Raw genomic sequence first — 112,896 nt, 5'->3', positions numbered from 1 at the left:
AGTAAAGGGATGACTCTCTACCAGCTGCAGCAGGCAGCGAATGGGTTGAAGACGTCCATTGGATGCTCATATGGTTACATATTGGATTCCATAGTTCCCTGGACGTCATTTGATGTTTGAGCCAAAATGTTTACAAGCAGATACGAGAATATGTGCCATACGTTTTATTTGTGGTTATAGACGATTAAGGGCTACGTGTAAACCGTTGCACTGATTTTGTCTTCAAACACAAGTAAGAATGACAATTTAGTGAGTCTGTGCCAATGTATAAAACCAATTGCTGTGTGAGCCAACTTCTTTTTCACAAATAAAGAGATGATGCTAGAAGGTGGAGTTAAAAGAGTAGTTACGATGTTGTGTGGGGCACATATATGTAAATGATATGTAATAATAAACTATGCATGTGACGTGTCAAAATTGTCCTTCAAGTTTTTCTTGATTTAGATGGAAAAAAAATCTTAGTATATCCATGTGTATGAACAAAGTCGCTCTGTTGTTGCTTCATTAGTGAGCAATTTCTGGAACTGATGAACTGCATTTGATAAGTGGTAAGATAGGATAATGGTAAAAGGAAAATATAATATCTACTCGTACTTTTTATTTGGGGTTTCATTAAGACATGCCACATATTTATGTACAAAGTAGTGGATTTGCCATTAGCATTAACCCAGGCCTCGGGTGGCAGAATTTGGGGATGGCAGATTTCCCTGCATCCTGATGTCACAGTCCTCGGGCTCGCCGCCTCCGCCGAGCCTGAATTGGAGGAGATGTCTGAATGGACGGGTGTCACGGGAGAGCAAAACAAGTTAATTAAATAAATTGTACATTTATTCACAGGAAAAGGCAAACGTACAATGTTACACAGACTACATAAGATTAACACACATATTCCCAGATAGCTCAAACTCCTACATCCACATCATGAATATATATTTATGCCAAAATGAGTGCTACTGAGCGTGGAAATGTATACAACAGAAGACAGGGGTGCCCAATGCTACATCAAATTGACAAAACATATATGGTAATGAGTATAAAGTTTAAATACTTGAATAATAATAGTAATTACTTGTTTTTTTAGTTAAACCCTTTGGCCAAAGCGTCGTAAGCCTGCATACCAACATCAAGGCTTACGACGCTTTGGCCAAAGGGTTTAACTAAAAAAACAAGTAATTACTATTATTATTCAAGTATTTAAACTTTATACTCATTACCATATATGTTTTGTCAATTTGATGTAGCATTGGGCACCCATCTTATACAGACTACATAAGAAAAGACACACTTACTTGGGAACTGGGGTATGAAAACGACACTTTCCTATGTCCTGGAACTGAAATCGGCGTGCAATTCCAGACGCCACCACTCCCTTCTCTCCAGATCTGGAATTGAACTCACCGGACTTGGTGCTCAGAATCTAAAAAACTGATTGGCTCAGGGGTTTATAATACTTCCGAATTTCATTCACACATCCCTGCAGCCAATCCGGGCGTGGGAGTTTGCTAACTAGCCAATCAGATCAGGACTCATCTGGCTGATGATGTCTGAGGCAGGGGGCGTGTTGAGCTGGCTCGGGACGGCCCGTGGGTGGGACATATGTTCCAATAGGAAAAGTGCCTACGATCGCCATCTTTTCCTTAGCCAGTCCATTGCCTCCCGCTGGGCAGGAGCGACTAAAGCTACGGCCCCACTGCCCCAGACAGCGCACCCGCATTGCAAACAGGCGGCGGGTGAAAGTCACTGCACCGCGATCTGCGGTCTGCAGCTGACTTTTCTTGGCGCGGGGGGGGCGTGGCCAAAGCGGGTCGGGAGGGGGCGCGGCTATGACGTGGGGTTGGGGGGAGGAAACGTGTTGGCAAACCCTCCCACCCCTCTCCTTCAACCAACGAGGAACCGGGGGCAGGAGGGGGAGGCGGCGCCATGCGGGAACCCCGCGCGCCCCCATCTGGCCCCTTCACAGCTCCCCCGGGGGGATCGGGGGCTGGGGGACACCTCCCCGCGCCACCCACTGAACCACCAATGCCAGCCTCTCCCCGTGCGCGCCAGTCTCTCCCCAGTTTCCCCCCCACACTCAATCTGCCCAGAGCGGGCAAGAATGGGGTCAGCCACGCTCCCGCTTATCCACCCCCCATCACCCCCCCACTTACCTCCGGCCTGGGCAGCAGCCACAAGGATCGGAGGCAGAGGGGGGGGAGCCCAAACAACTTACTGACACTGCTCCCACTTCCCGGCCCGAGCGGGCAGCAGCCGCGGGGATCGGGGGTACCCGGGCAGCAAAAAGTTTAAATAAATGAGAGACGTAGAGAGGGGCTGTAAACACACAACACAATATATATATACATCCATACACACACACATCCATACACACACACTTCCCCGCCCCCCACGAAGCTGACAGCTCCAGACCCAGCTCTGATTGGCTCACAGCCGCACCACGTGACGCATCACCGCTCGGGATCTCAATTCTCTTGCATCCCCTGGCGGCTGACGGTCACAGCGTGTAGTGAGCCGTGCACGGAGGAGGGACTGAGACCTGATCGGGAGGATACGAGGGGATGGTAACGCGCACGCGGCCGCGCGCGACGCCAGACGCAGCGGGACCAAAGCCTTAGTCTAGCAGACCAAAGGGTCCCCGTTCTCCAGACCAAGTACTCTGCCCTGTCCACTTAGCACCCCGACACCTCTCAACATCCCGTCTCCTCTTTCATCCTATGGATTCTATGCAGACTAGCTGGCATCTTAAACATATGCCCAGGCTGAATAACTGAGGTACCACCCTTAACCTAGGGATTCCCTCCACTACAGGGATACTTTTCACTCTGTGCCTCATTTTACTGTGCACAAAGCATATATGAACTTACCACACTTTGTTAATAAAATATACACTTTAAAAACCTAAGTCTTTCTGGTATTGGAAATAGAATGAAAAGTTGCACTTTATTTTCCCCACGCCATATTCCACACACACTATTGCATAGACTTAGTATGGATTCTAAGAATCCCCTCACAACCTTATATGTATGGTTGGAGCACCTCAGAACCCCTATACCGGTCCTGGGTGACCTGGGCATTTACTGGGTATCCCCATTAACTTAGGGACCCCTTGACTGTTTCAGGGACACCTCCCATCCCTATGCCCATTTTACCTTTCTGGCTGTGCTGAAGCAGGGAACCAACCCAGGAACCCCTATATAGGTTCTGGGTGACCTGGGCATTTACTGGGCATCCCCATTACCCTGGGGACCCCTTGACTGTTTCAGGGACACCTCCCATCCCTATGCCCCTTTTACCTTTGTGGTCTGTGTTGAAGCAGGGAACCCCTAGTGGTGAGTCTCGAAAGCATTTAAGTGGAGGTATTGCCAGAACCATTTGCCTACATGTATCCAGGAATCGCTCCTGGCTACTAATCACAATTTTCCTGTCTGCAGGAAAACGCACAGCACGGCGGCCGCCCCTCGCAGCGGGCCCCGCCCCTTTGAGGGGCGGCTCTTGTCCCCGCAGTAGCCAGCAGGGACCAAGCCTTATAGTGCTGGCGACGCGACGTCAGGCTGCGGTCGCTGAAAAAATCAAATTGGAATGACTTCCAGCGATCGCGACCAAGCCGCCGCGCTTATTAGGCTGCGCTTATAGTGCCGGCGACGTGACTTCTCCGTTGCTTATAGTGCACGCGACAGAGTGACAGCGCTACCAGAAATCTGGTAAGTCACTGATATTTGATTTTTTTCGGCGACGGTCTCCCCTTGCGGCCAATCGGGAGCTTCTCTGTGCCTCTGCCCTCCCCTTTTATGACGCAATCCAGCGACGTCGCCTAAACTTCAAAATACAACTTGTCGCGATAGCGACGGGTGACATCATTGGTTGCGTTGCCGTCACCGGCTGTATAAGCGCAGCCTTATAAGCGCACGCGATGGTGGCAATGCATTTATTGTGACGCCATGTCGCAGTCCCCAGCGTTGACACAAGCGCAGCCTAAGAACAACCGGAAGGAAAGTTGTTTGGGGGCGGTGCTCACAGTGAGTGACACCTCACGGCAGCCAATAGCAGCCCCTGTCCTCACTGCCGGCAGTAAATGTAGCTTCGGCGGGGCGGGTGTCTACGTTTCCATAGAGACAGGTTTTCACCTACCGATCTGACCAATGAGCGCGGGCCGGGTTTAGCAGGCTACAGATCTGATCAATGAGCGCGGGCCGGGGTTAGCAGGCTACAGATCTGACCAATGAGCGCGGGCCGGGGTTAGCAGGCTACAGATCTGACCAATGAGCGCGGGCCGGGGTTAGCAGGCTACAGATCTGACCAATGAGCGCGGGCCGGGGTTAGAAGGCGGGGCTGTCCCGGTTGGCGGGGAGATTGAGCCTCTTTCAGGGGACTGTTGGCGCCGGTTACTCGGACTCTGCTCCCTCGGTAGTAACACGGTTAGTAGCGGCCTAGCGCCTTGTGCCCCAATAGAACTTCGGGGGGGTGGGGTTTTTATTCAGATCGCTTGTATTTTACGTTCTTCTGTGTGGAGCTTCCGCTTTGTTTTTGACCCCTCCCCCTTTATGCTGCCTCTGTAGTCTAGCTCTGCCAGTTAGTTTGCTTAGGTTGGACTGTCCCATCAGTATTTATGGGGGGATGTGGGGGGGATTGTTGTGGTTCCCCTCTTTCATGAGATGAGCCCGCCCTTCCTCTGTTTCCTGCCTGGTCGGCCGGTCACGGAGCGTACCATTCTGTTGTTGCGGGGGAGACACGTGTTGTGTATTGGGTTTTCCTTTGCAGTTGTACGAGGAGGAGGGTCTGTTATCGCGCAGAGCTGCACTTACTGCCTCGTGTACACACCATGCAATGCTCAGACCTCATGTACACACCATGCAATGCTCAGACCTCATGTACACACCATGCAATGCTCAGACCTCATGTACACACCATGCAATGCTCAGACCTCATGTACACACCATGCAATGCTCAGACCTCATGTACACACCATGCAATGCTCTGGCCTCAACAATACCGATCCCCTTGGAGTCTGTGGTTCTTGGTATAAATGTGTGGGACTGCATGCAGTGAGTGAGACTCATTACATTGGGACCACCTTCTACTGAAGGCCCACCCGGAGAAAATAAAAAATCCCTTACTTGGTGCGTCGGCGTCTCACGTCATCCTGCTGCAATTCCCCCTCCAATTGCAGTGAACATAGCTGTGAAATGACGCCGTGTAGCCATGACAACTGGATGCTACATGTCGTCATAATGTCACATTACCGTGGTGCCGCGTTGCGTCTTGACATAAGTCACGTAGCGTCCTATTGTCGTGACAAGCCGGCATCATTTGATGCCTTGCAGCTACGTTCACTGCAGGAGAATGCCGGAGACGCCACCGCACCACGCTGCCACCCGGAGATTGACAGGCTAAACCCGCAGCTCGGAGGTAAGTGCCCGAATCCCGGAGTTTCCGGGTCAAACCCAGAGAGGTGGCAACCCTGGTGACAGTGTGTGTGTAAGATAATTTAGTACTGTAATTATGCATGCATCACTCATTTGGACATCGTGCTCAAAAATTCCTTTGATCAACACTCGTAAGTGGAGTATACAGCACTTAGATTGTAAGCTCCATGGGGCAGGAGCTTCTTTTCTTACTGTTTTACTTTTGTGCTTGAAACGCGTATTCACATTGTTTATTGTGAAGCGCTGTGTACATGGATGGAGCTGTACAAATAAAGATATACAGTACATACAAATGTAGCATTGGGGGGGATTAATATAATAAGAGTATAAATGAAATGGCAGTGGTGTGTTTTTTATTTTATTATTGACATGCCCTGTTTTATCTATGACATTGCAATATCACCCACAGGCTCCTATTGAATATGCCGTGAAGCCTTTCTCATCTCCAGTCAAATGAATGGGACTGAAATCTTCTCCAACCTGGACAAGACCACTTCACGGCATAATAAATAGATGGTATAGGGTTGTTGGGTATTGACGGCTTGTGATCTCCCACTTAAGTGTATATGGGAAATGACGTCTGTTGTATGCGGGTGTATATCAGAGGGTTCCAGGCCAACTCCCTTTGTGTCCACTGGTGTTTTGGTGACAAGTAGACTATATAAAAGCTGCATGGTGTGCCAGTAACGTCATATTTCATTCTATGCAGAAGCGTATGTTAACATGAGGATAAGTCTGGGGACCTGATTGATGTGTAAAACAAAGGAAACGTGAAAGCATTCATGCCAAGTTTGATATACGTTGTGTATGTCATGTAACTCTTCTCCCGACTTCCCTGTTATTGTGTGTGTGTGTGTGTGTGATGTAACCAAAGCTAATGCGGATTCTCCTACCTCCGGGGAGTCCCATGTTAACGAGATATTTGGAGGTTTTTGTCTCCATGTTTTAACACACGTGAAATATATCGACGGGGGTCACCAGCAGAAAGTTGCAACATAGTCTTTTAATGGCGTCACAGCTTTCTATTGGCTGTCTCCGGCCATGATATTGTGGCTACCGGGAATGTATTCTTGACTGTTGAGAACTCCTTGGTATCCAATTAAGAATATATCTATATCCCTGCCCCCCCAAAATGTGACACTTTCTGGGGTGCAATGGAGTGTGTGTAGTGTATCCTGTAGGAATGGATGGTTCTGCTGTACTGGGCAATATACCAATATGATGGTAATATCGTGATAATAAATTGATATTCAAATCTTTGTCCCCTTCCTCATGATGGGTTTTTTATTAAAAGAAATAAAAATAATTAATAATTTAAAAACACCTTTAACTTGTTAGGCATGCTAAAAATATTTAATTTAGTTTAACATTTTATTATGGAAAAATGTTTTCAGATTAGTTAAAACTGTTAATGATGGCTTTTTTTTTTTTTAATAACAGATTGCAGTGAATATTCTTACGATAAAAACAATTCCCACAACTATATTAATATATTTTAAGTTAATGCCCAGCAGTCCTCTGTATTATAGGAGCTGGGATACAGACACACTTTAGACGGTTTCATATGATGGGCATAGGAATGTAGGTTATTCATATAACTGTGATGGTGCCGTTTTGGGTCACTTTTGCACGGAAACTCGTATCAGTCAATGGGAGTGTTGTGCTGTGCATTAGTTTCACGATCAGCACCATCACACTAATGAATAACTCCAATAGAGCTATTATGGCAACGGTATTGTTTACAACAGCAGAGATTGTGAACCTTCTTGTGGACCACTTGAATGGGCAGTAAGTTGTCTTACAGAATAGTACTGATTTAGTAATGATGGCACTCTCTATTTTGTGTCCTAGCCTTGGACATGGCGCAGGAAGAGATGGAAGTGGACATGCCTAACCTGCGGAGTGCCGTGGATGACACTGTGGAAGTGATCATATCAGAGCAGCTTCCTGGCAGTGGACCGTTACTTCTCTTGCCTGGACCCCTCATTGACTTGGGGGACACTGGGGATCTTTTCCAGGAACCTGCAGAGCAGGAGAACGAGGTGATCGTACTGGACTCGGCAGAGGACCCCCCTGCCCAGGCTCCAACCACAGCCCACGCCCTCCGAAGGCTCCGGGGGGCTTTGGAGCAGCTGAGACAGGCTGCAGATCAGCGCACAGCAGCACATCAACCGCGGACACAGAGGAGAAACGCCAGGCGGCAGCAAAGAGGTGGAGGATCCCAACGCACAACTGGTACAAGGTAACCAGGGAGAGCCAGTCCATCCTACCTCTTGCTGATCCCCTAATACAATCTCGTTCTTATTACCTCTCTAATTACAAGTCTCCTTGCACACACATCTCATCTTTGCTAAACACTGTTTCTCCTTTTATCTATGCAGCATTGAGGCTGCACTGACCCTTCTCAACTTCTCCCCCTCTAAAATCATTTCAATTATTATTTTTACTGAACTGGGGAACCCCTACCCTGGTTTCTTAGATATTTATGTTTTTACGTGTCGGTGTAAGACACATCTACAAATGTTGGGGTGCAGGTTCTCGTATAGACCGTTGCAACGTCCTCCCCTGATAATGTTGCAACATTCTATTGGCTGCCGGAGTGAGCCTGACCCCGCAGACAGTTTGGGCGCATTGGGCAAGTATTCTTACCCAGTGGACACAACTGATAATCGATGGGGAACTGGGGGTTACCCAAAGTTTGAGGTGCCATGTATCCGCTTCCGTGGATCCTTCTTTACTTTTCAAAACACGCTCGTGCCATCGCACTCCGCACGCACACTAGGGGCAGCCGCATAGAGATTATGCCATTTGTGCTTGTCGCGAGCACCATCGCGCTCAGTATAATCTCCGTTTTAGGGGCAAAGAAGCTGCTACTCTCACCCCCTCTTCCCCCCACCCCGTGCTGAAGAATATTGTAGGCAAATTCATTCAAATGCACCTGATCTCTTCTCCAGTACTGGGATGCGCCCAATCTCTACTCCACTGTCATGGCCTTGGTCATCAGGATAATGAGATTTCTCAGGCACGGCTTACCTTTTTCCCTTTTCTATATGTTCTTCTGATATTCAGCATTTAAAAATAGCCAGAGGATGTAATGTGCCAAGTACAGCTGTGGGCGTCATATAAATAAAGCTATACATACACGTATAGCTAGGAAACTGTACAAAATGAACCCCTTTGCTGCCAGAGTGGCTGGCACCTGTGTTTTTGGGTAAGGGGTAAATATTTGGGTGTGGGTAGATTGATGTTTTTATGGACTCCTGTTTTCTGTGTATTCTCTGCTCTCAAAGTAAGAAGCCAGGAAAGCTAGCGCACACGTGTACATCTGCAAGAGTTTATTTAGTGGATCAACCTCTATCTGCACCTTGCTCCATCAATGGTCGTGATATGGGGCTGGGACGTCGATCCACTAAATGTCCATGCGAATGCTATCTTTCCGTGCTTCTCCTTCAGACCTAGTCGCATCTTGGCATCTCCAAGCACACGTGGCAGGATTACTAAATAATCAGGGGTGCTCCTTTTCCTGTGTTCTGTTCTCAGCTCCCGGACAGGGCTAGTTAACTACTTCCAAGCAAGCAGAACCCAAGGGCTGGCAACATCTAGAGCGCCAGGAGGTGGCGCTGCCGGTCTGCCGGCAGAAACCCTGAGAATCTTTCAAGGAAACGGAGGCGACAGCTCGGATGAGACGGTGGAGCTGAGCGAGGTGGAAGGAGGCAGCTCCACCGAACTGGATGAAGAGGAGACTGACGAAAGAGCTGCTCCACTTGCTACTCCACTTGCTGCTCCACTTGCTGCTCCAGGTGAGTCAGGATGATAGCATGCAAACTTTAATACTAGCGCTGCCAAGATTGTGTTGAAGTTTAGGGATTGGAACATCCTTTTCTGCTTTATTGTTCGCAAAGTATCGCTGTACACTGTCGTTTTAAAAGGAAGGAGGCATCCTTCTAAATCTTTGCAGAATAAATGTTGAGTGCAAGTCTGTTGCAGACCGTTGAAGGCTTGATCTAATACAAGTAATTGCTTTAGCATGCTGTATACGAGCAAGCGGTCTGACCTATAAAGCTTATACATCAAGCTGTGATTATATACTTTCCCTCTCTCCCACACAGTGACCCACATCTCATAGCATGTGACTGTGCTTATAGGTTTAAAGCATACATACTTTATTCATATATGCGATTAAGAGCAATTTAAAACTATCAAAAACAAGAAGTAAAATTCCCTTGGCATTATGAAGGAAAAATTGTGAGTGCACAAGTTCCTTAGACACACACACACACACACACACACACACACACACACACACACCACCTGTTTGTCAGTCACAGACACTTACCATTACATTTGTTTGCTTTCCATAAATATATTTATCACACGGCCACTCATAATATCTACAGGCAACTTTACCTAATTAGCAGGCACTGTGCACTAACCTAAGGAAACTCCTACATCATATTGATGGGCAATGTTGTACTTGCATTTTGATTAACAGTGTGAAAACATGACTTATTCTTCCTTGTCTGTTACATTTTAACTGGATGATTTTTATGCCTCCCTTCCCCCCTCTTTCACTCCTAAATAAATTTGAGCGGAGGACTGAACTAAAAAGAGGTTAATTTACTCTAAATATTTTTTAGCCCCTGCAGAGCCCCCTCCAAACCCTGTGGAGGTCAGAACCGAGACCCCCAGGAGCTCGGAGCCCTTAGCTGTTCGTGAGAGTGGCGCCATCCAGCAGCTGCCCCAAACCAAACAGGTAAAGAGAACTCTGCAATGGGGTGAAAGAGAATCCAACATAACGTGCGCCCCTGCTGGGCGGCTTAATGACTCCAGGTCAAATATCAAAAAGATCCTGTACAAACAAAAACTAAATAATTTGCTGTAGTCTGGGTGCCTTTGGATAAGGCAATATTCAGTGTCACACAGCCACAGAGCAGCACATTAAGAGGTATCGTTCTGCACCTATGTAGTTATAATTCAGAGTTACAAAAAAATAAATAATTGTGTGGCGAGCACGCACGTTTTAAGTGAAACTTCTCTGTTGTGTCACAGAAATTGAATGAAAAACTTTTAAGAGTATAATTACAATCAAAACCAAAAAACAATTTGTGACAAAACACAAAACTTTCATTTAGAATGCGCACACACACACACCCTTTTTTTGGTTGTTGGATGGGTCGCCAATGGGTTGATAGTTCAGCCTGATATGACTAATCCTGATTACTGTGTGTGTGTGTGTGTGTGTGTCTTCCCTTCTGATTGCCTGTGGATGCTTGGCATCCACCCCCGAACTACAACTCCCAGCAGGAAGCCAACAAACAACAATGACATCACTTCCGGTTACGCGCAGTCACGCACTTCCGTTTATATTTTCGTGACCATTTTCAGTTTTTTTTCCCTATGAGATTTTTGTGGGTGGCACTGCCACGAAAGAAGGTTCACTTCAAAAAACTCACTGCGTATGATTAAAGAGCATTTAATTGCCTCTTCCCTCAGTGCTCAAAAAATGTAGTTGTTGACTTTTTGTTTACCTCTACTTCAATATCTAGCCCATTTAGCGGGTAACTTTTTATATAGTCCGTGGCAGGAGGTTTTCTGCTGAGAACGGCCGCTTTGGACAATTTAGAATAAGACTTGGTCTGCTTCACCCACTGCAAGCCAAGGATCATCTTGCCCACCTAGTCTGCTCCTTTCCGCCACTCACTATAACACTTGTGACTTGCTTGATATCTGCCATGTATTGCTAGTTTCCAGTGTCTTTGTTTCCTTGTGCTCCGGAAACCTTTTTGAATTCCTTTACTGTACTTTCCTTCATAACCTCGGCTCTGAGGGCTATTCACCCACCAAGAAGGCTTTTCTTTCCTGTCAACGGTGACCAACTTTCACAGCTGAGACCTGCATCTTCTCTCTCCCCCCCACGCCCTCCCATGACCACCGCCCTAGTAACAGACAGAAGTCACCTATTGCCCAATGCGCCACACTGCTTGATACCAAGGGATTTATAGCTCTTCCTTTGCTCTTCAGCGATGACTGAAATCCCTTTTTTAGTTTTTGTACGCACTGTGATGTCCCCGCACATACATCCGTGTTTATCCTGTGTCCTCTCCCTTTACGTTGTCCTCCTGCAGAGAACACCAGTGAAGCCGCCATCCGCTGCAGCCCCACAAGACGAAGATGAAGGGGACACCTGTGCTATTTGCTTCGAGTCCTGGACCAATGCTGGGCAGCACCGCCTCTCCGCCCTGCGCTGTGGCCATCTCTTTGGCTACACCTGCATTGACCGGTGGCTGAAGGGGGGTGCCAGCAAGTGCCCCCAGGTTAGCAAACCCCAACGATGTCCCACGTGGGCTCTCTTAGAGGAATGTCGGTAGAATTGGTATTTGCACACAAGTTAGAGTACAAACGTTATACGTGGTGCTGCTACTGCCAGTGTGTACTCAACTTTACGCCGTATAAAACTTGTGATCAAGTTGGGCTTCACCGAATCAGAAACCCAAATCTAAAATGTTTCAATGTGGTTTTTAAAATGGGTCAGCAACGCATTGCAACAAGCCCCTCCGGCAGCCGATGGGTTAAGGTTTGCGTGGCTGAGGATGCACACAATCCGTGAAGTGAGGCGAAGCGCAGACCTTTTTAAAATAATATAATGACAACAAAGTTCCTCTTTCTAATTAAAAACAATTTAAATTTGCACCGCCGGAACATATCTGCAAATGCAGTGTTCCGAAATGTGCAGAAAGTAGACGGTGGTCTATGGAAACTCAAACCACTCCCCAGGAACCCCTCTCGGTTGTTAGAAAAGCGGAATGCGTTTACAGAAAATGTTCCCGAGATGTCTGAATCGTCTTCTGGCTCGGGGTTCAGGGGAGATGTTTGAGATCGGCCGCTGCAGACACCGTGCAATGGTTCCCAATCTTAAAAACGACTTAAATCAAGCGTGTTAATGTATTTAATGTTGTCTTAACTTAAATTAACTAAAGAATATAGAAGTTAGTCCTTTTATCCCAAAGTCAGAAAAATAGAAGAATAGCCTCGCTTAAACGGATTGCATACATGACCTAAAAAAAACCTTGCTGACACAGACTTAAAAAAAGAACGCCAATCCATAATTGTATACATATAATAGCAATAAATATTAAAGAAGTATAAATACTTAATATTTCCAGGTCGTCAGGGAGGAGTATCATGAAGCCTTGGGCTTTCTGAAATGGTTCTCTTAATGTGACTTTATTTTGCAGGTATTTTTGCTGTTAGACCACATAGGCGCTTTGAAGAAATTCTTCCTGTTCACCGTGTTCTAATAGTGTTTTTCAACCACGGTTCCTAGGAACCCTTGGGTTCTCCGGGCATTCCTAAAGGGTTCCCTGTAATTTTAAAATTGTACCAAATACAGAAGAATTTACAATGCATCAGACGCGCTATTAGAGAGGGTTGGGGTTCCCTTCAATGCATCTAATCTCTGACACACTATTAGAGAGGGTTGGGGTTCCACAGAATTTCACATAGGGTTTCTAAACCAAAAAAAAAGGTTGGAAACAACTGTTCTAATAACTTGTTTTCCAGAAGTTTTTTCTGAATATGGTATTAACTTGAGGAAAATCACGCCTGCTCATGTTTTTTGTTTAACGTAGTGTTGTTTTCACTGATTTGATGGTGCCTGGTAGCTTTGTTCCCTTCTAGAAGAATATAGCAGAATAAGATTAAGGCTCAGTTACATGGTTAAAAACCTGGCAAGTACAATTAGATAACAAAAAAACAAAGAAGCCCCAAATTACATCCAATGTGACAAAAATATACAGTGAAATACCTATATATCTCTTGAAAAAGTGTCATTTAGTTAAACCCTTTGGCCAAAGCATTTTATGCCTGCAAGCCCCCACAAGGCATGACCAAATATTGCAGGTAATTTTGGGGGGGTTTAGAGCTTGCTGGGTATCTTGTGTGTTTATTAACCAAGTGCAATTAGAACCAGAACATTACCATGAACGTTCAGCGGTCAATGTGTCACGGCAATTTGGGGGCAAAACCAGAACCTTTTCACCTTGCATTTATTGATCAAAGTATTTTGCACGGTCGGCCCTAACTTGCACCTTGGAGAATGTCAGTAGGGGGAGTTGGGAAGACAGCCATGGTTTTGGCCATGTGTGGTGTGGTTTTTATTTTTTGTTACGAAAATGTGCCATAAATGCAAAATTGGGCACTGGGCGTAAGAAACTGTTCCTGCTTATGCGGCAGGTCCGCTATTAAAAGCGGAGCAGTGCGTCAAACATTCATTTCCCATGTTGATGCCTAGACTCCTGAGGATGCACTGCCTCCACTCCTAATAACATGCTGTCTGTGGAAATGACTGCGCCTATGTTTCTTCCAGTGCAATAAGAAAGCCAAGCGCTCTGATATCGTGGTGCTATACGCTCGCACGTTGAAAGCGCTGGATACCAGTGAGCAGGAGCGCATGAAAAGGTAACTACATTTTAATTTTATTACTGTGCCTCTCGTATTGGCAAAACGTTCCCGGATTGTTTCCATGTTTTCTTGCAAAATATTTTTATTTCAGAATATATTCTCTTATGAAAATGTAGTAATGCGTCAATGTTCTTTTCATGGGGGTCTCTGAAAGTGGGGTGAGTGGGATGCTTGTTAATAGTGTTTACTCAACCTCTAGCCCAACTTTTCACAGAGATGGCAAATAAAGAAGGGTGTGGGGGGTATTGTCTGGGAAAACTCCTGTTCAGCGGATACTGGTATCACACACAAGTGAGGGGTTTGATTTTTCTATAGCTACTCCCAGGTTTACGCTCACCATGTTTACAAATAAACTCTAAAAAGAAAAAATTATATATACAAATACTTATAGGTGCCTAATTTCTATAAAGAAAGGGATAATCCCCTAGAATGTAATTCCTTATACATGTCACTGCCTATGGTACATTTTGATCCTGGGTGCTACTGCACCTTTAGGTGCCGTCTTCATTGAGCATTGTTTGTTCCTTGGGTGCGTCTTAATGGATGGTCTCCTAGGATCAGAAAGAAATAATGGTAGTGACCTTTTATTTATAAATAACTTGGAGTTTGTGCATGTATTGTATGTGAACCTTTGTATCTTCAGGCAAGTTTATAATCTACACGTTGTAGTTATTGTAATGTAATTATAATGCCATCGTTGGCAAAATCGTTTAAGCTGCAGGGCAGTAGTGAGTATGTGACAAATTCATTTCCCAGGACCCAGGGCAAGTAGTGGCATTTATTTTCCCACTGGACTCCTATAAGTAACATTTGAACTTGAAGGATGACTGAAACGTCCTAGACTGTCCCACTGCGTACCCAGGGAAATATCTGATGGGCCCTTAAGGTCCACACCGCTTACTGCAAGTGTCCCAGAATGACTGGGAGACTTGCAAATACTTGGGATACTGTCAGAATCGCGTGTGCATGTGTAAAGGCGGTGCTCTCTGTCAGGGTATGTGTGCATGTGTAGAGGCGGTGCTCTCTGTCAGGGTATGTGTGCATGTGTAGAGGCAGTGCTCTCTGACAGGGTATGTGTAGAGGCGGTGCTCTCTGTCAGGGTATGTGTGTATGTGTAGAGGCGGTGCTCTCTGTCAGGGTATGTGTGTATGTGTAGAGGCGGTGCTCTCTGTCAGGGTATGTGTGCATGTGTAGAGGCGGTGCTCTCTGTCAGGGTATGTGTGCATGTGTAGAGGCGGTGCTCTCTGTCAGGGTATGTGTGCATGTGTAGAGGCGGTGCTCTCTGTCAGGGTATGTGTGCATGTATCCGAGGCGGTGCTCTCTGTCAGGGTATGTGTGCATGTGTAGAGGCGGTGCTCTCTGTCAGGGTATGTGTGTATGTGTAGAGGCGGTGCTCTCTGTCAGGGTGCGTGTGCATGTGTAGAGGCGGTGCTCTCTGTCAGGGTGCGTGTGCATGTGTAGAGGCGGTGCTCTCTGTCAGGGTATGTGTGCATGTGTAGAGGCGGTGCTCTCTGTCAGGGTATGTGTGCATGTGTAGAGGCGGTGCTCTCTGTCAGGGTATGTGTGCATGTGTAGAGGCGGTGCTCTGTGTCAGGGTATGTGTGTATGTGTAGAGGCGGTGCTCTCTGTCAGGGTATGTGTGCATGTGTAGAGGCGGTGCTCTGTGTCAGGGTATGTGTGCATGTGTAGAGGCGGTGCTCTCTGTCAGGGTATGTGTGTATGTGTAGAGGCGGTGCTCTCTGTCAGGGTATGTGTGCATGTGTAGAGGCGGAGCTCTCTGTCAGGGTATGTGTGCATGTGTAGAGGCGGTGCTCTCTGTCAGGGTATGTGTGTATGTGTAGAGGCGGTGCTCTCTGTCAGGGTATGTGTGCATGTGTAGAGGCGGTGCTCTCTGTCAGGGTATGTGTGCATGTGTAGAGGCGGTGCTCTCTGTCAGGGTATGTGTGCATGTGTAGAGGCGGTGCTCTCTGTCAGGGTGTGTGTGCATGTGTAGAGGCGGTGCTCTCTGTCAGGGTGCGTGTGCATGTGTAGAGGCGGTGCTCTGTGTCAGGGTATGTGTGTATGTGTAGAGGCGGTGCTCTGTGTCAGGGTATGTGTGTATGTGTAGAGGCGGTGCTCTCTGTCAGGGTGTGTGTGCATGTGTAGAGGCGGTGCTCTGTGTCAGGGTATGTGTGTATGTGTAGAGGCGGTGCTCTGTGTCAGGGTATGTGTGCATGTGTAGAGGCGGTGCTCTCTGTCAGGGTATGTGTGTATGTGTAGAGGCGGTGCTCTCTGTCAGGGTGCGTGTGCATGTGTAGAGGCGGTGCTCTCTGTCAGGGTGCGTGTGCATGTGTAGAGGCGGTGCTCTCTGTCAGGGTATGTGTGTATGTGTAGAGGCGGTGCTCTCTGTCAGGGTATGTGTGCATGTGTAGAGGCGGTGCTCTCTGTCAGGGTATGTGTGCATGTGTAGAGGTGGTGCTCTCTGTCAGGGTATGTGTGTATGTGTAGAGGCGGTGCTCTCTGTCAGGGTATGTGTGCATGTGTAGAGGCGGTGCTCTCTGTCAGGGTATGTGTGCATGTGTAGAGGCGGTGCTCTCTGTCAGGGTATGTGTGCATGTGTAGAGGCGGTGCTCTGTCAGGGTATGTGTAGAGGCGGTGCTCTCTGTCAGGGTATGTGTGTATGTGTAGAGGCGGTGCTCTCTGTCAGGGTATGTGTGCATGTGTAGAGGCGGTGCTCTCTGTCAGGGTATGTGTGCATGTGTAGAGGCGGTGCTCTGTGTCAGGGTATGTGTGTATGTGTAGAGGCGGTGCTCTGTGTCAGGGTATGTGTGTATGTGTAGAGGCGGTGCTCTCTGTCAGGGTATGTGTGCATGTGTAGAGGCGGTGCTCTCTGTCAGGGTATGTGTGCATGTGTAGAGGCGGTGCTCTCTGTCAGGGTATGTGTGCATGTGTAGAGGCGGTGCTCTCTGTCAGGGTATGTGTGCATGTGTAGAGGCGGTGCTCTCTGTCAGGGTATGTGTGCATGTGTAGAGGCGGTGCTCTGTGTCAGGGTATGTGTGTATGTGTAGAGGCGGTGCTCTGTGTCAGGGTATGTGTGTATGTGTAGAGGCGGTGCTCTCTGTCAGGGTATGTGTGCATGTGTAGAGGCGGTGCTCTCTGTCAGGGTATGTGTGCATGTGTAGAGGCGGTGCTCTCTGTCAGGGTATGTGTGTATGTGTAGAGGCGGTGCTCTCTGTCAGGGTATGTGTGTATGTGTAGAGGCGGTGCTCTCTGTCAGGGTATGTGTGCATGTGTAGAGGCGGTGCTCTGTGTCAGGGTATGTGTGCATGTGTAGAGGCGGTGCTCTCTGTCAGGGTATGTGTGCATGTGTAGAGGCGGTGCTCTCTGTCAGGGTATGTGTGTATGTGTAGAGGCGGTGCTCTCTGTCAGGGTATGTGTGTATGTGTAGAGGCGGTGCTCTCTGTCAGGGTATGTGTGTATGTGTAGAGGCGGTGCTCTCTGTCAGGGTATGTGTGTATGTGTAGAGGCGGTGCTCTCTGTCAGGGTATGTGTGCATGTGTAGAGGCGGTGCTCTCTGTCAGGGTATGTGTGTATGTGTAGAGGCGGTGCTCTCTGTCAGGGTATGTGTGTATGTGTAGAGGCGGTGCTCTCTGTCAGGGTATGTGTGCATGTGTAGAGGCGGTGCTCTCTGTCAGGGTATGTGTGCATGTGTAGAGGCGGTGCTCTCTGTCAGGGTATGTGTGTATGTGTAGAGGCGGTGCTCTCTGTCAGGGTATGTGTGCATGTGTAGAGGCGGTGCTCTCTGTCAGGGTATGTGTGCATGTGTAGAGGCGGTGCTCTCTGTCAGGGTATGTGTGCATGTGTTAGCCTATGTACCTCTCCTACTGTCTCTGTAACGTATCCCTACTAGCTCTGGGGCAGGGCCTGCTTGTCCTAATGTTTACTTTTGTCTAGCACTTATTCCCATTATGTCTTCTATTCTGTCCCGAACATTACTGCAGAGAAGTGCGACGTACATGGATGGCTCTATATACATAAAGACATACGTGCTCATGCCCTGCTACTGTTTGTTTGCCCCTTGCAATCGGTTTCCTCAGGGGGCCCTTGATAGCCCAGGATGACACTATCCCAGGGAAGCCAATGACTGTAATATACCTTGGTAATGTTTCCTTTAGAAACATGTGCTCACTCTTCACATGAAAACGACTTATTTGCTTGTGATGAATCGACATACTTTTATTATCAATTGGAACACTGATTTATTGTACTAAAACCTTATCCCTTAAAACCCAAAAGTATAAAAAAGGTACTCCCCACGGCTGTGAATTCACTGTGGCCTTATGTGGGACATCACCTGTAACTGCAAAACGGGCACACTGAGGCTTTCTGAAGCACTGTAAGCCATGCTAGTCCCACTCCGGACTGGAGAGACATAGATTTACAGGGGCGCTTGGCATATTACTCCAGGGTCTGTGACGGTGCACCGTGCACTCTTTGCCAAAGTTTTGCCGGGAAATAGTCCTCCTCACTTGGACTAGTGGTCCCACCGGAACAGCGCTGCACTCCAATCCTCTATTATTAAACGCACGCTACATTGGGATACTTGTCTGAGTGTTGACAATTTGCAACTCCCAATATTTGTAATGAATCTATTGTTTGGTGTATTCTTTACTGCATTAACATGGGTCCGTGTAGGAGGAAACTGCAGAGCTGAGCAGCTCTCAATATACACTCCGGGGCTGAGTTTAGCAGCATGGATCTGCTTTGGGGGACAAATATCAAGTCCTCTATAAAACCGTCCCCTTTATTGCTTCTCGTACATCAAGTGAGACACAGAATTTAATGGCCGATAACCACTGTGTCTGCCCATTTCCATATCTGCTGTAAAACCTCGCACCCTGTTTGATCCTTGACTTTCGCTCATATTTAGGGTAACCTTGTGCCTGTCCCAAGCATGTTTGATTTCCCTTACTGCATTGGCCCCTGCCACGTCTGTTGGGAGGCGATTCCACGCATCTCCCACCCCTTTTCCGTAATGAAGTACTTCAAGTTACACACCCTGGTGACCACACCCACACCCCTTTTCACCGCAGCTGTGTTTATCTCGTAGCTCCTTGGAGAAGGAACAGATGATGCGCAAGAAGGCGGAGCTGGAGTCTGCACAGTGCCGGCTGCAGCTCCAGGTACTGACAGATGAGTGTGGGAAGCTGCGCAAGCACATCCAGGTGAGGGGTTCACATGGCGGGCCGCACGCCTTCCCGTGCTGGGTACAGCAGTGTTGAGTTGTGACATAATTTCCAATTGATTGGAATTTTCAGGCGGAGAATCGATGTTGGCCTTTGCTGTCGAGGGGCCTGAAACGCATTGCAGTTTGTCTTGCATGCAAAATGTAATCCCTTTGGGGCATGCAACGTATTGAATTGCGCACACGCCATCACTGAAAAGACCCCAAATTACCTTTCCCATGAAGCAGCAGTGGGGGGGATAAGTAGCCTGCCCTTTGCACTAATGATGTCCTCGTCCGCCTCCTTTTTATTGTAGCCACTTGTTATAATCAGACTTCAACTTTCCCCCCCCCCCCCCCCCCTTGTCCTGCAGGAGTTGAAGATGCTGATCGCCCAGCACGGGACCAGCTCCTTCCAGCAGCCCTCATGCTCGCGAGGCGGTGTGTCCAGCGCGCTCTCCTCCAGCCAGGGCCATCACAAGTACAACTTTGAGAAAGCCATCCTGGTCTCTCAGACCGGGAACTGCCGCGTCATGTCTTACTGTGAGCCCATGAGCTGCCTCGTGGTGTCGCAGCCCTCTCCCCAGGCCACACTGATTCCCGGTAAGAAGCAGGTCTAATCCTCCCTCTTCCCAACACACACACACACACACACACACTGAGATACTTTCTTCATGTGTTAGGGCAGGTATTGTACACGTATGTATGTGTTATTTATATTATTTATCTGTGTGATTGTCACGTGTATTACTGCTGTGAAGCGCTATGTACATTAATGGCGCTATATAAAGAAAGACATACAATACAAGTGGGCTTAATACACCAGATGTGGTTTCCACCTATTTTATTTTATTTTTTTGAAGGTTGTGATATCTTTTAGGTCGTCTGCATGCAAGAGCCTCATGGATAAAATTAATGTACTTAAGTTGTTTTTTGTTTTTGTTTTTTTTATTGAACACTGTTCTGGTACGTATTTATTTTATTTACATTGAGCGTTACCTCTCGTTTTCAATTATGTCCTGGGCACAGAGTTATAACAATACACGGTTACATTAAATAAACAGAGGTTATACAGTCAACTCGCAGACATTTCATGGGCAGTTAGAGATGGAAGATTGGGTGCAGGGGATAAAAGGGCTGGTGAGTTTCAGATTGAAATACAGCAATTTTAACATCGGCAAACGGCTCGCACCCTTTGGCTGCCCTTCATGATGGTAAATGTTTGATTTGAGTTTAATTTGTGTTGAACTGTCCTGCCGTATGTTAGCCAACATATTAAGCAACTCTGCAATGAGTCTAGGCACACCGTGCCAATAGAGAATGGGTATAGTACAGAGTGTGTACGGGAGAAGTGTTCCAATGCGCCCTGCACTGCCTGGGTATAGTACAGAGTGTGCACGTGAGAAGTGTTCCAATGCGCCCTGCACTGCCTGGGTATAGTACAGTGTGTACGGGAGAAGTGTTCCAATGCGCCCTGCACTGCCTGGGTATAGTACAGTGTGTACGGGAGAAGTGTTCCAATGCGCCCTGCACTGCCTGGGTATAGTACAGTGTGTACGGGAGAAGTGTTCCAATGTGCCCTGCACTGCCTGGGTATAGTACAGAGTGTGTACGGGAGAAGTGTCCCAATGCGCCCTGCACTGCCTGGGTATAGTACAGAGTGTGTACGGGAGAAGTGTCCCAATGCGCCCTGCACTGCCTGGGTATAGTACAGAGTGTGTACGGGAGAAGTGTCCCAATGCGCCCTGCACTGCCTGGGTATAGTACAGAGTGTGTACGGGAGAAGTGTCCCAATGCGCCCTGCACTGCCTGGGTATAGTACAGAGTGTGTACGGGAGAAGTGTCCCAATGCGCCCTGCACTGCCTGCCTTGCACAAGCTGCAGCATTACAAGGACGTGCTGCCCTTTATACGCGGAACAGGAAAAGTACAGGTACAGTGCGCATTAGATCTCCTCTAGTACATAATGCCCTGCCAGTTACGTCAATTATGCAGAACATCCAGCATAGACCGCAAGTCTGTTAACACAAACTGCTTAACCTCTGCTAAATTGATGCAGAACATGCTCTTCAACATGCCATCTGCCCTGACCAGTGTCCGTTTAGAAACAGAACCGCCGTAGGAATGATTTGCATAGATGGAAGTCTCCAATGGTGACTTGCCACCCTGCCCAGGCAGTAATGGCACAAGCCTCATACACTCCCCACCAGAACAGTATCCTGTTACGGGTTTAGTGAGAAAGCAACGAAGTCTGCTTGCCCATGCGATAAACCTTTTTAAACCATACACTTCTTCACTGTGTAGTTATAACTCGGGCAGCTGCTGTACAATCCTATACCCACTTGACATACACTACAATAGGCACTGTTTATACACTGAACATATGATATGGGCAGCTGCAGTGCATGGCATCCACCTGATGAGGCCTTCCATGGCCATAGATGTTAGCATATTTTTGTTGAGACAAGCAACGATGTAGCTAAGATACCTTTTGGGAATTTTTTTGGCTTGTCAGCAAATAGTGAGTGCTACCCTTTTACTACTTTCTCATGCATTTATTTATAGTGTGGCCACACTGTTTTAAGGGTATGCATCAAGATAAACTTATTTGCACAATGTTTTTGCCCTGGTTCTGCTGTGGTACCAAGTCTTTTTTTCTTGACTGCATCCTCCGCACCCTCTGATCAGTCCCAGACCACTCTTGAGTACGCCAAGGATGTCTGTTCCTAAATCTCGTGTTCTCTCCCTGCGTCTCAGGCTGTGGTGTTAAGAAGCTCAGTGCCGCCAATATGAAAAGCAGCCAGTACGTCCCCATTCACTCGAAGCAGATCAGAGGCCTGGCGTTCAGCGACCGGACTGATGGGCTGTTGCTCTCTGCAGCTCTGGATAACACTGTGAAGCTCACTAGGTGAGTATCACTGACTTTTCAGACCCTTGAGTAAATACTCCAAAGGCTCCCGAGACCGGTAGTCCATATCTTCCCCTTTACGGCACACGAGAAGGGTTCCTAGCCTGTTCCTCCGGTGATATCCGGTTGGGAGGTGTTCTGTCGGGAAATGCTTATTCCACTGACAGGGACTATACTTGGGATCGGGTTGTCTATGTCACACATGAGTACACACATGAGTACACACATGAGTACACACATGAGTACACACATGAGTACACACATGAGTACACGCACACCAATTGGTAGTAAAGTATAGTTTATTGAAATACTTTGCCGCAGACAGTATTAGACGTCAGGAAATCACCCGCAAAAGGTTTCACCAGAGAACCACCATTGTACAGGTGCCTGGCGATTAGTTATCTGCCTATTCCTGGACACACGGCTCGGCTCGACAGTTGTCCTTGTTCACAGGCGCGGTCCCGCCCGCCCTCCCTCCCCCCAAGACAAAACTTGTATACCATCATCTCAGAGCAGGGGGGCAACGCACTCACTTAAAGATTAACCTCTAAGCGCCAGCATCCTCACTTGAAATAGAGGAAGTAAGCTGCTGCAGACAGACAGGAAATGAGCTGTGTGACGCTCACAATATACTGGAGATTTTCAGACTCTGTAAGCAGAACCACAGCAATAATAGACATTTGTAGTAAGAGACAAAAATTAACTAATTGCATGCCTTAGGCTGCGCTTACAGCGCCTTGCGACGATGATGCAACGTCGCTCCAAATCAAATACATTGACGACGTCGCGGCAAAAAAATTTGCAGCCGAGTCTATTTGATTTTTTTTTTAGAGACATGTGAACCAATACAGATCTGGGGAGAGAGGCTCTGGCAGTTCAAACTCTTCCTGATACATTGACATCCGATAAAACGGAGTGACCAAAGGAAACCCAACCCCTCAAATCTCAGCTCCACATATTTTACAGACTAACTTTTGTCAGATTTTGCTAAAAATGCATCAGCCACCCAGATGTAACTCCTGAAACATGTCACTGCCAGTGGTGCACTCTGGGCCGCGGACGGATCACCCTTTTAATGGATAGAATGATGATCCTGCGGTGTAGAACCTCCTACGTTGGTAGCCGAGTTCCCCGGATCATCTCTCTGTCCTGCCTTCCCCACAGCCTGCTGACCAACACAGTGGTGCAGACGTACAACGCTGGCCGGCCGGTCTGGAGCTGCTGCTGGTGCTCCGACAACACCAACTACGTCTACGCCGGTCTGATTAACGGCTCGGTGCTAGTGTACGACTTGAGGGACACCAGCGTGTGCGTGCAGGAGCTGGTGCCACAGGGCTCCCGGTATGTTCTCCGCTTCCTGCAGTGCGTCAATCTGTCGGAACACTGGTCCCAAAGTGGCTGGAGTCACTTTTTTTTTCGCTGTCTGTCCCTTCTCTGCAGGTGTCCCGTGGTATCCTTGTCCTATTTGCCCCGTGCTGCCTCTGCAGTTTTCCCCTGCGGAGGTGTGTTGGCTGGGACCCTGGAGGGAGCGTGTTTCTGGGAAATGAAAGATGCTCACTTCCGACCCCACCTCCTTCCTTTGGAGCCCGGCGGCTGCACAGACGTCCAGGCCGAGAGCAGCACACGCCATTGTCTTGTTACTTACCGTCCTAGTAAGTAGGCGTGTAACGTTGTAACGTTTACACACACGGACCACTGTGTAGCGGTGGCTTTGTGCAGTACAAACAACGCACAGGCTTTAGTCTGGCAATATGTTGCTGCAAAATGGTTCTAATCTCCATATTTTGGGTGTGGATGTGCAAGTGAGCATGGTACGGGTAGGGTTGCGCAAGTGAGCATGGTACGGGTAGGGTTGCGCAAGTGAGCATGGTACGGGTAGGGTTGCGCAAGTGAGCATGGTACGGGTAGGGTTGTGCAAGTGAGCATGGTACGGGTAGGGTTGTGCAAGTGAGCATGGTACGGTTAGGGTTGTGCAAGTGAGCATGGTACGGGTAGGGTTGTGCAAGTGAGCATGGTACGGGTAGGGTTGTGCAAGTGAGCATGGTACGGGTAGGGTTGTGCAAGTGAGCATGGTACGGGTAGGGTTGCGCAAGTGAGCATGGTACGGGTAGGTTTGTGCAAGTGAGCATGGTACGGGTAGGGTTGTGCAAGTGAGCATGGTACGGGTAGGGTTGTGCAAGTGAGCATGGTACGGGTAGGGTTGCGCAAGTGAGCATGGTACGGGTAGGGTTGTGCAATATCCACATTTTAAACACGATAACGATCTTAAGAAATGTATCACAATAACATATATATATATCACGATAAATGTGTTAAAATAAAAGTTTAGAACATTGTCAATCTAAATAAAATGTGTTCTCAAAATAAATACATTTTCTTTAGATTTACTAGCGCAAAGAGACCTTCATTCCCAAACCCTTTCCACGTCGGGCAACTTCACCGTTTCTCACCTACACGTCTCCCATCACTCTCATTCAGCCACCCCTCTTCCCATCCCTCACCCGCGATACTCCCTTCAGTAAAAAAAATAGTTAACATTTTACAAGTGAAAAGTATCAAGAATTGCCAATTTGTTATATAAAAAAAAAAAATATGTGTATATGTGTATAGTGAGGGATGGAAGCAGTGTAGGCGGGAGGGTTAAGGGTACTGGGAGGGAGGAAGGGGTTAAGTTTCCCGGGGGAGTGGAAGGGATTAAGGGTCCTGGGGAAGGGGAGGGGGTGGGAGGGAGGGGTTAAGCATCCCAAGTGGAGAGGTTATGTGTGCGGGGAGTGGCTAAATAAAGTGCACTGCTCTCACATGCTAGGTAATCTCCTACACTGGCACACCGGGAGATTATCGTAATATTTCGGTATACCGTCCAACCCTAGTTATGGGCCATATTTATGAAATGGTGAAGAATTTTTTGGTGCACCTTTTCTGGCCAATTCATTGGTGCTCTTAGTGTCAATTGTTATCCCTACAGAGCTTGTCATAAAGCCTTTTTCTGCATTAAGTATCCACAGTTACTTGACAGAGTAAAAGGTGCAAACCTTGATATTCTATTCTAAAAGGTTATTATTACCTTGGCTCAGTCGAGGCAGGAATAAAGGAAGGGATTTCTCTCAGATCACTGTTTGCACACTAACGTTAAAGGATGACTTGAAAAAACAATACATATAGGTGTCAAATTTTAGTAAAACAAACAAAAATATGTTTACTTGCTTGCAAGCCGTTGGTACACGTTGCTCCTAGGAGCAGAAAACTCTGGACATGCGTTGTAAGTAAACAGAACATTTAACCAGAATTTTATCCTGGGCTTAGCTTATCTGGGAATTTAAATTCTGCAATAAACAATGAGTAAGGTCTAAAAGGTAATTAGTTGATTGCTATATTATTACTTAGAGGAGAAAGGGAGATGAGTGGATATCGTTTTCATCTCTCGTTGAGTGCAGCCGCTGTACAAAAAGTGAGTGCTTTCAGCAAACGGCACCATGGACCATTTAGTTTGGAAAGCACTTTACGGTGATTGAAAGAACTATGCTTTCAAGCAGGAACCCCTAAGCAATAATAAAATACCAGTGCTCACTGTATAGTGTTCTGGGAGAATATCTCTTCTTTTGAGCTACACAGCAGCATCTAAAGCAGCAAGGGAAGAAGGTAAATATTTTACTTCTCGATCGCGATTGGACAAACGGAAGCTGGGAGAGAGCCCACTATCTAATGTAATTAACCATTTTGCTGCCCGAGGGACACCACACCATGCGTCTTTGTGAGAGGTGTCGCTTATGTATTTCCAGGTAAGACGCACAACTCCCTGCGTTGCGTGATGATGGAGTTGACCAGCAGCCGGCTGACCGACGCCGAGGACGAGTATAGCTGCTCCTGTTACCCCGTTCAAACCTTCAACGCAGGGACCACCTGCAAGCTGCTCACCAAGAACGCCATATTCCAGAGCCCTGAGAGAGACGGCAGTATCCTCGTGTGTGCAGGAGACGAGGCCTCAAACTCCGCCATGGTAAGGACGCCTACACCTACGGTGACGAGCCGTGACCTGGCACCTTCTTGGCTGGGATCCAAAGTCATATGTACAAATAAGACCCTAGAAGGGTAAAAAAAAGTCCTAAATGCACTCGCTGAGGAGATGAGTCCAAGAGATATCAGCGTCTCTTCCACTGTTTGTGGATCCAGTCTGGATAAACTACTAACTCATAACCTCCTGGAGATCCACAAAGGACCATAAAATGAAAACAATAACATTTTAATCGCATCAAGAATAACTGTAACAATAATGGTGAACTTCTATACAGTGATGTGATATTAAAATCCTCCATGGGGTGGCAGCCCAAAGCTGAGTATTTATTTATTTATTTATAAAATATTTTACCAGGAAGTAATACATTGAGAGTTACCTCTCGTTTTCAAGTATGTCCTGGGATCTAGTGGAACAATATCTAGGACACTCCTGTTGAATCTTATCAGGATGATATCCTGAGCATATACTAGTGTATACATGTGATTGTAACAGGACACCACTGATTATATGAACACAATGTGTAGGGTATAATCGCATACTGAATATAGGACGGAAGGTAAAAGGGATTGTCCCTAAGGAAATGTCGGCAAACTTATTCCTCAGGATCAAAGGACAAAAAGTACACCTGGTATGGTGAAGACCAAACTCGCAAAGTTTCTGATCTTTATATAGTATGGGGCCTTCCAAACTCACCCCTGAAGATCTACCTAATTATTTAAACACCTGATTCTAATTATCCCCTTTAATTTAGCGGATAAAACCAGGGTTTCACTTACTTTTGCGCATTCCCAGACTCTTAATTACTCATTGTTTGTCTAATTCATACATCATTTTGTTTCAAAAGACATGGAATTGGTTAATATAAACCCTATCAGATATTTTAGAAAAGACCTGGTTTTGATTCAAGAAGGTTATCATGGGAAAACTATGGAATTTCCATAATTATCATTGGGGTTCACAAACTTTTTTTTCTCAACCCTATATATACAGAGCTTTTTAAAAAATAAATTATTTGTAAGAAAATAGTTGCTGCAAATGGGGAAAGCATGGGGCCGCTTACCTTCTCCTGCTCCTCATCTCCACTAGCGCCTTTGTGACGTGTTGTCATGGCGGCGTCGTGTGACTTTTGTCATGACAAGCCGTGCCTCAGATAATTTGAGATGGTGAGAGAAAAAGGTGCTGGTACATTGTACCGTCACAAAAAAAGCCCTGTGTATATTCATGTACACTTTTTTTTTTTTTTTTTTTTTTTAAGTAACTTTTTATTTAAAAAAATAGATGTCTATTGTATTTGCCATCAGTTTCAATGAATAGTACATTACACATTTTGACTCCTTACTGTACAGAACACTTTCCTTTGCTGCTTGTGAAATATCCTTGTAGAGTGGTCTACTTCAAGCATCTATGATAACCAGCCACAAATGGTTCTACCCTGTCAATCCCACTGGGGCGTCTCTTGATGATTTGAAATTGACTAGCCAGTGTTTTGGACCCACACATGGTGCCCTCAACAGGGCAAAACGTTATTGCATGTAAAATATTATGCCCTGATGAAGAACCCTTCTTTTAATAGATATCCTTTAACTTGTAGAGGGATGCCTGAAGTTTCCACAAACCTTGACTGGACCCAGGGTTGATATACAGATTCTGTCCCTTTTCAGGGCACAAGTGCAGTGATTATAGGGCCCTTATGGCTGTTCAGTATATGGTTCTGGACCTTCTAGCTCTGTACAGTCATGTGGGTCGATGCAGACATAGAAACACTTGAATAGATATCTTGGACAAACTTGATAGTAAGCTCTTCGGGCAGGGGGGCTTCCTTTGCCTTATGTGGTAATTTACTTGTTGCTCTCATCTCCTTTGTTTGTACTTTTATTTACCTTGTATTGTCATTTTGTAACGCTCTGCGTACACTAACACTATATAAATTAAAATGATGCACACAAGCAGGGCTTAACTGAGTTTCCTCTCTCCCTTCCAGCTATGGCATGCAGGAAATGGCTCTCTTCTCCAGAAACTGCAGGCTGACCAGCCCGTGCTTGACATCTGCCCCCTGGAGGTGAATCAGAACAGCATGTTGGCGACACTGACCGAGAAAATGGTGAAAATCTACAAATGGGAGTGATTAGGACCCTCTATCAAAACACTTTTCCGTTCTTGGAAAAACCTGGAGTCTTCTGCAAGATCCTTTGACCTAGTAGCCACATGGTGTAGTGCAAAACTCAAGAAGCAATACTGATCCTAGAGAAATGTAGGTTGTGATGCCTTTTAGGTGCCCACATGAGTTGGTAATTACTGTACAGAGCTTTTCAGACTTCACAGGTCTCACTTCTTGTACTTAGAAGCTCTGTACCGTCTAATCTATAAAGATCTCATGTTGGTATCAAAAGTTGGCAACATAGCAAAATACTACACTACTTTTGATAGCATTACAACCTTAGGCCAATCATGTGGCTATTGCCTCAACATACACCGCTCAGAGATCTCCCTGCAATTCGTGGGGGACCTGTAGAGCCCCAATTAATCCCTTTTGTTCTAGAAGGGTCTATAATGATCAATAACTCAGTGCAAGCACAAATTGTTAATACTTGTACTGCTTGTGGTGGTCTGCAACATTATATCACTGTATGACTGGCTTATTTTCATGTCTGTATGTTGTCTCTTGTATAGATTTTCATTGTCCATGTAAATAACTTTCCTTTTTTTTTTTTCTTCCTTCCATACAAAATAAAGATTGAATCATTTTAGTTCTGCGTTCCATAAAGGGTACTTTCATAGTGAGGAGGAGCTCCATAGTGGGACATACTTGCTATGCAATGCGCTTAGCGAATTGGTCCCTTTACAGACCATTCTAGGTGTTTTATAGCAGCAAATACTAAATCTCACCCCCACCCCGCTTTAAAAAAAAGTCTGTATATGTAGCATGTGACAATGTCAAATTCTACATTCTTGCCTAAGCTGGCAATTGTTTGGTGCTCCTGTTATAAATCTGTCAAAATCCTGATTGTGTGCCTAACTAAATGGCTGTCTTTCAATCAATCCTTGAGTTAGTCTAATTCAGCAGCAACAATGTATTCTTATATTACTAAGGTAACATTATCTATTTGCAGTTTGCAGCTCAAATTGCTGGGAATATTGGCAACAAATTATCACACAGTAAAGTGTTGCGAAGATCTTTCACTGCTGGGGAGGTGGCTAAAACGTGCTATAGAAATCAAAGGATGCTCAGTGTATTAAAATGGCATTAAGAGTAAAAATTTAAAAAGTCACTAATACAGAACTGATTTATTAAAAAAATTAGAATAAAGATATCGCTTTTTGCTGCTTTTAGGCACTTTTAGGCCAGTAGGTGTAATGTAGATCCGACAGGAGCTGAACTTTCACATTGGCTATGTCCCTAGTGGTCCACGACGCCTTCCAAAATTCACTTCAGCCAGCCGTCCACTAACGTGTGTGCATTTTATATCAACACACACAAAAAAAAAAAATTTGGATATTTTTTTTTTTTTTTAAGTTGTGTTTGAGAGACACAAAGTATGGAGATCCTTCATATAGTTATTTCAACACAGTAGTCTGCAATATGGTCTTCAAAACTGACATTGTGATATTGTCAACTATAAAGGGGATGAGATCGCTCGTTCAATAATACAATCTAAATTCTGATTAAAGTAAGCAGGTGCTCGAAAGGGATAAAGATATCAATGTATAACAGTGTTTATCCAAGAGGGATCAAAAAAGTATCCCCATAGCACCCGGCACTCGATGCTGGATAATTTATTCTGGACGACAATATTGGTACAAGGGTTATTAATTCCCTATACATTTGTTAAACATAGGTAATTTTCCCTATTGGAATATTGTCGTCCAGAATAAATTATCCAGCATTGAGTGCCGGGTGCTATGGGGATACTTTTTGATCCCTCTTGGATAAACACTGTTATACATTGTGATATTGTCCCAGAACTGGTATCCTTCACTCAAACTTTATAGTGTGCGCACCCACGCACCCACGCACCCACGCATACATTTTTACATACACATTCAATTTGGGTGGATAATGTCTTCACAGAGGCAATGCTAAAGTGTTCTTCTGCAAAGGTAGATGAAAATGTGCTTATTGAGCCCTCTTTTCCACTTCGGGACTGCTCATTGATCTTGCCATGGCCCTTGGTGCTCTGTTTCTATATAAAAGCATAAGGGCCCATTTTTACAGAGTGGTGCTAAACCATAAGGTGTGCGTGTACGCGTTGTTGTTTTTTTAACAATCTTTTTTCTTTATTGGAGAATTGCAGCATGGTTACAGAAAGAAATAACATTATAGAATTGGCAATGAAGTCATAGGCACATGACTGCAGGTGTTACAGGTCAATCCAATAAACCATTTTTTTTTTTTTTTGAAGGTAGGTTGAGGGGAAGACAGAGGAAGGGGGATAGGTGGGAATGACAAGAAAGATGGGGGGGGGATGGGAGCTGATGGAAGAAGGTCGTTTGGGTGTCTCCAATCCCACTCACCCTGGGGGAAGGTCAATTTTGGGCCAGGACCTGTAGGAGAGAAGGGGCTCCAGCGCCAGGCCATGGTTCCCACGTGTTGTAAAATTGGGGCATCTTTTGCCTTAACATGGCTGTGAGCCTTTCCATGCTCATAACTGTTTATTCTGCTAACGACTGTTCTTTTGGAAGGTGCTTTTATTTGTTTCCAAGCCGCTGCAACTGAGCACCTAGCGGCTGTCAGGATAGCGGAGATGAGCCTGGATAGTGGGGCGGGGAGGTCTTCTAGTGGTTTTCCCAGCACATATGTCAGAGGTTCCAAGGGGACCTTTAGTCCTAGGGTCTTGTAAAGGAGTCTTTGAACTCTGGTCCAGAACTTCTGGATCTCCGACATGACCACCAAATGTGGGCCATGTCTCGCCTTTGACCACATCCTCCAGCACAAGTCTAGTGCCGGGGAAGATCTGGCTCAATCTGCTCGGGGTCAGGTACCACTGGAATAGGATTTTATAGATATTTTCTTTTGTTATGGCACAAATCGAGGTTTTGGTAGCTGATTCCCAGATATCCTCTTAGTCCTCAGTGTCCATTTGTAGGTTAAGGTCAGCGTTCCATTTTTGCATGTAGGAGTGGGATGGGGGGGAGGGACAACTCCATCGCTCTGTAAATCTCAGAAATCAATCCTCTCTGGTATTCGCCTTTGAGGCAGAGAGACTCAAATTTGGTCAGGGGGGGAAATTTAGAGTTTTGGGATAGAGCTCGAAGGAAATGCCTAATTTGTAAAAATTTAAATAGATGGAGGCCGGGCGAGGGATATTTAGCTTGGAGCTCCTGGAAGGACAGAACTTCCTCATTCTTCAGCAAGTCTGCAACCATCCTAATATCTAGGTCCTGAAAGTGACCAAATTGTTTACGGGAGCACCCAGGTGGGAATTCTGGGTTTCCGAAAATGGGGGTGAGTTGAGAGGGGGATGATGATAGGCCGTACTTCCCTTTTATTTAAGCCAGATGGACCATGTGCATCTCATTGCTCCAAGTTCGAATTTCTGGGGTCGCTTTTCTTTGTATGCTTGGGACCATAGGATGACTGGGAGGGGGTGGGGGATGTGTGGTGAGATTCATAAGTAAGATTTTTTAAATAAAAAAAGTTTAATAATTTTTTTTTTTGTGTGTGTGCACTTATTAACCCCCCCCCCCCCCCATACACACACATCCATGCATATACGCATACATACACACCAATACTTACATTTGAGCGCAGGCAGCAGTACGAAAAGATGAATTTCTTCATCTTTGCAACTGTCTGTCGGCTCCCTGCCGTGTGCGCGGACCTATAGTAAGGCTGACTGACGTCAGCCAACTGAAATTCCGCGCGCACGGCATAGCACGCGCCCGGCACTATAGAACGTGCCTAAGGCACCTTGCAAGTGAATGGGACATGAGGTGTTTTATTGCATAGTTGTGCTAAGTAATTGTGGTACTAAGTAGCATTATAACAGTTAAACACATGAATCTTCTAGAATGCAATATACCTCAAACGTTATTACTTGTCAACATGACAAAGCATTAAGCATGCGTGGCAGTAGTGTAAATTATGGTCGCTGTTGGCAGACCAAATATTAGAGTTCTATAAATGAATTTGTTTTGTACAGGTCTATTCAGATGGTTGAGGGTTGAAGAGCTCTGAACTATAATTTAATCTATGAAGAAGTGTATTGGTGGTCTGCTAAAAGGTATTGCAACCAACAAACAGGTTTAATAGGTGAAATATTACTTTATTATTACAGTCTTGTGACATCACCTATCACATGGCAATTTACTAAAACGCAAAGCTCATAGAATCTATCCTCGTCCTCGAGGATTACTGACAGTCCAGGTTTTAAGGATATCCTCATTAGCACAGGTGGCCCAATCATTTTGACAGAACCACCTATGCTCAAGCATGGGGGTATACTTAACACCTGGACTGGTACTGGTTCTTGAAGACTGGAGTTAGGAACCAGATTATCCCCATACAATTCTGGGTGCGCATTTGACATAGGGTTGAATGAGTAGCTTATGGCAACGCCACTGCCCGTGAACCTTGTTCAAATCCCAGCGTCCGCTTTGTGACCTTGGGTGACATCAACATTAAATTGTAAATTCTTCAGGTCAGAGTTGAAGTGTCTGCAAAATGTATACAGGTATTCCTTGTTATCCACCGTTTCACTTTACAACAAATGGCATATCCGACGCTTTACAATGCCACCCTATGGGCTGTTTTTCGACGCCTGAATGCGTTACCCAACTCTCACCGCCACTGGTTAACATGGGACTCCCTTTACAACGGTTTCACTATCCAATGCAATGGATAACGAGGACTGCCTGTATTCTGTTTATATTGTCAGCATTATATAAGAAACAAATATATATATACAGAATGGGATTGTATGGACATGAATATATCTGATTTCAGACTTTGGCTCCCGTTTGTGTCATTTTAAAAAAAAAAAAATATTTTTGAAGCCAGAGCCCAGGGATTTCCTATCGGTGCTTGGAGCAGGCTGGGGATGAAGGAACCACCTGTGTAGACAGGTCAGCGCCATCTTGGTGACGTTTCTCGCCTAAACGCGCGCGCGCCCAGTGCGTGCGCATGCGTCGGGCGCGTGCACGACACCAAGGCGGACTCTATCACGACGACGTGAAGCTTTCGGCAGCCATATTTAAAATGGTAAAAAAAAAACGTCTACGTCACATCCGTAATTAGCAACATCAAGCCAGGGTCTGACACACGTCCGCTACAGACGTCATCACGTGGTAGCGCGCGCGTGCTGGTCTCGCCGGGGTCCCACAGCCGCGCGCTCCAGCTCCGTGACTGGCTCTTCCCAAGATGGCGGCGTGCGGACGTGTCCCGCTGTGGTGGTGCCTGTGTGTCAGCGCGGGGCTGGCGCTGCTCGGTCCCCGAGGGGTACACGGGCAGGCCGGGCAGCAGGCGGCGGGGGCTGCCCCCGCGGGGCCGCAGATTGCGGCGGCAGTAGCGGTGCAGCCCGGGGCTGGGCAGGGCGTCTCGCAGGCCCGCAGGCTCCCCGGCTGGAAGCTGGCGGAGGAGGAGGCCTGTAAGGAGGATGTGAGCCGCATCTGCCCGAAGCACACCTGGAACAATAACCTGGCCGTGCTGGAGTGCCTGCAGGACGTGAGGGAGGTGAGAGCCGGCGGCGGGGGGCTGGAAAGGTGGACACATAATTTGACTGTGTGGGCACACATGTGCCTGTGTTATAGGGCATTATGCATGCGTGTGTGTGTGTATGTATATTATATATATTTATTTACATACACATATACACACACACCTCCTCCCTATGTATAGGGCTCTATGTATTCTCTGGTTTGTATATATATAAACGCAGCCCTTGTCAATTCATTTCTGGGTGATGACAGTGTATGTGTGTGTATATCTCTCTCTCGGTATCTATCTCTTATATATTCAATAAAAAGATCACTTGTGCGCACATTCATATGTCTTAGGTCTGCAATGTGATGCTATATATATCTGACAGGTCTCCCTCAAAGGTAAGACATGTTATTATCAACATGATTGTCATTTCGGTCCTCTTGATAAAGGTCTATGTGAGGACCGAAATGTTGATTCTGCAATGAAATGTTACATTTTGTGGAAGACCCGCACGTTCATTGTTTCACTTTGTCTGGATTGAATTTAATCCCGGAGCACTCGGGGATATCTATGGAACCGTGAGTTGCCCTTTTAACAATCTCGTATAGATATGACACTTATCATTTTTTTTATAAAGAGCCAAAATATTACACCACATGGTTCAATGGGGAAGGACATGCGCGACAAACAGAATGACACAGGATAACAAATGAACATGAACTGCTAGCTAGCCCTGCTTGTGGGAGCTCAACTGTTTCTCCAAAGGGACTGAATTGGAAAAATAGTTGTGTAGTGATCCTAAGTGTATTACATTCAAGATGCATTCTAAAAGACTATTAAACTTCATTTTGCATGGAATTCTAACATCTGTATCAGGTATTTATATTAACTTGGCTTAAAGTGTGAACATTTGCTCTTGGCTTCCTCAACAATTTCAAATAAATTATCAAGAGCTGACCGTTCAAAGGCCTCTCCAAAGCCCTTTTGTTTTACAATCTATTTCCCTACTGCCTTTTGTTGGAGGCTAGGGATTCCTCCCAAACATAGCAGGGAAAGCAGAGGTGTGGTATAATCTTGTTTTAGGAGGTCACAGGTTAAGGAAGCACAAGAATGGCAATATTTATCCTAAACAATTACTATTTTTTATTGAAGTATGTGAACTGGAATCTGAGTGTGAAGCATTGTTAATTGGCATTGTATTTTAAAGAAACATCAGTAAAAATGTTTATATTTCACAATGCTAGAAATATTTAACCACCTTTTTCTTGCAATAAGTGATTTGTAGGTATATACACTTTTATGAACATAACATTTTATTCAATAAAGGCTTTAAGAATACAGTCTCTTCACGTGTGTAGGCTGTTTTAGGGCAGTTAGCAGGGGCAGTTATGGGTTTTTGATTGTGAGTTAGGCCTTGGATTATTACTACGAGAAATGAACTATTGTGAAGGATTTCTATTGCCTCAATCAAATTGTGGTTGTAGATGTTATCGAAGTCTATAGTAGGCTGTCTTGAAGGAGGGCAGATATTGTTTCTGAAGTGTTGGGGGGAGGTGGCAAAGTGTAATTTGATGTCTTCATGAGTGTTCTGATGGTAGTTTTTAACACCAACACACCATTTATATATATATATATATATATATATATATATATATATATATATATATCTCTATATATATTTGTTTTCAGTATGTAAAAAATAGTTCAGTTGAAAAACTGTGTGCATCATGTTTTTATTGCAGTGTCACATATGGGTAAGAGGGTGTGTACTAATAGAAGACAGAGCTGAAAATGTTTGAAAGGCTTGAGTGCATTTTTAATTGTTTGCCTTTAAGTGCTCAGTTTATTTTGAAAAGGGTTGACTGTAGACACTGCAGTGGTTTTCAGCCCTCTCTCCAAGGAATCCTAGCCACGCCAGATTTGAGAAATTACGGGGTGGAACTTTGACCATAACAAGGGAGGCATTTTATATACTGGGGTCATGGCAGATATACATCCTTAAAATGGGATAATCCTGTGATGTGGCTGCATTTATAACTCCATATGTGGCCTCCATGTGGTTGTAGTAAATGTACTGTTAAAGCTTGCAATCTTATCAGATTTGCATGAAAGTGAAAACTCATACTTTTAATGTTTTTATCTACTTTTAGTAAATGGTTTTTATTCTCCGTTTGACATGTAATAGATTTTCATATTGACTCTTAAAAGCCGTAGCCCAAAAGGTACAATGATGCATTTCACACTGTGTGAAAATTACTCTGCTTTTGTTAGAAGTCTTTTACCGTTTCATACCTAATGTGAAGTAAAAATATTGAAGTGATTTAGACTGGAGGTGTAGGGCGTCTTATAAAACCCCTGAAAATGTCCATGTTGGTGTCCTATAAATATTGTTTTATTCTCTGTAGGGGAAGACCTCTTGAGGATGTGATAGTAGAGTTTGAGATGGAAACAAAGTTTTTCTGAAAAGTAATTTCATCAGGCCAAGCATTTTTGGTATACCTGTTTACTTAAAGACAAGTTGGAGTTGTTAGGAGTTTACAGCATTACGCCAAGTAAAGTCATCGGTGCTATTTAACATATGTCATCATTTAACATGTAATGGCATTGCAAACGTAAGCATAAAAGCACTGTAAGGAATATCCCTAAACGCAATAACTACTGCTGTTTCCAAGATCGGAGATTCATTCATCCCTGTTCAGTGGAACTTTGGATTCCTTGCTTTGGACAGGAAGCAAAAATAGGAGAACTGTGACGCAGCACCAAATTGACGGAGGATGACTCAATATACAATAAAGAGTTTTATGGATCATTGACAAGTAGACCGACATGTTTTGCACAAGTTGTGCTTTCTCGAGGTCTACTTGTCAAGGATCCAATAAAGCTCATTTTTGTATATAAAGTCATCCTCACTCAGTTTGGTAGTGCGTCGTCGTAGTTCTCCTGTTTTTGTTTCATCTACCATCGCGGACGGCACACGGGAGGGCAACGACCAGGCCCTGAGCGTGAGAAGGGATCATGGTACATCTGAAACCGTGCGGCAGCAGTTATATACCGAATCCGGTGAGCGTGGATGTTCAGGGGGGTCATACCAGGTGTGCAAGGATAAATAAGGCAACTGGGCGCCATTTATTCATTTTCCTGGATGCTGCGTGCTCTGATTAAGAGTGAGGCCAGGTAGGCGTTATCTTATCTCTATTTCCATCACTGGATACCCCGCATCTACTCTCCATATAATATTTATGGACCATATCATATATATATCTCATTCAAGTTTTTAAAGACCTTAACAGTCTCTTCTGTTTGAACACTTTCGAGCCCCAGATTTTCCTACTGGACGTTATACAGGAAGCTACTGAATAATTTCCCAGGGGATTATGCGATGAGTGTATTACAAGTACACAAATGCCTGTTTACCCACACATTTTATTGATGAACCACAACCTGTTTGGCATTTATTAGCTACAGGACAGTCCCATCCTGTATTGTATCTTTCCTTGTGTTTGGTCTTGTTTATAACCTTAAATGTTTTCTTATTTTTTCCTTTTTGTAACTGAAGGTCTTTGAGTCCCATTGGGAGAAAAGCTGTATATGATTTATTATTAATAAAGTAAAATGTGGTATAAAGAGTTTTTTGATTCTTTTAACTGCTTCACAGGTTCTTTTGTCAGCAGTGCAGTTAACATGAGCAGTGTTTAACTCCTTCAGCGCCAGTAGGGCTTGCAGTATATTGCAAAACACTGAAGGGTGTGAATAATATTAATGGCATAATATGTTGGAGTTTAGAAGCTGCATGGCATGTGCTCTTTTGGATAACTTGAAGCCTTTTTTTCTAGCGACAGCTTTGTCTTGAAATCTGTGTAGGAGGAGGAATAAATAATCCCCATTCATTTTAACTGTGCTCATATTTCCAAGAATCTGCCCCATCGCCTCCTTAACGTGCTGGGTGATGAGGTATTTTGTATTATACACAGCGTGATGACTAGCACTCCCCTTACATTACCAGTGCCTTAACTTTTCTTACTGTTCTTGGCATTAAAATAGTAACAGATGAATCAGACCGCTCTCCTATAAAAATAGTCCTAGAGAATGTAAGGCCGGTGCATAGGGGTATAAAGCAATAATATGATACAAATATAACCCCAAAAGAGTTGCACTCGAATGCCAAAGTTGGTTTGGGTATAAGGCAAAAGGGTGACCCATCAAATAGGGCCTCCTGGTCAATCTCAACCTAGTGATCAGCAATAAAAAAACAATAATACAATTTTATTTAATCATTTATTTACACAATAACGATAAACGAATGAATACAATTCCCTGTAGTGGAGTAGAAAGTAGAGTATGTATATAATCTTGTTAGTTAATTCTGTCCTTGTATATAGTGTTTATCAGTTTCTGATCGCAACACTCATGTAAAAAAATGGCATTCGAGTGCAACTAATTGGGGTACCTTTTTTGACTCTTTTGGGGTTAAATCTGTATCATATATGTTCTAGGCATTTAATTATGACTACTGGCAAAACAGCAGTTGTCATAAAGGTGTTCTTGTGTTGTAGCACTATGCATCCAAATGCTTTCTTGCATATTCTACATTGTGTGTGTTCCTGGTTGAGAACTGTCAATAGATAGTGCAGACAGAAGCCTCAAATTGCTATGTCCTCAATCACTTATACACATACGAGTAAACAAGTCCAGTTCAGAAACTTTATTAAAGTGAAGTCCCACCTATGAGCACAGCTGGTATAGCCATGCCTGCTAGGATATTGTAGGTGGCACAGTTTAAAAAAAAAATGGTTACAAGCATTTATATGAATGTTTAACCAAATACTCTTTTGTGTGGGTTGCCATCTGTATTTCTTTTGGGGTCAAACAATGTTTCTCTTGTAGCATACGGGTACATTGGGAGTCACATTTTTGTTCTGTGAGCTTATAGGGGTCCATTTTAAAATGGAAAAGCAAAAGCTGACACTGTGCTCATTTGCAGGTCATTACCCAGAATCCCTTGCTGCAGTGGAAGCATTGTTTGCTAAGAGATAGTGGGGAAAGGCATGGTTGCAGACCTGTCAGACATAAGAATGTGCTCACGTGATATTGTTTGCTGTACACTGGAGCGTTTTTGTCCCTTTTACTCCATTACTTTTGTCTGGTTCTTTATACTCCTATTTTAATGTACCATGATTATAATCTAAAATGGTCAATTGTTATATTGCATAAAAAAGTATGCAAAACTGAAGGATATAAATGTTTAGCGTTTTATTCTGACAATGAAATTGTGTATTATCACATTTTTCACAATTTTTTCACTGTTTGCCTAAGTTTTACTAATTCTATTCTTGTTTTCATTTTAAACCCTTTGACTACCAGAGGGTCCAGCAAGGCAGGGGTTAAATAACCATGGCGTACGTTCGATTTATACTAATCTTACATTTGTGAGCTTTTTCTGGTTCTTCTGTTATACGCGTATATCTATTTGTTTATCCAAATGTATTATGATCAGGACCGCAGCAAAAGGGAGTGGGGAGGGGTTAGTGACTTGCCCCAACCTGCACATCTTGCTTCCTCTGATCCAGCACCTGATAACAAAAAACAAATGATTATGCTGAAAACATTTTAGTGTTAGAGGGCTGTGTGGAGTTGAGTGGTCGACCGGGCCTGGCTTGCACATGTTCCTTTGATCTGAGCCTTAGGCTGTTGTATCTGTGGCTTGTAGCTTTGTCATGTGCTAAGGTCCACAGGCTGCTTCTGTGTGAATGAAACTTACAGCGATCCCATTTTTGCACAATTCTATAATTGTATACACATTCACTGTTTTTTATTGTTGAAAAAGACTAGAGTAATATACAACGCACATTACACTAGCAGTGCATGATTTCTCATACCTAACTGAATAAAGAACGGGGCAGAGTTTTCACTAGGCCAGAAATCATTCCAAACAGATATCAGAAAGTTAATTATGATGGGTATTTTTAAATGCAAATTTTTAATACCAGTATTAAAAATACAGAAGCAATTTTCAATAGTTCAGTACATAAGCAAAATAAAAATGGGTTAAAGCACATTTGCACAGCGTACGTGGAATTGGTGGTTTAAATGCTCTTGAAGGACTTGACATTGCGGATTGGATCTGCTACCGCTAATAGAAAAGTATCAAAAGGATCACTGTTTACCTCTTACAGTATTTCTTTCATGGCAGCATACAGATCCACCTTCCCTCTGTGCCTGATTTCTCGTCATCGATAAATCACAGACGCAGCTCCTTGTTTGCTGCCTTCATCAATGCTGGGAATTTTCCAGTTGATGTTGCGTTGCTGTCAGCTAGTAGAGCAGAAGCTAAAGCTGACAAAGGACTTGAAGACTTTAACACAGCAATCTTAAGGCTTCCCACCCCCCCCCCCCCCCCATGTGTTTATTTTTTTATTATTATAAATGGTTCCCTGCAGCTGAACCGTGGCACTCTAAGCTGCATGCTGCAGTTGAGCTATAGACTAGAGGACCACCTGGTTCATATAAGGCCAATAAACACTTTATTTTGGTAATTAGCATTTTTACCTTTTTAGTGACGGAAGTCCAGACCCAGTTTAGCAGATGGTGGTAAACTGGAGTGCACTGTGTGAGATTGGGGTCCCTATGCCATATCTACTAATCAGGGTTCTGCCTTAAGATGTCTTCAGGCACTGGAAGATGCCTTCCCTCCCATTTAATTAAATGGTATGTAATGGGTCATTTCGCATACCCCTGCTTGCTAAATGGGCCCAGACGTCTGGGACCATAGGACCAGCATAATAGTTATTTATAAATGTGTCACAAGCTTTCAAGAAGAAGACAGGAGCAGTCATGCTAAAATGCTGCCATGGGTGCTAGCAGGTTACACTAGAAAAGGAACAAATGCAGCACTCTCATGATCTTCGAATGTAGAACTGTTTAATCAAAGATCGATATTTCGGTTCTAAGTTGTGGACCTTTCTCAAGAAGCATTCAAAACTTTGTGTTTTTCAAATGTGAGGGCTTTTTAAATGTACGTTCACACTTGTTTAACACCTTTTTGCTGTGCAATAGAGTTGCAGGCCTGTTAGGCAGTGTAGAGGTTAAAAAATAAAATGCCAGCTGTACAGTGTAATAATAGTCTCCCAGGCCACATGATGTCAGGCTCCCTGGAAAGTAGGCGGGGAGAGGCATGATCTGGTCTGTTTTCAGGATATCAGTGTTACAGATCCGGATCTCTGTGACCTTGACAATCTGTTTATGTAACCCCTTCACTGCCAATGTGCCTGCTGGGTTCTGGAGGAATAGTGAACTTTTCAGATCCTAATGCTATAGTCGGGAACAAATGTTGTTCAGAACAGGTTTATAAGATTTTGGGGTCCTGATAAGGAACAGGAGATTCAGGTTTCCTCATCCCTATTACTATACTATTGATTAGGCCTTGGTCCCCCTAACTCTGATCTTTGCTGCCACCCATCTTCCCTCCGTGGGTACCCCTTTCCTTCCTCTGTGCTAAAGTTCGAAGGGACTAGGGAGCTGCAGATGTGAGACTTCCTCGCATCGGGCCATTCCCGTTCTGCATTCACTCCCAAATGTGGGATGAAGAACGGTCGCTGCTTTGTATCTGCGGGGCCTGTTTCTCCATGCCCACTATCACTCCGTAAGTGCAGGGGAAATTACTGTCTGTATACTGTACTTCATTACATCGATAATAAACGCCTCTTGATAATTAAATGTTAAGATTCAGAGGACAACTTTATTTTTTATGCAGCTTCATATTTCAAATCTGATTTTGGTAAAACATGGCATTTCAAGTAGAATAATTATATTGGTCTAATGAAATGTTAAAATAAGGCGATTTGATCCATGCAGTTATATAGTTGTGAAATAGAAACATAGCAATATAATTGTAAATCTGATCTATTTGGGTCGGTGCCTTTAAACACCCATAAACTGGCTATCTTTCTGGCCAGTTTGGGAGGTCATGGAAGTTTTGTACTGTCTGGAGCAGATGGATCCTTCACGCTTAATTCCCTCATTAGCAATGACAAGGGAGTACTGAGCAAGGGGGGGGTTCCCCTCACCTTCCAGTCACAGCCCAAGAGGGGGAGACGCACTGCGCCTGCTATCCTAGTGGACATTACATTCCATCTATATGTATCCGCAGACAGCTTTCCCGGGGGTCCTGGACTAGTTACGACGCGCCCCCCATGTCGACGGCCTTGCAAGCCCCTCCATTTCACACCTCGTGAGCCACATCTTCCCATGTATTCCTCCTACCCCCTCTTTCTCACTCATTTCCCCCCCCCAATCTATTACACCCCCTCCCCCCCCATCAATTACCCCACTCAAACCTTCCTCACACTTATTCCCTCTGCCCCACCCACAAAATACATACCAAAAAACCCCACCCCCAAATACAAACCCCCCCTAATACATACCAAACCCCCCACTCCTAAATAAATACTAAAATATACCCATCAAATACGTACCAAAAAAAACCCAATACTAAAAACACTACATATCTATATTGGCCATTTTTGTCTCCCCCATTGCAACTGCACACTTTTCTTTTCACCTCCAGTTTGTATATTTCAGCGCAAGGCCTCGGCTGCTTTAAGTCTTATTAGTTACGCTAACAAAAGGAACATTTATTTTTGCCATGTTGACCGGGTTGAACGACTTTTTGCAATGGCAGAATGGAACACTGCACTGGGAAAGATGTTCAAACAAATACGCGTGGGGGGGGGACGGACGAGCTTCCGTTCATAACATACAAATAATGGTTTGTTTCGTTATTCTTTGCCTAGTGTTGAAAACTGTAATCCACAAAAGTGCTTCCTCAGATTATGCAGTCACTGTTCTGCAGGGTTGGAAAATACCTTGTGTTTCTTTGGCTCCTATTTTATAGCAAGGTTTAGTATCTTTTCGAATTTAGGATTTAAAGCTTGACTGGAATTTACAATTTCAAATACCTTGCACTGCCTTTGTTGAAGACTGGTTAGGAACTTATATCTAACAGAACAAAATGATAGCAGAAATTCTAGGGTGCCAGAATTTCTCCAGAACAGAGAACTAGGTGCCTCTGTGCCTCTGTCCAATGTAAATAGTGCTGCCTGTTTGTATTATTTTTTTTTTGTTTCTTTAAACATGGGCAATTGCATTCTTCTGCAAATGTTTTGTTAAACATACAGGTAATACTTTTGGATAATCTATTCCAGTGTGGTGGTTTTTTTTTTTTTTTAAGTAAAAAATAAAAAATCTTTTTGAGTTAAGGAACCTTATTGATATAGTGAATTTGAGGAGCCCCAATGCTCTAATAGAACGTCTGAGATCAGATGCATTGTAAGGGAGCGCTGACAGTGACGTGATAGTAAGGGCGACGCGACGACTTGGTCGCGATCGCTGGAAGTCATCTCAATTTCATTTTTCCAGTGACTGCAGCCTGACGTCGCCGGCACTATAAGCGTAGCCTTAGGAACACCAACCCTCTCTAATAGCGCGTCTGAGATCAGATGCATTGTAAGGAACCCCGACCCTCTCTAATAGCGTGTCTGAGATCAGATACATTGTAAGGAACCCCAACCCTCTCTAATAGCGCGTCTGAGATCAGATGCATTGTAAGGGCTGTTTTATAGTGGGCGCGCTTGCTGCGGCGTGCGCGCCTGGCTGTTATAGTTGGCTGTAGTTAGCCTTTCTATAATAGCGCCGCGCATGACAGTGAGCGTGGAGCCGGCCGACAGGGAAGATTGGGTCAAGAAAGTTTTCACGCTGCTACCGCCACTGAGTGTATGTATGTATGTATGTATGTATGTATGTATGTATGTATGTAGTGTTTAGAAAGGTTTGATTTCTAAAGTAAAATAAATAAAATACATAGGTAAAAATAAATTTACATACACAAGTACATATGCACACACACCCAGTGACACACACAAACACACAGTACCTTCTAATACTGTTGCTCACCGCATACACACAAAGTGTGCGTCACGCGCGTTTGCACAGGCGCGCGAGCAAACTATATTACGGGCCTAAGGAACCTCAACCCTCTAACAGCGCGTCTGAGATCAGATGCATTGTAACGTCTTCAGTATTTGGTCCAATTTTCAAATGACCTGAAAATTGAGGGAAACCTTTAGGGAACCCCTGTTGAAACACACTGCTCTTTCTCACTAGTTCAAAATAAACAAATTCTACAAGGTCTCGTTATTTTAAAAATAGGGAACTGGTCGTTTCAGAAGAGATCACAAATCTGCCATTTTTCTTTAGAAGCCTGTGTGTCCAGCGGGCTACAGCACACAGGAAAACAATTATTGAAGAAAGCACACAACCATTTTGCTACCTGAGGTCGTCAGGACTTGGAACATTAGCTGCAAATCTGAAATTTCGGCTTCTGGCAGGACTAGAAAAACATTCTGCTGATTTCAAGTGCTTTCTACTCAACGTATTGCAGGCACTGAAGTTTCAATATATTTGACATTAAGTAGTCTCCCTGTTGGAGGGTTAGGCTGCGTCCATGGTGAATTGTGCTGGACGGAGGCGCGCTGAGGGAAAGCGGTCGCTTTTTCTGGCCTTAGACTGCGCGCCGTCCGGGGGTGTGTCGGGGGGGAGGGGGGGGGGGCCTGTCACGGAGCTGGGCGAACCGCCCACGTGACCGGCCCTGCGCTCCCTTGAGCGCATGAATTTAAATTTTTTCTAAGACTTAAGCTTCTGCGCGCTTGCATGCGCGAGCCCCTGCTAAAGCCGCTCTCATTGCGGCTGCAGGGGCTCAGTGCCGAGCAGCAGCACGGCTCAGCGCTTAGGCGCTGACCCCTGCTGAGGTGCGCTGCTGCTCGGCACTGAGCCCCTGCAGCCGCAATGAGAGCGGCTTTAGCAGGGGCTCGCGCACGCTTGCGGAAGCGTGTGTCTTAACAAATCTTTAGTTTTGGCCCTCATGGGAGCGCAGGGCCGGTCACGTGGGCGGTTCGCCCAATGAGGGCGAACCAGCTCCGTGATGTCACTGGCCCGCCCCCCCAGACACGCCCACGGATGGCGCGTGCTATAAGGCCAGGGAAAGCACCGCTTTCCCTCAGCCTCAGCGCGCCTCTGCACGGCTTCAGTGTCTATGGACTAAGCCTTAGAAGATATAGTGATGCTCAGCTGTACATGTCTAGAACTTGTTCCAACATGCCCTTGTGTTTTCTCAGTGACATTGCCAGGCCCCAAAGTTACCGAGTTTCTTTCAGCTGCAACTGGACTCCAAGATAAAATGGTTTTCGATTAGTATACAGAATTCATTGCTGTCGGAGGAATGAATCGTGCTGTTACGTGGCGGTTGATAGAGCAAAGTCTCCATCTTTGCTGATGACACTGCAGGTGGTCCTCGGTTAATCCGCCAGAATCTGTCCCGTAAACCGCCGTTGTATAGCGCAGGGGTGCGCAAAGTAGGGGCGTGAGACTTAGCCACTAATTAAGACAGCTGTGCTGAAGTAGGGATATCCTGAAAATCTGGCCTGTTTGCGGCCCTCGAGGACTGGAGTTGTGCAGGCCTGTCCTAGACAATGACTCTAATAAACTTATAGTGCATATAACCACGACCAGATGTGCGATGGTATCACACTGGCAGAAAAGTGAAATGCTAATCTAGGCCTTATTAAAAACAAGATCTGGTTCAATTAGATGGTGTGACCGATCTGCTTGGGGATACATGTGCTAAAATTCAAAAACATGGAGACCATGGCTAATGTACATTAGTTTGTGCAACCCCGGCGGGGGGTTCAGGCTAACTAAGGTTGCTTACCCCCATACTGTTGAGTAATGTTAATGTGAACCCCGCTTCAGCTAAGTAATATGTGGATGTATATGGATACGGTGCTTGTGGGTGACTCTAATTATTACAACTATGTTTCACCCATACTGATTAGTCTAAGTTATTTCTTAGCCTCTGGGGTCAATATGAGAATTTATACCCCATTACTTTACTTTACATCACTGCTCATTAGAATCTGTGTGTACTATATCACACAGTCTAACCAGCATGTGCACCAGTAGATTAATTTACCCTGATACTGTTGCACACTTTTTGTGATGATAAATATCATTAGTGTCTCTGAGCTGCCTCTGTTTCTCTGGTAGTGCTGTATGTGTATCTAACACTAGCACTACATAGGCAGACCTCTAGGGTGAAATTGCCAACCAATTGAAACACATCCAGGCATATATAAATCACATAATAGCACTGGGATCTTCCCCGCATACTGCAGCCTTGAGAAAGCGTTTCATCCGCGAAACGCACGCGTCGGCACCCGTCACATGCACGCGCGGTCAGTATTGACGTGGCAGCCTTCCTTCTCGCAGAGCGAGTAGCTGCCAGACCGCACGCGTGCACTTCCCCTCCAAACCGGGCAGGAGTATTCTGTGGTTACTCGGGGAGCGCAGGGTAAGGCAGGGCTTGCTTACTTAGTTTAGTGGCACGAGTGTCCCTGACGGTGGAAGCACATTCATGAATATGTGCACAGGCATACCAACAGCCACACCGTCTACAGGGACTAGGTAGCAACTATATCACCACTCTCCCTGTGTCAGCTGGCCTCTTACATTAGGACTTCCATCAGCTGTCTGTTAAGGTGTTTTTCCATAGGGACTATCAGACATATCAAGTGAGGTGTTTGAGTGTGTAGCAGTATGGACCCCCCCTCCCTTTACTTTTTCATCACCTTAGTCAGAGGGTCGCTCATCGATCTGTGGCATGCCGAGCCCAGGAGATCTGGCTAGTGCCCACGATAAACGGAGTCTGTCTGTGATACCTGATTATAAATGTTTCTGAATTACTTGTGATGTTGTAAAGCTGTGAATCGCCCCTCATCCCCCTTATGTAATTAAAAAGCAATCGGAAAATGTTCAAGGGAAAAAGATGTCCAAGAAGGGATCTGATAAATATATCAGTATATTGAGTTAATACAAGTAGCTTTTCAAAAGGGCAGTACAAATGACACGGGTCACCCCTTAAAGTTGGAGGAAACTAGATTTCACCAGCAGGAAAGGGTTCCTTACAGTAAGGGCAGTTACAATGTAGAATTCATTACCCATGGAGACTGATGGCAGAATAGTTATCTTCAAAAAAGGTTGGACATCTTTTTGGAAAGGTATACAGGAATATAACAAAAAACTAAACATGGGAAGGATGTTGATTCAGGGAGAAATCTGACTGCCATTTGGAGTCGGGAAGGAATTTATTTCCCCCCTGATGAGATCATTGGATAATGTTTTACGGGGAGGGGGGGTGTTTGCCTTCCTATGGATCAATATACTGTAAATATAGGATAAGTATCTGACGTCTAAATTTAGCATAGGTTGAACTTGATTGACATTTTTCAACCTCATCTACTATGTAACCGTGGCCCATGAAAATGTTGAAGGTTCTGTCCTGGTGTCACGGGAGACGCGCTTAATAACACATTTATATTTCGTGGATCCTGATTGAGCAGAACAGGTTGAGCAAAATAAACTGAGATTTATTCCCTTGATAGGCAAACACACGACAACTGCAGAATAAACTTAATAATTACACTTGCGGGTAGAGAAACAGAGGATAATGTCCAGAAAGTTGCAAAGCACCAGGAGATTGTCTTTTAAAATGTAGTCCATTTGCAAATTGCCAAATAAATAGCCAGTCCAATCCTTCTGTGAATGTGCAAAGTGTTTTCTGGTAGTTTTAAATGCTTGAAGAAATCAGGTAACAACGGCAACAGCAACAACAGGAACAACCCAGGAACGAGGGGTACAGGCCTTTTTAAGGACAAGGACCTGTGAAGGGTTACATTAGCCTCATCCCATTGGCAAGGAATTATCTCCCTCCTATCAGAACCTGCCATGTCACAAATCCTACAGCCAGCTCAGGTAACTCTGAGCATGCTCAGTAAGCAGCTTGGTAGCACTGCTAAGTAAAAAGGGGCCACTCATTTCTGGGGACGCAATGTCTGGAGTTTGGTCCCAAGGTGTGAAATATCTAGGACGAGTAGCAGGATTTGCTACTCAAAAACATCCTGATTAAGTGACACTTTACGAATCTGGGGTCTTTTGATATGCAACTTCTAGAGAGACTTACAGCTGTAGGCCTAGCAGGGTAGCTTTGAAGCTTGCATAGGCAAGTGACCCAGCTCATAGGTGTCAAAACATTTGTTCCTTAATGCATTACAAAGGCAGGCAGAAACAATAGCATCCTGCCTGTACATATAAAACTGCAACAGAAAGGCACTTTATCAAAAATATATGTTTCCCTTATGACAAAGTTATATTGTTAATATGTGTGTACTTGAGGGGTTACACTGAGGCTGCACACCGAAAATCAGGGTGCTGGCTCACTCCGTTCCTCAATTAGCAGTCTTAGTGGAACGGTTCCTGTTATTCAGCACTGCAGGTATAGATTATCCTGCAAAACGGGGACAGCAATGCATATAAAATTAACCCCTTCATCCCCAATGCGAAATAGGGGTAACCAGCCGAGCCCACTGCCTTTATTAATGCGCTGATTACCCCCATTTTCGCCACACCTCGGTATGGTCATATTGGTGAAATATATGTGGGATTGTAAATTTACCTCCGTTCCCTGGCTAGTAGCATGCTCGCGGCCCATGTACTATTCTTGGAACTAGTTTAGACCGGACGCAGATTGCTCCCATTTTCTCTTGACGAATTTGGGGTGCAGTCTGCAAGGAAGATATGAAGACGGGAAGAAATGTTTCCCTTAAGGCAAGTGGGGGAGGGAGTTATTGAGATCCAGGAGCCACAGAATCGCTGTACTTGTTGACAGGACAAAATTGTTTGTTGTTTTTTGTCACTAGCCCTTTTTAACATATTATGTAGAAAATGAAGATTTAAAGTGAAGCGTTGGCTGAGCTGCATGTGTTTGTCACCTATATTCAACAGAGAGATTCAGCCTTTTTACAGAATTATAGGTCCCGTTCCAATGTAATACCTGGACACTCTGGAAAGAAAATGGAGAATTAACAGTCAATTCCATATCATCTATGCAGAACCCCTTCCACCATTTAATTTGTATGATTCCTTTGTTGCTGGAGGCACTTCAACTCATTACCATGGGCTGTTCTTCACTATGTGGGTTGATGTTACATATTAGAGGTAGATTTGGGGCATATGCAATTAGTTACTTAAGGCTCCGGGCATTATTGCATTTTAATACAGGCTGAAGTCAGGGTGTGGGCCACCCCTTGATGTGCATGTGTTTATACATAACATATGGTTTTCGTTTGCCTTTTTTTATACACTAGAATGAAAATATACAAGTTTGCTGTGCAAACAAGATATTGTTTTTTTTTAATAAGGCTGAAGCTTTGGAATTTGCTTCGAACTGAAGTAGTTGTCAAATCAATAAGGAAATTCAACATTAAAGTGTGTCTCTGCTTTAGGCACTTCTGTAGATCTAGGACTCTAGGTTATGTTAATTGCTTCAATAACGTATAAAGAATATTCAGAGTAACCATAGAAACGGTGGCATTTTGTTCTAATGTTGTGCTCTCGTAGTCTGTTAATATTTGGGGGTCGAAGGCATTTCTGTTTCAGTTTATTCAGCTGCACATAGTTACTGTCATCTTATAGTTACATAGGGGCCACTCGGCTGTTTTGCATCTGAATTTGTAACTGTAATCAGTGCAGTGTTTTTCATCTTGGTTGGGTATGCATCACTATATCCTGTCCCTCACAAATAACATGCATTTTAGACCTATTTATTTTTATTTTTTGTGGGGTGGGCATTTTTGCAGTTATGCTTTAGGATCTAAATGTTCATAATGATGGTATCTGGTGAAGCATTTCAGTGGCCCCCACGTGAAGGATTACAAAATAAAGTGTATCCATCTTTACGTCACAAACCAGGGGGTCCTGTAGAACAAGACAGCTGAATTATTGTAATCGGGAAACGCCTGGTTCAGGCAGAAATAGTGCTGATTTGCCAATGTATAGGGAAATAAAAACAAATATGGAATCTAGATGTCAGTTGGTGAGATGAAATCAATATGATGCAAAGCATTCCTATTAGATTGGCTACTGTTGGCCTATGCCAGATCAGAAAATATTCTGCTAGAAGGGCCACACGCTAATAGTAGCATCATTTTAAATACTCTTTAAGACTTAAAACACAATTTTGAACATTTTGCAATCGTGTAATTGTACCATATATATTTACTTTAATAACTAACAAGTGAGTTTGTGTGTGAGCTTGCAATTGGTTGAATAAGCAACGAGTGTGAAATTAGCATGGGCAGAGGCTCCAAGGATCACAGCCAGGTCCTTGACAGGCCTCATTTTGCCTGTGGGGTGCCAGTTGAAGAGCCCTGGCCCAATAACTTGGTCAGTAGGTAGCAAGAGGGGGGGGGGGGAGGAGGGGAATCCTGCTCAGCTAAGAATAAATTACTTTCTAGAGAGGTGCTACCAGGGATAATACATATGTATCGAAGGAGAAGAGAAAGGATCCCTAAATGATGCACTCAACTCTACTAAATCAAAATAATAAATTGTTTATTGGTATAAATTCAGTAAACACAGAAAAAAGTTAAAACCTAAAGGGATGTGCTAAGGAAATCCTGTGTATGGATTTCTATTTGTAGGTAGCAAACCAGGAAGTCCCCAGTGATATCACGCATACACTTTTCTAAGATTTATACATCTGAAATTGTGAAGGGCTGATTTAAATGCAACTACAAAATACATAGTAATGGACTGTGACTTAAGTGTTTCTCTGCCTCTCCCCTCATTCTTGGTTAGTGCAGTTTTCTTAATTAGGTTAATATAACAAAGATTACACCTGGAGCGAGACTGGTCATCCTGTCTGCGCACAGTGTGGGCACATGACTGTGGCTGTATTTAGGAGCATGACACATTCTTCATGGTTTGATGTTGGGGGGAGCAGAGAGGGGCTCTGCAGTGCTTGATACAGGGAGTGGTACAGTGTTTTTATGTATGGTGATAGACTGATTAGATCTAGATCTATTTTGACCCTTAGTCAGTAGTCTTAGGTAGTACGACATCTGGTTGGCCGAGAAACCAACCGGAAAAGGTTAAGGCTCAAACTAAAATAAACTTAGGCCAGAAAACAGTGCGACTGTAAATAATAAAAACTAGTGTTGTACCGGGTGGTGATTTAAAAAGAAAACAGGTAACGGGTACCCGGCCAAAATCAATGGTTCTACCCGGCCGGGTACCCGGCTACCCGGTTACCCGGTTTGACACATCCCCACCTCCGCTCCTCCTCACCTCCGGTCCACCTCTGCGCCTCACCCGACCTCCGCTCCTCCTCCCCCCCGGTCCACCTCTGCCGCCCGACCTCCGCTCCATCCCGACCTCCGCTCCATCCCGACCTCCGCTCACCCCACCTCCGCTCCTCCTCACCTCCGGTCCACCTCTGGCAGAATTTCTCACCTCTCCTGGTGAACCGACGATGCTGTGACCCCGACATCCCCGCAGTGACCCTACATCCCCCGCTTCTGCACCTCTTCCGCTCCTCCTCCTCCACTTACAGCTTTCAGTTGACTGCTGTAAATGGTTAAATGTCTGCTTTGGGTCACCACTCACTTTGTGGGTTGTTATATAGCTTTGAGAGGACCACATGAACGTAGTGTATAGAGTAATCAAAAAGCCTTGAACTAGTGGTATTGCCACAAAACAAATTGAACAAAGGCTTAGACAATATATATGCTTACAAAAGTTATTTTTAAAATATTTCCCTTTTTATTAAAAAGAAAGTGGTACCGCAACTAAAGTAGTAGTCCTCCAGTTGTGTAATTGAAAGTGATACTCCATATCCCACTTTTACCCCTGAGTGTACAGAACTTTCAAAACCTCATGTCTCCATGCACTACTGTCCAGTTGTAATCCAGGGGGAGCATGAAGGGAAAAGAACATAAAACAGGAAAAAACAATCTAAGTGCAGACAATAAAATTCAAGTGATATAAATTCTGCGTTCTTTCTTGGCTCATATGTGATGTCTACTTACAAGATGTAAGTCAAAATCAAGCGGTTTTGACACTCAATGGTCTCTGCTGTGCAGGTATTCCCACCAGGTGATAGGGTCTCCAGCTCTCAGCTCCGCAGCAAAGTGTATGTAAAAGAAATACAGACCATAGTGCAGACCAGTATGATGTAAAAAAACTAGACTTTATGGGGTTTTAAAAATGAACACTTACAATAAAAACAAGTATTTCAGGCATGTACCACAATCATTGTGATCAAAGAGAGAAGATTAATTGGTTTACACTTCAGGCTCACCCGCCTCCTCCGGTGTGACTTGGTGTGGACCACCACTCTCAGGGACTTTGTACCTCCAGCGGTGGGCGCATTGATCCAGGTCTCTCTCCCCTCGTGGGTTCCCTCTTCTGTGGGTCGATCACCTTCCCATAGCAGCTGCCCGCAGGTACTGTGGAGTTCTTCACTGGGATACAGCCTCTCTGATGGATGTTTCAGCTTCACTTTTACAAGAGTGACACTCCTGAGGAAGCCACACACCCTTTTTTGGCGAAACGCGTAGAGTGGTAGCCGCCCAGAGAGGAGAGAGAAGAGAGGAGAAACTTACTGACAGATACTCACAGAACCGCGACCGGAAGTGACGTATCGGGACGGAGCGGAAGTGACGCATCGTTGTAAAAGTGAAGCTGAAACATCCATCAGAGAGGCTGTATCCCAGTGAAGAACTCCACAGTACCTGCGGGCAGCTGCTATGGGAAGGTGATCGACCCACAGAAGAGGGAACCCACGAGGGGAGAGAGACCTGGATCAATGCGCCCACCGCTGGAGGTACAAAGTCCCTGAGAGTGGTGGTCCACACCAAGTCACACCGGAGGAGGCGGGTGAGCCTGAAGTGTAAACCAATTAATCTTCTCTCTTTGATCACAATGATTGTGGTACATGCCTGAAATACTTGTTTTTATTGTAAGTGTTCATTTTTAAAACCCCATAAAGTCTAGTTTTTTTACATCATACTGGTCTGCACTATGGTCTGTATTTCTTTTACATACACTTTGCTGCGGAGCTGAGAGCTGGAGACCCTATCACCTGGTGGGAATACCTGCACAGCAGAGACCATTGAGTGTCAAAACCGCTTGATTTTGACTTACATCTTGTAAGTAGACATCACATATGAGCCAAGAAAGAACGCAGAATTTATATCACTTGAATTTTATTGTCTGCACTTAGATTGTTTTTTCCTGTTTTATGTTCTTTTCCCTTCATGCTCCCCCTGGATTACAACTGGAGAGTGACGATTTGTGGGACTAGCGAAACCAGTCCCCACCAGTTGGGTTTGAGCAGGGGGTTTGAACCTTTTAATAATATTATCACGTTATTTGAACACAATATCACTGTTTAACAATTAATTGATTTGGTCAAAATATTCACTGTATATTATTAGTGTACACTAATAGAGTTAGCGCCGTTTTCTTTCACCTTCACGTAGCACATATCCATGCACTACTGGACTAGTGTGCAATTTTACATAATTACGGTAACTAAACTGCTGCAGGTAATGCAGGGGTTTGAACAGTTAGTAATTATTTTATTTAAATGTCTAATGTAATAAGTTTTACAGTTGCAGTTAAAAGTAAATGGTTAACATGGCTGTTAAGACCATCGATAGTTTTTCAACCATCGAAATGAAATGTACAAACAGTTTAATCAATAGCACCTTAGAACACATGGTAGTTTTCTTTAGGAACCCTTTAAAGCACCTATGTCGTTGAAGCACCTATGCCGTTGAAGCAGGGGGTCTTCGGAGTTTGACCACGTTAATGTCAACTCCGATGACCACCTGCTCCCCAGATACTTGCATATAAGGTTGCTGCCGGTATCCCCTCTGACGTTCCCACGTCACACAGGCCAATAGGAAGCTGCATCGGATGACATCATGGCTCCCTATTGGCCCGTGGAACACTGGACCTATAAACGGCCATATTGTTTGCCCATGTGGGGCTTCTACTTGCATCACCTTCCAAGGTAAGTATCTCTGGAAGCATGGGATCCCAGCAGCTGAAACCAACGCAGTTCCGCTCCGAACACCCCCTGCTTCAAAGTTAAAAAAACAAAAGAAAAAAATAAAACGGGATAATTGTTCTTTAAATGAGTCTGAAGCATCCAAAGATTTGCTATGTTGCTGGTTGCAAACCCCTTCACTTCAAGTTTGACCAGCAACACGTTGCTTTACATGTAATGCAAGCATTTTTACATAGTAGATGTGGGTGAAAAAAGACATACATTACACCCATCAAGCAGCTCAGAGATTGAAATCTGAAGAACCTATTCCCACGGTTCTCTGTTACTTTTAGGTAGAAGCCCGTCCCTTAAAAACATTTGTTCTTTGAGCCTTCTGAGGAAGTGCGTAACAAAACAGTTTGGTAAAATAGACTTTAGATTAGCTTCTAGGAAGTGGACACTCCAGGTATAAATATCAATGAGGCAGACTGGTATATGCTGCCAGATCTTGCTATTTGAACACTGAATATTTGCCCAGAACTTGAGTGGCCAGCAACAAAGTAATCTATGGTAGATCTAGGCCAGGGGTGCTGTTTACAGTCCTCGTGCCCCCTCCCCCCTCCCCAACAGGTCAGGTTTTCAGAATAGCCCAGCTTCAGCACAGCTGGCTCTGTGCCTCTGAGCCAACATGTGCTGAAACAGATTGAGCAACCTGTGCTGAAGCAGGGATATCCTGAAAACCTGAACTGTTGGGGTGGGCTTGAGGACTGGAGTTAAGAACCCCTGATCTAGGCTATGGCTAAAGGGGCCTCAGCCTTTATTAGCATCACCTACTAACTGCTTGAGAGGGGGTGGGGTGTGGGAGTTTTGTTCAGGAACTGCTAATGTCAGCCTCAGCTGTAGAGGTCTGCCTAACTGGTGTGCTATTCCATAGCATTAATATTACAAAGTGGCATCACTGGGTAATACAAGGTCGGCGATTGCACTAATCCACTTGGGTAGGTGCGGCTTCCCCTTCCCCCTCCTGATCAGTGCCCTCTGCAATTGCCCAGTGTGACTGATCCAAGAACTGTACTTTAGCACCTTTAACAGCTGGAAGTGTTAGCCACTCATCCTTTTTAATCATTAGAGACTTGTTATCAGTGTTTCAAAACAGACTCCAATTCTTAGAAGCCTGCTGAAGAGAGAGAAAAATTGGCCTGCATCTACTTTCTCAAGGGTCCTAGTAACATAGTCAACACATGTCCAGTAACTGGTAAAATAACGGGGGGGGGGGGAGGAGAGGGGCGGGCGCTCGATACCCGACTTCTCGTAGGGTTATTTTTGTCTAATGGTTGTCCTGTATTTTAGGATTTGAATGCATTTGTTCCCTTTGAGCTAGGAATAGCAGATGGAGAGATTTCACACTTGATTCTGAACTGCATGGAAAAGTAAGCTGAAATAGATGCCACATCTATCTAGGAACTAAGGAGTGACACTGCAGGTCTCTAGAGCTGGGGGTCGCGGGAATTTTTTTGGGGGTGCACGGCAGTTGGAGGCCCCGCATTCTTCAGCGTGTGTGTATCTAGAAAAAAGGGCAGCCCAGATCGCGGCTTTACGTACACCAGGTGTTTTATTTATTTTGCTCTTTCATAGTAACACTTTGTCTAGTAATGGTCGGTTTCTAATATTCCGCTTGTTTTTATGATTTCCATTAAAAACAACATATTGTACCTATTAATTATTACTAGCCTACTACCTGTTCTTCCCACTTGTGACCAGAAGGATCCTGTGTGACGTTACAGGATCCTGGTCCATTCTGCCAACTTCTTGGTCACTTGGCATTAAGTCAGAGTAAATAGTTTTACAGAACATCCAGGTCACTCTTATCAAGTCATACATTACATTTATGGAAAACAAAGAACAATTCCTGCGCTCCTACCAATTGGGCTAAAATGTACTTGTGACCTGTTTGCATTTTAGAACCGAAGGCTGTGTAACACAGGACTCATTTGGTTGCATCTTTTGATCAAAACATGATACAAGCTTGCCAACCTCGTCACGGTAACCTCAGCTTAGCCGGTACCTACACTAAATATAAGTCATTTTTTATTGTCCTATGAACTAAACTTTGACGTATGTGAAAGTGCCCTGAAGGGGTTAAATAAATGAAGCATATGCTTGTTTGTGTATTGGTGCAGTTAAAAGCTGGCCAAAGCCAGTAACGAAGCTCCCTTATTATAAAGGCAAATGGTGAGTGAACAAATACCCTAGTGGGAAATATTAATACTTTCACATCTCTTCCTTCTGTAAGCCATAAATACTCACCTACTCTTCAGTGGAGGGTGATGAGTAGACTGACAATGAGGTGCTAGGTCCTTTATGCTAGTTAAAGAGTTGGAGATTTAGTAAGGAGTTTTATCCTGAAGGGAGGAACCATACACCTCCAAGGAACGGTTTAGTAAAACAGAAACCAGGTTAGCCAAAACCTACCTCTGACTGAATGTATCAGCAACACTATAATTAAATGCCCTTATGGATTATGCAGTATGTAGGAAAATAATTTTTAAGTCACATTTTCCTGAATAAGATATACTGTATATCGATCAGATGCCTCAATCCTAAGGGGGCTCTTGCTAATAGCAGGTAAAAAAAATGTTTAAACAACCCTTCAATGCAATTGTCTTCCTTCCAGTCAATTTCCCCTAAAGTTAAAAAAAAATATATATATATATATATATATATATACATATATATATATATATATATATATATATATATATATATATATATATATATATATATATATATATATATATATATATATATATATATATATACCTTTTGTGCAAAAATTAGTTTCTATTGTCTCCTTGTCTGCTTTGTTAAAATGTTATCTGATAGTCATTGTGTGCTACCCTTAATCTCCCTCTACCCCCCCCCTTTTTTTTATTTGTATTTAATTATTTTTTTTTAAACAAATTATGCAGCCAGCACTTGCCAAACAAAACATGACGGGCAAAGAACTCTTGTTTAACAGTCTTCCTGCTTTTGCAGCACTTCCGTGTTATCACATAACGGATCCGATGAATATTCTATAGATATACCAATGCAATTGGTTTCAATGGAAACCTTCAATGTGTATACAAATGATTTAAAGGTACTCGTTTGATTTGCATAAAAATTGTCAACCATCTGCATTTAACCCACTGACGTGGGCTCCAATAAAAACTGCCCTTTTAAAGGTGTAATCCAATATAATCAGACAGTTGATTTTTTACTGTGCCTCTGAATGTGGAAGCAAGTGTTTTTTGTCAAGCAAGTGTTTTCATTACCCTGAACTCACACAGTCCTTAATAATAATAGCATGTTCTTGTATCCTTATCAAAGAACCAATAAAGCTGTGGGGAGAGGGGCTCTGGCTGTACAAGCACTTGCTGAACGCACTGTGACCTCATAAAACCGAGTAGTCGGAGGAAATTAAATCCCTTCCTAGGGATCGCAATAAATAAAAAAATACTTGTCAGAACACCCGTTAAGCACATGAAACTCCTTCAACATGTCGGTGGAATTGGTTCTCTATGGTCTTAGGTGGGATGTTCTCTAACTGAGACGAATGGTCAAACATAAAATCCACCACATTGCAACTTGACATCTTGTGTATAGAATTGCTCATTTTTAAGGTCACTTGAGACTGCTTTTCAAAAGTTACAAGTAGGTGGTGTTCAAGCCTTTCCATTTGTTTTGCAGCCCTGTGGAATATTTGCATAAGGAGGAATAGGGGTATAAATTCCTCTTTGGGTGACAAAAGCTCATTGTTTAGAAAGGTCTGATGTAAAGGTTACGTGCCCTGGGCCACTAGTGGAAATGGCTGATAACTGGTTTTATCAGGTTGTGTGTGTGGGCAGGAGGGGTCCTGTCCTTATATAGATAGTGGAGGTGCCTACTTCCCTGGGGATTCGCCTATCAATCAACATCAAAGACTTGTTGGACTGGTTTAGGTGTGATGCGCTAGTATTCTGCCCAGCAACATTGAACAGGGAAAAAGCTAGAGAAATAGAGGTTGGCAGTCAGTGACCATTTGGCTCTCCTTGAATGAATGGCTACATCTTCATAGTTTAGTGTTAAACGTCAGACCCCCCCCATATGATCTTATCTATTAGATGCCATTTCCAACTAGTTAATCTCCAGATTCAATGGGGTAATCCTACCTTCGTGGACATGGAGTAAGGTCAGCAATCTTTAGTGACCCACGTTATCATTTTATTTCTTTGTTAAGCTTAAGTTCATTTAAAGGGAGTGGTGAGGTATTCTTAAAATAACGTGTTTAAATAAAAATGTAATCGTTTTTCGCTTTGTTTTTATTACAAATGAGTCCATTTACTTTTAAAGAAGTTCCACTAAAAAAAATATTCAGTTACAGTAAAATCAAAGCACTTACCATTCATGGTGACTGTCCCTGATTTTTGTACTTGTGGCATGTTTAAAGGGTTCCATGTGAGGGTTATTTAATCTTCCAAAATCTGTCACTTTTACGTATGTTTAAATCCTATACAGTTAGTTTGTGAACATGATGACCTGCGCCTTGGACGGTGTTTGATTTCCTTGGGCTGCTCCCACAATGTTCAACAAGTTTGCACAGGCTAAATGCCCCCTGTCTGCACTTCCCCTAATTGTCAATGGATATGAGAAGGAACGGGTGCTTGCATTGAAGGTTACAAAAAACAAGCACTTCACTGGCTTACACTCACTTAACCCTCTCCCCCATTCACTGTGACAAATTGTTGGCTGGTATTTGCAGAAGTAGAAATATTAGGATTGCAAAATGGCAATGACTTCCAGCACAAACGTGTCTGAAGCCAGCCCTGCATTTGTACACATTACGGGTAGTGTTGGTCTGGGTGAGATCTTCTGTTTCCCCTTTCGTTGTGGGGGTCCAGGAAACAGGCGCAAATCTTTTACTTGGTGGTCTGGACGCAACAGGTTTACTGCTCTTGGACGTGACACTGCAACATACCCCATAAAGCACTTATGCATCCTGTTTGTTTGCAGAACTTTGCCCTACATTAGAGCATTAACCCTTAAAGTGCACTAGTGTCCTTCCTTGAACCTTGAGAGCCATCACACCAGGAGCCTTAGGCCCCGGACATGTTTGGCGCTTGCTTGCGGAAGCTTGCATGTTTGGCGCTTGCTTGCGGACGCGCGCTCCCGCTCAGCACTGAGCCCCTACAGCCGCAATTAGAGCGGCTTTCGTAGGGGCTCACCTGCGCTTCCGCGCGCTTGCGGAAGCGCAGGTCTTAGGAGGATTTTAAATTGCCCACTCCCCATCCTGGCCCATATTCACTTCCCCTCTTTCCCCCCCCCCCCCCCCCAGGCCCATTCCTTCTGGGGGGGAGTGAGGAAGAGGGAGTGCGACAGAGGGGAGAGAGCTACAGGGGAAGCGGGGGTGAAACAGACAGGGCTCGTGAAGTGTGAAATGGTGGGGGGCTCGCAACACCCGGGGGGGGGAAGGGGGACGGCAGGCTTAACTCTAGTCCTGGGCCCTGGGAAATGTGTCTGCGGCCCTGTTCACCACACTGACACTTCCACTCACGTCACTGGCGGGCTAGTAGACCACCAGAATATGTCCACACTAAGGGTTAACCCTATATCCAAAGACTGATGAATCTGATTTATTATATTATGCATTGGCTTTGATTTATAAGTATATATTTTTGTTTTTAAATCTTTTCAAACCTGTTACGAATCAAACATTAAAGTGCCAACGTTGTTCCAAGGCTGTCCACTACTCTGCACCTTAAGAGGTTGCTACTGAATCAGTGGTGGCGACCTGTTCAAGGGTCGTTTTTATTCCCCTTGCTGAACTTGCAAACAAAAGCACAGTAAAGCTAAGAAAATTGGAGTTGGTCGTTTAATATATTTTTGTTCTAGCACGGAAGTCGGGGAGGCTGCTGTCAGAAATTCTGTGGCGGGGGTTTGCTCTTAATCGTAGGATAATTACATGATCTTGACTTCGAACAAGTAATTATCGCTTCATCCTGCACTATTTGGCACATCTGGCACTTCTGTTACTGTCACTGTGTAGCGCTCCAGATTACTAGGGAGAGTCAATATTCCAGTGATTTTATAAGCACCTTGTATCTCTTCATTTTTAGCTTATTTTTTTTTGCCAGTTTATCATGTCTTGAAAGCCCACAGTTTACATAGTGACCTTGCAACGTCCATCGGGTCAAGTTCACCTGTGAAATTGGTTAAACTGCTAGGAGGGAGATGGCATGGTTAGTACAGGTGGACAGCTCTTAACACCTGCATGATGAAATGTCTCGTTTGCTAATGATAATACTGCCAACAGTAATGTAGAAGTCCTCCTGTGGAAGGGGGTGAGACTAAGCCCCCAGGCCAGTGTGGAGAGAAAAAGATGATTTGCAGGGGGAATTAAGTTATAAAATCACATGGAAACTCTTACCGTAAAGAGGATAATTGCACGCAAGCTACAAGAATGCCCTTCATTTAATTGGTTTCTCCTGTTGAAAATAAACATGCTTCTGTATATTTGTAGAGTGATGGCTATAAAATACCCAGAATCCCTCACTGCAGTGGAAGCACTGTTTGCTAAGCGATAATGAGGAAAGACAGGGTTGCAGACCTGTCTGAAACATGCAAATGCATCGCAAGTTGTATTTTTATTCTGTCATCTTCCTTGAACAAGACTTCAATTATAACATATCAATGGGGGGTCCTCAGCACTCAAAGTAAAATTACAAAGAAAAGTACTAATAATGACAATTTAATCTGAAAAAATAGTCTTACAAAATGAACATAAAATAAACATGCAAGCTAAACCAATGGCTCAACATATTGTCTGAAATAAATTACATACATAAGAACAGACAGCACACAAATCCACAAACTGGAGGGAAAAAAACGCAGAAGATATGAACTCAAAAATAGCAACAAAAAAAGTCTGCACAGGAAATAAGAAAACCAGCGGCTAAATACTAGCTGAAGCTGGGGAGCTTGGCAACACTAGGGATAGAGCCAGGCAACGCAAGGGAGAGAGCCAGGCAACGCAAGGGAGAGAGCCAGGCAACGCAAGGGAGAGAGCCAGGCAACGCAAGGGAGAGAGCCAGGCAACGCAAGGGAGAGAGCCAGGCAACGCAAGGGAGAGAGCCAGGCAGGCAACACAGGGGCCGGGCTTTTTGCGCAAACCCTTCATTAGGCCCGTTCCCACAGCACCCTACTGGACGATGGTGCTTCCTTCAGATAGTCCTTGAAAAGCGAAGTCAACCGCATGTCACCTCAGTGCCTTCCCCAAATCAATAGAAGCTCTGCATGTTTTTTTGTTTTTAAGGTTCTTTGGTACAAAAAGTTTTTTGTTACATTTTCAATAGGGTGGGGGGGGCGGGTACAGAAAGTAAAAAGGGGGAAGGGGCAAACATTATCTATACACATCTATAACAATGTACTGGCTTATTTTTGAAGATGGATAAAACAACATATTTAAATACTTCAACTACCAGACAACATCATTGATTAATCTCTACACTTTTACAGAAAAATAGGACTTTAGAGGACCACTTTTAAACATCCTCTAGTTGGCTTTTCCAGATGGATTTATTTAGAATTAATTTCCATATGTATTCTAAATTTCAAAATCCAAAACACTAACCTAGAACTTCAGACATTTAAACATTTATCCAAGACTCCGAAATCTTAAAAAATGATCTAATTTTATGGCGCAGGAGGGCTATCAGCCTCTCCATCCTCATGACCTCGTTTGTTCTCACAACAGAGCACTGTGCAATAGCAAACGCGCCTGAGCGTGCGCTGCCTCCCTCCTCTTTCTCACCCATCTTCTCTTTTTCTCATCTCCCTTCTGTTCCTCTCACCTGGCATCGGTGCAGCAGAGGAAGACAGCGGGTAGATACAGCAGGAGAAGAGGACAATGTGAGTGGCACAGGAGAACGGCCGGCGAGGTGCTGTAGCAGCGGCAGACACCGAAAGTCGGTAAAGACTTTCGGGTCGGACCGCTGAGGTGTGCGCTTCCCCGGCCATTCTCCTGTGCCGTCCTTTTACGCTCACATGATCCTCAGTGCTCTTCTCCTGCCGGCTGCTGTCTTCCTCTTCTGCAATCGCCACCCGCCCTACTCGCCAGCGGCTAATATCAACTCGCTGCGGGAGAGCGTAATTGTTGAACCCTGGGTATAACTGTTGCATGCGTTAAGCAGGTGGGAAAGGTACCCGAGTAGAGGGAGTATTTGAAAATGTGAGTGTAGGGTTTAGAGTATCAGCGATAGGTTTGAAGGGAGGGAATGGGATCTAGAGGGCAGAAGAGAGCAGGTGCGACACATCCACCTCTGTTAGGCACGTTTTATAGTGCCGGGCGCATGCGCGGAATTTTAGTTGGCTGGCGTCAGTCAGCCTTTCTATACAAGGGCCGCGCACGGCAGGGAGAGGGGAGCCGACAGGCAGCGGCGAAGATGAGGAAAATAATCTTTTCGCGCCTGTCTGTCTGCACAAATCTAATACATTTGTTATTTTTACCAATGTTTTTTTAATAAATAATAAATTACACATAAACCAACACAGAGGTTTAGGAAGAGGTGGAGGATAAAGAGGGGATGTCTTTGCCGAACAGAATCCACGTATGTCTTGATATAGTCCTTACGTGAAATGGAGGAAGAAAAACAGATTACAGACGTAGAGTCAAAGGCACAGAGGCGGCGTGGGTTAGATTTGTGGGTGTTGATTAGTGAAGAAAAGCCGGTTTGTTTAGCCTGGGAGAGGATACATTTGTAGTGAAGGAAGTCTGGGAGAGTATGAGATTTCCTCCAGATTCGTTCAGAGGAGCGAGTGCAGGAACGGAGCATGCGTGTGTGGTAGGTTAGCCAGTTTCCGGTGTTAGAAGGGTGAGAACGACAGAGCAAAAGCAGAGCACGTAGATCAAGAGAGGCTAGGGCAGAGTTGTATTTCATTGAGGGGGAGAGGAGAAAAGCTGGACAGTTGAGCCTAAAAGGGAGGGATAGGAAGTGTTCAGTAGTGGCAGATTGAAGAGGGTGAGCCCCATGCCTCCACCCCTGGCATCAGCGGGTTACTGCTCTGCAGTGTTATTATGCTTGCCTAAGCACTTATGTCCGTGCTGGTGGTTGTACCATTAACTAAAGTAGTGGTAATGTAGTTTATCTTCCAACACGAGGATCCGTCTTGTAGAGCCACACATTTATTAATGTAATTCACTATCAATTGTACCACCCGTTATAGGTGGCTTTAGGGATTAAAATCGGGCACATTATTACACCAGATATTTTAGGATATAGATATCATACACTACTCCAAACAGTTTAATTCTACTTTAGGGTGTAATGGCTATAATCACCTTCCCGCCTGTCAGTCTCCCGTGGCACTAGCTAATAGGGGTCATTACTGTATCATCGCTAGCTAAATTAGCTTTAGGTACTTTAGGTGCTTTTCATGAACCTGCACAGTGTCCTTTATTATTATGCACAGTGGCACGCATGTCTTGATTCATCCAATTCCCACAGTCAATGTGGGCAAGCTATTAGCGGCTCTACTTTCCCCTTCCCTTCCACATCTGCAGCATTCATTTCTGCCGCACCGGTATTGTTAACACATTTCGCTGAACATTGCAGGAGCTACTTGCTTTTATCATTCTGTAGCCGTATAATTCATGCCTCTATACTCAGAAGGGTTGGGGTTGATCCTTTCAAACCTCCATTTACTAATGTACACTGTACTATAATGAGGTTTTTGACCTTGTGTAAGTGTCCCTTTTATTTTCTATTGATTTTTAAGGACCTATTTAAGTGTTTTAAGTTATAAACTATATATTTGCGTGTCAGGGACTTTCTCTATACTTATTATACCTGACTTCTGTAGTTACACTATATCACACATTTTGTATGCGGTTGGCGAGTGTTAGGGGGCTTTTTTCTCTTTGTCCACTCCCCTCTCTTTAGGGGCAGGACTTAGAGTATCTGTAACTATTTATCTGGGGATAAAATAAAATGTAAATCTATTGTTGGAGTGTGTGGAGTGATTGCTTCACTTTGGTCCTGAGCGACACTAAACCTTTTAAAGCTGCAGTTCAGGCTCCCGCGTGTTTTTTTTTTTTTTTTTTTACTTCAATAGTTTCATGTGGGCAATCTCTAATTACCTAAAAAAACTGCATAGCTGCCGGTCAATTCGTTCTCTGTCTCTTGATTGGCAAAGTTTGGCGACATCTTTAAATATGGGGAATGTAAATCGTTGCTATAGGAACAAGCATGCTTGTTAAAATAGAATACAAGAAAATTGGTCTTTCAAAGTTGTTTTTTTAAACAGAAAATGCTAAAAGTATTTTTTTCTTGCTACAGAACTGATTTATTAAAAAAAACACACATGCAGGATATTGCCTGAACTGCAGCTTTAAAACGTGAGAGCACACCAAGCTCTTTCCTCTGCTCGGATTTCTGGCTGTAATTCTGCCTGGCTTCCCACTGTTTCCCGGATCCTTTGAAATACAGTAGTGTGTGAGCGGAAGACCTGCAAGTCACCGTTTTCTGTTTCCTCAAGCAGTTGGCAGTGCTATTTTTAGTGTTCAGATTTGGGCTCCTGCCTAGACATAGCTCTGACGCGGTGTGTTGGTAATGAAACAAAATTGCTTTTGCCCCCCTTCTATACAAAGCTTCCTAAACAATCTGAGAAGAAAAGTGGTTGGCATGTAGATTAGTTTAGTTCTATTAAATCTTCTATTAACTCATGGCTATGCGGGGAAAGTTTGATATTGGGTAGCTTAGAATACCTTTTATAGTATCTGTACAATCCTTTAGGCCGTGGCCAGGGTCTAGATGCGCGCGCTTGCTCGGCGAGTTTAAATACGTTTTATCTGATGGACGCGTCCTACGTGCTTGAGGAGACACAATTTTTTTCTGCGTGATGTCGCGTCACATGACGAGGTAAGAGGCAATTACAGAACAGCAGCCCCAAACACCAATCAGATGGAGCTGAGGCTCTGACATCATGCCCCCTTCCTGTCTGCGGCACCCCCCCCCCCCCCCATGCTTGCCCCCTCCCCCCGTGAGCACGCAGTGAGCAGGACACCCAATCGCTCCTGCTCGGGCAGACGGTGACGTCATGCTTCGTGAGTGCGCGTCTCCTCAACCTGGCCGCAGCCTTAGGACCCAGAGTGTGACTCTTCATATTGAAAAGCTATTCTCCAAAAATGTATTTGCTCTGATTTTAATTAATGCCGTTTGTTGTTCTTATGCATGTAAAATACAATGCAAACATTGTTCTATCTACACAGTCTAGGTGTGTTCTACTTTAGTGATCATTTAATCTGTCTCTCATATACATTGCCCACTATATAAACATGTGGGTGTAATGCTCAATTGTTCTTTTAATATTCCTAACACTGTAATCCCAGTTTGCAAAAAAGATTGAGCGCAATTTAATGTAGTTTCCTTCAACAAATGTAATTAGAGGGACTTAAGGCTGCACACCAAGCAATATCCTACATGGTTTTTTTTTTTTAAATCGTTTTTTTTTTTTAATTGTTTTTTTTAAACAACTCTGACATTTTTAATTTATTATAATGTAACAAGCCTTTTTTGTTTCTATAGCAACCATTTACAAAGTCACATCCTCTTCTGAAACGTGCTCTGGCACTCCCATTTCTGAGCCCTGCCCTCTCTAGCAGTGCACCAATTGTATCTAGTGCAGAGGTTTCTAACTTTTTTGGGGGTTAAGGAACCCCAAGTGACCTGAGGAATCCCCAACCATCTCTAATAGTATGTCTGAGATCAGATGCATTGTAAGGAACCCCAACTCTCTCTAATAGCGCCTCTGAGATCAGATGCATTGTAAATTCTTCTGTATTTGGTACAATTTTCTAATGACCAAAAAATTGCAGGGAACCCTTCAGGGATTCCCGGGGAAACCAAGGGCACCTAGAAACCATGGTTGAAAAACACTGATCTAGTGACTGCCTGGTCACATGATCTTCCCCACAGAACTTTGCATTTTGGGTCCTCTTCTGTTGCACTGACAAACATTTAGTGAACCCCCAAGCTGAGTGTTCGCTGATCGATTGGCAACTTAGCTAATTACTTATTGTACAGATTTGTATTGATGCACATATTAAATGGGGGGAAGGAAATGGCAGCTTGGAATGCTGCTTTAAAGCATACATTGAAGTTCTTGAACAATTTTTTTATTTTCTTTGGAAATTAATAATTAATTTCAACTTGTTAGTAGTAAATTGAATGTTGACTCAACCTCTAGCCCAGTGCAACATTTTCTAGGGGGGGTGGGGGTGGAAATAGGGGATGGTACTTAGAGGCCCCGCACTCTTCCTCAAAGCATTTTAATTAAATGCCAGGGGAGTGCGCGCACAAGGTCTCTAGGTCACTTACGTGGTCTCCGGCGACTCCAGGCGACACGAGGCATCAAATGATGCAGCGGGGTCACATGACGTGATGTCAGGAGACGCTGGGTAAGAGGAGTAGTGGGGGAGAGCAGGCAGGGGGGTGCAGACTAAATAGTTTGTGCACCCCTGGTCTAGCCCACCTTATTCCTATAACAGGGCTGATGAGCAGGGGGCTTTGCCCATGCAAACACCTGTTCAGCCCAGTGATATATTCTGTAGGAAATAAGATGGCGATGGCCCCTTAGGCATTTTATAATTTCCAAAGAGACGAGAACAGTAAAATATTTACTTTTAGCACAGTTAGGCTGTGATTATACCAAAAATCGCACGGTGTGACAGAGCATGCCTGAAAAATAAAATAAAACAAACCAATACCAGTGCACATACCAAGCGCAACGTAAGCGCCGCGCCGTACTGCAAAGCGTTTCTCGAGCAATTTGAGATTTTGTTATTCACACACGACGGCCGCATCACGTGATTTGCACGGCCAATCACAATGCATCAACCAACCAATCTGGCCATGTCACCCTGCAGTAGCGCTACAAATCTCTTTGGCCCCGCTCACAAAGCACGCTAAACGACGTGCGCGCGTTCGTCACAGATGCCTGGCGGCCAATGGTTTGGCATGTTCACTTGTAGCACGGCGACGTCACTACGATGACGTCACTACGATGACGTCACCGGATCGCTTTGCAGCTCTGCAGTTTTCGGTATCATTGTGGGCTTGGATTAGTTTAAGATAATTCTTGACACGATTGAGTTTTGTTTTGGCTGACTGCGTGGGACTAAACCTCGTTAAGATGAGTTACTATAAGCTGTATGCAGCTTTGAATACCCACCACCTTGGTTCTCTGTGTCCCAGTACTTGGCAAACCTGGCCAAGAGCCTCGGGCTCGGCTCCTGAAAGAAAGATTGTGCTGCTTTTTCTTGTGTAGTGCAACTAAAATCGGCGGCGTGCGCTTCACACTGGCGTTCCGCCTCTGTGTAAAGATCTGTTGGCACCAGCTGCCTCTCAACATATCCACTGCCTTTTCATGCTTCAGTAGAAAACGTGCTGCAGCGTGTGGGCGGCTGCATGAGGGGAATCTGTCTGCAAACTCTTCCTACCTCGTCTGCCTTGTACTACGAGGTCCCAGCACAGCAGCTGGGTACTTGGTTATTTTATCTGTTGGATAATATGTCACGTTAAGCCTTCTGGCTCTCTAGTAGGATTGTCCTGCTATGATGTGGTCTTGCTGTGGTTTTGATTATGCCCCATGGGCAGGTTAAAACTTTGTGTATTGCAGGTCGCTTTGGGGTCGACCTACTTTTTGAGACATTCTGGCAAGATATCATGAAGTATGTCTGTCCAGAAAGGGTTTGATGCCTAACCACTTAGCATTATAATGATATAGCCAGCAGAGGTAACCTGAGAGTTAAAATAAAAAAGTTTTTTTTTTAACCATTAGTTGTTCCTTTAGGTATCCAAGAACGAATTTCTGCTGCCTGGTATAAAACGTGTCCTATTTTTGTTTTTATGGATCAATATATTAACTTAGACAAGCCTCGTTAATACTCATGTCTTATAGAAGCAATTCACTCGAACACCCTTCTTTTTTTATGGTTTGGGGTGGGGGGTTCTCCAGAGCTGAAACGCTCATCTCCGTGGACCCCCCTGGTTCTGGAGATATTTATTGGTGATATATGTATTACTGGCTTTTAAAGGGGATATAAATTGCTGTGCAAAATTGGTGGCCATCACAGATGTTGCCGCTTCTGATTTGGCCTGGGATCTGTCCCCCATTTTGTTTCCCTTGGAAGGAGATTTAAACCCAATAACTTTACCGTTGAGTAACTTGGGAACTGAGGGTCCCTGAATCTGAAAAGGTGGGGGTTTTGGTTGTGGGGGACCCCCTCTGGCTTCCATCTTGTCAAACAAAAACAAACTCCTTTATGAAGCTGTTTTCCCACCTCCATGACCAGGGTAGAATGGACCAGTCACCGCGTGCTGCAGTGCACTTTGTTCCGTGCCACGAACAGATTACACATGCAGCCATTCACGAATTCTTCCCCCCCCCCCCCCCCCCCCAGCTCTGCTTTCTGAAGTCACACCCATGTGCGGTGTGTAGCGACACACAAGCCATTGTGGTGGGAGTGCTGCTTCTTGGTGTGTGCCTGCAGCGAAATGCTGCGTTTAACATGTAATTGCAATTTATTTTGGCCCTATGATGGCACCTTTAGGTGGGGCTGTGTGGTTCTATGTGGCAGTGGTGTTGAAGTTTCCATTTCTCAGTGATTTCAGCTGATATCCTGCTGTGCGTGGGGGTTGCTCTAGGTTTAAGATTCCTATGATGTTCTGTTAGCTGAGCTTTCAATCCCTGCTTTTGATGTGAGGATTTGCTGATCTGCCAGCCCTGATGTGGGATCAGCCGAGCTCTTGTTCTTAGACTAAAGGTACCTGATACTGAGCAGGGAAAAAGAGCAGATCTGAGAAAATACATTTTTGTTCATGGGACACGTTTATATTGAGCATGGATGATAGCTCCAGTGTAACATGTAAGAATCGCTGGTTTTCAGACCTGAAATAAACGCAATACTTTCACCAGAGCATTAAAAACCAGTTTTGATTATAGGTACAAATGTAGGTTATTGCACTCATTGATGCGTTATTCTGTGATAATCTGCGTTGCTGCCATGGAACCATATTGAAAATGTGATATTCTGCATTGTAATACAAAATTCTGTGTTATGAGTGGGGTACAGTGAACTTTGCTACATCTGTATGTCTACCACAATATACAGACGCTATGCTATTAGTATGTGGTGGTACTTTTCAGTAGCACGGGGCTCTATCGTATAAACAAACATTGAAAGTAAGGTATTACGGAAATGTCATTATCCTCCAGTACTTTGGCAGCATTCCTGTTAAATTAATTCTACCAATGTTGGGACTAATGTTGTTTTCTCTCCTTTGCAGGCTGATAACGAGATCTCCTCAGACTGTAACCATGTAAGTACCGTAGGTTGTATGCGCAGTACAGTTATTTATCAAATATTTTACCAGGAAATACATGGAATTAACTAGTTTTCAAGTATGGCCTGTTTATAGCACAAATACTGAAATACACCCGTTTTTTTTTTAGGATTTAAATTCCCAGGCCTAACTTTTTAACAAGGCCTCGGATGAAATACAGGCTCCGACTTTCTGTATGGTACCAAGTCTTTGTACACCTTAAGGCAGGGATGGGCAACTCCAGTCCTTGAGTGCCACCAACAGGTCAGGGTTTAAGGATCTCCTTGTTTCGGCACAGGTGGCTCAGACATTGAGCCACCTGTGCTGAAGCAGGGATATACTTGTAACCTTGCCTGTTGGTGGCCCTTGAGGACTGGAGTTGCCAATCCCTGCCTTAAGGCCTGGTAATATTTTCTGTGCTAGAAGCTCTGATACACCCGAGTACCACAACTTCTGGCCTTGTAACAGGCTATTTGGGCAGCAGTCTGTTTGCTAGTTGTCGCTGGATGAGCAGAACCTATCTCCCCTAGAAAACTAGCAAACGTGACATGACGTTCCCCCAGACACATTGGCCCCTGGAGTGCTGACATGTGACGTTCACAGAACAGCTTACGTGCACTGTAAGGGTTAATGTGCATAGGTCCTAAGACGGGGGGGTGGGGGGGTGGCCAACTCCAGTTCTCAAGGGCCACCAACAGGTTAGGTTTTAAGGATATCCTTGCTTCAGCACAAGTGGCTGTCAGAATGACTGAGCCACTGGGTGCTGAAGAAACTATATCCTAAAATGACCCGGTGGTGGTCCTTGGGGACTGGAGTTGGCCACCCATATGGCTAAGATATGCTAAGGCCTCGGCCATGTTTCCTGCTTGTGTGCTGATGCGGGTGCTTTCCCTGGCCTTGCAGTTGCTTGCCCTGCACGCCGTCAGGGGGCGGGCCAGTGGCGTCACGGAGCTGGTTCGTCCTCATTGGGCGAACCGCTCACGTGACCGGCCCTGCGCTCCGGCAAGTGCTTGATTTTTAAAATGACCTAAGACCTACGCTTCCGCGCGCTTGAGGAAGCGTAGGCGAGCCCCTACTAAAGCCGTTCTCATTGCGGCTGTAGGGGCTCAGTGGCAAGCATGAGCGAGCGTCTGCACGCTTCAGCACGCAAGCAGGTAACATGGCCGAGGCCTAAGGCTGACTTTGATTTAGTAAATTGTGGCCTATATATTTGACCAATCGTTACTGTCCAGCAACTGAAGAGACTCGCGTGGGCAGAACCAGATCTGACACTTTTTGCTTAAATTGTTGTCCACTGTAAATATATGCCAACCTCTGCATAGCTTATTTCCTAAATATGAATCTGTTCAGATGTAACTCCTACTGTATGTTTCTGCCCAGAAATAAGGAAGCTTCAAGTAAACTTGTTCTAATGCTAACAATGTGGACTTTAATCTTTAACTTATCTGAAACTATTCTAGCGTGTTGGCAGCAGCTGTCGGGTTATGTCAGTATGAGGAAAGAATTGCTCCGTTGAAGTGTAATTATTCCACATAATTAAACCTCCAAGTATCTTATTGCACTTTATAATGTTAAATTACCAGTGCGGCCTTCATTGTAGGAATGTAATTCTATGCTGAGAATGTTTCACTATAAAACTGCATTTTCAAAAGCGCTCCCCAAAAAGGTGGAATCCCACCTGTTTGACTCCTTCCTTTCAGTGGAAACTTTTGTTTAAAATGTCTTCCACCCCACCACTACCAGTAGGGCAATTGGCCTATAATTGTAATGGTAAAAAGCTGTTTTGTATGAGCGCTTTTTCTGTTTGGTTACCCAATGGTCTTATGTTGAAATGCTTTAAGATTCCCTCTGCTCCCGATTTCTCGCTTGGTCCATGCAGCAGTTTGAAGTTTGTTACAGCCGCTGCAATATTTTGTGTTGAACCATTGAGCACTAAACTACACTGTAATACATTTCAGCAAGTCATCTGGTTAATGCTTTACTCCATCTGTGTCCTATAGCTGTTAGATCTTGTGCCAACACTGCTCTTGACTTAAAAGCCAATAGCACATCTGCGGTTGCACCTTTAGCCCTGTTTCAATGCAGCAATCCCTGACCTTGTACACTGCTTTTCCCTACACTCCTTGGAGCTTTAAAGGTGCAGTACCTCCAATATGACCAATTTTCAACGTGAGCTCAATATGTAGCCCTTTCAAGTGGCTATACCTTTTGCTTTCTTTTTGTGTTTCTCTTTACTAGGGTTGAAGCAGGGGGTCTCCAGTGATGAACAGTGTTGATTTCGGCTCTGGGGACCTCCTGCTTCCCGAGATGCTTACATCTGAAGGGACTGCCGGTAGCAGCTCCAGCTGGACACAAAATGTCTCTTCCGTCTGACCTTTAAACAGTATTGAGATACCAGCATCACCTTTTAAATGGAAGTATCTCGGGGAGCATGGGGTCCCCAGAGCTGAAATTAATGCGATTCAGCTCCAGAGAACCCCTACTTCCTACCCAGGAAGAAGACTGTTTTTTTTTTTGGTTTTTAAGACCCATGATTAGTCGTAATTAAAAAAAAAATTGACTGTTTTAATATTTTCATTATTTGTAAAGGGCCAACGCCTGTAGTAGATTGTTCACATAGCAACTAGTGCTGTTTATTTTCACTTTTACTACAAATGATCTTTTCAGAATAAAATGCCTTGATCTTCTCCGATAAGGGTCTTTGAGATTTACTGATGTCATGAAGTAAGGGGGATTAGTAACCGTATTCAGGTTTTGAACTAAAAAATTAAGGATTAAAACAGTTTAAAAAAAAGTCAGTGAGTAGGAGACAAAAACTAGAGGTAAAAACAGACACCGTTTGTACAGTATTGGGAAGAGAAATGAACCTGTAGAAGGGATTGCCCCTTTAAGTGTGTGATACATTGTATTTTCTTCTGTTACCTGCAGCTGCTATGGAATTATAAACTGAATCTGACAAAGGACCTCAAGTTTGAGTCGGTGGCAAAGGAGATCTGCAAGTCTACTCTGTCTGGGGTGAGAGCAGCACACGTTTACTTTTCAGGCTCAACTACCATATTTTGTTTATTTTTTTAAAGAATGCATTAAAACTTGTTAATAGCAGATATTATGGGAACTTTGACACCATGCTTGTCTTCCTATAATAACCTTAAAACTGCACTCATCATAATTATTTTTTGCATAATCAAAACAAAGAATCCCACAGAGCGGGACCGTGCTGTACCTAACTGAGGGACCCCTTGGTTTCAGACGCATTTACTTTTGTTTATATGCTGGGAAGAAGCAAGCTGTCCTCCTGCGTCGTTCAATAGGAAGCTGCCATGTCATGTTCTGATGACACAGCCACTTTAAATAGGCCCATGGGAGTGAGGCTTGGATGGCAGCCATATTGATTTCCCAAAAGGTACCAGATACACATACACGCGCGCGCCCCCATCTCTGGTACAGAGGGGAAGTCATGGTTGAACATTTGAGGACCAAGTGGTTCCGATTCTGTTCAATATTCAAGTATGGAGGATCGCAGCTTTAAACTGCTGTGCACCTTTTGTTGCCTGTACCATTTTAGAGTTTAAATACAGCAAATACATTTCAAACATGCTTGGTGTGGATGAGTTTCAAATATGGCCATTTTGACCATATTTTAGTGCATACTGCAGAACTGTAAATCGGGGATCTTCAACGGACATTCCGCCGGCCAGATCCAGGCCACAAAGGGTCCTGAGGTGGTCCTTGTACTCTGTCCCTGGTCCTTTCATACCAGTGGTTTAGGCATCTAAGTGCAGTTTTTTGCACAAACGCACTTCTAATTTAAGGTTTAATATATAGTGCTAGGGTGTGCCCTGGCTGAAATATCCTTTTTCATGCATCAAATAAAATAACAGTAAACTTGTGACCTTTTGGGAAAACTAGTTGGGGCCCTGCTGTAAACTATACATGGTTTGAGTTATTTTCCTTGTCCCAGTGATTTAATTGTCATGGCAAACCAATCTATATTCTGTTTATGTTTAAACGAGACCCGATTATCACTACACTATTTTAGGAAATTAAAACAATATTGGCTAGTAGCAGTGCTTTGTTGGATATTAAGCTTCATCACCATCATCACTTACGTTGCCAGCATATCCTACAACACAGGAAGACGATAACAATCTTATATACGCATAAGCAGTGTTCGACAAACCTATACATTTGCTCGCCCCGGGCGAGTGGATTTAACCCCCGGGCGAGTAAATATTGGCCCAAGCAGCACACATTTGGTACTAGGTGGCGAGTAGATTTTTTTGTGTGGCGAGTAGATTTTTTGGTGATTTGTCAACCACTGCGCATAAGTATTGTTTTTTTTTAAACAATATATTGGTTAAGTAAGTTCCTGTTCCTACAAGACTACAGTCTGTATGTAAAGCAGTGGCGAGAGGATACAAGATGTTTTGGGCGAGGAGATTGGGGTTCTGCAAGTCTAGCAGGTTGGGGTTCTGCAAGTCTAGCAGGTTGATCACTTCGGATTAGGTTACAGGAATCCTGGTGAAGGAAAGGTGAGGATATCGAGGGATCATTTATTCTGAAATGCAAGCAGAATTTTCTGCTGATAGTTTGACTTTACTACGAGACTTGCCCACACAAACATGGTATTAAATTAAAGCACATGCTCAATTGGCATGTTAATGAAAAGAAAATAATACAAAAATGACCATTGCTAAGAAATCCTAAAACTAAAGCGATCGGTTTGTCGGAAGACCTGTGTATAGTAGACTACTGCCATGTGACTTTATGGGCTGTGGCTCGATCGGCTTCTCTAGTGCTCGACGAGTGGACCTCCTACTGCAATTTATATTTCCGTAATACAATCGATAAATGTCCTGAATGTTTCACGTGCTAAACCAGTTTAATCGGTGAGCCCAGAAGAGATATATTTTGGGAAGTTTGCAGATGTATGTAATTTTTGTGGGGGAGCGGTGCTCTTACAATCGGTTGTGCTTATCAGTAAGTAGTTGTGCTTCTCCGCAGCTGAAGGAATGTGCCGACGAGATTCCTGGGAAGGGATATGTGGTTTCCTGCCTGGTGGATCACCGTGGGAATATCACGGAGTACCAGTGCCACCAATACATCACCAAGATGACCGCCATTACCTACAGCGACTACCGGCTAATCTGCGGCTTTATGGACGACTGCAAGGCTGAAATCAACAACTTGAAGTGCGGCAGCATCCGGCCTGGTGAAAAGGTAACTAGGGTTGGGCAGCGACACAAAATCTCATAACTATCTTAAGAAATGTATCATGAAAGATATTTAGCCCGATATCCATCTGTTCAATAGGGGGAAATACATTCTTTTGAAATTAATGTTAAAATACATTTGGCAGGTATTTAGCTTTAATATTTACACGTTAAAGATGTGATCTAAGTAGATTTGTACCGTAGCCCAAAATGAGTAGACCCGGGAAGTGATGGAGAGGAAAGAGCCAGGTGGGTCCCGGCCCTTCGTGAAGCCCTCCTCCCGTCCCCGTCCCCCCCCTCCCAAAGGAGTAGCGAGGATAAGCATCTGAAAATGTAGGGCTATTTTATTTACTGTGTACAGCGATGTGGTTGTGTGACTGTCTATGACGTGATTCATGTGAATGGACTCCGCCCTCCGCCCCAATCCCATGATTTATTGTTGTAGCCCCCCTCCCTTTTTCTTTTATGTACCCTGCAACCAAAATCAACGAGAAACACATTTGCGTTTCAAAAAAAAAAAAAGAAAGGATGTTATCTATGTATAACTTATATTTTATAATGTAGAATACGACCTATCCCAGCAAATCAGAGAATGGATTGATGGAAGGGGCAAACCGATCCTCTGGTTAAGGAGGGTTCGGGATTAAAGGATGTGTGCTGGGATCCTTTCTACGCAGAGCCTCCTTATACTGGGCATACCACAAACTGGGTTATTGATAAACCTCTTTGTATGGTAACGCACAAAGCATGGCACTCTTTCTGAATGGGCTTAACCCAGTGCCAGTCTACTACTTTGTTATTGATTAGGAGGTTGGCAATGCATTACACTTTTTCTGCCGATATAAAAGTGAATTGCTCTATCTAAATCAGTGTCCTTTGAAAGGCAATGTATAGAATTACACAAGTTGCTTACATTTTAAAAAATATACTGTTTTTTCATGTTATTTAGTGACCACTTTAGTGTCTTCTAGTCTTTGGCTATTGTTTTTGTACTTGGGTTGAAGTTCAGTACTAGCGTTACGGTATTTAGAACTACCGTTGAAGACCCCTCTAGCAAATGAAGGGTTTAGGTGCGCAACAGACACCACCCAGTAATTACTGAAGATGATGAATTTGGGCACCTCGTTGATGGTGCCACAAAAGCTGCCATTTCAGCCTATTAAGTCATTGAGCTTTGCATCTGAGCTATGTCATACCTCTCTGTCCATGCATCCATACTCACTCTTGGTCTCCCTCTGTCCTTTTGTGCAGGACCCTCACTCTCAGGGCGAGGTGGTGGCCTGCCTGGAGAAGGGCATTGTATCGGAGGCGGAGGAGTCTGACCCACAGACGCGCGTTTCTGATAAATGCAAGCAGGCCATATTGCGTGTGGCAGAACTGTCTTCAGATGATTTCCACCTGGATCGTCATCTCTACTTTGCTTGCCGAGATGACCGCGAGCGCTTCTGTGAGGCTGTGAGTACCTAGCACACCTACACTTCTAAAATGCAGCTTTGACACAACTTGCATGTGATTTGTATATATGGGATTTGGGAGTCTCCAGGGTTTTTAATGCATCATAGTCAAAAATTAGAAACATTAAACCATTGAAAAATACATTTTTTTTTCTGTTCGAGAAATATATATTATTTTTAATGGGCCTCCTAATTACTGATGTTACATTTTTAAGATGCATAAGTTTGAAGTCATAACTCCTTTTAATCATCACTTCTGTATCTAAAAAAAAGTCAATAACTGATGTAAATGTGTATTCAGCAGAATATACAAACGTCACAATCCTTGGGGCAACAAGTCATCTCACCAGTAGTGCAGTGTTTCCCCTTGGTATAGGCATTATTGTGCTTGGCTTCAGTATGGTGGATAATCCCCGTGGCTAGGAACTGTCCATTCCCTGTCTCCTCGCACCCCAGTAACCTCATTTTTCACCAACAGGTCCAGGCTGGAGAAGGAAAAGTTTACAAGTGTCTCTTCAACCACAAGTTTGAGGAAGCTATGAGTGAGAGGGTAGGTTTCTGTGTGTGATGATGTGGAGCCTCTTTATTTAGGGGGGGGCATGTTTTTCTTTTTCTTTCACATAAATTCATATTTTGTGTAATTGTTGCTGCTCTTGTTGAGCGCGTTTTATTGATTAATCTCAATCCTTAATACCATTGGTGATTTGTCCATTTTCCTAAAGTAATTTGTGTAACCGTACTCTACTGTCCTGTTAGGTCTGCACCAGGAATGCTCACGCTGTTTTGTTTTAAACAATCCCGCCTCGCTCCCTCTCCTGCCCATTTTATCTCAACCTTGTTTTACTTGGTCTCACTGATTTTACATCTCTCTGCTCACCCACGACTTCTAGAATTGTATTGCACTGGGCAGGTTCTTGGTTTATTCAACAGTTTCAGATATTGATACCCGTTACGTCTCCCGTCTGCAGTGCCGCGATGCCCTCACCACGCGCCAGAAGCTGATAGCCCAGGACTACAAGATTAGTTATTCCTTGGCCAAGTCCTGTAAGGCCGACCTGAAGAAGTATCGCTGTAATGTGGAGAATCACCCCCGTTCCCGCGAGGCCAGGCTCTCCTACCTGCTGCTGTGCCTGGAGTCCGCTGTACACAGAGGTGCGTTAGTAGAGCGCTGGGGTGCATGTGTAGCCCGGTACGTGACCTTCCTCGTGTTCACTGCTCCCTGAATCTGATTTATAATGGCTGTGAAAATGCGATTTTATTTTTTTTATGGACAGTCTGCCGATTTTTGACCTGCAGTTTATATTTTTCTTCTGTTTGGGAATTAAACACGGAGGCGCTTTGTTGTGGGATTCCGATGCGTTCTGTTGCGTATACGCAATATGCAGGGGTTCCTGTGACTTTTAATGTCTTGTGATGCACTCTTCCAATCCCTCTGCTCTGTAGCAGTGTAGCTCTTTCCAGGCTGCTCTGGGTTTATCTGTATATTTTGTCTTACAACGCCAATAGTTAGTCGCTGAAAGACGCACTGCTCAGTCCTGTAACTGGCTGCTCCGTGTGTTTGCTGGTACACACCCTCAGTTTGATGCCGTCTGCTGAGCAGGTTCTGTTCTCCTCCCTGTCAGGCCGTCAGGTGAGCAGCGAGTGCCAGGGCGAGATGCTGGATTACAGACGAATGCTGATGGAGGATTTCTCGCTGAGCCCTGAGATTATTCTGAGCTGCCGGGGGGAGATAGAGCACCACTGTTCTGGGCTGCACCGGAAGGGGCGCACCCTGCACTGCCTGATGAAGGCTGTGCGCGGGGAGAAGGGCAACATAGCTGACAAGTGCCAGCAAGCGGTGAGCTGTGACGGATACTGGCACATAGACAAGAATGCTTTGTTTCTCAAGGAACTCCCACCCCTTTTACTTGTAGTTGCTATTCCAATACGGAAACGTCTCACAATGCTTTCCCAATACTGAACGCCATCCATGGCTCATTTGCACTTTACTCCAGTTTTGAAGTAGCCATTTGTCCCTGTGCAGACTGGCGCACCGCTCACGGGGCCTCAGTTAGCACCACCTCTTATACTGCCTCACACAGCTGTCCTGCCCTGTAGCGGCCTCTCCTGTTACTATGTTGACAACCATATAAACACAGCGCGGTTACTGTCCTAAATACTACATAATAACTCTGTGTTGCGGGACCTTCCTCTGACGCAGTTCTTCTTTCTCACAGCTCCAAACCTTGGTGCAAGAGACAGACCCGGGAGCTGATTACCGCATTGATAGGGCTCTCAACGAAGCCTGCGAGTCCGTCATCCAGACGGCCTGCAAGCACATCCGTTCAGGAGACCCAATGTGAGCACCTATACACCGGGGGTCAAAGCCAAGGAAAGCTTTCTGTTACTTTCATTGTCCGCTGAAGGGCCTAGTGTGAAATCGACCTGTATAGGTCAACAGACCTCTCTCCACATCAATAGGTGGATCAGTACTGTATGTTCAGATCATATTATACTAAAGTTAAAGCTGCAGTTCAAGCTCCCGTTTTTTTTTACTTGAATAGTTTCATGTGGGCAATCTCTAATTACCTAAAGAACTGCATAGCTGCCGGTCAATTCGTTCTCCGTCTATTGATCGGCAAAATTTGGCGACATCTTTAAATATGGGGAATGTAAATGGTTGCTATAGTCACAAGCATGCTTGTTAAAATAGAATACAAGAAAATTGGTCTTTCAAAGTTGTTTTTTTTAAAACAGAAAATGCTAAAAGAGTTTTTTCTTACTACAGAACTGATTTATAAAAAACACACATGCAGGCTATTGCATGAACTGCAGCTTTAATGGCTACCTGCGATATTGCTTTTATTTTCTCCGTACCACTCTTTGTCAATTTCCGCAGAGCAGAACTTTTAGCGTTGCTATGCCAGGGCTTCTCTAGCTGGAGGCAGGGTTGCGTGATGCTCTGTGGATGACCTCTGACAGGAGACAGGCTGGGGTTTGCGTTTGGCAGATCTCTGTAAAGAAAGGAGTACGTTATGTTGTGCTAACGTTTGGGCCTCTTCCGTTCCTCAGGATCCTGTCTTGTCTCATGGAGCACCTGTACACAGAGAAGATGGTTGAGGACTGTGAGCACCGCCTGCTGGAGCTGCAGTACTTCATCTCTCGCGACTGGAAGTGAGTATTCTCTGCAACCTCCGTTCCCTCTCCTGTTAGGCGCTCTATACTTTATTCTGGAGGAAGCTTGTAGGGATTCTGGGTTTCGGTGGTTATTTTTCTGTGAAATGCTGCATTAATGCCTTTGTGCTTTGGGCAGGAGACATGGTGGTTTATGGTTTTGTCCATTTATAGTATGTGGTATCCTAACCCAGAAATGTCCACGTGTACATCATCCACATCCTTGAGGTGATCTGCATTGACTAGTACATCTAGATAAGCATTTCAGTGCCAGGAGGGTCTGCAGTGTATTGCTTTACACATCCCTCGAGGCAACACATTCCTATAACAATGATAATCAAAGTGGCTTGTGGCCGGAGACCTGTGTGGCTTCATTATGCTCCTCACTGACCCATTCCCCTAAAGCCCACAATTGGACTTCTATATTAAAAAAAAGACACTAATATTATGCATCCAATTGTTACCGGATTACTGTAACGAGAAGAAAGATAAAACCGTGCACAAGGGATCCGAATAAATGTATTTAGAATTAGAATTTAAGAAGTATTTTTACCAAGCAGAAATAGGTCTACAATAAAACCCGCTGACCATGTAACAATGGCTATTAATCTACATACACACACTGTACATGAAACATTGACCAGCAGAGTGCTACCAAGGTACAAGTATAGTATCAGAAGACCCAGAAATTAAATGTCCAACAAGGAACATATACAAATATTAATAAGGTAAAAAAAACAAGCAATAGCGTACCAATGACACTATAAAGAGTATATCCAGAGGATAACAGAATTAATAGGCAAGTATATATACTAAGCAATGTAAACTTACAAGATGCAGACAGCAACCACAGATAAGTCCGGACGCTACCGTCTGCTCCCCCCTCCTCCCGATACAAGGCGGCTAATGCAGCTGCAGATTGCGTAACCTGCATTGATTGCTGTATAGAACTTAATTGCGATTGCAATGTCGTGTCCTACTTGTGAAGTCGCCACTAAAGGGGCCCCTGACAGTATACCAGACACTCCTGCGATTTTAGCTGATGTGGCCCCTTACTGACTTTGTTTTTATTTTACATAACCGGCAGACTGGATCCTATCCTGTACCGGAAGTGTCAGGGTGACGCCTCCCGCCTCTGCTACGCCCACAGCTGGAATGAGACGAGCGAGACGATGCCAGCGGGCGCCATTTTCTCCTGTTTATACCGGCACGCTTACCGCACAGAGGAGCAGGGAAGGAGGGTAAGGCAGGATTGCAGCAGCAAAGCGGGTGATCACCAGTGCCAAGTGCTCCGTCTATGTATGGTCCATGCAAATGTATTGTTATCCTGATCACCTTTTCATTGAGCAACAGGAGCCTTTAATAAAGGCTGTGCGGGAGCTTTACATGCCAAGCTTAAGATTTCTGTGATATTTCATGTTGGTTAAATAAAAAGTATGTTTCGTAGTCTGATAAGAGGTGTAACAATACAATGGAACAGCCTAATGTGAGGCAGGTAATATGCACCGGTTTGGATACAATCGTAAAAGGATTTGGTTCTTGATGTGTACTGTTGGGTAATGTTGTTTTTATTAGGTGCAATATGGCTACCATTGGGAACTTTCTCAGGGCGGCCTTACACTTCTACTCCATACTGTCTGTCATTATGCAGGTCCCTGCACCATTGTGGAGAAAGGAGTTTAAACGTATGGTAAAAATGAGGGTGTACTGGCTATGCACTTCTTTTTTTTTTTTTTTTTTACCCCAGGCTGTGCTGTGAGAGCTGTGTAATGCGGCATTCATATGTTTTTATAGGGGCTCCATGTTAAAATGGATATGAAGTAAAATGTGACACTGCTCATTTGCATGTCATTTCACAGAATCCCTGGCTGCAGTGGCAGCATTATATTCTAAGAGATAATGGGGAAAAGCAGGGTTGCAGACCTGTCTGAGACGTGAATGTGCTCATAACTGGTATTTGTATTTACTGGTGGGGGGGGGGGGGGGGGTTGTCACCTTTTCTTACCCACCATAACTTTTATAATGTGTGGTTGCAAATGTTTAACTCCTGCATTGCCAGAAGTGGTACAGGCTTTCGTGAGGATAAGATCTATGATGGAAGTCTATAAATTGTTTATCGCAATTCCTCATCATATCCCTATAAAAGCTTGTCCAGAAAATGTTCTGGGGATAACTAGTTAGTATTTCTCTCTTGCATAAACATGTGTAGTGTGCAGGAATACCCAGCAATGTCGCACAGCCACAATCCACTAAACGCATGGCAATCATTTGTGCAAAATAAAATAAAGGATTTAATGTATTTTGATGCAAATATAAAAATGATGAGCCGTGAAATAAGAGCCTATATCAGCCCGACACATTGCGCTTTGCGTGTGATTTTTCAAATGATAGGTTTCAGACCAACTGGCTTGTACTATATATGCATCTCTAAATGATTAGGCAGCAAGGTCTTAGTGTTTCACCCCCTCTCCCCTCAGCTGTCGCGAGAGTGCCGGGCCGAGGTGCAGCGCATTCTGCATCAGAGGGCCCTGGACGTCAAGCTGGATCCCGCAATGCAGGCCAAGTGCATGACTGACCTGGGGAAGTGGTGCAGCGAGAAGATTGAGCCTGGTCAGGTGAGGCATGTCACAGCAGCGCAACTATTGTACGGTATACAGCCACTGGGTGAAAGCTGTAATGCTGGAGAGGCGGTAAGGCGGCCTTTGTATGTGTGGGGACAGCAGAGGGAAGAATGGAATGTGGACACCCAAAGCCCAGGTCCCTGGTGGTGACACCGCGCGCCTGGCACCAGTTACTAACTTCTGTAGTGGCAGGCCCCGGGGTCTCCTGTTTAGGCTTACGAGGCGCTGTGGCGCGTCAGCCAGCAGGGGATACAAGATTGTGTTCCTGTGGCGACGTGGTCACATGGTGCGCTGTGAGCCAATCAAGAGGGGAGATAGCCTGAGCCAATGGGAGTGCAGCAACTGTAGGCCAATGGCAGACTAGCAATTTCAAACCAATGGGAGGGAAATAATGTATGTGTAGTAATAGGTCTTTTGTGGTTTGCTTGCTGCTTTATTTATTAGTTTTATTTTTTATTATTCCTTTATTCTTATTAATACGCCATTTTACATGGGGTGCTGTGCCTGTGGGGCTGCTGCAGTGCTTTGAACTGCTGGGCTGTGCTTTGTGTTGTCATGGCCCCGACCCAGTCATGGCAGCACCCACCCTGTTTAGGCCACGTGTCCCCCCCCCCCCTCCCCACGCCTCCGATTGCTCTGACAGACCACAGATCGCGCTTTTTAGCTGTGCACACGCCGCCAGAACGCGCAGCGCGCATGCACCAGCCTCCAGCAGGATCGTAGCCAAAGATGTGTGTTAGCTAGGAATGGACAATAGGAGCAATTACCACATTGATCTCGCAGGATCCATTAATCCCATCACACATTTGTTGGCCTCCCAATTTCTTTCTTTATTTTTTTATCTCCCTGAAAAATGGGTGGGTGTCTGTTTTGACCCTTTTTTATCCTTCTAAAGTTCTCATTCCTAGTTCTTTTAACTTTGTCAAAAGCTGCCAGGAAAGACTGTCACCTGTCACACACACCAGTGTCACTGCCTCCGAATTCCATGTGCTTTAGCTGAATTATGCAGTTTTGTCGCACTCATTCCCTGGCCCACCGAAAGAACTGTTGGGTACATTTCAATGAAAATAATGTGCTATGAATGCCGTTGTGACGCTATGACGAGAATAAAGAAAGTATCTGTAGAGTCCCAAGTACCAGCCCGCTCTTGTTTTTATTTGTATTTATATATTTTTAAGTTGGTATAAACCTGGCAGGGGTCCCTTCTGCCGAGACTAACGTCTGTGTGTTTGCGTGGCATACATTGTTTGAACATTCACCTGAACCTGCCACATATCCCATTAGTGATCCACCGCCTCTGCAGATTAGCCTTTGCTGACCTGTTTGTCCCTAGGAGCTGGAGTGCCTTCAGGATCACTTGGACGACCTCCTTGCCGAATGCAGAGACATTGTGGGGAACCTGACAGAGCTCGAGTCAGAGGTGAGCGAGTGAGGGCTGACGCTTCCTGGTGGCTGAATGATCACTCTTTTTACCGTGTGTTCTACTGTGTGTGTCTTGTTTTCTGCATGGAAGCATTATATTTAGATATTTTGTACCTCCTTCATAGTAACTGAATTGATGGATTTTCAGTGACATTGCAAAAACCAAATAATATGCATTTTTAATGACTCAACTGGCAAATGTCTCCACATCGCCTCCTCCCAACCATCAGACGTCCCATTGCTACTGTTGGCCTGTGTTTATGCATGTTAACCAGAGAGGTGATCGCAGAGCACGATGGGAGAAACCTGAATTATTATAAGTGCATTGTACTAAACAAAACTAATTTACATATAGTTTCCTGATTTGTACTCGCTTACCCCTCTCCTCCTCCTTTTCAGGACATTCAGATAGAGGCGCTTATGATGAGAGCTTGCGAGCCAATTATCCAAACCTTCTGCCACGTAAGTGTCTTCATGCCGAGTCTGGTGGGTGGTAGCATCTAATTGGTCTTGCCTTGGCAAGAGATCAGGAGAGTCATTGGGTACCGGGCACAGCGATGACTGTCAGACGATTTACGCGGTTGGAGTTTATATTTATACTTGGAAAACAGAAGCCACAAAAACATTGGAACCATTTGATAATTCCAGTTGACCCCCTCCCCCTGATTTTGGCCTCCTATGCTGTTGAACCCCATTTGGAAAATAAACAAAAATGCTTCTACTCCGCTGCCCCAAGTACCCTCCTGTGCGGGGGTGAGCACTACGGTCATTTAATCTTCACGAGTAAGACGCAGAAGGGAGAAAAATATATTGTTGCACGCTGCAAATTTTTAAAGCTTCTACGCATTAGAAAACAATCTCTGCTAACCGACCAAAAAGCATTTAGCAAAGAATGAACAATCCAAATGGTTTCCTGACGCCAATGTATCCTGTGCAACACAGATATTGGGCTGCTTTATTTATTTAATTTTAAAGCACAAACCCGGTTTCTTCGATGCCTTGAATAGGGGTTAGTGTTCCAGGCAACTTTTTCTATTTATTATTTATTTATTTTCCTCTAACCTTCTCCCACCCGGAGAGTCGAGGGATAGAAGACTGTTTTGCCTGTGCAAACTTTTAATGAAGATTATTTTTGACATGGCGCCTGAGAATCTAACCCCTCCTAAGTCTCGGTTAACTGTAAAATGTTTTTTTTTTTGTTTGTTTTTTTTTTTTAAATCAACCTACCCCCCAGCCCAGAAAATGTAATTTAAAAACAAAATTTCTGCTAGTATACAGTGCTGAATAAAGTAAAATATTAAAGGCGAATGCACCAGTGTCTCGAAGAGTTTGCAACTTAAATTTTTACAATAATAGGAGACCCTATTTTTTTTGCAGTTTGTCAAGAATTCTGTAGCAAGCTGCACCCTTCGAGTCGCATGTAGTGTATTACGGACCTGAAAACATCTCGGTATAAATGCCAGTCATTTAGATTGTCCAGTGTAGGTGTTGCTCACAAGGAGCTCAGCACCTTTTTAGTCTCATTTTGCAGGAAAGAACTAGCACGTTTGCTGAGCGTGCGCGGGTGTTAGTCCTGGCTTATACATAGGTCACCTATATGTGAGTATTCTGTGCCCATTCAGGAGGTGGCGGATAACCAGATCGACTCTGGTGACCTCATGGAATGTCTGATACAGAATAAGCATCAGAAAGAGATGAACGAGAAGTGCGCTGTGGGAGTCACCCACTTCCAGCTGGTAAGACCCTCTCCCCCCCCCCCCCTTCCCTATACCCTCTTCCTGGTCAGCCATGGAGTGACTTGCTTTTTGCTGCATTGTATTGCAATTTATAGAATTAAGACAAAATTTATAGCAGCTCTGTGGTGACTCGTGTTGTGAATGCGACTATTCTCAAGACCTTATGAAAAAGCCTCACCTCTACTCTTTCCTCTCCCTGACATGTCAGGCAAGTCAATATTTTAACCCAGAGGTGCACAAACTGGGGGGGGCGCAAGATTTTTCAGGGGGGGGGGGGGGCGCAGCGGTTGCGCACCCCTGTTTTTAACTGTTAGATGCCAGAAGGGCGTGCCGGGCGTTGAGGGGTCAAGTACCAAAGGTTTTCAGGATGAGAATTCCTTTTTGACGCCTTAATTCCTGGTAGTTTCTATTCCTATGTCTAGCCTGATCCTTGTCTTACCAATCCATACAAGGATCCGGCTGGAGATGGGAATAGAAACTACCAAGAATTAAGGCGTCGCATCATTGGTTTATACCTGGTGGTGAGACATCAGTGTGTTAAATATGACTGACTAAAAAAATAATGATATAAAACTGCCAATATACCACCCTGTATAGAACAATAAAAGCCAGCTCATCCGACAACTTGTTTTGAAACGGAAGATCGGGGGTAAAGGGACCAGCACAGGCTCATTAAGGAGCTGCGTGCTGGCCGTGCCTTAACCACAAGCCCGGTGCTGTTCTTTGCCGTTTAACCCTTTATTCTCCTTTCAGGTCCAGATGAGGGATTTTCGATTCTCCTACAAGTTCAAGATGGCCTGCAAAGAGGACGTGTTGAAACTGTGCCCCAACATCAAGAAGAAGTGAGTACGTCCAAGTGCAGCCTTCCTCCCCCTCCAGTGCAGCCTCCCCCCTCCAGTGCAGCCTCCCCCCTCCAGTGCACCTCCCTTCCTTCCCCCCCACCCCCCAGGGCAGCCTTCCTTCCTTGTCTCCCCCCCCCCCCCCCCCCCCCCACCCTCACCCCCAGGGCAGCCTTCCTTCCCCCCCAGGGCAGCCTTCCTTCCTCCCCCCCCCCCCCCCCCAGGACATCCTTCCTTCCTCCCCCCACCCAGGGCAGCCTTCCTTCCCCCCCTCCCGTGCAGGAGTCTGTGACAATTCAGAGCATGTTGAGCAGAGTAACATTGTGTCCATGCTCTGTGTACCGCTGCCCTGGGACTCCCCTGCTCACTCTTCCTCCTCCCTGCAGGGTTGATGTGGTTATCTGCCTTAGCACCACGGTGCGTAATGATACTCTGCAGGAGGTGAAGGAGCAGCGTGTCTCGCTTAAGTGCCGCAAGCAGCTACGGGTCGAGGAGCTGGAGATGGTGAGTGAGCACAGGAAGGGAGGTGGGAACCGGGTTTTTGAGATTTTGGTATATTCTTATTTAAACAAAGAATTCATTTTACGTGTTCACTCTTGGTAGAGCTAAAAATAAACAAACGGGTTTAAACATAGAAAAAAGTGCTCTACCTACAAAACAAAGTGCTATGTGAATACATCATGTGACAAATAAACATACAGATTCAAATAATGCACAAGGAAAAAGATCTGTTTAGGAATTAATCCTTAAGTAGATGGCAGCCTAGGTGACTGAAACAAGTCTTTCTCAAAACTTGATAAGTATATAGACAACAAACCAAACACAGTCCCTGGCGCAAAATGGACTGAAAACCAGTCCCAGTGGTAATCGGGGTTGCCACCTTCTACTGAAGGCCAACCCGGAGAAATATTTTTTCCCAATTGCTCTTATCTATCAGCGGCATCTTCCCTCTTCAACGCTTCTCAATATGGCCGCATGGCGTCAAGTTGCCATGGCAACGGACGCCTAGAAGGTTGCGTTTCCGTTGGCATGGCAACGCGGCGCCATTTGATGCTGCGCAGCCATATTGAGTTGCAGGGGGAAGATACCGGAGCATGCCGTGTCTCCGCCGCCTGCCCAGGGTCCTAGCTAATCTTCTCGCTGAATTTTCAATTGTCGCCTGATCACTGAGATCTCAGAAGCAGACACAACACTATGCTGTCTTAGGGAGTCGGCTCTGTGCTTCTGTCTGTGGTGGAGCAAGTGGGAGGCATCAGAGGTCGTTGCATTTAAAAAAAAAAAAATCTTTAAAAACAAAGTATAAAATAAGTTATCTGCTCTAAAGGGCGTCACCTTGAGCGCACTTCCAAGGTGTGTCATAGTTTGGGGGCACCTTTGCATCCAGGATACGGCTGATGTTTTTAATCTCCATCCTTTGTCTCTTAGACTGAGGATATCCGCTTAGAGCCGGAGCTGTACGAGGCCTGTAAGGATGACATAACGTCCATCTGCCCAAGCATACCCTATGGGAACGCACAGGTAACAAGTCCTGCCTACTGTGTGGTTGCATCCTCTTGGTGGACTGATTACTGCCTCAACGTGTTATTACATTGGTATTACAGCCAAGAACATGCTCAGCCTGCTCTTTATAAATAAGGAAGTACTGCAGATCACACATCTGTCGTATCTTATTACTGCTATGCCTCTCCTGTTCATATCTTGGGTGGTCAGTGTATTATAGGTCCCCTTTGGGTTTGATTTACTAGATGGATGTACAGTTGAATTTACTGGCATCTTTGAACATTTTTTTTATTGGCCTTTGTAAAAGATAAAAATTGTATTGGTTGAGACGGTTGCATATCCAACATACGAATTCTGATATGTGAATGTTCAATGGTATGCACCTTTCATTCTAAACGGCGCCATTTTTAGCTACGGGAACCTGGTTCGAAAAAAAAAAAAATGGGTAAGCAGGATTGTTGCATTAAATTGGACAGTGCACAATTACATTTGCATTGCATAGGTGCTGGCCTGTGAGATTCTTGGGAGCAGGCTTGGGCATCCTTTCTCCAACAGCTGTCTGTTCTCATTCACTTGTGGTTCTGTTACTACAGATCATTGAGTGTCTAAAGGAGGGCAAGAAGAAGCTTAGCACTCGCTGCCACCAGAAGGTCTTTAAGCTCCAGGAGAACGAGATGATGGATACCGAGCTTGATTACACTCTTATGAGGGTCTGCAAGCAGATGATCAAGGTCAGGAACAATTTAGGGTTTCTTCTCCCCACTGCTGCTACCCCAGAACCCCAGCTTTCCTTGCTACTTTGATTGCCCATCTGCTAGAATTTGTCTTGTGCCCTTCACTTCTGTCTGTTACTCTGTCGCCTTAATACCCCTTCTTCCGGTGCTTTACCAGTCTGCGTCACTCCTTTCTGATTTACTCCATGTCCAGTCCGCTGTGCTACCTTATAACTGGTCTTCTGTCCAACTTGTCGCTCCCTTGCCTGCCTTCTGGTTTCTCACCCGTTTCACTCCTTCTCACAGAGGTTCTGCAGTGATGCTGATTCCAAAAACATACTGCTGTGTCTGAAGCAGAACAAGAACAGTGAGACCATGGATCCCAAATGCAAACAGATGATCACAAAGCGCCAGATAACACAGAACACAGGTGCGCCTCTCCCTCTGTCCTCTTAAAAACCATTACCTCCTCCTCACTGGCTATTTCCACTTAAACCCACTGCCTTGTCCACATTCCATAACGTACGGTTCTCAAACCCCAAACACTGTGGTATATGGTCTGCCACCAATCCTATACCTACACATAGCAGGGTGGCGACTTCCAACAAAGGGCTGTTTAGAAAGTGAGTGGGGTTTTGTCCTTTGTCCCGAACTCCCTTGCGTTGTCACATGACCGTGTATAGAACTTGTGATCCCGTGCTGTAGATGGTTGTACATTCCTTGTGAGAGGGATGTGACTGATCCATAGCCTGCAAATTGAATTCCCCGTGGTTGCCTCTGTAGATTACCGTCTGAATCCAGTGCTGCGGAAGTCTTGCAAAGCGGATATCCCCAAATTCTGCCAGACCATCGTGAACAATGCGAAGGAGGATGCAGAGCTGGAGGGGCAGGTCATCTCCTGCCTGAAGCTGAAATATGCAGACCAGGTGAGGGAGGCCATGACGCATGTTATCTTGCCACCAAATAGTTTCAGGTGTCGGCTGAATCCTTCACGCATAATCCCTTGGTCTCCTTAATTCCTTTCGCTCCAGAAGTTACCTATAGTGTGGTTAAAACGTAGCCCAGCTTCATATTGCAAAGCCAGTATAACCAACCTTACACTGAGACCCAAAAGGCCGAAACAGCTGTCTGTCAGTAGATTTACTGGCTTTGCACTTCTTTGACCCAGACTCTACTGAAAAGCTGTGTACGGCTGCGATTATATAGCAAAACGCGCGGCGCAAAATAAGTTTCATACATAAGTGGCTATACCAAATTCAAATGTCTCCCCGCTTGCTACTGCTCTCTACGGGCGACACCACAGGTGTTTCTCTGTATAATCGCAGCCTAATACGGCAGGCATAAGCTTGTATGGGTCCATGTTAAAATAGATGTCAAAGGAGAGAGATTGATCATTTGCATGGAATTTCCCACAATCCCTAGCTTCAGTGGAAGCATTGTATGCTAAGATGGTGAAAAGCAGTGTTGCAGAGTTGTCAGACGTGAATGTGCTCAAGTGGTATTTGCTATGGCAGATCCTAATGTATCCAGCTTTGTACATCACAATGGATTGTGGTAGACCAAGATTGTACTGCTCAAAGTATTTCCTGGTGTGGAAGTGGAGAACTCATTACCAGTGTGACTTGGTTTGTGTCCATAAAACTCACCTATGCCTCGGAGCATACGCCTCTTGCTGCTCCCTCTTGTGGCCTGATGAGATTAGTTCTGCTAAGCACACACACACACTGTAGGCACGTCACCCATATTCAAGGCAATGTACCATAAGGTGTCTTCATGGTGCCAGAATGGGTCTTATGGAATAGCACAGCATAGTAAATATGAACCTGTATATTATAACGTTTAACAAAAATGCTCACCCTGTGCTTTGGGTCTGCAATAGGTTTTTCAATCTGATCATTCCAGTGTTGTGGATTTGGCTGAAGTTTCTGGACTCTGCTCTAAGGGACAAAAGTGTGGGTGTGTTGGGTGTCCCCCTCCTGCTTTCTTCCTCCCCTCAAGGAAGCCCACCCCTTACCTACTTCTACATCTTTGATACCATGAAAGCTAAAATCAAATCTTGATTGCACATTTGTATTGTTTTGGTCCTATTCTAGTTAAAGCCTTTTCACAGTATTCTTATTTAAAGGGACAATCCCCCCTAGTACCAAAGTGTACTGATGGCATGGCGGTGTTTTTAACCTAGAGTACCTCCGGGGTCTGATCTCTGGCACTGGGTCGTGTGGTCGCTCCTGTCACATGATGCGACCAGAACACAAGCGGAGGGGGCTCCACATCTGTTCAGATTGGGCTGGCTGCTCTGCCAGAGCGGGAGCAGCCCAATCACCCCCTCGAAAATGAGCAACTCCCCATGACGTACCTTGTATGTCATAAGGGGCCTCTGACGTGCCACGCCTCGTGCCGTACCAGGTACTACATCATTAGGGCCATGTAAAGGTTAATAGATTACATCTGGGAGATGGTTTTTAAGTTAGTTTGGAAACATGTTGAGCTCAGACTTGGGAGGAGTTTGTCCCCCCCCCGGCTCGCTTTTGTCTGTTCAACAAGTGTGCCCAGCCAGAGCCCCCTCTCTCCCGCTCCCCAGACAGGGTGGGCCAAGGCTAAAGAAAACACTAGATTAATAAACTCCCCCATACACAGGCCCCAAGAAATGCAATCAATTGCACGAGAAACAAACCACCAAATCTTTGCTTTTAGCACAACTAAATTAGTTATAAAAGTCAGTTATAAGGTGTTCTGGTCAGCTATGTGGGACTGCACCTTTAAGTAAATGGCCTTTCAGGAATGGCTGCATCCAGGCCAGGTAAGATTGCCCCCCCTAATAGAGCCTGTAGATGACAGAATACATTGTGTGTGTGAATTTCCTACGAGAACACTCCTTGCCATTGTAGATTTGGTGCCACCATCTCCATATGTTGTGATGGGATGACCCGAATACTACTGTTTTTTTATTTCTTTCCAGCGTTTGTCTCCTGACTGTGAAGATCAGATTCGGGTTATAATCCAGGAATCCGCCCTGGATTACCGGCTAGATCCCCAGCTGCAGATGCAGTGCTCCAAAGAGGTACGAATTTGTGTGTGTGTGTGGTTGTGTGTGTGGTTGTGTGTGTGGTTGTGTGTGGGGTTGTGGTTGTGTGGGGTTGTGGTTGTGTGGGGTTGTGGTTGTGTGGTGTTGTGGTTGTGTGGTGTTGTGGTTGTGTGGTGTTGTGGTTGTGTGGTGTGGTGTTGTGGTTGTGTGGTGTTGTGGTTGTGTGGTGTTGTGGTTGTGTGGTGTTGTGGTTGTGTGGTGTTGTGGTTGTGTGGGGTTGTGGTTGTGTGGGGTTGTGGTTGTGTGGGGTTGTGTGTGGGGTTGTGGTTGTGTGGGGTTGTGGTTGTGTGGTGTTGTGGTTGTGTGGTGTTGTGGTTGTGTGGTGTTGTGGTTGTGTGGTGTTGTGGTTGTGTGGTGTTGTGGTTGTGTGGTGTTGTGGTTGTGTGGTGTTGTGGTTGTGTGGGGTTGTGGTTGTGTGGGGTTGTGGTTGTGTGGGGTTGTGGTTGTGTGGGGTTGGGGTTGTGGGTGTGGGTGTGGGGTTGTGGGGTTGTGGGTGTGGGGTTGTGGGTGTGGGGTTGTGGGTGTGGGGTTGTGGGTGTGGGGTTGTGGGTGTGGGGTTGTGGGTGTGGGGTTGTGGGTGTGGGGGTGTGGGGGTGTGGGTGTGGGGGTGTGGGTGTGGGGTTGTGGGTGTGGGGTTGTGGGGTTGTGGGTGTGGGGGTTGTGGGTGTGGGGGTGGTGTGTGTGGGGGTGGTGTGTGTGGGGGTGGTGTGTGTGGGGGTGGTGTGTGTGGGGGTGGTGTGTGTGGGGTGGTGTGTGTGGGGTGGTGTGTGTGGGGTGGTGTGTGTGGGGTGGTGTGTGTGGGGTGGTGTGTGTGGGGTGGTGTGTGTGGGGTGGTGTGTGTGGGGTGGTGTGTGTGGGGTGGTGTGTGTGGGGTGGTGTGTGTGGGGTGGTGTGTGTGGGGTGGTGTGTGTGGGGTGGTGTGTGTGGGGTGGTGTGTGTGGGGTGGTGTGTGTGGGGTGGTGTGTGTGGGGTGGTGTGTGTGGGGTGGTGTGTGTGGGGTGGTGGTTGTGGGGTGGTGGTTGTGTTGTTAACGGTGTGCACCGGATGGGATGTTGTGTAACTAGTGTGTTGCTCTGTCGCAGATCAACACTTTGTGTGGCGAGGAGGCTGCGGCCCAGGAACCGACAGGGCAGGTAGAGGAGTGCCTGAAAATGAACCTGCTTAAAATCCAAGGCCCCGGCTGCAAGAAGGTAAGGAATCAAACTCTGCACGTAACATTTACATTACAATTTGTTCTAAGCTCATAGGATATGTGAGAATCAATAGGATTTTTTACGTTTTTCTGCATTAATGTTAGTGTAAACGAGCTGAGACTTGATGTGGGGTTGGTTTTCTCTGGTTATTCCCTTTTGTCTGATATTAAAATGTTTGTCTTTCTCTGCCCCCACCCACCCTCTTTTTTTTTTTTTTTTTTTTTCTCTCCCCCCTCTGTGTCTGTGTCTCTGTGAGGGCTTTGACAAATACCCATTCAGAGGCCCCTAAGGATTGCAATTTGTAATTCACTGCCCACAAAACAGAAGCAGACACAGATTTGCATTTAACATGGTTAGATCATTTTTAAAAAGGCCAATTAGATTGTTCATTCTTTTAAGGGGTTTTCTGGCTGGATAAATGGCATTTGCTCCTTTATGAACCGGACAAATAAGCCTTATATGTTGACTTAGTTCTGATGGCAGATCTTCTTTTACCCACTTGTCTTGGTAACATAGTTACACTCGATACACAACTTCCTACTCTAGTTAAAACTTAAAGCAATAAAACAGTATTTACGAAATCCCTTTGTAACCAGAGGGCGTCAGAGGAGCATGGAGTGAAATAACCAGCAAAGACAAAAGAATGTCGATCGCCTGGCCAAATTATTCTGTTAGCCTGAAAGTTATAACGAGATGTCGAATTGCTGCTGTTGACATGCGGAAATCCGGGTAATTGCAGCATCGACTACTCTCACCTGAATGGCATGATACTGGGGTAGACTTATTCCACAGCATCCATCAATCTAACTTCCTTTTGTACCTCCTTGGCAGGAAGTTCTTAACATGCTGAAGGAGAGCAAGGCGGATATTTTCGTGGACCCTGTACTGCACACAGCCTGCGCCCTGGACATAAAGCATCACTGCGCAGCCATTCCTCCAGGCAGAGGCCGCCGTGAGTATCCCGAAGGCAGAATAAACGCTGGATATATGGCCGTCACTCGGCAGGGGGAAAAAACCACAGACCATATAGGAGCAGTCTTGGGCACAATGTCTCAATCCCTTTGTAGCCAGCGAAACTAGGAGACTTTTCCTTTTGTCCACATCCTTGCAGCCCTATACCAACTTTCTAAGTGAGGAAAATTCCTGCTTCCTGGGGTAGAACATGTCAGACTCAGACAAAGTTTTGGTTCCTGTCTGTCACTGCCCTGGGAGGGAGAGCCAATAAGCAGTAAGGATACGACATGCAGAGGATTCTGGGAGAGTGATTAGTAATCAGTCTCCATGATACTGCGACAGTTTTCTCAGTAGCGTTTCTTTTAAAACCATTTCGGTCAGCACTTTTAATTACCCCCTTTTTTTTTTTTTTTTGTATCTGTTCAAAATTGCTTTTGGGCAGAATTGCATTTTGTAACCCTTTAAGTGACCAAGACTGTAGCTACTAAGTCATGGAGTCTGGCACTCCGGTAACCCCATGACGTAGCAGCCACGCCATAATCTAACTGCTCGTTGAGTGCAGAATGCAATGCTCCAGGAAGAGGACTCGTCTGTTCTGTTATTTGGGACATGATAGCAATTGCAAGGAGGGCCTATGGTACTGAAAGTGTTAAATATTATTTTAGATCCTGGAAATCTTGGTTTCCTGCTTCCCCCCCCCCAAATCCGCGATACAGCCAATCGCGTTCTCTCCTGTACAAACTCATTCTTTGAAGCTGGCAGGCGCAACGAAAGCGTGAGAAAGTACTTCACGGAAATGATGATAGACGCATGGCATAGCCTTCCAGCAGAGTTTAAGGCTGATGCAGAATGGGAGTTCAAAACTGCTTGGGGCCATTTCATTACTTAATATGAAAGAAACAAAAGGATCTAATAAAGTCCGAGGTTTCACAGCAGATGGAAACCGACAGGAGGGAGACCAGGTCTGCCCGGTCTCCTGTTTTCTTCCTCTTGACGTAAGTGCACAGACTTTTGGGTACAGACCTGGCCTGGGCAGCAGTGTTTCACCTTTCTCCCTTTTCCCTGTCCTGCAGAAATGTCTTGCTTGATAGAAGCACGGGAAGATAAGATGGTGAGGTTGCAGCCAGAGTGCAAGAAGCGGCTGGAGGACCGGCTAGAAATGTGGGGTTATGCAGCGAAGGTAAGATTAGAAAGGAACCATATATGGCTGGGAGTGCTGAATGTACTTATGTGCGGGTATGTTTATCAAGTACCAAGTAGGGGTGGGAAGGAGGAGTGGCTCAGTGAGTAAAGACACTGACTGGCACTGAGTTTGAAGCAGGAGAACATGCTGCTATTATTATTATTAAGTAGAAATGAGACCAGGAGTGGCCAACTCCAGTCAAGGCCCACCAACAGGTCAGGTTTTCAGGCTCACTGCTTCAGCGCAGGTGGCTCAATCAATGACTGAAACAGTGCTATCCTTAACCTGACCTGTTGGTGGCCCATGAGGACTGGCGTTGGCCACGCCAGAATTAGACTAAAACCAGAAGTGTATGATGCGTTGCAGTGCATTAGAGGCCTTTCTGGCACTCAATGGGTTAATGGCAAAAACACTCTTAAAAGACGACTTACCTTGACACTTTTTAGGTATCAAGGCTGCTTCTTGAGTGTAAAAGGTTCTTCAAATTTTCATGGACTACTTCAGTGTGGGCATGTGTTTGCAGGACCACCATGCTTCCTTAGTCCTGTAGGACAGTGTATTTCTATATTTGTATACCATATAAGTGTACATTTCCTGTGCCTCTGGGGACCTCCTGCTGCGCGTAACTCATTGCGCTGTGTGTGCTCTCTTCCGCAGGTCGCCCCAGCAGAAGGTTTTTCTGACCTGGCCATGCAAGTGATTACATCTCCGTCCAAAAACTACATCCTGTCGGTCATCATGGTGGGGGTGTGCGTGCTCTTCCTTGGTGGCCTTCTCTGCGGGCGCATCACCAAGAGGGTGGCACAAGAAATTAAGGACAGGTAGAGCAGAGGAGCCCCTCCTCCACCCCTCAGCAAGAGCCGTGGGAAGAAAGGGGCACCGGGGGAGGGAGGGCAGGCCTGTCACCATGTGTACAGCTCTCCCATGTGGCCCAATCCCATCCTCCCCTTCCCCCCTCCCCCCCTCCTTCCAGTACAGCAGAATCTGGAGGGAACAATAGAATTGGATGGGATCCTCATCTCTTCCTGCCCCCTCCCCTAATCCACCTGCACCCTTCCCTCCTCCACTGCTTCGTCTACCATCTGATACGTGGCCTCTTTCCCTCCCCTGTCCATTCCTCTAGAACATGGTAACTTTGACCAGCTACAGACTCTCCAGGTCTCCCAGATTCTCTCTCCCCACCACTTCAGATGGCCTGTGATCCCCTGCACACGGCCTTCCTCTTAACCTCGTGCCGTGTTGCTCTATGTGGATGATTCCCCCCCCCCCTGTGCTTGGGATTTGGGAAAATAATGGTTAATTATTCATTTTAACTATACGCTTCCTGAGGCCGGATGACAAGCCTCTGGGTTTCCCAGTCGGCCTAATCCCCCGTGAGATGAGAAGGGGGTTTAGGGTTGAGCTCCTCAGATGCTGTCCGGGCCTGGCTGCAAAGAGGGATTCAAGCAATCTGATTGGATACCAGGTTGTCCTACCTGATGACACGGACTGAACCCAACTGCTTCCCCTTCTTACCCTTATGAACCCCCTTTGCCCCAGACACATGCGCTTTGGTGGCTGGATTTGCACACAAACCAGAGGGGCTGCTTAAAAGGTTACAAGATGCCATGCATATTGAGTTTAAAGGTGCAACCCCTCCCCCTTTTTTTCTTTTTTGAGATAATAAAAGAGGCACCATGTTTCACAGATTACTTCTATGAGAAAAAGCAGCCGTTTTATTGGTTCTATACATGAAAACGAACGGCGCCAAAAACTAACATTTTTACCAACTCCACAGTGTGTATATTAAAATGAAGAGGGTTGCACCTTTAAATCGTCCGTCCCGCTATCCCGTCTATGAAATCAAATCTGTTTTACAAATTGCTGTTAATTTTTTCCTTTTTCTTGATCAAAAAAATGAATTGTGAAATGTGTCTATATATTTATCTATTCTGCTGATAAGTTGCTGGTCCGTAGCATTTTGGATTGTGGTAGTTTAAGGAATTGCATTACAACTTTATAGTCACTGATGCTGGTTGGTAACAGATCAGTTCAATTTGTCCTTCTGAAGGTCACCATACAGACTGCCTTATTGTTTAATTTGGCAGGTTCCGCTAAACCTACTTATAGGCCAGCAATGCATTGCATCCGACTCGTGCAGTGGGACAAAGTTGAACTCAGGGATGCAGGGGGTTAAATTATCGGATGCTATGTGGTTACTGCAGTGTTACAGTTGCCACAACAGAGAGTAGGAGAGACACAGCAGTAGGTTTGGTGTTTCAGAAGCAAAACAAGAACCGCTTTAATCCGGTGCAGTTCTGGAAGTTAACCCCTTCACTGTCAGGGGTCGCAATATGTTGTAGACTGGCGCTGAATGAATTGAGGGGTGTGCAAGAGTCCTGTATGTGATCCTTACCTTCACTGCCAGAGGGGCCTGCAACTCATTGCATGCTAAACAGGATTACAATTTGAACCGTTCTCTGTGCTAGACCATTGCAACCTGCCTTCCCCGCTAGAGAGGGTTTGAAGCACATTGCTTTAGCTCCTTCCTTGTTACAAAGACCTTTATACAATACCCTCAGATGTCTCCTGCTGCAGAGAGCGGCAAAGCATAAACCCCTTTTCCTGGCAACTTGCACAGCACTTCCAACCCACTCCCCTATTTCCCAGCTAATACTGTAACTGCAGAGCCACCCTTTATACACTCTTGCCCTCGGCTGAATTTACATTGTTCAACTCTGTCTTGTTAAGGAGACCTGCAGAGCATTGTAACTTTTCTGTGCGCCAGAGACCTGCAGAGCATTGCTTACCAGCTTTTAGTGAAAGCTCAGAAAACGGACGTGGTCATTAAAGCCGCAATCCATTATAGAGATGCCCATCGATTTATTTCAAACGGACTTAGTCTTATGGAGTGTGGGCTATCTTCTGTGTACTTACTGATGCCGATACCCCAATCATTGGTAATAATTGATCTGCTGCTGTAGGAATTTTCCAAATTAGAAAGGACGAGATTAGAATTACTTGCGCAATTTTTCTGGGGCAGATTCTTCCATATTTTTAGAAAATAGATTCAATGTGTAAGTATACACACCATTAAAAAAGAAAATACATCTGGATCTAAACGGTTTGTGCCTGCTTAGTCAGTAGTCATGGATTTCTGATGTAATTTGTCGTTTTAAAAGTTCTAGTAGCAGTGTCAGTCCTCGAAATGTAGATTAGATGAAGGTTGGGATACCTTTTTGGGCGATCAATGTAGGCATCTTCCATAGATGGACTGATGGTGTACTGAGCTTCACAAACCTCATGGAACCCGTGAAGAAACAACCACCAGGCACTTGGAAAGTTTCTGTATACGAACATTCCATGTATGAAGAATTCTGGTGTCACTCGTGGAGCTAGGTACCACAGAGACTGCTGCGTGTTAAGATTTCTCTGCAGTCCTCCTAGGTGGTGTATCTTTTGGCATGGCACATGTCTGCCCTTATTTAGCTCCTGGGGGAATGGACAGGTTCCCTTCCGGACCTTTAAGATGCCGAACCATTGGAGATTCATGAGAAATTGCAGAGAGCATGCAGTTTATTTGCAGTCTCGCAACTTAAATCTGAACTAGTATGACTTCCCCCTGAGTTTGGCCATCTCAGTAATTTGACTCTAGGTTCGATTTTGTATAACTCCTTAGGAATAGCATTAAATCTGAGACTGCTTTTATTAACCCTTTCGCTGACAGTGGCTTGCGACACGATGCATCGTGGGCCACTAGCAGCAAAGGGATTAGAACAAGTATGGACTCCTTTTAGAGGTGCAGTCCCGCCTAGGGCCAGAATGAACTAACAGCTGTGACCTGTTCAACAGATTACATTTTGGTGGTTGATTGCCTTTTACAAAACTCAGACACCTATACGCATTGTGTAAATAATTTTTTAAAGTTTGTAGGCATGGTGAGCTGGGGCTTGGAAGGGGTTGATTTCCCTCTGGCTGATCCCTTTTTTGTTTGTCACTGTTCAACCAGAGTTTGCACACACTGAACACACTTTTCCCTTCTCTTACTTTTATTGGCTCTGACAAGGACAGGGTGGGCTTGAGGTTAGAGGAAACTCTTGATTGAGTACACACCCATTCAGGAGCCCCCGAAACACTAGAAAAAATGTTCTAGTTTCCCTAAAAATCCAAAGCAGCCAAATCATTTTATTTAAGGAAAAACATTAGATTAAGTTCTTTACAAAATGTTTTTGTTTTTTTTTGTCAGTCACCAGGGTACCTTTTCAGAACATCACTTCATTCAAGACTACAAAGTTAAAAATGAGAATATTTTCTGTATTGACAACTCCAGACATACTCCAAATATCTCCACCTTGAAGCCTTCCATCCGCCTTACCGACACTCCCTCTCCCAGCCCTCCTCAATGTCATTTTGTGTAACTTCACAGCCAGGACTGCAACTTGATCTCAACCTGCACAGAACTGATTTTAGAAAAACGGGGTGAGGCGGGCTGGGTCTCTCCAAATGGGGGTAACCATAAACTACTCACCCCCTATTAACCCCTTCCCTGCAAAGCACCCATTTTAACTCCTTAAGTGCCACAGTTCTGCAGTGCATAGCTCCAGCCTTCTGCCATGCTCTGCAATACAGTGACACTGGAGCACACCTCCCCCCCCCCCCCCCGTGGCAGAGAAGGGGTTAAAATAAATTTAAGAATCCATTGCAGCGTCTTGATTTTTTTTCCTTTGTTTTTTTTTTAATGTAAGAAATAAAGTTGTGTAAATTGTCTTTTTTTTTTTTTTTTTTTCCTGTGTATGGAATGAAGGCGTCCTGATTTCTCACATTCATGCTGTCATATTAAGATGTTACTGAAGTTCCGAACATAATGTGCATTTTTTTTTCTGTACAGATAAAATGGGAAGATTTAATAAAAAACAAAAATGCTACCCAGCTACATTACTTGTCTGTCCTTTTACTGGCTCTGGTATCTATGCGCCGTCTCTTAATCCAGGGTTTCTCAACTCCAGTCCTCAAGTCTCTTTCTCCTCCCCCCCCCCCCCCCCCCCCACAACAGGACAGGTTTTCAGGATATCCTTGCTTCAGCACAAGTGGCTCCATCAGTGGCTCTTCCACTGAACCACTGATTGAGCCACCTGTGCTGAAGTAGGGATATCCTTAAAACCTGACCTTTTTGGGGGTCTTGAGGAGTGTAGTTGTGAACCCCTGTCTTAACCCTTTTGCTGCTAGAGGGGTCTGCAGTTACCTGTGTATGAGAAAAGGTATTGGGGGCGGACGGGGTGTATTAAAAATATTCTCCCCTTTACAATTTTTAAAGCATGTCTTCCTAAAATATAGTTTAAAGAGCTGTGCCCCAAATATGTAATACACGTAGATCCTTTTCAAATCAGACAACGTATCGCTGTTTATTTATTTTAAGCCATTTCAGCCGGGTTGCAGCTTGGAGCAGATCTATTTAAAATGAATGTCGTAATGGTGACTGCCATCTCTGGGCTCAGGCCAGCCATATAACTCCAGTGAGCGTAAAAATGACAGTATGCTGCAAATATTTGTGCTGTAGGGGTTTCGAAGTATTAGCAACTTTTTAGACGCAGGATGAACAGCTGTAATTATTGGCAATAATAAGTTTGGTTTTTTTTTTGCATCTGGTCTTTACCAGGAAGGCATTTTGAACTCTTGCAAGTTGGTCACTTTTGCTTCGCACGGCACAATTTTCAGCTACTATATATGCAGTCAGACGGATCTTATTTAAAACGAGCATTGATTCACTTATTGCCTTTGCTCCTTTTGCACTCTGCCCAAATACTTGTGACCCCACATTAGGTCTATTTTCCCTACTTGTGACAATTGTTGCTGAACAGCATCTACCACTTCTATTGTCTAGGTTAAATACAGGCTATTTCAACAGTCATTCAGGGATGGATATCCTGTTTTTTTATTTCACTTATTTTTTTTTTTTATAAATACAATTTTGCTGTCAAATTGCACTCAATCCATCTTGCGGTCTCTCCCCCGTGGTGGGAATGTGGTAGCCTGGGCTCCATCTTGCATATCTGGTGGGTCTGTCCCGAGATTAAACCCCTATGGGACCGGGGGGGGGGGGGGGCGGGGAGGAGGAGAGAGGGCCTTGAGGACTGTAGTTGAATACCCCTGCACTAGAAGATTTATTCTTTTTTTTTTTTTATCCCTTTTAAGTTGTATATTAAACATTCCTCACTTGTGACTGTGCTACTCGTACACATCATTGAGAAATCCTTTTTGAAGTTTTTGTTTGGTATACAAGAACAGCATTTTTGGAATCACTGGAGGGGGGAAGCTCGCACTAACACGACTGAGCTGCATTTTTGACCCCTCAAACGAAGTAAAGCCTGCTGCAAGGGTGGCCAACTCCAGTCCTCAAGGGCCACCAACAGATGAGGTATTATAGATATCCTTGCTTCAGCACAGGTGGCTCAGTAAGAATACTTGAGCCACCTGTGCTGAAGCAGGGATATCCCTAATACCTGGCCTGCTGGTGGCCCTTGATTGGAATTGACCACTCTTGTTTGAGTGGTCATGGAATAAACAGTTCCCTTCTCCCTGATCTAATGTACAACTCCCAGCTTCTTACACTAGGTTTAAGGGATTGGTCTCTCCATATCTACTATATATTTCTCAGTGTCCTATGTGTTGTTGCCTGTCTGTCTGTATGTGTCTCCCTGTGTCCCTAGCGGCAATCAGATTGGACCTTGGGGGACTCTCACCTCCCCACGGCTCTCACCACCCATAGGCCACTCCCTCACCCGGCGCTCAACCCCCCCGCCACACACACACACACACACACACACACACACACACACACACACACACACACACACACACACACACACACACACACACACACACACACACACACACACACACACGCTGCTCCCCGTCCCCGCGGGCGCTCCTCCGGCTGTCTCCCCCGCTCATCCCCCCCGCTCACCCCCCTCCCCCACTCACCCCCTCTGCCCCCACACACACAGAGCACGCTCTCTGCGGCTCGCCCCTCCCTGCCCTTTGGCCCCCCCGCCCCTCCCTGCCCTTTGGCCCCTCCCTGCCCTTTGCCCCCCCCCCCCGCTCCTCCCTGCACTTTGCCCCCCCCCGCCCCTCCCTGCCCTTTGCCCCCCCCGCCCGCCCCTCCCTTTGCCCCCCCACCCCTCCCTGCCCTTTGCCCCCCCACCCCTCCCTGCCCTTTGCCCCCCCGCCCCTCCCTGCCCTTTGCCCCCCTGCCCCTCCCTGCCCTTTGCCCCCCCGCCCCTCCCTGCCCTTTGCCCCCCGCCCCTCCCTGCCCTTTGCCCCCCTCCCGCCCCTCCCTGCCCTTTGCCCCCCCCCCCCCGCCCCTCCCTGCCCTTTGCCCCCCCGCCCCTCCCTGCCCTTTGCCCCTCCCTGCCCTTTGCCCCTCCCTGCCCTTTGCCCTCCCCACCCTTCCACGCCCCTTGCCCCCCCCACGCCATTCCACGCCCCTCCCCCCCCTCCCCCCTCCCCCCCCCACCCTCCCCCCCCCCACCCTTCCACGCCCGGGCAACGCCGGGTATATCAGCTATTAAGCTGATAAAAACAGGTGTTTTCCTTTCAGCATTTAAGGAGTTCGAGTTGAAGTTTGTCCTGTAACTGACAACTTGATGAAATTTTGCTTTGAATCACTTGACCTTTGGGTTTGGAATCATGTAATGTTTTTGATCCACCCATTTTTATTTTTCTGCTTTAGCTCTATGTTCATAGAAACATCCTCTCCTATTACACATGTAATATAAACCTATACCGCATAAAGGCAGTGATCTTACCCAATAAGAATACAAAGTTCACAACTGGAAATCATTCTTTGACCTTCCTGGATTACATTCATGGTTATGTTGAACATATTGCTTATTCCACCACATCTTATCTGACGGTAAGCCTTCAGTGTTCTGTTAGCCCCATAATTCATGGCCAAGTCGATGAACCAAGAGGACAGTAGGAAGTGGCTATATTGACCATGAAAAGCGCCATCGCTGAAAATGGTATCCATCTTGGACACCCGAAGGTTCCTGGACTTTAGAGCAATTCTGATCTGCAGGACCCCTGGTTCCAATTATAAACAATTTTTTTCATCGCCCTTCTTATTTGGATTTATACTGTATGCTTTCCCTATATGCACCAGTTTCACTCAATAATTAAATCTAATAAGGTGAGCAGTGTGGTCAAATCGTTGTGCTATTAGCGAAGACTGCCTTTTTTTTTTTTTTAAACGCCTAATGCCATTTAAAAAAAAAGTTTTAATGTACTAATTTTTTAGAACGAGGGGGAAGAGCACAGAGAAGTCTCTAATAATGTAAAACCTTTTTAATAATGTAAATAAAATAAGGCAACAAAAGAAGTAATTACCTAATAACTTCAAAACAGCATGTAAAGGGAAATGCCTGGGTTACATCAGTGAGGGGCGGGGGGACACACATAATTATAGATTGTCACATGCTGTGCATATAAAGATAAGGGAATGTAGCATTGCTGCTTTAAGACTTTTTTTTAACCCTTTGCAAATGTATAGTGACTGGAACGCCCTTAAAACTCGGCACATCATTGCATGTGAAACCAGTCAACAAAGTATCACTTCTCCTGCGGACCTTTGTTTCTGTACATGAATGATCCTAAACCGAATTTGAAAACAGTATAAATACCTTGCTTTCCCAAACATGCGCACCGCTTCACTTTACCCCTCCAATATGGCACACCACTTCACCCCTCCAATATGGCGCGCCGCTTCACTGTACCCCTCCAATATGGCGCCCCTCTCAGTTCTTCCGGTTACCACAGTCCCCGCCTCATCCATTCTGATTGGCTGCCTGTATTGTTGGTCTTCCCTGCAGCGATTGGCGAGCTGGTGACCACGTGCAGAACACAAACACAGCTGGGGGGCGGGTACCTGGGAGGCGCGCTGATTGGAGCGGGGCTGCGCCGTGACGTCATTAGCACTGACGTTCCCCCCGGATTGCTCAGCGAGTCCGGAGAGAAAGACGGGAAGCGGAGAGGTCAGAGGTCACATGGCGTTGCACTGAACTTTGTACATCTCTATGATTGGGTAGGGGTGAACACCTCTAGGACTGCAGGGATAGGGAAAGCCCGGCGCGTCTAGAACTGTGGGGAAACAACCTGTCACCTCTAGGACTATGGATATAGTGTTACACGATCTCCCCTAGGACTGGGGGTATAATGGCAGCTTGTCACCTCCAGGACTGGGGGTATAATGGCAGCTTGTCACCTCTAGGACTGGGGGTATAATGGCAGCTTGTCACCTCAAGGACTGGGGGTATAATGGCAGCTTGTCACCTCTAGGACTGGGGGTATAATGGTAGCTTGTCACCTCTAGGACTGGGGGTATAATGGCAGCTTGTCACCTCTAGGACTGGGGGTATAATGGCAGCTTGTCACCTCTAGGACTGGGGGTATAATGGCAGCTTGTCACCTCTAGGACTGGGGGTATAATGGCAGCTTGTCACCTCTAGGGCTGGGGGTATAATGGCAGCTTGTCACCTCTAGGGCTGGGGGTATAATGGTAGTTTGTCACCTCTAGGACTGGGGGTATAATGGTAGTTTGTCACCTCTAGGACTGGGGGTATAATGGCAGTTTGTCACCTCTAGGACTGGGGATATAATGGCAGCTTGTCACTTCTAGGACTGGGGCATATAATGACAACCTGTCACCTCTATGTCTCTGGGTATAATGGCACTTGTCACCCCTAGGACTGGGGATATAATTACAACCTGTCACCTCCTAGGACTGGGAATATTGTCAGTTTGTAACCGCTAGGTCTGTAGGTACAATGACAACGTGTCACCTCCAGGACTGGGAATATTGTCAGTATGTAACCGCTAGGTCTGTAGGTACAATGACAACGTGTCACCTCCAGGACTGGGAATATTGGCAGACTGTCGCCTCCAGCATTATGTAGACAGTGGGAATTTGTCACCTCTAGGAGATAATGACGGCCAGTCACTCCTCCTGGGTCACAGGTTCTTCCTGCTCTGCCTCTAGGACTGGACGATGATGGAGGAGACGCAGTAGAATAATCAGGGTAGTGATGGATGGAGGGGTCCAATTTTGTCGCAGCTAGGACTGGAGAGTGTCACAAGACACCGTCTGACCCCTCTAGGGCGTCATGGTGATTAGTGGGCAGGAAGTACAGACATGTCCTGTCATCCTATAGGAGACACAGCTTGTCACCTCAGACTAGGCACTGCTCTGTCACTTGCTGCCCCCACATTATCTCTTAGTGGAGTTCTATTAAAGATGAGATGGTCAATAACACTACAGATGACTGATATCCCTAATACCTGGCCTGTTGGTGGCCTTTGAGGACTGTAGTTGACTGACCCCTATCCTATTGTATCGTAGATGGAAGAAATCTTAAACAAATAATCAGGCAGTGGGAACTGCACCTTGCTACCGTTATGGTGCTTAACCCTTTGCGTGCCAGAGGACGATCACGTGACTGGCTGTGCCTATCACTGATGATGGAAGACATGGGGAGGAGTCTTCGCCCTTTTGTCTCTGATCAGTACAGAACCGCGTCGGACACGATCTCCCCGAGCAAAACAAGCGGGTTTTTTTGACGTAGCTACCACGTCATGGGCCCCTGAAGGTCCAGACTTCATAATATAGTAGCTGGGGGCGGCCAAAGATTATAAGGACAGTCCCTCCTAGAACCAAAGTAAACTAATTCCAGTGACATATTTAAGATGTCCCATCTGGGTAATTGATATATTTTGTTACCTAAATCTGACACCTATAGGTATTTTCCATTTATTAAAGGGAGACTTGGGAGGGGTTTGATTTCCTCTGGCTGCTCCCTTCTGTGTGATCGGCAAGTGCTTGTACAGCCAGAGCCCCCGGCCCCTCCCCTTAACCCAGTGGAGCACAAACTTTTGTTGCTGCGCCCCCCTGCCTTGCCTCCCTCGTTGCTCGCACCCCCTTCCTCCTTACCTTGAGGAGGCGTCAAATGACGCTGTGGGGTCATTTGACGCCGCGTTTTCATAGAGACGAGTCCTGAAGCCGGCAGAATCAAGGTAAGTTGAGAGTTGCAAAGGCCTCACGCGATCCCCCGGCATTTCATTTAAATGCCTTGGGGAAGAGCGCGGGGCCTCTGCAACCGCCGTGCCCCACAGAAAAATCTCCCGCCCCCCAGTTTGCGCACCCCTGCCTTAACTTATTGAGTTCGTTCCAGGAGTGAAATGGTGCTCAATCAGTCTATGTGCTCTATAGAGTATTCTCAATATAAAATCAATTAATGTCCGGAAATGCCTTTAACAGTCCAGCTATTAGATGCTTGGGAGGATTCGCCCCTAGTGGTGCCCACCACAGTGTATGGCGCAATATATAAACCTCACCTGTGCAAACTTAAAGTAGGAGGAATGGTAACAATCATAAAGGCTGATGCCTGTTACCTTTTCTGAAGCGCCCTCAGTGGATCTGGCAAATCCTAATGGCGTGCAGAATCCGTTGAAAAAAGATGTCCACACTATGTCTGTGTGAAACGGAGCACAACCGCAACAGGACAGGAACACAAGGATCATGACGGTAACTCCCATAAAAGTTGTATTTATTCAGCTCACATAAGCAGTAACCGGTAAAAAATAAAAAAAAACACCAACGCGTTTCGTGCTCCTGCACTTTATCAACTTATTGACCCTGATAAGGACAGGTGGGATAAAGAGGGAGAAACACTTGATTGACAAACACTCACTTCCCCATTAAGAGCCCCTAACAAATATAACAGTCGGACAGGAACCTTCTGTCACCTTTTGGGTAGCAGGCTGGCTTTGCACCAGTCACCCTTGTGATTGAGGACGGTGAAGACACAGTGGGACAGATTACAAAGAGGTGCTGTTCCAGACCCCTTACAGCCCATTCACCTGGATAGGTTATAAAGGGGTCTTCCAGGGCTGGGCATTGTCTTATAGAATAGTACTGCTGACATATGTCACCTCCAGGGTTGATGGAAGGACAAATGTTACGTGTCACCTCAAGGACTTCAGCTGTAAGGCAGATGATATGGACACTGTTTTTTATATTTCTTGGACTGGGGATGTTTTACACTACCTGTCACCTGTAAGAACAGACCCTGTCTTTTACCTCTTGGATGGTGGTGTGTGGGGATACATTTTACTCTTCATATTGGCTTTGTACCTGAACTCCTCTAAGTGTCTGACACAGACTGACCGGTTGCTTTGTTTCTTTCTCTGCAGACCGTCTCCCTCCCCTTTCCCCTGAAAAGTTTCCCCCTCTGCCCTCTCCAGGATGCGTCCCCGGTTGCTCTACGATCTCCGAGGGCATTTGAGGCGGCATGGCTGGCGCTGCGTGTCCTGTCCTCAGCGTGCAGCCTCCACGGAGGTGCAGCCTCTGCCGCCCCGAGCCCAAGTGGTCATCTGTGGAGGAGGCATCATGGGTGCATCGGTAGCGTATCATCTCGCCAAGCTAGGCTGGCACGACGTCTTGTTACTGGAGCAAGGAAGGTGAGCCGCTACCATCCCTTCCAGTAACCCTGTTACATTCATGTGTACTGGCGCTGTTCAGTCCCGTTTTATAGGTTAACTGCCTTTTTCATTATACAGTATATTCCTATTTTCACAATATCAACACTTTTGACTCGCGGGTGAGATGGCGCCCAGTTTGGTCTGATCTGGGGGATATATATATATCTATATATCTATATATATCTATCTTGTGGAAAATGTGTAGTACATCAATACACTCACAGGTCTTCATTAACCACAGATAAATGTTATTGAAGAACATGGGATCAACGTTTCGGTCCTTGCATGGACCTTTTATCTTGAAATGTTGATCCTTGTATCTTGATTAAAGTCCATGCAGGGGCCGAAACGTCGAACCTATCTTCAATAAAATGTCTTCGTAGTTAATGTAACGAATTAAAACACACATCGCTGCAAAATGCTCAAAGAATTAGATTGGATATTCCTTGAGTCTAGGCGCAAAGTACATTTTCGCTGTCTTGTTTTCAAATACTTTCTGGGCAAGCTACCCGTCTATCTGAACAAGCTCCTCACCCCTACCACACGCAGCACTTATCACCTGAGATCTGACTCCTAAAGACTGTTCACGGTCCCAGGGTTCAACAAAGTATTTGGTCGCTGCTCCTCCTCTTACCGATCACCACATGAATGGACCAACCTATCAGACTCACCAGTCTGCCACTGGTCTAAGTTCTTTCAAGACTTCAGCTGTCTCACATTATAATCTGGTCTGTAACTGTTACATACGCCCATAACATATATTATCTCTAACTGACCTTGAAATGTCTGTAAATAGAATGTATGACCCATGGATTTGTCACCATAATTCTGTGCCCAGGACTTACTTGAAAACGAGATTTACCTCTCAATGTATTGCTTCCTGCTAAAACAATTTTATAAACAAATCAAGCAAATAATGCAGATCTGTGTGTATTGATCTACACATTTTTCCGAACATGATTGTTCTGCTCAAAGCACCCATGCAGTTGTTTCCGAAAACGGTGAGTTGCCCTTTTTGAACTGTTTGAATATATACACACACAAATACCAAATATATAAATCCTACTTATTTATTGCGTTTTTTGATACCAATCAACTAGACCAGGCTTTGTGGTTAAATAGCGCAAGTAACCAAAACTTTTGGAGTGTTTTTTTTTGTGTGCATAAAATGTATTCTCCTCATACATAATGTGTTAGACATTTAACTGTTTCACTGCCAGAGGGCCAGAAACACACAAGGGGCAACATCTGGTATTACTCTATAGTGCCTTGTATAGAAAAGTTACATGTTCTAAAGTCCTTGCGAGTTGTCAGTAATAATTCTAAGCGGGCCAACATTGAAATTCATAGATGAAATAGGTGTATGTGGTATATACATATTCATTCATGTACTACATTACTGCTTAACATTGTTTTTGTGTCCTGTCACTTCAAATATATATATATTTATTATTATTATTATTTGTTTTCTTGATTGGAGAAGATTACATTGAGCCGACTTTCAATTTAGGTCTCTCTCTTTTTGGGGGAGGCAGGGCTGCATCTTTTAAACCTTTCCGAAACCATGATACCTTTTCACCGTTTGGTTTGACTGTGCAGAGCCCCAGCCTACCATTGATATGCTCCTAAACCTGTATATCATCCATCTCTGGAGCAGGTGACCTGTTCCTTATATAATTCATATCTCAGCGTACAGCCCGTGCATGCGTGCCCTTGGCACATCGTCAGACAGGTTGCATTCCATGGAATTTATTATTGTGCTTTTTTTGGCGTTGGGGAGGGTGAGGGGGGGACATGTTAACCCTGTGGTTTCCAGTGGGAAGTTATTGCTTTGCTGGCCCCGCTGGCAGCCAAGGGGTTGAAAGCTATTAAGCATATTGTTGCCGGCTTTGAAACGAACAGGTTGATATCTGTCGCATTCACTCCCTGCAGACTCGGTGCCGGCTCCACGCGGTTTTGCGCTGGCATGGTGAGCACAGTCAAGCACATTTCCATAGAAACCAAGATGGCCGACTATTCCAACAAACTTTATCAACAGCTGGAGCAAGAGACGGGTGTCCCTACAGGTGAGGAGACTTAAGTACACGCGTCCAATGCCACCACGCACGCCATTTTGTTTTTGGATGATGTAGGTCAGAGATCTTCAACTAGTTTTCTAAAGGAGCCGGAACAGAAAAGGTTTAGGAGCAAATGGACCACAGGTTTATAGTAATGTAATTTGGTACATGAAAAATTCCAAGATGTAATTATTTTACAAACACAACATGTGTACCATATGCACTTACGTTAACTTAAATTACAAGTGGGTTTCAGTGTGAAAAACTATACTTAGATGCTTAAAGAAGTATAAATCAGTGTATTATTAGGTAATACTGCACCCACCCACCCCACTTTGTATGCCCTTTTTAATGTATTAAGCTTCCTTGGGTTGCTGTAGCAACCATTTAGAGAGCCCCATCACTTCCTCGTTTGAAGTAGGCGGCCATATTGGGTGCCGTGGGAAGCAGGATCTTGGCCGATCAGTCACGGGAGATCGAGCCGGCAGTTTAGGTAATTACATTGGCTTACAGCTAAGCCACTTTAAGCAACTGATATGAAATGACCAGGGACAGAGTGCAAGGGCCAAATCAAGGCCCTTCGTGGGAGGGTGATTTGGCCAATGGGCCAGCCAGTTTAAGAGCCCGGATATAGACCATTATCCGTATGTGCGTTAACTCTTTCCTCTTATCCTTTTGCTCCATACAAACACTCCTCATCGCTCATTGATGCACACGCTCTGTATACATCAGGGGCGGCCAACTCCGGCCCCAAGGGCCACCAACAGGTCAGGTTTTAAGGGTATCCCTGCACAGTCATTGACTGAGCCACTGATTGAGCCACCTGTGCTGAAGCAGGGATATCTTTACAACCTGACCTGTTGTTGACCCTTTGATTACTGCAGTTGGCCACTCCTGGCACACGGCACTTCTAAATACCCTAGCGTGGGATTTTGGCAATGCAAGGGTGCATTTGCACGCCCCAAGAACAGCATTGCGGTTACAGAGGCCGCACGCGCTTCCCGACACCAATGTACCTGATTGCAGGGGGACAAAAGCAGGGCCTCTAAGAGAGCAGCCCTTGTCCATCCGATATCACGGCATCATGTGACTCTGCGTCGTCATGGCAACGCGTTGCTATTACAATGTGCCATCCCGTGACGCAGTGGCGTCAGGATGCTGCGACGACAAGGGCCCGCAGTGCACCCCCCCCCAATATGAATTTTTGGTTGCCCCCCTGTTGAACGCGCAGTCTGGATTTGACCCGCAATGTCTGTATTCAGCGACATGTCCCGTGGGTTTCATGTCCGGCGCCACTCGACCATTTTCTTCTGCGGGTCAGAGCGGAGTAGAATGCTTGTGATGTTCTACAAAGATAGTTCTGTATTGTGCGTGTACTGTAGCTATCCACTCCTTCTGCACAGGGTGGTACTCGCTGGCACAGTGTATGGTACCCTACTGCAGCTACTAGCAGTTTGACTGTCTCCCCTGCAGGTTACACAAAGACCGGCTCCATCTCGCTGGCGCAGACGCAAGATCGTCTGATCTCTCTGAAGCGCATGGTGGCCAGGTTAAGGTAAAATCGCCGAGCACTAGCAGGGGGTCTGCTGTATACCGCACAGGATTGGGAACAATGCAGTGTACCATCGTATGGGGGCAAATGGTACACGATAAAAGAAGCAGGGTAGGAAGCGATGGGTCAAAACATCCCCTGGACAGTCACCATCGCAATACAAAGGGATCAATTAATATCATATTGAGGCATTGGGGGGTGGCTGTGCATGTTCTAGTGAGGGGTAAGACACAGTGTCTTGTAGTGAGCAGAGACAGAGGTAGCTGTGCATGTTAAGGAGAGACCAGAGGGAATCTCATTGTGTTCCAAGTAGATCAAGAGGTCAACGTTCCTCTCATTAATAACTCTTTCTTCTAGAATGATGGGGATTCCCTGTGAGATAATTACACCAAAGCAGGTGGGCGAACTCCACCCTCTGATCAATATCCATGATCTGGTGGGGGCCATGTACGTACCTGAAGATGCTGTGGTGTCCACCGCAGATGTGACTCTCGCCCTGGTAAACTCTGCGCGGAGCAGCGGTGAGTGTGTCTGTTTTATCCACGTAGAAAATGATACTACCCTTTGACTTCTGTATGTCCCTTTTTAGTGCAATCATCTGCAGCTCACGGTTAAATTGTCCCGTAATAGCCGTAGTGTGCAAAAAGAGGGGGGAAGATGCGCAGCAGTCGCGTTTTCGACCTGCTGTGGTCTCGGAACTATTTCCGCTCTCATCTGATCTTCCGCATTTCCTGCAGGCGCCCGGGTCCACGAACATACCAGCATCAACCACGTGTTGGTGGAGAAAGGTCATGTGACCGGCGTGGACACCGACCGAGGGCAGGTCGAGTGCGAGTACTTTGTCAACTGCGCAGGACAGGTAATGAGGTGGGGTGGGGTGTCACATGTACTCAGCCATTCCAGTACATTTTGTGGACTGGCACCACCATCTTTTCTCTGTATTTGTTTGGTGCTCAAGTCCCAGGGTCCCCACCATCTTGGGTGTCCCCAGTGTCCCCACCGTCTTGGGTGTCCCCAGTGTCCCCACCGTCTTGGGTGTCCCCACCCAGTGTCCCCATCGTCTTGGTCCACTGTCATAGCTGCAGAAAAATGTACTGTAGACTGGTACTCTCATGTACTATATAAAGTGGATAATACTATTCACTTTGCGTTCCAATAGTTCGCGCTGTATTCTTTTGTACGCCCAACATACGGGTGGATACAGCCAAACAACCAGCAACGTTTCCAGGCTAAAGCCTGACGAAGGAGCGGGATGCCTTGAAACGTTGGTTGACTGTATGCACCTGTATTTCAGCTGGTAATAACTTGTCATTGATAACTTTCAGATATTGTTACAGATAAGGCACTCGAAAAGAGAAGGGTGTTGTAAGTTCTTAAGGGAAGGAAGTCCTCCCTCTATTTACATTAGAGTAATTTACATTGCTCCTTGTCTGGTTGCTTTATCAGTGAATTCCCTGTGAATTAAATTGTTGGGTGCTTGTGCTGGACAGTGTTGTCATTTGGTTGCTGTTGTGATGTAGGGAACGTGATGGCAGATACCGTTCCAGGGTACAGTATGTTTAATAGGATACGGAACATATGTCCTTGGAAATAAAGTGTCAATGAATATAACCAGAAATCACTGGGTTTTTCCACAGAGAGATCTAATTGCCAAAAACCTGCCATATTTTCCTCCATTACATTGAAAAGATACGCCCTTTCCTCTGTTGCGCTACTGCTAAACCCTAACGCAGACCCTCATTCTCTCCCACCTCAACTATTGTAACCTTCTACTGTCCAGTCTTCCTGTCTCCCCCTACAATCTATCCTAAACGCTGCTAGAACCACTTCACTCTCTCCTAAATCTGTCTCTGCGTCTCTCCTGCTGAAATCCCTCTCCTGGCTTCCTATTAAAACCCATATTATACATAAAAATTATCCTTTGCTTTTAAGGCTATACAGTCTTCTGCTCCTCCTTACATGTCAGTCCTAATTTCTTGCTATTCACCTGCCCGACTCTTGCATTCTGCTCAAGGATGTCTTCTCTCTACCCCTTTTGTGTCTAAAGCCCTCTCCTGCCTGAAACCTTTCTCAGTGACTGCCCCACACCTCTGGAATGCCCTTCTCCTCAATACCCGACTAGCACTCCCTCTATCCACCTTTAAGACCCATCTTAAAACATACTTCCGTGACGAAGCATATGAGTAGCTCCGTGGCTGATACTTTACACCTCATACATCGACCTTGACCCCCTGCAGACGCACTTACCTGAACACCTTCATACGGTCTCTGTAAGTTCTCCCTACTTACCAATTAGATTGTAAGCTCTTCGGAGCAGGGACTCCTTTTCCTAATGTTACTTTTATGTCTGAAGCGCTTATTCCAATTATGTGTTATATTATTATGCAACGTGTATTACTGCTGTGATGCGCTGTGTATGTAAATTACACTATATACATACGTGCGTGCGTGCGTGCGTCAGTAATCTGACATGTTGCAGAAATGACCCGCTATTTTGTTGTCACCGCATAGTGACAGAATTAGCTGCTCCATTTAACCTTTCCAGCTTGTTTAAAAAAAATACAATTAAAAATAAAGGACACTGACCATTGAGCGATGGAGACTTGCTTGTGTTCTCCATGGTGACACTGTTAGAAGGAGAACTTCTCCAGGGTGCTGACCCCAGGGTTTGATCACTGGGCAGGTAGTGTGTTTGTGACTTTGCCGGGGGTGGCGTGCTCACGTTATTGT

General features: G+C 45.2%; 3 protein-coding genes across 12 annotated transcripts in view; all 3 read left to right on the top strand.

Annotated features, from left to right (window-relative positions):
• The first annotated feature begins 4,220 nt into the window (after positions 1–4,220).
• On the top strand, positions 4,221–28,752 carry RFWD3 (ring finger and WD repeat domain 3). 6 transcript variants are annotated; one of them, XM_075576610.1, is made up of 15 exons: positions 4,221–4,412; positions 5,830–5,936; positions 6,130–6,225; positions 7,272–7,662; positions 8,961–9,220; positions 10,058–10,173; positions 11,546–11,734; positions 13,786–13,877; positions 18,970–19,084; positions 19,458–19,686; positions 21,840–21,990; positions 23,155–23,331; positions 23,431–23,642; positions 25,770–25,987; positions 27,987–28,752. In XM_075576610.1, the coding sequence occupies exons 4-15, from the start codon at positions 7,280–7,282 to the stop codon at positions 28,128–28,130; spliced, it is 2,286 nt and encodes a 761-aa protein (XP_075432725.1). In that variant the 5' UTR covers positions 4,221–4,412; positions 5,830–5,936; positions 6,130–6,225; positions 7,272–7,279; the 3' UTR covers positions 28,131–28,752. The 6 variants fall into 6 exon arrangements, with proteins under 6 accessions (XP_075432725.1, XP_075432726.1, XP_075432724.1 ...); XM_075576611.1 differs by lacking the exon at positions 6,130–6,225; XM_075576609.1 differs by lacking the exon at positions 5,830–5,936 and having other exon boundaries at positions 4,222–4,412.
• A 4,485-nt stretch (positions 28,753–33,237) lies between these two features.
• On the top strand, positions 33,238–98,959 carry GLG1 (golgi glycoprotein 1). The gene is made up of 27 exons (XM_075576607.1): positions 33,238–33,674; positions 68,946–68,978; positions 71,910–71,996; positions 73,986–74,201; positions 75,446–75,649; positions 76,127–76,198; positions 76,617–76,800; positions 77,271–77,485; positions 77,865–77,986; positions 78,700–78,801; positions 79,889–80,042; positions 81,279–81,416; positions 82,756–82,842; positions 83,244–83,306; positions 84,467–84,580; positions 85,334–85,422; positions 85,806–85,923; positions 86,845–86,937; positions 87,513–87,650; positions 87,939–88,062; positions 88,416–88,558; positions 90,592–90,693; positions 91,800–91,907; positions 92,742–92,862; positions 93,938–94,044; positions 94,705–94,868; positions 98,273–98,959. Exons 1-27 carry the CDS (start codon positions 33,363–33,365, stop codon positions 98,442–98,444), a joined length of 3,582 nt encoding a protein of 1,193 aa, XP_075432722.1. The 5' UTR covers positions 33,238–33,362; the 3' UTR covers positions 98,445–98,959.
• Positions 98,960–102,941: 3,982 nt separating this feature from the next.
• The window catches only part of PDPR (pyruvate dehydrogenase phosphatase regulatory subunit), a 23,804-nt gene continuing 13,849 nt past the window's right edge, over positions 102,942–112,896 (top strand). Inside the window, exons 1-6 of one of the 5 annotated variants that reach the window (XM_075576602.1) lie at positions 102,942–103,055; positions 106,321–106,536; positions 108,490–108,623; positions 110,088–110,169; positions 110,524–110,687; positions 110,904–111,025. In XM_075576602.1, coding sequence (XP_075432717.1) covers positions 106,322–106,536; positions 108,490–108,623; positions 110,088–110,169; positions 110,524–110,687; positions 110,904–111,025 — 717 coding nt within the window. In that variant the 5' untranslated portion in view covers positions 102,942–103,055; position 106,321. Of the gene's footprint in view, positions 103,106–105,479; positions 105,602–106,269; positions 106,537–108,489; positions 108,624–110,087; positions 110,170–110,523; positions 110,688–110,903; positions 111,026–112,896 lie in introns of those variants that run through there. The other 4 variants (XM_075576600.1, XM_075576598.1, XM_075576599.1 and 1 more) reach the window with 4 other exon arrangements.

Source organism: Ascaphus truei, chromosome 19, assembly GCF_040206685.1.
Source record: "Ascaphus truei isolate aAscTru1 chromosome 19, aAscTru1.hap1, whole genome shotgun sequence".
In the NCBI taxonomy this organism is placed as follows: domain Eukaryota; kingdom Metazoa; phylum Chordata; class Amphibia; order Anura; family Ascaphidae; genus Ascaphus; species Ascaphus truei.
This window is presented reverse-complemented; position numbering and strand designations above follow the sequence as displayed.

Excerpts from the sequence above, each read along its gene's own strand:
- RFWD3 (XM_075576608.1), top strand. The coding sequence starts at position 5,181 with ATGACGCCGTGTAGCCATGACAACTGGATGCTACATGTCGTCATAATG. Across the intron at positions 7,663-8,960 it reads CAACGCACAACTGGTACAAG|CTCCCGGACAGGGCTAGTTA; the intron begins GTAACCAGGGAG and ends TTCTGTTCTCAG. Across the intron at positions 25,988-27,986 it reads AGGCCTCAAACTCCGCCATG|CTATGGCATGCAGGAAATGG; the intron begins GTAAGGACGCCT and ends TCTCCCTTCCAG.
- GLG1 (XM_075576607.1), top strand. The coding sequence starts at position 33,363 with ATGGCGGCGTGCGGACGTGTCCCGCTGTGGTGGTGCCTGTGTGTCAGC. Across the intron at positions 81,417-82,755 it reads AGAAGATTGAGCCTGGTCAG|GAGCTGGAGTGCCTTCAGGA; the intron begins GTGAGGCATGTC and ends GTTTGTCCCTAG. Across the intron at positions 91,908-92,741 it reads AAGGCCCCGGCTGCAAGAAG|GAAGTTCTTAACATGCTGAA; the intron begins GTAAGGAATCAA and ends CCTCCTTGGCAG.